Source organism: Triticum urartu, chromosome 7A (genome assembly GCF_056163025.1).
Source record: "Triticum urartu cultivar PI428250 chromosome 7A, HENAU_Tu73, whole genome shotgun sequence".
Taxonomy (NCBI): domain Eukaryota; kingdom Viridiplantae; phylum Streptophyta; class Magnoliopsida; order Poales; family Poaceae; genus Triticum; species Triticum urartu.
Window position 1 is genome coordinate 35,768,194 of NC_141879.1, and position 144,179 is coordinate 35,912,372.

The 144,179-nt window shown below is 45.9% G+C and overlaps 7 protein-coding genes and 1 long non-coding RNA gene across 9 annotated transcripts; 5 read left to right on the forward strand and 3 right to left on the reverse strand.

Annotated features, from left to right (window-relative positions):
* The first annotated feature begins 45,324 nt into the window (after positions 1-45,324).
* LOC125520248 (aspartyl protease family protein At5g10770) lies at positions 45,325-47,593 on the forward strand. The gene is made up of 3 exons (XM_048685116.2): positions 45,325-45,593; positions 45,774-46,081; positions 46,265-47,593. The coding sequence occupies exons 1-3, from the start codon at positions 45,416-45,418 to the stop codon at positions 47,288-47,290; spliced, it is 1,512 nt and encodes a 503-aa protein (XP_048541073.2). The 5' UTR covers positions 45,325-45,415; the 3' UTR covers positions 47,291-47,593.
* Positions 47,594-76,708: 29,115 nt separating this feature from the next.
* Positions 76,709-81,033, forward strand: LOC125520392 (uncharacterized). 2 transcript variants are annotated; one of them, XM_087534380.1, is made up of 3 exons: positions 76,709-79,343; positions 79,747-80,296; positions 80,624-81,033. In XM_087534380.1, the coding sequence occupies exon 1, from the start codon at positions 76,739-76,741 to the stop codon at positions 78,401-78,403; it is 1,665 nt and encodes a 554-aa protein (XP_087390506.1). In that variant the 5' UTR covers positions 76,709-76,738; the 3' UTR covers positions 78,404-79,343; positions 79,747-80,296; positions 80,624-81,033. The 2 variants fall into 2 exon arrangements, with proteins under 2 accessions (XP_087390506.1, XP_048541270.2); XM_048685313.2 differs by lacking the exon at positions 79,747-80,296.
* Positions 80,033-87,571, reverse strand: LOC147957387 (uncharacterized). Its single transcript, XM_087531674.1, has 11 exons — positions 87,223-87,571; positions 86,970-87,117; positions 86,370-86,762; positions 84,241-86,176; positions 83,850-83,912; positions 83,554-83,757; positions 83,245-83,298; positions 83,019-83,097; positions 82,848-82,929; positions 82,726-82,756; positions 80,033-80,272 (listed from the first exon to the last, which is right to left on the reverse strand). Exons 1-11 carry the CDS (start codon positions 87,569-87,571, stop codon positions 80,033-80,035), a joined length of 3,579 nt encoding a protein of 1,192 aa, XP_087387800.1.
* Positions 87,572-87,887: 316 nt separating this feature from the next.
* Positions 87,888-89,906, reverse strand: LOC147957388 (uncharacterized). The gene is made up of 5 exons (XM_087534381.1): positions 89,372-89,906; positions 89,185-89,280; positions 88,966-89,103; positions 88,815-88,886; positions 87,888-88,714 (listed from the first exon to the last, which is right to left on the reverse strand). The coding sequence occupies exons 1-5, from the start codon at positions 89,904-89,906 to the stop codon at positions 87,888-87,890; spliced, it is 1,668 nt and encodes a 555-aa protein (XP_087390507.1).
* Positions 89,907-95,644: 5,738 nt separating this feature from the next.
* On the forward strand, positions 95,645-98,623 carry LOC147957389 (aspartyl protease family protein At5g10770-like). The gene is made up of 3 exons (XM_087534382.1): positions 95,645-95,909; positions 95,991-96,271; positions 97,035-98,623. The coding sequence occupies exons 1-3, from the start codon at positions 95,738-95,740 to the stop codon at positions 98,064-98,066; spliced, it is 1,485 nt and encodes a 494-aa protein (XP_087390508.1). The 5' UTR covers positions 95,645-95,737; the 3' UTR covers positions 98,067-98,623.
* A 33,485-nt stretch (positions 98,624-132,108) lies between these two features.
* Positions 132,109-136,569, forward strand: LOC125531349 (uncharacterized). The gene is made up of 2 exons (XM_048695767.2): positions 132,109-134,760; positions 136,432-136,569. The coding sequence occupies exon 1, from the start codon at positions 132,161-132,163 to the stop codon at positions 133,820-133,822; it is 1,662 nt and encodes a 553-aa protein (XP_048551724.2). The 5' UTR covers positions 132,109-132,160; the 3' UTR covers positions 133,823-134,760; positions 136,432-136,569.
* On the reverse strand, positions 136,348-141,124 carry LOC125531348 (oligopeptide transporter 7-like). The gene is made up of 6 exons (XM_048695766.2): positions 140,835-141,124; positions 140,160-140,736; positions 137,800-138,369; positions 137,460-137,715; positions 137,194-137,376; positions 136,348-137,100 (listed from the first exon to the last, which is right to left on the reverse strand). Exons 1-6 carry the CDS (start codon positions 140,923-140,925, stop codon positions 136,483-136,485), a joined length of 2,295 nt encoding a protein of 764 aa, XP_048551723.2. The 5' UTR covers positions 140,926-141,124; the 3' UTR covers positions 136,348-136,482.
* Positions 137,418-138,519, forward strand: LOC147957390 (uncharacterized). Its single transcript, XR_015610229.1, has 2 exons — positions 137,418-137,658; positions 137,792-138,519. It is a non-coding gene; the product is annotated as an uncharacterized LOC147957390 (long non-coding RNA).
* Positions 141,125-144,179: the final 3,055 nt, after the last annotated feature.

A 144,179-nucleotide genomic window follows, 5' to 3' on the forward strand; every position in this document is an offset into this window, starting at 1 on the left:
AGCCTGCGTGTTTTCACTGCTCTTGCATGCCTCCGCTGTTAGAATGGAGAAAATTGTAATCTAGTTGTAGTATACCTCCTTTCGCCGAAAGCATGGGACATCCAGCAGTCCTACCACCTCAGTAATAAAGACCAATGAGCCGTCAAATCACATAGACCCAGAAGTAAGTTGGACGGACGAAGCAACCATCACTCTTGCGCTAGTGAGAGGTCGCGTCCGCTCTGCCCGGGCATGAATGCGGCACCGATTCTTTGGAGCGGCGCTGACCATTTCGGGCGGGAAGAGCGCGCGCGATGGAGCGGCTTTGGGTGGGCCAGGCTGGTCAGGAGCGGGCGTGGCAGCTGTCCACATGTCCCTACCGGACACGCCCGGAAACGAGAGGATGCACCGACTCTCGCGGCTAAAATCGTACACTACACAACATCTCTCTGTAGGAGTAGGTCGTTATGTCGCTCTCTCTAACACACACATGGTGTTAAACACACACACACACACACGCACACGCACGCACCTTGGTCCCGTTGCACCATCTAAAGTGACTTATTACACCTAGAAGGAGGGAGTAGTAAGTATACGAGATACGGTGGCACACTGACTTAAGTCGAATACAAGTGCCCAAAATTTGTGTGCATGTTATAATAAGGATTCACTTAAAATAGTACATGAGCGAACAGAGGGATCAATTGGACAGTGTTCCCGAGCAGCAGCGAGATGTGTGAGGTAAGATACACCGCTGGCGCTTTTAATTTTTCTTATTAATTTGTTTGTTTCACCCTCTGACTGGTGGGACCCAACGTACTACGTGGAGAGAGGTAAGGTGATTTCTTCACCACTGTGGATAGTCTTACCACCAAAGCCACATGACACGATTATGATTGAAATCCCAATGACTCCCACACACACAAAAAAACGCACATGCTTGTCACATGAATGCAGGAATGTATAAAAGGTTATTTCCCTCTCGTTGAACATAACAGGAGGGTTGTGTAGCTGGTTAGCCTGTTCGCTCATCAAACTTGAGGTCTCGGGTTCGATAACTACACTTGAGCATAATTTGTGCCAGGAGGATTCTTTGACTGGTCAAAATGTTTTCTAGGGTTTGCACGCTTCACACTCTCTCTCCAGTATATATATACACGCTGGAGCCTCGGCGCTTGTAGTTGCTCTCTTCACACTCTCTCGCCCTCTCCAGATCTAAACAAGACTTCGTTGGCCTCTCTCTCCCCTCACTGCTGCTCAAAGAGCCGGCAGGATCCGTCCACCGGGAAGGGAAGGAGGCTTAACGCTGTCGCCGTCGGCGAGGGACTACCGGCGCAGCTGTTCACTTTCCACCCAGCGGCGGCACGGGAGGGCCTCCGACCCCTTCTTCTTCGCCGCCGTCCCGTCGGCCGCCGAACCACGCCCCAAGAACCTTAAGGTATAATTTACTTACACCACATGCATTGCTCTAGCTGTATGTATACCATGAATCTAGGACATGGTTCAAAGAGGAAAGGAGTGGGGGAAAGTAGTGGGAAAAGTTGTATATAGCATGAATCTAGGACGTGGTTCAAAGAGGAAATGAAGGGGGAAAGTTGTATAGCATTAATCTAGAATGTGCTTCAAAGAGGAAAGGAATGGGGGAAAGTAGAGGGGAAAGTTGTATCGCATAAATCTAGAACGTGGTTCAAAAAGGAAAGGAAGGGGCAAAATTACTAGTTCAAAAAGGAAAGGAAGGGACGAGGCTGTAGAGTTTGAGAAAGACTAGATTTGCTGCGCTCACATAGGGAAAGGCGTCTGATAACAAAACTGGGACCAACACGGACTGACACGGAGTTTTTTTAGTCCCTACACCAAAATGTCCCTTTAAACAAACACCCTCTAATAATGCCGCTGGAAAATTGATGCAATGCCACAGTTAAAAGCAAATTACATGTTTAACGAATTTTATTGTTAATATAATCTCTATGTTAATATTAATCAATTCCACCGTTTGAGAAATGCTACTGTCGTGCTTTCTTTCCCATTTAGATAAGGTAGATGCTTCTTTTTGTTGGCTTCTGTGTCATCCACCGTTATTGACCACTAATTGTTTCCTTTGCACCTCTGTGTAAACAGGGTTATCTGCTTCACCTCGTTGCCATTGTGACCTTTTGTTGCACTTCACAAAACACTTTTGTTTTCAGAGTGTTTTGTGCAGTTCAACCAAAATGTCACACCGACAATGTTGCTTGATTGCTTGATCTTAGTGGAACTGCACAAGAGGAGATCTTACTTCCTATCCACTAAGGCGAATTTGGTTCAGATCTTTTTCTTGTGAGTTGTTTGAATTCCGCATCATGAGAGGTCAGTACTAGCCTTCTTTCACATGATTCTGCAGTGTGCATTCATATGTTGTGCTACTTGTAGGATAATGTTGCTTGATTTTAGTGAACTGCATAAATGGAGACAAGACTTCCAATCTGTATGTGCACTGTAATATCCCATTGAGGTAAGATAAGGATATTTCACAACTTCTGGCCTGTATTTTGCCACTTTCATCAGAAAATTATGTTTAGTACTATACTTGTGCTCCCTAATTGACATGCCAAATCTTACATTGAAGGCGAAGCTTGTTTGTTATTGAACCAAGTGATGAAGGGGAAGAACAAGGGGAAGAAAAACAAAAATCAACTCCCAGTGCTGTAATGAAGCACTGGAACTGTGATAGCACAAGTAATGATATAGTTTTGCATCTTAATTTATTGCTATGGCTGGAACGAGCAATTGTTTTGCCACTGATTTGATGCCACTCTTAATGTAATACGTCATTATCTCTACTTGTGCAAACAGGGATCTTCTTTGAAGATACCATATATTTTAGTGGAACTGCACAAGAAGATGTTGGAAACATTAAACTAATCGAGGAGTATATAGTAAGCTTGGCCACCACCGTAGATAGAAACAGATGGTTCCGAAGAAATGCTTCATCTGTATGCTCTACACAATAAGCCTCCTGACAAAGGTTGGTACTCGCCCACTGATTTCATCCATATGATTGAGCTTTGTCATCTCTATTGGTGTTGTGCTACTGTTTAGATACTGTCATGAAAAAGTGGTATTGTCCTTGAAAAAGTTTGGAGCTGGCTCAGAGTCTAATCGATGAACAGGATGATAAAGTAGCATGTAATATTAAGCGATGCATAACGTAAGCAGACACGAAAGAGTGCGACCTCTCTTGCGGACCCGTGTAGCCCTCGAGGTCATCTGCTCGGTTGATGATGGTAGTGCAGTTTTCATGGCTGCCAGCGGCGGGGAAGAAGATCTGAGGCGGCGAAAGACAGTCTGGAGGCCGGATCCCTGCTGTGCTGGACCCTTCTGTCGTTGGAGCAGCTGAGCTGGGGTGGACGACGACGCAGCAGGAGCGGGACAAACCACGCAAGGTTTTCTTTGACAACTATCTGTAAGAGAAGTAATTCTGTAAGGGCTCGTTTGAATTGGAGGATTCCACCAATGCAGGGATAGGAAATAGACAGGAATAGGATAGGAATGCACGTGCAAAACAGAGAATTTAAAAACACAGGATTTCTAACAATCTTGGGTGTTTGACTCACAACAACTAGAAGATCATAGGATGCAAAGAAGCATGGTGAGATCAAGTCAAACCACAAGAAAATGTACGGTTATAATGCTATTATGCTACTATCTCTTAGTCTTGTGCTTCATGAATAGGAATTTGAAAAGGAGGACAAGTGAAAATTAAAATTCCTACATTTTTTATTTCAAGGAGACACTAAAGGAACAAATCCGTGTGCTCAGTGGACAATATATATAACACATAGAGTAAAAAAGAGATGCAACAAGTGTACAACCTCTTTGGCGAAGCCATGTCGATCTCAGGGTGATTGGGATGGCCGGTGAGGATGCTCCGGCTGACTTGGCTGTCGAAGGAGGGGAAGAAGATCTTAGGCGTCTGGAGATGGAGCCCGAGTTACTGCTCCGCTGTGATGGAGGGTTTCGTCGTTGGAGCAGCTCCAGTGAGTTGTACGACGCCGAGGCTGAAGCAGGACAAGAGAGACAACGAACAATGTTAACCTGAGTGCAATTCTAATAGCATCTCCAATACATGACGTAAAATACATAACCACAAAGTGCTGGATGTAAAATACATTAGCCGCTCATCTCTGAACTTAACTGTCGAAACTGAACTTAAATGTCGAAACTGAACTTAACTGTCGAAACTGAACTTAACTGTCGAAACTGAATTTTGTTGTCAAAACTGAATTTTGTTGTCGAAACTAAACGCACTAGCAAGGTGAGGCTACACGTCGGTCGACTGACTTTTTTCATCTCTGGTCAGTCGATTTTGCAGCCGTTGGATACGAAATCAAGGGCCTGCGGTTCATCTTCAACCTCCACCCCCCTAAGCCGGCCAAACAGCAGCCCCCCGCCGCCCGCGGCCGGCGGTGCACCGCCCCGCCCGCCCCGAAAACACTCCCCACCACCGGTCCGCCGCCGCCCCGCCCATCCCTCTAGCCCCCCCCCCCCCCGGTGCCGAGGTTTTTCTCCGGCGATCCCCACGCCACCGCCCCGCCACCGCCGGCGACCACCGCCCCCATCCTGAATCTTAAGATAGATAGTGGGGTACCTCTCCACTGAGCCCCCTCCCCGCTGCGGCTGGTTCTTCCTTCACCCCGGCGAGCCCCCCCACCCCCTGAAAATCGACTGACCCAAAAGTCGATTCAGTCGACTGAAGTGTAGCTAAATTGGAGCAGCATCGCAAGCAAGAGCAAGAGCGAGAGCAGCAGCACGAGCAAGAGCAATAGCAAGAGCAGACCAGGCAGGGGACCGAGAGCAAGAGCAGAGTAGCAGCGCGAGCGAGAGCTAAAGCAGCAGCAGGTCCTACTGATGTGGACGTCGCCGCCGAGGGAGCGACGCCGTGGAGGAAGTGGTCGGCGACGCCGCCGTGGATGGAGCCGCGCCGTGTCAGCTCGGGACCGAGCGCCGGCAGCACCGTGAGATCAAATCAAGAAGAAAATGCGGCGATTAGTGTACAACCTCTTTGGTGGCGCCGATTAGGCCGCAGCTTCATCCGAGGAAACGGTGATGATGATGCTGTCCCGGTGGTGTAGGTGAAGACGGCGATGTGGGAATGGAGGTGGCGTGAAAGACGAGGGGAACGTCGGGGCAGCTCCTTGGAGGTGGAGGACGGGGTGGCTGAACCGGCGGGACGATGAGATCGACAACGGATCCTCATCCGGTACGGTGGATGAGGGACGTCGAGGTGTTGCTGTGGACGACATCATTGGGGAAGAGGCTCCGGCTGGGTGGCAGATGGAGCAGGGTGTGGGGTTTCGTCGCGGGTTTTCGCGGCCTCGGTGTACGAATGGGTGGGCGGATGGGATGGCAGTGGGGAACCATGGCTTAGAGACGCGCTTGTCCGAAATGTGGGGTAAGTTACGAAAGTACCCCCACCGATTTGAGGCGGTTCTTTCGGTTCAGGGGTACCACGGGCATTTCGCATGTCGGGATTTCACAGGAGGTGGGAGTTTTCGCGCGCGTTGTAATTTCGGAATAGCAAGGCGCGGGTTGAGATGGAGGGCGTTGTCGGAGCACAACGAGACCAAGATATATCTTAAATATTTCAGGCTAACAAGGCGCGGGTTGAAATTTCCAGACAAGCCTAACGTGTGCTGTCCCAAATCAATGCGCCCAACAAATGTCATTCAAAACTTTCAATTCATGTTATGTTCAATTAAAATATTTCGCTACGTGTATAATCATGCAACCTACTACTCAAATGAACGTTTTAGTGCATTCCAAACGTATATACTACCGCTTCAATATCAACTAAATTTGAATTCGTTTCTCTATTTGAATAAGATCTACAGTAATGATTGTTGTGAAGTCAAAGCATTTGAATTCGTTTCTCTGTTTTAATAAGATCTACAATCATCCTTATTGTCAAGTTAAACCATCGTTTGTGTATTATCTTCACAGCACACCACATGATTAGTCTCGAGTTACATATGAACTATGTGTACTATATGAACTCGAACTAGATTTTTTGAATCCACTTTATTTTGATTTCAAATCACATTACATTTCTAGCTCTAGCTAGATCTTCATAATCTAAACCATGTCTCATATGTCTAATGTGTTTATCACATTATGTATGGTGCCCCGCCCCCTACGCCTACAAGTATTTAGATGTGAGTTGCAAACACCACACACATTACGACAAATTCAAATAAAATGTGAGAATGTTCGATATATAGTGTTGTTTAGATTGTTCGATATTTAGTTGTAAGCTGAAAACGCCACACATTATCACAAATTCAAATAAAATGTGAGATTGTTTGATGTATAGTATGGTTTAGATTGTTCGGCATTTAGCTGTGAGTTGCAAACGCCATGCATTATCACATTATGGTATAACATGTGCACAGCACGTGTATCACCGCTATATTCATGCATGCAATGTTTAAAACACTATGATCTCCTATTCAAATATATGAATCCACTTTCATATCAAATTATGATCTTTGTTAGTCTCTTACACCCATACAATCCTCTAACCTTTGTAGCTACCACTAACTTCCTCTCGTGCATGCACATGCCCTCCTCGCCCTCCCCCTCCCTCGGCATTCTATCCACCAGGCACATTCATTTTTTCTTTAGGTCGCTCTCCCAGAGTCTCCACAACTCCTTTCCGACACACACCGATCGATAAACCTCTCCAGCGATGCCTGCCTACAACATAGAAACACACCTTCAATCTCCTCCTTTATGTGTCCTTGCCTCGTGTCTCTCATAAGGTCAGACACACGTGTAAACTCTCGCCCCTCTTTTCATCGCTCTCACAACCGCACACTCCTCCCCCTATCTAGCTAGTAGTTGGGCCTCTCGCACCACCTCCTAGCTCCATTCTCTCTGTCTATCCGTCTCGCTGGGCCTTGTTTGCCTCTAACAAATGGACATACACCGACCGATCTCTCGCTATACATATAGCTAGCTAGGTCCTTATAACTCGTTTTTACCCACACGTCAATCGATCTACCTCATTAGTTGTGTCTCTCCCTTCCTCCGACAAACAACAATTGATCTACCGATCTAGTTAGGTTTGCTTACTAAACACATGGTTCCCCTTCATCATCCATGGATGCGTCCCGACAGATCTATCACGCACAGGCACACACAGAAACACATCCCCACTCTTATTATTAACATTGCAGTTCCACCCTCAGTTTGTCTAGTAGGCCTCTCCCACCATCTTCGAGAAGCAACTCCATCACCCATCCAGCACTCTACCCCTATCCCTCCCTCTCCCTCCCTCTCTCTCTCCTCTCTCTCTCTGTCCCATCATATTTCCCGTCCTTCAGTTATGTATGGATGTCGACCGATCTCCCTCAAGACATAGCTGGGTCTCTCCTTCTCAACACATATACGAGTCGTTCTACCTCTATAGTTAGGCCTCTGCCTACCCCTCCCACCACCCCACTCCCCCCCACACACACCGATACATCGAGCGCTCTAGTCATGTCTCCCTACCACACACAAATTTGACGTGTGCCCTCTAACGTTCCGGTAGGCCAGTCGCCCTATATCTTTGACTTGTAAACACACAAAATTTCGATGGCTCTCTTCATCAATCTCGCACCCACCCACTTGATCCTCTCTTTGACTCTATCGATAGCTATGACCCCTCCCTCTCTTCTCGTGGATTGCCCGACCCACTATGTATGATATGGATAGGCCTCCATTTCACACACATTGCATGCAAAAAATTGTTTGAGATGTCATCGACACATATTCCCACAAATAATTCACGAAATCAACCCCCACCCCACCCGCACCCCAAAACAAAAAACACTCATGAACGCGGTTTGTATCTCTCAGACACACCCACGTAGGTGGGGGACGTGCACGAAGAGAAGAGGTGCATGCACGGCGCACATACTCCCGTCTCTTTCCCAACCACACCCACGCGGGTACAAGGTGGAGCTCATTTCTGTATGAAAAAGGCAGCCCACGTGGTAATTTGGCACATGTACTGGTTGTCCACTTGGTGGAGGGAGGATCGTCTACCACGGGTGAACAAACAAATTGTGACTTGACGTGTTATGTTAAAAAAAGAGGCAAACCATGTGGGGCCTACCTTAGAGGCAAGGCTCTATACACTAGAGTACTTTTGATGTGTCCCGTCAACTCGCAGAATGAGGAGAAGCTTGCTTAGTACGCTGTCTCCCCCGCCCATGGGCACGGTGGCTCGCAGGATGAGGTGAAGCTTGCTTACTATGCCTTATGCCTGCTCCCCGCCCATGCGCGCGGTGGCTCGCAGGACGAGGAGAAAAATTTACTACTCCCTCCGTTTACTCCTCGTCCCTACTACCTTGGTTATAGAGATTATACTATCATATTATTTGGAATATATATGCCCTTTAGTAGATTTCAATATGAACTACTAGTACATACTCCAAACACTGATGTATATAGACGTATTTTAGAGTGTAGATTCACTCATTTTGCTCCGTATATACCACTCTCCCTCGCCCCTCGACCCTCGCCCATGTGGTGGACGTGCAGCAATTCATTCGGTCTCATATAGCCAGAACGATATATACTGCACTACCATTATTGCTCGACTTCCCGAAGAGGCGAAGAGCCAATCGCAAGGTTAATATTTTGGAGATGCCAAGTGCAGGGTTATAGGAGAACGAGTAGTAGGTGCCGCGTCATTTATAAATAAAGTTTTTTTTCTCCAGTGGCACGTACGCAATATGATAGGTTCATATGGCACGTACTACATAGTCAGGACGGGCCAGCCTACATGGTTGCTTGCTGGGGTTGCTCTCTTCACACTCTCTCGCACAAAACAACTGTGGCCACATCTCTAACATCCCGGCGGATCACGTCCGCTTGGGGAAGGGGTGGATGCTTAGTGTAGATGCGGTGGCCATCGCCGACGGCGAAAACCAACTGTTGGCACGTCCCGATCAGGGGTCCCCGCCGTTCTCTCTCACAAAGCCGGTGAGGTTGCCTTTGTCCCTTGCTCACTGCCGCGACGTGGGCAGTTGCCGCCTCCCGCCGCCCTCCTCAAGGTTGAGCTACGTCCCTCAGGTACAACTCCCTTTACAGCCGGCTTGCACCACTGCTCCAGCTGCCCACATCACTCCCTGTGGATATTTCTCTATGCTTATTTGCCCCGCACATACCTCTACTGGCTTCTACGTACTGTATTTGTGATGAGTTTATGTCTCATCAACTAGTCCCAGTAATCTTATTCTAATCACGCTTGTTCGATTTCTTTGCCACAGGGATGCTCATCTCGATTTTGGTGAAACTGCAAAAAATGATCCGATGGTCAAAAGGTTGCAAACTTCATTTATTAGGAAGCTCGAACGTTGCCAGCAAATTTAAGCCTGGTCAGGGTTCACGGTTCAAGGGCTAGGGACTGCATGGATCGTTTTTTTCTTTAGCTGCCTCTGTTCCAAAATAAGTGTCAACTTTAGTAGTAGTACAACTTTGTATACTAAAGTTTGCACAAAGTTGAGAAACTTGTTTTGGAACGGAGGGAGTACATATTTGCTATGATCTGTCAATCATTGAGATGCAATAGCATGCATGTTAGTCTCCTTTGTATTTGATGAAATGTTGCAACAGGAAACCTTGGACACAAGATACATGTAACAGAAGCTAGAAGCTTCATAGCATTGTACAAATTTATCTCGCTGATAAATTACAGTATGTACTATACTAGTACTTCCTCCGTTCCTAAATATAAGTCTTTGTAGAGATTTCACCATGAACCACATACGGATGTATATAGATGCATTTTAAGTGTAGATTCATTCATTTTGTTCCGTATGTAGTGGAATCTCTACAAAGACTTACTATCTACTAGTAATAGCTAGCCCCCACTACTAGGAATTCTCTATCCTCTCCTTGAGCCACGTTATCAAAATTGATGTAGCCGTTAGATGAAGTAAATCAGTCCATAATAGCCGTCTGATCTAGATGTTGAGAGGCTCCGCACTAAGCCACATGCAAGCATGCAGAAATACCGTGCCACATGCATGTGATTGGGTTTTAAATCACATCAACATGTCTGCATGCAAGCATGCACCGGTAGCAAGCATGTAAGTGAGCTTTTAAGTCCCATTAACATGTCAAAAAGAAAAATATAATCCCATTATGCAGTAGGAGTTGGCTGATCTTTTTTCCTTACGTGGGATGATCTAAATGATGATGGGAGTTTATTTAGTTTGGCTACCACATTTGTCATGCGGTTACAGAGTTTTTTTTGTTCTATGAAATCGATAATTTTGCGCAGAGAGATATACCGCTATTCCGCGCCAACGCGCGGGGACTCATCTAGTAGTAATATTTAGGAATGGAGGGAGTACTATGTAAAGAGTTAGGTATCGCACGGTGATAGTGTGTGGTGGACCATGTAATCACTGAGCCTGCGTGTTTTCACTGCTCTTGCATGCCTCCGCTGTAAGAATGGAGAAAATTGTAATCTAGTTGTAGTATACCTCCTTTCGCCGTAAGCATGGGACGTCTAGCAGTCCTACCACCTTGAAAGCATAAGTGCTCCCTAGGTGGTTTTGATAATTGATGACAACATATCTCTTGTTGGACTAACATCTCTATCTAGCATGTTTCAGATAAGTTCAACAATGGAGTGGCATGGACTAAAGGTTGTGGGAACTCCTTAGATGCTAAGGACAAAGCATTGTCTAAAGCTTCAAGCTCAAGACTCTTCATTTTACATTTTAGTGATCCAAGATCACATTGAGTCCATAGGAAAAGCCAATACTATCAAGGAGGGATGAGGTGTTGCTTAATGAGCCTCTTGCTTCATGTGCTTAATGATATGCTCCCAAATCCTCAGCTACTTTCCCACTTCCACATATGACCTAAACTCTAAGCCAAACTCGGTCCAACCGATTCTTCCTATCCAGCGCCACCGAGTTTCACTTGTCATTAGCCACTACCAAACCCTAGCAATTCGGTTCTACCGATAAGGATCTCGGTCTCACCGAGATGGGCTTGCAAACTCTCTGTTACCCATTGCAATATTCTTGGTCCCACCGAGTTTGTGTAATCGGTCCCACCGAGATTGCAATGTAAACTCAGTGTTTCCCCTTTGTAACTTTTCGGTCTCACCGAGTTCCACTCGGTCTCACCGAGTTCCACTCGGTCTCACCGAAAGAGCAAATCGGTCCCACCGAGTTTGCCTGACCAACTCTCTGGTTAGCTAATTACCAAATTCGGTCTCACCGAGTTTGTGTAATCGGTCTCACCGAGATTACGTTATGCCCAAGCCCTAACCGAATCGGTCCTACCGAGTTGCATGTCAGTCCCACCGAAATTCCTAACGGTCACTAGGTTTACTATTTCGGTCAGACCGAGTTTATTGATTCGGTCCCACCGAGATTGGAAAACTGTGTAACGGTTGGATTTCGTGTGGAGGCTATATATACCCCTCCACCTCTTTCTCATTCAGTCAGAGAGCCATCAGAACACACACACCATTCCAAATCATTTGTTCTGAGAGAGAACCACCTACTCATGTGTTGAGATCAAGACATTCCATTCCTACCATATGAATCTTGATCTCTAGCCTTCCCAAGTTGCTTTCCACTCAAATCTTCTTTCCACCAAATCCAAATCCTATGAGAGAGAGTTGAGTGTTGGGGAGACTATCATTTGAAGCACAAGAGCAAGGAGTTCATTACCTACACACCATTTGTTACTTCTTGGAGAGTGGTGTCTCCTAGATTGGCTAGGTGTCACTTGGGAGCCTCCGTCAAGATTGTGGAGTTGAACCAAGGAGTTTGTAAGGGCAAGGAGATCGCCTACTTCGTGAAGATCTACCGCTAGTGAGGCAAGTCCTTCGTGGGCGATGGCCATGGTGGGATAGACAAGGTTGCTTCTTCGTGGACCCTTTGTGGGTGGTTGCTTCTTCGTGGACCCTTCGTGGGTGGAGCCTTTGTGGACTCGCGCAATCGTTGCCCTTGGGTGGAGCCCTGTGTGGACTCGCGCAACCGTTACCCTTCGTGGGTTGAAGTCTCCATCAACGTGGATGTAGGATAGCACCACCTATCCGAACCACGGGAAAAACATCCGTGTCTCCAATTGCGTTTGATCTCTCCAAACCCTTCCCTTTACATTCTTGCAAGTTGCATGCTTTACATTCCGCTGCTCATATACTCTTTGCATGCTTGCTTGATATGTATTGTGTGTATTGAAATTGTGCCTAAACTCTACCTAAACCGAAAAAGATTAAAAATTGCAACTTTAGCACTAAGTGTCTAATCACCCCCCCTCTAGACACATCTACTTCTAGATCCTACAAGTGGTATCAGAGCTTTGGTCTCCATTGCCTTGGTTTAATCACCATTGGAGGAAGATGGATGTGTCTACTCTAGGGAGTCTTAGACATAGAGTGCCTATTTTTGATGGAAAGTATTTTCATGAGTGGAAAAATGAGATGCTTGTAATCTTCAATCAATATCATTTGAACAAGTATATTGCTAGCCCTTGTGCACCCCATATTGATCCCTTGCATCCTACCCTAGATGAAGATATTGACATGATTCACAATCTTAGAACTATTGAGCTCATCATTAGAGGATTGCCCAAAGATTTGATTGCTAGTTTGCCTACTCAAAATTGCGCCTATACTATATGGAAATTTCTTGAGGAACGGTTTCCCAATCATTCCTTAAAAACTTTGGATGAAATTCTATATAAAACTATTGCCTTGAGTAAGATGAACTCTAGTGATCCTAGTTTTGGTAAATGTCTTCTTGAACTTGCCAATCTTAAGCATGCCAAAGGAGATGTTGGAATCATTAATGATATCATACTCAAAGCTATAAGAATTCATAAAAGTAACCACTTTGATCATTTATCTAATGAATTACCCTCTCTAGGAAATGATGAGTCACAAGATCATGATGAACATGAATATTATGATGATGATGACAGTGACTCCGATCTTGATAATGCAATGAGACATTTTGGTCTTATGGAAAATCTTCAGGGATATGAATCAGGAGGAAAGGAATGGGTTCTTGATAGTGGATGCACTGATCATATAACCGGAGATGAAGAGATGTTCCGTGAGCTTGCTGAAAACAACGGCCCTCGAAAATATGTCACCTTTGGTGATAATTCAAAGGGTAAAGTGGTTGGCCTTGGTAAGGTGGCCATCTCACATGATAGTTCCATTCAAAATGTCATGCTCGTTGAATCTCTTGGCTATAACTTACTTTCAGTATCTAGACTTGCTGATTTCGGTTTGAATGTCCTATTTACTGAGGTAGATTGCCAAGTATTTCGTCGAGACAATCATAAAATGGTCTTTACGGGTATGCGTAGAGGTGATCTTTACATTGTCGATTTCTCTAAAAAGGCACAACCTAAAACTTGCTTTGTTGCTAAATCCTCAAAAGGCTGGTTGTGGCATAGACGACTAGGTCACGTTGGCATGAGAAACCTTGACAAGCTTATTAAAGGAAATAATATCCTTGGAGTTAACGATGTCATATTTGATAAGGATAGACTTTGCAGTGCTTGTCAAGCAGGTAAACAGGTTGGAGGAAGACATCCTGTGAAGAACATCATGACCACAAGGAGGCCACTCGAGCTGCTTCACATGGATCTTTTTGGTCCCAATGCCTACAAGAGTCTCAGTGGAAATTCTTTTGGTCTAGTTATAGTTGATGATTTTTCAAGATTTACGTGGGTGTTCTTTCTCAATGACAAATCGCAGGTCCAGAAGATCTTCAGAAACATTGCTAGGAAAGCCCAAAATCAGTTTGATGTGAACATCAAGAAGGTTCGGAGTGACAACGGAACGGAGTTCAAGAACGCAAATGTGGACACCTTTCTTGACGAAGAAGGGATTTCACACGAGTTCTCGGCTACATACACACCTCAACAAAATGGAGTTGTTGAGAGGAAGAACCGGACGCTCATCGAAATGGCAAGAACAATGCTTGATGAATACAAGACGCCAAAGCACTTTTGGGCAGAAGCGGTTGAGACAGCTTGTCACGCAACAAATCGCTTATATCTTCACAAGCTACTCGGCAAGACGGCATACGAGCTCCTCACCGGTAACAAGCCTCAAGTTGGATACTTTCAAGTATTCGGCTCAAAGTGCTACATTCTTGATAAGCATCGTCGTTCAAAGTTTGCTCCTAAATCTCATGAAGGTTTTCTACTTGGTTATGGATCAAACTCTCACACTTACCGTGTCTACAAAAATTTCACCCGAAAGGTTGAAGAGACGGTAGATGTGAAGTTTGATGAATCTAATGGCTCGCAAGTAGAGCAATTGCCAATTGATGTAGGAGACAAAGACCCTTCAGAAGCAATTCAAGACTTGTCCATTGGCAAAATTCGTCCAATAGATGTGAAGGAGTGTACTTCATCCGTCCAAGTGGAAGCTTCTACTTCACGACAAGGTGAACCAAGAATCGACACGGAAGCATCCACAAGTGGGCCACACCAAGATGAAGAAAACGAGGAAGTACGTCAAGATGAACATCAACAATCTCCTTCTCCACCACGACAAGAGAACGACGACGCCAACAATGAAGAAGGCCAAGAAGAAGAACAAGATGAAGAAGATGTTCAACAAAGACCCAAGCAAAAGCTCTCACGAGTTCGAGCAAGAATTGCCAAAGATCATCCCGTCGAGCAAATCCTCAATGATATACAAACCAGGAGAATCACTCGCTCAAAAACTCGTTTAGCTAACTTTTGTGAAAACTATTCATTCATCTCTAGCATTGAACCAATGAAGGTTGAATAAGCATTGGAAGATCCGGATTGGATAAACGCTATGCATGAAGAGCTACATAATTTTGAGAGAAACCAAGTTTGGACATTGGTTGAGAAGCCCGACAACAACCACAACATCATTGGTACCAAATGGGTGTTTCGCAATAAGCAAGATGAAGATGGACAAGTGGTCCGCAACAAAGCACGTCTCGTCGCCCAAGGATACACACAAGTCGAAGGTATGGACTATGGTGAGACGTATGCTCCCGTTGCTAGACTTGAGTCCATTCGCATCTTACTTGCCTATGCTAATCACCATAATATCACCTTGTACCAAATGGACATTAAAAGTGCTTTTCTAAATGGAGAAATAGAGGAGGAAGTTTATGTCAAACAACCTCCCGGCTTTGTGAATCCTAAGAAACCAAATCATGTTTACAAACTTCACAAAGCTCTTTATGGTCTTAAACAAGCTCCTAGAGCATGGTATAAATGCTTGACCAAGTTCCTTACTACAAGTGGTTTTGAAATTGGTAAAATTGATTCTACTCTTTTTACTAAAAGGGTTAATGGAGAACTATTTGTATGCCAAATTTATGTTGATGACATCATATTTGGTTCAACTAACCCTCTCTTTAGTGAAAAGTTTGGAAAGCTAATGTCAGAGAAGTTTGAGATGTCTATGATGAGTGAACTCAAATTCTTTCTCGGGTTGCAAATCAAGCAAACTAAGGAAGGTACATTTGTCTCTCAAACAAAGTACACCAAGGACTTATTCAAGAAGTTCAATATGCAAGAATGCAAAGGTATGTCTACACCCATGCCTACTAGTGGACATAATGATTTGACCAAAGATGGTGAACCTGTTGATCAAAAGGTTTATCGCTCTATGATTGGTTCATTGTTATACCTATGTGCTTCACGTCCCGATATTATGCTAAGTGTGTGCATGTGTGCACGATATCAAGCTGCTCCTAAAGATTGTCATCTTAAGGCTGTGAAAAGGATAGTGAGATATTTAATCCATACACCAAATTTTGGCATTTGGTACCCTAAGAGGTCTTCTTTTGATCTTGTTGGCCATTCCGACTCAGATTATGCCGGAGACAAGGTTGATAGAAATTCCACTTCAGGTACTTGTCAATTTCTTGGTAGATCTCTTGTGTCTTGGTCTTCCAAGAAACAAAACTCGGTATCCTTATCCACCGCCGAAGCGGAATACATTGCCGCTGGTTCATGTTGCGCTCAATTACTTTGGATGACCCAAACTCTTAAAGATTATGGGATTTATGTGAGACATGTTCCACTCCTTTATGACAATGAAAGTGCTATCAAAATTGGTCATAATCCTATACAACATTCTCGAACGAAGCATATTGAAGTTCGTCATCATCTCATTCGAGATCATGTTGCTAAGGGTGACATCAATCTCAAGCATGTTCGCACCGATAAGCAATTAGCGGATATATTCACTAAACCTCTTGATGAGAAAGTGTTTTGCAGGTTGAGAGGAGAATTGAACATCATTGATGCTTCGAACTTGGAGTAGAAACTCCATTGGCTACATGCAAGACATGAGCTTATAACTAATCCATGATGTATCTCTTATGATAACCATCTTATGTCTTGGATATATTTGCACCTTGCATGTTGTCTAACCCATGTAGGTGCTTGGTTGAATTTAATTTCATGAGATTGCGACTCACTCACATCTTGAGCAATCTCTACAAGACCAAGACTCTACACAATAGTGGTTGAAGACAAGGAAGCACAAAACCATTCAAACATATCCTTTGACAAATTCTATGTTAAGCTTCATGATTGTCATTTTTGGATACACAAGTGCTCTTCCTTGCAAGAACTAACCCATGTAGGTAGATGAACTCAAACTCCAAGTGGTGCTCCCAACTTTTGATGAACTACATCAATCCTGAGCACCCACACAAGTTCAACTACATGAGCAAGAACCACATCACCACCCAAGGTATGTCATTCCATCTTAGAGAAGCTTTACTCCAAGACATGAGTCAAAGCAACTCAACAAGATGTGAATACATCAAGATGCTTAAACAAAAAATGGTAACCCCATTTTGAGCTTAAACGATGAGTATGACCTATGATCAAGTGTCCTCACTTGACTCCTAAGTCAATATACTCTAACATAGGTGACTATGTCACCGCCCAATTCTAGATGAAGTTCTCTTGTGTCCTTTTCTGAGTTATTGCATTTGTTCCCTGCATATTTGTTTCCTTCTCTCTCAAACAAAAAAAACAAAAAAAACTTCATCTAGAAACTTTCACTTTTTCCTTCTGTTCTTGTTCTGCATATTTCTGCATCAAATTCCTTGCAAATCCATCAGCTAATTCATTGCAAATCTTTGTGAGATCTTACTTGACTAGTGAGCTGAGGTGACAAGTGTTTTTCTCTGTGTAAACTCGGTTTCACCGACTTGCAAATTTCGGTCCAACCGAATCTTTTTGGTACCACCGAAATGTGCCACTCGGTGCCACCGACTTTGTAATCAGAAAACCATTTTTCCACTTGTTCTACATTTCTTCTGATCCAGCTCCACTCAATGAATCTTGTCCTCCACAAGCATCACAATTTTATCCTCTTTTTTGTGCTGAATCTCAAGGACCAAACCTATTCGACGGATTCCAGGAAAAACCTTCTTGGAAATTGATGTCAAAGGGGGAGAGAGAGATCACATCAAAGCTTGTAGGAAAGAGAGATCACACCAAGAGAGAAAAAGTATTAAGGGGGGGAGAAAGTCTCAAGGATCCCAGATGTTATTAAGGGGGAGAGAAAGTCTCAAGGATCCCAGATGTTGTTAAGGGGGAGAGAGATCTCCAGGGAGAGAGAAATACTCAAGGATCCCAGATGCTTGATGTTCAAGAGGAGAGATGCCACATGTCTTTTTGGGGGAAAGACATGTTCATATGAACTCATTTGAATTAAGTTCTATTCAGCTCTGATTTTCTGTTTCCTATCTTCTCCCAATATCCCATGTAAGATTCAGGGGGAGCAAGACACCTAAGGGAAAAGAAATCAGCCAAATTCAATGCATATCTTTATTCTTGGGGACATGTTGAATCCAATGTTATCACTCTCTACATGTCATCCCAGTCTTGGTATTCTTGTCGTTTCTTTTGTTTGCTCTGGCTAGTGGATGTACCTGTGTTATCTAACCTTGTTTGCAGGTTCATTCCATCCTAAGCCAACTCGAGACCACAAGGTAAGTATATGCATCAAAATCATGAGTATGAGGAGTTCTTGCTTATGTACATACTGTTTGCAAGAAGGACTCATGAGCATGAAGGTATTTTTCTTGATAATCTTTTACTTTGATGCATATGGCCAAGATACATGTAACACATTGCCTACTCTGTCATGTTTATGCTCTCACATGCCTCTATATTTCATATTTACATGAGTGCATACATGTAGGGGGAGCCTATGCTTGCTACATGTTCTTCCAAAGCTTTACTTGCTGTTCTGTATATCTTTATATAAATCTTTGATGTATGTTGCCATCAATTACCAAAAAGGGGGAGATTGAAAGCACAAGTGCTCCCTAGGTGGTTTTGATAATTGATGACAACATATCTCTTGTTGGACTAACATCTCTATCTAGCATGTTTCAGATAAGTTCAACAATGGAGTGGCATGGACTAAAGGTTGTGGGAACTCCTTAGATGCTAAGGACAAAGGATTGGCTAAAGCTTCAAGCTCAAGACTCTTCATTTTACATTTTAGTGATCCAAGATCACATTGAGTCCATAGGAAAAGCCAATACTATCAAGGAGGGATGAGGTGTTGCTTAATGAGCCTCTTGCTTCATGTGCTTAATGATATGCTCCAAAATCCTCAGCTACTTTCCCACTTCCACATATGACCTAAAATCTAAGCCAAACTCGGTCCAACCGATTCTTCCTATCCGGCGCCACCGAGTTTCACTTGTCATTAGCCACTACCAAACCCTAGCAATTCGGTTCTACCGATAAGGATCTCGGTCTCACCGAGATGGGCTTGCAAACTCTCTGTTACCCATTGCAATATTCTCGGTCCCACCGAGTTTGTGTAATCGGTCCCACCGAGATTGCAATGTAAACTCAGTGTTTCCCCTTTGTAACTTTTCAGTCTCACCGAGTTCCACTCGGTCTCACCGAAAGACCAAATCGGTCCCACCGAGTTTGCCTGACCAACTCTCTATTTAGCTAATTACCAAATTCGGTCTCACCGAGTTTTTGTAATCGGTCTCACCGAGATTACGTTATGCCCAAGCCCTAACCGAATCGGTCCTACCGAGTTGCATGTCAGTCCCACCGAAATTCCTAACGGTCACTAGGTTTACTATTTCGGTCAGACCGAGTTTATTGATTCGGTCCCACCGAGATTGGAAAACTGTGTAACGGTTGGATTTTGTGTGGAGGCTATATATACCCCTCCACCTCTTTCTCATTCAGTGAGAGAGCCATCAGAACACACACACCATTCCAACTCATTTGTTCTGAGAGAGAACCACCTACTCATGTGTTGAGATCAAGACATTCCATTCCTACCATATGAATCTTGATCTCTAGCCTTCCCAAGTTGCTTTCCACTCAAATCTTCTTTCCACCAAATCCAAATCCTATGAGAGAGAGTTGAGTGTTGGGGAGACTATCATTTGAAGCACAAGAGCAAGGAGTTCATTACCTACACACCATTTGTTACTTCTTGGAGAGTGGTGTCTCCTAGATTGGCTAGGTATCACTTGGGAGCCTCCGTCAAGATTGTGGAGTTGAACCAAGGAGTTTGTAAGGGCAAGGAGATCGCCTACTTCGTGAAGATCTACCGCTAGTGAGGCAAGTCCTTCGTGGGCGATGGCCATGGTGGGATAGACAAGGTTGCTTCTTCATGGACCCTTTGTGGGTGGTTGCTTCTTCGTGGACCCTTCGTGGGTGGAGCCCTTTGTGGACTCGCGCAACCGTTGCCCTTGGGTGGAGCCCTGTGTGGACTCGCGCAACCGTTACCCTTCGTGGGTTGAAGTCTCCATCAACGTGGATGTAGGATAGCACCACCTATCCGAACCACGGGAAAAACATCCGTGTCTCCAATTGCGTTTGATCTCTCCAAACCCTTCCCTTTACATTCTTGCAAGTTGCAAGCTTTACATTCCGCTGCTCATATACTCTTTGCATGCTTGCTTGATATGTATTGTGTGTATTGAAATTGTGCCTAAACTCCACCTAAACCGAAAAAGATTAAAAATTGCAACTTTAGCACTAAGTGTCTAATCAACCCCCCCCCCTCTAGACACATCTACTTCTAGATCCTACACACCTCAGTAATAAAGACCAATGAGCCGTCAAATCACATAGACCCAGAAGTAAGTTGGACGGACGAAGCAACCATCACTCTTGCGCTAGTGAGAGGTCGCGTCCGCTCTGCCCGGGCATGAATGCGGCACCGATTCTTTGGAGCGGCGCTGACCGTTTCGGGCGGGAAGAGAGCGCGCGATGGAGGGGCTTTGGGTGGGCCAGGCTGGTCAGGAGCGGGCATGGTAGCTGTCCACATGTCCCTACCGGACACGCCCGGAAACGAGAGGATTCACTGACTCTCGCGGCTAAAATCGTACACTACACAACATCTCTCTGTAGGAGTAGGTCGATATGTCGCTCTCTCTAACACACACATGGTGTTAAACACACACACACACACACGCACCTTGGTCCCGTTGCACCATCTAAAGTGACTTATTACACCTAGACGGAGGGAAAGCGCATGCGCGCGAGGAGATGACTTTACTTGGAGAGGATGACAATGGGGACCCACCAGGTCCATATCCTCACGTACGCAAGTGCCTCCTTATTATATATATATATATATATGTGTGTGTGTGTGTGTGTGTGTGTGTGTATGTGTATGTATAAAACTATACTCCCTCCGTCTAGGTGAATAAGTCGTATTAGAAGGTGCATCACGACCTAGGTGCAAGCAGATTGGTGGAAAAGAAGAATATTTCTCTCTTCTAAACACAACATTTAATCACAGCAGTTAAGAGGATGCCTTATTAGCTACCCATGCAGGCCATCGTAATTCATAGCATGCAAAGCGCTTTTATTTCTTGCCTAATAACCGCATGGACGTGCTGCATGCACTGGTCCTTGCACGAGCAAAAAAAGGGAGGAAAGGGGTTTCCACAGGAGACAACAAGGCAGAGGTGGAAGTGCTTGCTGGAGTAATTTATTTTGCTTCCCCCTGCTTTCCTGACATCACGGTCCCACACCATTGTCAACCTATGTAATAGTCAATAAACGAGAGAATTGCACAAGAAGCGACCGACAGCTGGGACCAAGCAGCTCGAGCAGTATTTGTTTTTTGAGGTGTGAGCACTGCAGAGTTTTTCGATGTTTAGCCCAGATATTAATTTTTCTCCTCTGAACAACAACGAAAAGATCGCTGCAGGTATTAACTTTTGGATATTGAAACGTGATTACTTTATAAAATATTACTTTATAAAATATTACTTTTTGGATATTGAAAATTTTAATTTCATTAATTTTTGCGAGCGCAATGTTTCATTGGATTTTTACATAATATAAATTTATTTAATATGACTAGAAATTTCGGGATAAAAATATTTCGGATCCCATCAAAATGTGGGAAATTTTATTGAATTCTGTTTTGAACGGTTGGTTGAAATGGACTGTACTTTTAACAAACTATAAATGGGTTGTAGTAAATTCCATTAGAATTCAAAAATGGGCTACACATTCTTACAAATCTCAAATGGGCTATAAGTTCTCGGCCACACACTTCTGGCCTTACTAAGTTGAGGCGTCCCCTAAAAAAACCAGAGTTGACGAGTATGCAAGGCTTTGTCAACTTATAGTCAACACACGGTTCTAGCAGAGTGGCCGTTGGATGTCCATCCAACGGATGCCGTGCTTCTTCTCCAATCTCGGATATTCTAACTTCACTCGCCCAAAAAATGATTCCTCCCCCTGACATCTGGGGTGCACCATTTCGGAAGCTGACATGTGGGCCTACTACGTTGACGTACCAAGGGCTTTGTCAACTTAGTCAATATAAACGATTCTAGCAGCAGTGACCGTACGATGTCCATCCAACGGCCGTAGTGCTTCTTCAACCTCTGGTCTTCTTGCTCCAGCCGCCCAAAGCAGCGTCGGTCGTGCCGCCTGCTCCTGCCTCCCGTGGCCGGCTGTGCTGCCGCGGAGGCCTCACCGCCCCCTACTATTCCCACCGCTGGCCAGGCCCTGCGGCGACGGCAGCCTCACACCGCAGCCGAATGAGTGAACCCTCATACTCCTCTCCGCATGGGCATCCACTGCCGCATCTTCACCGGCTCCGCGTCGTCCCCTTCCTAGGCATCATCGTCGTCCACCGCCCTGGTGCTCTCGGCACGGCGTGGTCAACATGGTCAACGAACGACTTCCATCGGACGTGGAATGTACGTGGAGAGGCTGACAGCTGGGTCCACGGCGGCAGCAAGGAAGTGCCTCCTTATTACGCGGAAAATAATGATTCCTCCACCTGACAGCAGGGACCCACCGGACGGGCCATCGTATTTCGTGAAAAAAATGTTTCCCCCCTGACTGCTGGGACCCACCAGCTACACCTTCGCACGCAAGGAAGTGCGTCCGGGCAAAAAAAACGATTCGCCCCCCTGACTGCTGGGACCCACCCGCTACATCTTCGCATGCAAGGAAGTGCGTCCGAGCAAAAAAAAACAAAACGATTCGCCCCCCTGACTGCTGGGACCCACCAGCCCCCCGACTGCTGGGACCCACTAGCTACATCTTCGCATGCAAGGAAGTGCGTCCGGGCAAAAATAACGATTCGCCCCCTGACTGCTGGGACCCACCAGCTACATCTTCGTAGGCAAGGAAGTGCCTGACAGTCGGGACCCACCTGGTCGAAGCGTATGTAGCGTTGTCATTCTAGTCGCGAACGTGTACGTACATACTAGTCGATGTAGAGGCGCACACGTGCGTAGTAGAGGCGCGCACATGTTGTAGTAGAGGCGCACACGTGTCGTAGTAGAGGCGCGCACGTAGCATGTACACGTACGTACAGCGCCAGGGTGCAAGAAAGAAAATACGGCCATGTATGTGTACATACGGGCGGGGTCTCGAACGCCTACTCGTGCATACGTACGGCGAGGGCTCGTGTACATGGCTGGGTCGGAACGGAGAAACAGCGTCGTCGTCGTGTTCATGGGGAGGCAACGGAATGCGTGGTCGTGTTCATCGGGAGGGCTTGGATGGAACAGGCGATGGAAACGAGGCATGTCGTACCGCAGAACGAAGCAAACAGCCTTGTGTTCGACCGGCCATGTTCGAAACGGGATCCTATTCATCGGGAGGGGTGTGGCGTACCGCAAAACGGAGGAACCAGACCTCCTACGGTTGAAACTGGGGTCCTGTTGATCGGGAGGGGTGTGGCGTACTGCAAAACGGAGGAAACGGACCTCCTACGGTCGAAACGGGGGTCCTATTGATCGGGAGGGGTGTGGCGTACCACAAAACAGAGGAAACAGACTTGTGTTGGAGCCCTACGGTCGAAACGGGGGTCCTGTTCATCGGGAGGGGTGTGGCGTAACGCAAAACGGGACTCCACGGGATACTGTTCATCTCCACCGTCGACCCCCTCCAGCCTCCACGAGCTACTGTTCATCCACCGTCGACCTCCTCCAGCCTCCACCTGCGACTGTTCATCCACGGGCTCCTGTTCATCCAGCCTCCACCGCGCGCTACTCCACCGGCTACTGTTCAACCAGCCCTCTCCACGGGCTCCTGTTCAACCACCCCTCCACGGGCTATTGTTCATCCTGCCCTCCATCGTCTACTGTTCATCCTGCCCTCCACGGGGTGGTCCTGTTCATCCAGCCCTCCACGGGGTCCTGTTCATCCAGCCCCAACCGGCTCGATCGATCGGGGTCCTGTTCATCCAGAGGCAGCACCACGGGGTCCTGTTCATCCACCCCCACCAGATGTTCATCCAACCCCCCCCCCCCCCCGCAACGCTCACTGTTCATCCAGAGGCAGCATCGATTTGCTTCAGTTAGAAGCAGTAGCGAAGGAATCGCTCGATCGGGTTCAGTTAACAGCCATTGATACGTCTCCAATGTATCTATAATTTTTGATTGCTCCATGCTATATTATCTACTGTTTTGGACTATATTGGGCTTTATTTTCCACTTTTATATTATTTTTGGGACTAACCTATTAACCGGAGGCCCAGCCCAGAATTGCTGTTTTTTGCCTATTTCAGTGTTTCGAAGAAACGGAATATCAAACGGAGTCCAAATAGAACAATCCTTTTTGGAACATGATTTTCTCACCGGATAAGACCCAGGAAACTTGGACCCTACGCCAAGGCATCGAAGAGGCGGTCACAAGGGTGGGGGGCGCCCCCCCTAGGGCGTGCCCCCTACCTCGTGGGCCCCTCGAAGCTCCACCGACGTACTTCTTCCTCCTATATATATCCACGTACCACCAAACGATCAGAACAGGAGCCAAAAACCTAATTCCACCGCCGCAACTTTCTGTATCCACGAGATCCCATCTTAGGGCCTGTTCCGGAGCTCTGCCGGAGAGGGCCGTCATCACGGAGGGCTTGTACATCATCATAGCCTCTCCTATGAAGTGTGAGTAGTTTACCTCAGACCTTCGGGTCCATAGTTATTAGCTAGATGGCTTCTTCTCTCTTTTTGGATCTCAATACAATGTTCTCCCCCTCTCTTGTGGAGATCTATTCGATGTAATCTTCTTCTTTTGCGGTGTGTTTGTTGAGACTGATGAATTGTGCGTTTATAATCAAGTCTATCTATGAATAATATTTGAATCTTCTCTGAATTCTTTTATGTATGATTGGTTATCTTTGCAAGTCTCTTCGAATTATCCGTTTGGTTTGGCCAACTAGATTGGTAGTTCTTTCCATGGGAGAAGTGCTTAGCTTTGGGTTCGATCTTGCGGTGTCCTTTCCCAGTGACAGAAGGGGCAGCAAGGCACGTATTGTATCGTTGCCATCAAGGATAACAAGATGGGGTTTATTTCATATTGCATGAATTTATCTCTCTACATCATGTCATCTTGCTTAAAGCGTTGCTCTCTTTTTAACTTAATACTCTAGATGCATGCTGGATAGCGGTCGATGAGTGGAGTAATAGTAGTAGATGCAGAATTGTTTCGATCTACTTGTCACGGACATGATGCCTATATACATGATCATGCCTAGATATTCTCATGACTATGCTCAATTCTGTCAATTGCTCAACAGTAATTTGTTCACCCACCGTAGAATACTTATGCTCTCGAGAGAAGCCACCAGTGAAACCTATGGCCCCCGGGTCTATTCTCATCATATCAATCTCCATCACTTTAATCTTGCTTCGCTTTTTACTTTGCCTTTTACTTTTTGCTTTGCATCTCTATATCAAAAATACCAAAAATATTATCTATCATCTCTATCAGATCTCACTCTCGTAAGTGACCGTGAAGGGATTGACAACCCCTAATCACGTTGGTTGCGAGGAGCTATTGATTTTGTGTAGGTACGAGGGACTTGCGCCTGGCCTCCTACTGGATTGATACCTTGGTTCTCAAAAACTGAGGGAAATACTTACGCTACTCTGCTGCATCATCCTCTCCTCTTCGGGGAAATCCAACGCAAGCTCAAGAGGTAGCAGCCATCGATCGATCGCTCGGGTTCAGTAACGCGTAGCCTGCAGTGCAATCGCTCGGGTTCAGTTAGAGCCCAACGCCTCGCACACACGCGCGTACGTGTACGAGAGAAACGCGCATCGCTCGGCCCCCGACCTCCCACCGTAACCGGGAACTCCCCGAAATTTTCCTCCCCCTCGCTTCTACCATGGTTTTTTCCGTCATGGACGGCCCAAAGAATGTCATGCAACTGCGTCTCCGGCCCGCCCAGGACGAAAAGCCCATTTTTTGTCATGATTTTTGTCATAGAAGTAGGAGCCCACCACATCTATGACAATACCGGGTTTTGTCACAATTATTTTCATAGAAGTGTCATATGTATAACAGAAAAAAAATTCGTTCGGCCCAAAATGTCACGGATGTGTCTTTTTTTGTAGTGCGCCGACTTGTCCGAAAGCCGGAGTAAGTCTTCGTTTTCTTTTTCTGCGGGGGCGCGCTGGCACACCCGCAGGCTGTAGTCCAAAGATTTGGGCCGACTGCTGAGCAGTCGGGCCGGATCTCCCCGGCAACTGCATTTCTTATTTGCTGACCGTTGATAACTTTCTTTCTCTACGGGTGCGCGACAGCCTACCCGCGGGCTGTAATCCCCCAGATTCGGGCCGACTGCTGAGCAGTCGGGCCGGATCTCCCCGGCAACTGTACTTCTTCCTTGTTGATTGTTGACATCTTTTTCTTGCTCTACTTTTGCAGAGGCCAACGCCATCCTGCAGCAGCAGCTGGGTGAAGCCAACACCGCGTTGTGTGCCAAGGAGGCAGAGTGCAGCAAGCTAGCCCAGGAGCGTGACCGGCTGGCCACACAACTGGTGGAGCAGGCGGAGCTTCTCCAGAAGGCCCAGAAGGAGGCGGAGGTGAAAGAGTCCAATCTCCTCACCGAGTTCGAGACCGAACGCTCCTCCTGGGCCGACAAGGAGGCGTTGCTGACTGCCGGCTTCGGCAGGATTGATGATATGGTTGATGGTAAGCTTCTTCTTTTTTTCTTTCTTTGAGCTTCCGGCTTTTGATCAGGCCGGGTTCTAGCTTCTGACTTCTGGCTTCTTTTCTTTCTGCCCGAGCAGACTTCTTCCCTGGCCACTCTAGCGGCGCCAACCATGCCATTGAGACTTATCGTGAAGAGCGGAGGGCGGAAGGTGCGCAGATCACCGCCAACGCCCCTCGGACCCTTAGTGAACAACTCCTCAGCATCCAGGCCCACCTTCGACCGGCTCATCGGATGCTGCGCGGCCTTCAGTGTGTCGGGGCCCATGCGATCTTCGCCCTTTGGCCAAACATGCCGGCTCCACGCACTCCCAGTCGGACTGCCGACTGGCTGGAGGTGGCGGCCGGCCGTCTGGAGGCTTGGAAGGGTTCCTCGGCCCGGGCTGGAGCACGCCGGGCCTTGGAGTTCGTCAAGGTGTGGTACCCTGGGCTGAATCTAGCCCAGTTGACCATGTTTCGGCAGGAGTCCCAGGAGGACCTGGTGGCGGTGGAGGGTGATCTTGTCAAACGGGCGGCGGCGATCACCGAGTACACCAACACCAGCGTCTTCATCCCTGAACTGGCTGAGAATGGTGCCGAGGCGCCACCGGAGTGGTTCGGTCTGAACCCGAAGGTCAGCGAGGACTCGGCCGAGGTGATCGCCACCAGCGATGAGGGAGAAGGCGAGGAGGACGAGGAAAGCGGAGAAGATGCGCCAAAGGTCGGAGCGGACGGCGAGCCTCAGCTTGACCGCGCCTCGAACAATGAGCCGCACTCGAGCGCGCCGACTGCTGCTGGAGGCGACCAAGCGGAGACTAACCAGCCGTCCACTCCACTAACTGCCACCAGCGACTCCGCCACCCAGCCGGACCCCTCTGCTGCTCCCTAGGCCGTCAACTTTTTTTATTTTTCCTGCTTATCAGTCTCGACAAACTTTGTTAAATTTGCACAATTCCACCCGGGGGGTGTATTTCAAACTCTGTTGAATGCTGGCCAATGGGCCTTTTGACATGTAAATATTTTTGCTGAGTTCTGTCTTTTCTTGCTTTCTTCTCCTCAGCTTTTTTCCTTTGCCGCCCTCCCTTGGTTGCCGTCTTGCCAGCCAAGCAGCCGCTCTGTGGATTGTGGCTGGGTCAAGTACTTAGCCACTTTCGGGAGGGCAAGCACTTAGCCGATTGGAGTGCTAGCAAGTTCAGTAGAAGCCGGTCGGCCGGCTGCTGAGCAGCCAGCGGTGAGGCGGGAAGCCGGCTTGAGCTATGTACGTGCTTTTGGGTCCTTAGTCATTTTTCATGTGGGCACCCTTTTCTGCCTTTAACCCCTGCCTACCAGACAGTCGCTCTGCGAACTGCGGCCTTGGCAGGAGAAGGTTTAAGTGCCAACACACTACTTGTCCGGCTGCAGGAAGCACTACATAGTACAAGGCGGGAAGCCCCCGGGCCGATTGGTCGAACCCGGTGCCAGGCGGACAGATGAAATAACACACTCATAGGCATAATACTTATCATATAGATAAAAGTGGGTAGTCCCCGAGCTCTTCTAGGGGGAACCGGAGTCTTTGTACTTAATACAACAGGTAGCATGGTACATACTGCATCAACTGTAAAATCTTCGAAGGAGATTTGCATTCCATGGCCGTTCTGTCTCCTTGCCGGAGTCGTCTCTTTTTCGTGCTCTAGGCTTCTGAGCATCGATCGGGTAGTAGGAGTCGTTGCCCAGAACTTTGCTGATGATGAAGGGGCCTTCCCAAGGTGCCGAGAGCTTGTGCTGGCCGACTGTTCGCTGGATCAGCCAGAGCACAAGGTCTCCCTTTTGGAAGGATCTTGGCTTGACCTTTCGGTTGTAGTATCGGCGTAGACTCTGCTGGTAGATGATGGACCGTCTGAGTGCCAACAGCCGGGCCTCTTCCAGCAAATCGACGCCGTCTTCTCTTGCTTCTTTTGCCTCCTCTTTGGTGTACATGGTGACTCGAGGGGAGTCGAATTCTATGTACGTCGGGATGACGGCTTCGGCACCGTAGACGAGGAAGAAAGGCGTGAAGCCGGTTGACTTGTTTGGAGTTGTGCGCAGGCTCCAGAGGATGGCCGGCAGCTCATCGAACCAATAGCCGGCTGAACGCTCTAGAGGCTCGACCAGTCGGGGCTGGATGCCGAACAAAATGAGGCCGTTTGCTCGCTCCACTTGGCCGTTTGACTGCGGATGGGCAACGGACGCTAAGTCCAGTCGGATGCCCTGCGTCGCGCAGAAATGGGCCAACGCGCCTTTGGTAAAGTTTGTGCCGTTGTCGGTGATGATGCTGTGAGGTATGCCATACTGAATGGTGATGTCTGCAATGAAGGTCACACAATAGTCGGACCGTTCAACTTCTTGATTGGCTTTGCTTCTATCCACTTGGTGAATTTGTCCACAGCGACAAGAAAATGAGTCATGCCGTCGCGTGCTGTCTTGAATGATCCCACCATGTCCAACCCCCAGACGGCAAAGGGCCAGGCAATGGGGATGGTCTTGAGTGCAGAAGCCGGCAAATGTGGCTTTGAGCAGAACTTCTGGCACCCTTTACACTTCTGGACCAAGTCTTTGGCATCTTCTAGAGCAGTCGGCCAGAAAAAACCATGGCGGAAAGCTTTGGCAACAAGTGACCTTGAAGCCATGTGGTGACCACACTCGCCTTGGTGGATATCTTTGAGGATTACTTGGCCTTTCTCCGGCTCCACGCAGCGCTGGTGCACACCAGTGACACTGCGCCTCACAAGTTCTTTGTTGACAATGGTGTATGCTACTGCCAGACGTTGCACTTGTCGGGCCGAGATCTCATCAGTCGACAGCTCTTTGTTCACCAGAAAGTTGAGGATGGGCTGCGCCCATGAAGGTGCTGCTATTTCTTTGACTACCAGAACTGCGATTTGCACGAGGGCGGTTGGGCTGGGAGGCGGCGGGTTGGAGTCGGCTGCCGCTTGCTGAGTCGATGAAGTCCCCCGGCCAACTGTGCTGCAGTCCCTGGGCCGGGTTATGAAGTCCCCGGGTCAGGTGCGACTGCTGCAGTCCCCGAGCCACCTGCCGAAGTCCCCACGCCGTCTACTGGGGTCCTCAAGTCAGATCCGACTGCTTCAGGAAGAGCCGGCACGAAGATGGAGTCTGATTCTGGCGACGGCTTGAGGAGGCGTTGCAGGGCGACGCCGGCTGGTATTGCTTGCCGGGTGGAGCCGATCCGTGCCAAGGCATCTGCTTGCTCATTGTCATTTCGTGGCACATGGAGGAACTCGCGCCCTTCAAAGTATCCACTGAGTTGCTGGACGACGAAGCGGTAGCTTCCCATTGCATCCTTGGCATCCCAGTCGCCTGACGACTGCTGGACCACCAAGTCGGAATCACCATAGCATAGGATCCGGCGAATGCCGAGTTCCTTGGCAAGCCGGAGCCCGTGTATGAGTGCTTTGTATTCAGCTACGTTGTTGGAGGCGGCGAAGTGAATTTGCAGCACATATCTGAGCTTGTCGCCTTTGGGAGAGGTGAGGACGATGCCGCTCCCAAACCGGTGCGCATCTTGCAACCATCAAAGTGCATTCTCCAATGGGTGGAGTCCGGCGCTGGCAGCAGGTACTGGGTCTCAGCCCAGTCAACGAGGAAGTCGGCCAGCGCTTTTGACTTGATGGCAATGCGAGGCTGGTAGTAGATGGTGTAGGGGGCCAAATCTATGGCCCATTTGGCCACTCGGCCCGATGCATCTCGGCTTCCAATGATCTCGGCAAGCGGAGCAGTGAAGACAATAGTGATTGGGTGCTCTTGAAAGTACGGCTTCAGCTTCTTGGCGGCAAAATGTACGCCGTGGCACATCTTCTGATAGTGGGGGTAGTTCTGCTTGGAGGCGGACAACACTTCACTCAGGTAATACACCGGCCTCTGGACTGGTAGTACTTTGCCTTCTTCCTTGCGCTCCACAACTATGACTGTGCTAACCACCCAACTGGTGGCAGCGATGTAGAGAAGCATGGGCTCCTTAGCAGTCAGAGCCTCCAGGACAGGCGGAGTGGTCAACATCTTCTTGACCTGGAGAAAAGCTTCGTCCGCGTTGTCATTCCACTCGAAAAAAGTGGTCTTCTTCATGAGCTGGTACAGGGGAAGAGCCTTCTCGCCCAGCCGACTGATGAAACGGCTGATGGATGCCAAGCAGCCTGTGAATTTTTGCACATCCAGCAGTCGGGTGGGCACCTCCATCCTCTTGATGGCCTTGATCTACACAGGGTTGCACTCTATGCCGCGCTTTGAGACCAGGAAGCCAAGGAGCTGGCCGGCTGGTACTCGAAAGACGCATTTCTCCGGGTTGAGCTTGATTTGAAATCGGCGCAAGTTTTCAAAGGTTTCCTTGAGATCTTCTAGCGGCGTGTCACGCTTCTCCGTCTTCACCACTACTTCGTCCACCAGACATGGGTGTTTCTGCCGAGTTGTTTGAGGAGACACTTCTGCATGCAACGCTGAAACGTGGCACCGGCATTCCTCAAGCCGAACGTCATGGTCAGGTAGCAGAAGGCTCTGAATGGTGTGATGAAGGCGGTGTCCAGCCTGTCGGCCGTGTTCAGCTTAATCTGATGATACCCTGAGTATGCATCCAAAAAACTCAACAGCTCGCATCCAGCTGTGGAGTCTATCACTTGGTCAATTCTTGGCAAAGCAAATGGATCTTTGGGGCAAGCTTTGTTGAGGCTGGTGTAATCAATACACATGCGCCACTGCTTATTCTTCTTCAGTATAAGGACTGGGTTGGCTAACCATTCTGGAAAGAACACTTCCATGATGAAGCCGGCTGCTAGAAGCCGGGCTATCTCTTCTCCAACGAATCTTCTCTTCTCTTCTGACAGGCGGCGCAAGGGCTGCCTGACCGGCTTGGCATCAGGTCGTACATGTAGCTTGTGCTCGGCGAAATCCGTCGGAACACCCGACATGTCTTTAGGGGACCATGCAAAGATGTCCCGATTCTCACGGAGGAAATCAACGACCTCGCTTTCCTATTTGCTGTCAAGGTTTGCACCTATGACAATGTGCCTCTCCCGGCGCTCCGGGTCCAAGGGTATCTTCTTCGTTTCTTTCGCCAGCTTGAATGAGCCCTCAGCTTCCGACTCCTTGGGGTTGGGTGACATTTCCGGCTGCTTGCCTGCCATTGCCACAACCCGGTCAAGGAGCCGCTTCTCTGCTACAATCACAAGGGATTCGGCTAGCCGGCTGTTGTCTGCTGCACAGGCGGACGACTTCCTGTAGTCTCCATTTATGGTCAGGATTCCCTTGGTGCTTTGCATCTTCATCTTGAGGTAAGCATAGTGGGGGACCGCCATGAACTTGGCCAGGGCAGGCCGGCCAAGTAGTGCATGATAGGGGCTCTCAAGGTCCACCACCTCAAACTAGACTGGCTCTCGGTGGAAGTGATCTTTGTCTCCAAAGAGCACGTCAATCTGTGTCTTGCCGATTGGTGAGCAGGAAAGGCCAGGAACTATGCCATGGAATACAGTCTGACTGGGCTCAAGGTGTCTCTGTTTGATTCCTAACTTCTCCATAGTGTCTCGGTACAATATGTTGATGTTGCTGCCGCCATCTATCAGAACTCGGGAAAAGCAAGTAGCTCGCCTCTCTGTGGCGAAGGTGGCATCCAAAACCAGGGCATAAGAACCAGGAGAGGGCATCACCTCCGGGTGGTCAGCTCTGCTCTAACTGATAGGCTTCTCAGACCAATGCATGAACTCGGGGGGTCTCTGATGCTACTGCAAGTACTTCTTGTTGCTGTTGCCGTCAGTTGTGCTTGTCGTCGGCCACGCTGGTGAACACGACATAAGCTCCATTCTCTTCAGGATACTCGTTTTGTATGCCGCCGACTGGCCGAACCGCCGGCTGCCGGGGAGGAGGAGGAGGTGGCCTGGTAGGCGGAGGAGGAAGGAGTCCATCACCCTTGGCGATCTTGGTGAGCCAATGGCATTTCCGAGTGGTGTGGTTGGACGGCTTCGCGCCGCTATGGAACTTGCAGGGTGCATCAAGATTCTGCTCGTATGAGAAGGCGGGCAACCAGTTGGGCTTGCCGCCCTTTTGATGCTTGGGTAAAGGCTTCCCTTCCGGTTGTTGGTCTTCGACTGTCGCCACCTGACGGCTTGTGGAAGCCGGCTGCGTGACCTTGCGCTTGTTGTCATTTTGCTGCTGACGCCGACTGGTATCGCCAGCCGGAGTCCGAGTAGTTTGAGGAGCTACTTTTCCAGATGCGTCAACTTGGATCTCCGCCTTCGTGGACGAGTCGGCCGTGGCATACTTGTCTACTATGATCAATAGTTCGTCGAGGGTCGTCGGCTCGTCGCAGAGAAGCTTATGCTTGAGGAGGGTGCCTTCTCGGCACCCGGCAGTGAAGTACTTGATGGCCTGCACCTCATGCATGCCCTCGCAGGAATTGCGCAGCTCGGCCCAACGCGTGAGGTAGTCGCGAGTTGACTCGTTGGGGCCTTGGACGCACAAGGAGAGCTGGCGAGGCTTGGGCGGTCGCTTGTACGTGCTGCTGAAGTTGCGGATGAAGGCTTCGGTGAAATCAACCCATTTGTTGATGCTGTGGGGCTTCAGGCTGTTCAGCCATGTCCAGGCTGTGCCCTGGAGCATGAGCGGAACATACTTCACGGCAACGCGCTTGTTGTCGTTTGAGATGCTGACGGCTGTGGAGTAGTCGACCAGCCAGTCCTCCGGCTTCACGGAACTGGTTTACTTGGGCGTATCTCTCGGGAGCGTGAACCCTTTGGAGAAGGGCTCATCTCGGATGCGGGGGCCAAAACAAGGCATACCCAGCTCGTCTTCTTCTTCTAGTACCAGGGATCGGTTGAGGCGGTCGATCCGGCGGCGGGCGTCGTTCTCTCCGGCTCCTCCCCGACGGCCAAGGCGATCGCCGAGTGTCGGATGGTCAATAGGCGGCGGGGAAGCGTGCCTCTCCCTGCGGGGGGAGGGGGAGGCGGACAGTCGTCCCGTCGTTCCACTGCTCTTGGGCGGCCGTCTTGGTCGCGCTCGATGGTGGTGCGAGTCCGGCTGCGGCTGGCGGCCGGCTCCTTGTCTCTTCTACCGCGGACACCACCAGTCGGCGTCCGGGATGTCACGCCTTGATCTCGGCGAGGAGGCGGATCGTTGTTTCGCCGGTTGGGCGCTTCAGTGCGGCAGCCGGCCTCTTGCTGCTCAGCGACCGCGTCGAGGAGCTGCTGGACGTGCTCCATCATGTGGCAACGCTCATCGCCCTCGAGCTTGTCTAGCTCGTCTGATGCCGCCTGGGTAGCTCGTATGTTCTCTGCTGGCGTGGCGTAGACGGGACGATCTGTCCTGAACATGCTGGCAATGGCCGCGTTGTGCTGTCGGATCATGCCGATGCGGCTAGGCCCACCAGGAGCCGGCGTGCCGCCAACGGCACAGTCCATCTCACACTGGTAGGCCTCCGAAAGGCGTCTCATGCTGGCCAGCCTGTTGGCGCTTTCGACGAGCTGGACGCGGCGCACCTCCAGCGTCTCGGCATCGGCGTCTTCTGGAATGGGCACAGTCAGGTCTTGCAGCGCCGTCTGCAGCGGATCCTAGCCACCTCCGACAGAGTGCTCGTCGTGGCTGATGACGAGCACCTCCGTGACAGTGCTGCCCCCGCTGTCCGCGCGAGGAAGCGGTTCGTCGTAGACCACCATGTTGGTGGGGAAGGCGTCGAGCGACGCTATGTCGGAGTCGACGAGCATCGGATCGGTGGAGCCAACCGACTCCAAGTCCACAGCAGGCTCGCTGGCGACGTGGAGCTGGTCGAGGAGTCTAACGAGACGGCTCTCGGAGTCATCTGGGCCCGCGTCAGATACGGGCTCGTCGGAAAGGCGAATCTCGCCAACAAGATCGGCGAGGCAGCTTGCCGAGCAGGCGACCTCTGCGCCGTGCAACGCGTTGGCGCAGACGCCGTATGGCATGCCGGGCTGGCTACGCTCGCCAGGAAGGGACAAGGTTCCCGTCTAGAGCAGGTCTCTGGGAGATGGTGCACCTCGCCCCATGGTGGGCGCCAAATATCAGGGGTTGGGTGCGACATATGTCAAAGGATGGCTTATCATGGTGGCAGCGAGTAAAACGTCGCTGGTGCCCGGAAGCGGGATGAGGCGTAGACATGAACGCCGGAGTACTTTACCCAGGTCTAGGGCTCTCCTAGGAGATAACACCCCTAGTCCTGCTCTGCGGGGTCTCCGCATGATCACTAAGGCACTAGTGGATACATTGGTGCTCCTCGAGCTGTATGTTAGAGGTGGGAGAAGGCAGGGCTTGCCCTCTCCTCTCTCTATGTATGAGTCTAGGTCTAACAGGTTGTGAACCCTTTGCATGGGTGCCCTAGGGGGTTTATATAGGCCTACCCCCCAGGGATACAATGGTAATCTGGCCGGATGTAGGACCCGGCTGTCAGTGTCTCTGGTCGCCGGCTTCTCCGCCGGCTGCTGGGGCCCGCCGCCTGGTGGGCCCCACCGACTGGTCTGGTACGGAGCCGACAGGCTGCTCCCGCCGCTCGCTGGTCTTGCCGGCTGCTGGTTACTATAGTCGTAATGCTAATGACGTGTACTTGGTCAGGGGAGCGTGGCTACAGTCCCGCCGCCTGGTGGGAGATCACTGTAGCCACTCCGTGTCTCATCTGGTTAATGGTGCACGGACACCGAGGGAGGAGGGGGCCGCCTGCTAGAGGCCGGCCTCCCTCGGGTCCGACTAGTCAGGCTTCCTCCGTCTTCCGGGCTCTCGCTGCCTGGTAGGGCCCGCCGCCTGCAGGCCGTACCGATAGGCCGTCGTGGGAACAGGGCTCCGCTTGTCAGGAGTGACGTCAAGGGTGGAGTGGCAACAGTGTCGCGTCGTGCGGAGATCTCCGCCTATACGGGGCACTATGGTCGCGCCTTGCCCTGGATATGGGGGAGATGGGCCACACTGTAGCCACATCCTGTGTTGTCTTCTTAATGGGGGCGCAGACTCTGAGGGCGCCGTGGGCCGCCTGCTAGGAGCCGGCCTCGCTGGAGGCTGCCTGCGAGGAGTCAGCCTGTCTTGGTGCCGCCCTCTGGAACCTGGCCGTCTTCTGGCAGCCGGCCGCTCGAGCCAGTCAGCCACCAGAAGGCGGCGCTTCATTCTAGATGTTTGTGGGGTGCAACCGGCCCATTGTCTTGCGTGTATATCAGCCAATAGCTGTCATCCCTCTTCTTCGGAGATGCATCTTTGAAGGACTCCGGTGGTACTTTTCTTGTACAGTTCTCCTTCATGAAAATTGTAGGCCTTCGAGCGTCGAATGATGCAACGGGCCTAAGTCTGATCCTTGGGGAGCTCATTCCTAGTAAGGTAGGCAAGGAAAGGCTCGGTCCTTGGGGCAATTACAGCCATGATTTCGTGGGCCGATGGTGTTATTTCGGTGCCCGAGCCCCCGATGATATCGGAAGTGTGATCGGAATCTGGGGGTATGATCGGCTCTGGACCAGTGTTGCCGCTCTCGTCCTGCCACACCACGGATGGCTTGAAGAGCCTTTCCACAAAGGTGTTAGGTGGGATGGGGTCACGTTTAGCGCCCATGCGAGCAAGGACGTCTGCGGCTTGATTACTCTCTCGAGCCACGTGATGAAACTCGAGCCCCTCAAACCGAGCTGATACTTTGAGTACGGCGTTGCGGTAAGCTGCCATCTTCAGATCTTTTGCATCGAATTCTCTGTTTATTTGGGATATTGCGAGGTTTGAATCCCGCGCACCTCAAGGCGTTGTATGCCCATGGAGACAGCCATCCGGAGACCATGCAATAGGGCCTCATATTCGGCTGCATTGTTGGAGTCTGTGTATAGTATTTGGAGCACATAACGGACTGTGTCTCCTATGGGGGATGTCAAGACGACACCAGCCCCAAGTCCGGCTAGCATTTTAGAGCCATCGAAGTGCATCACCCAGTTGGAGTACGCGCCGTACTCTTTAGGGAGTTCGGCCTTGGTCCATTCGGTGACGAAGTCAGCCAACACCTGAGATTTAATGGTTCGGTGTGGTTTGTACGTTATTTCAAATGGTAAGAGCTCAATGGCCCATTTTGCAATCCGGCCAGTGGCGTCTCGGTTGTTTATAATATCATTGAGTGGTACTTCTGAAGCCACCGTGATTGAGCACTCTTGAAAGTAGTGCTACAGCTTGCGGGATGCCATAAAGACCTCATATGCTATCTTCTGATAATGCGGGTATCGGGATTTGTATGGTGTGAGGACCGTCGATGCGTAGTATACTGGTTTTTGAAGTGGGAATTTATGCCCCTCTTCTTCTCGTTCGACGACCAGCACCACACTCACCACCTGGTGGGTTGCAGATATGTAGAGCAACATCGGTTCACCGACGTTTGGTGAAGCCAGGATAGGGTGGCTCGCTAGCAAAGTTTTATTTCCTCTAGTCCGGCCGTTGCAGCGTCCGTCCATGCAAAGTGGTCGGTGCGTCGGAGAAGGCGATACAATGGCAATGCCTTTTCTCCTAATCTGGAGATAAAACTGCTCAAAGCTGCTACGCACCCTGCTAGTTTTTGGACCTGCTTGAGGTCAGTTGGTGTTGCCAATTGTGATAGGGCCCGTATTTTGGCTGGGTTTGCTTCAATTCCTCTATTGGATACAATGAACCCGAGTAGTTTGCCGGCGGGAACGCCGAAATGCACTTTTCTAGGTTGAGTCGTATATCATATGTTCGGAGGTTGTCGAACGTAAGGCGCAAGTCGTCCACCAATGATTCAAAGTGCTTGGTTTTGATGACTACGTCATCTACATATGCCTCCACAGTCGTGCCAATTTGCTTTTCCAGGCATGTTTGAATCATGCGTTGGTAAGTGGCGCCGGCGTTCTTGAGCCCAAAAGGCATAGTGTTGAAGCAGAAAGGCCCATACGGGGTGATGAATGCCATTGCGGCCTGGTCGGATACCTTCATATTAATTTGATGGTATCGGGAGTATGCGTCGAGGAAACACAGTGAATCATGTCCCGCGGTTGCATCAATAATATGGTCGGTGCGAGGTAGTGGGAAGGGTTCCTTAGGGCAGGCCTTATTAAGGTTTTTAAAATCGACACACAGGCGCTAGGATTTATCCTTCTCTGATAAACCCAGCTTCGAGTAACTTGGCTAGCTCCTCCGCCATAGCCTGTCGTTTGGGTTTGGAAAATCGCCGCAGCGTTTGCTTGACTAGCTTGTATCCCTTCAGTATATTGAGACTGTGTTCGGTCAGTCCGTGTGGGATTCCTGGCATATCAAAAGGGTGCCAGGCGAAAATGTCCCAATTCTCGCGCAGGAACGTGCGTAATGCGGCGTCGGCCGTCGGATCCAGCTGTGCCCCAATGGAAGCTGTCTTCTTGGGGTCCGTCGGGTGAACTTGAAATCTAACTATTTCGTATGCTTGTTTGAAGGAAGTTGAATTAGGTCTCTTATCCAGTATTACGTCGTCCCTATCCACTGTGGGAAGTAAGGTGGTTAATTCTTCGGGCACGAGGGCCTCCGATAGTGCCTCGAGGGCCAGGGAAGCGGTTTTGTTTTCGGCGTGGAGTGCTATGTCCGGATCACTGGTAATGGTGATAACTCCGTTGGGCCCGGGCATTTTGAGCTTCATATACCCGTAGTGGAGTATAGCTTGAAAGCGTGTGCATGTGTCTCGCCCCAGCAGGGCATGATACCCGATGTTGAAAGGTGCCACATAGAAGAGTAACTCTTCGGACCTATAGTTCACCGACGTGCCGAATACCACGTTGAGTTTGATTTTCCCCGAGCATCTTGCTTCCCGACTGGGTATAATGCCTCGAAAGGTTGTATTGCTCTGCTCAATGCGACTCCTGTCCGTTTGCATTTTATTGAGTGTGTCCTCGTAGATGAGGTTTAGTCCGCTGCCACCGTCCATTAACACTTTAGTGAGCCGAAAGCCGTCCACGATTGGGATTAGGACCAAAGCAGCTAGTGCCCGGACTGAGCGGGACCTTGGTTCGTCATCGGCATTGAAAGTAATCGCCGTATAGTTCCAAGGGTTTATTACTGCTATTTGGCAGACTTCGGCGAGGTCGCGGAGCACCCTTTTGCATCGATTATTTGATGAGAAGGTCTCGAAGACCATGAATACTTTGTGATCATCGTACTTCGAAGAGTACTTCTCTGGGGTAGTGTTTGTGAGGATACCCTCGCCGCTCTTGGCCACTTGCCGGAGTATCCAACATGACCGTAGGCTGTGCGTTGTTTGGTATTCGGTGTCATGTGTATTTGACAGGGCCTATCGAGCCATTCCTCGAAGACAGTTCTATGTCCCGAAAGGGCTTAATTTTCTTCTCCACGAGACGATGATCAGGTGCCCCGCAAGGGTGCATCCTTTTTTCCCGTCCGAGGGATGGCTTAAAGGCATGCGGTTCCCAGCGGGCTGTCTGAGTTTTCCAAGCGCTTTCCATTGCATAGTACTTCTGCACTATGTGTGTCAAAACTACAAAGTGCAGTATGTGACGGTGGTTGAGGGCATTAAGGATTCCCCCATCCATACAGTTGTTGCGAAATACTGAGATCGCGTCGCCATCGCAGCAGTCTTTTATCTGGTTTTTAACAAGGAGGAATCTAGCCCAAAAGTGAGGGACTGTCTCCCGAGGCTGCTGCCTCACATACAATAGGTCGCATCTGTCCGAAGGGCCAGAATTGCTTGGAGAATATTGCTTGTGGTGGGTAGGCGGGCTGAAATTCACACTCTGACCCACTATGGAATCCGGAGTTTGAAGTATTTCAGAGGTTAATGGCCCAGGATCCAGAGTGTCCTCAGAGTTTTTAGACTCAAAGCCTGGTTCTATGTTCAGAGGACGGATAGTTTCTCGAAGATGGGCGTCCGGCTCATAGAGCTCAGAGATCCGAACATAGTTTGTTTTTAGCGTAGGAGGAGCGGTATCCTCACCTTGCTCTTCCACGACAGTCACCTGGTGGGTGACCGATGGGGATATGATTTCTCTCTGGTCGAGTTTAAGCCCAATCAGATCATAATCTATTGAGACCCCCAGGGCGGTGATGCGATCTAGCAGTTCGTTTAAAGACGAAACATCTATCGGATCCATCTTATCGACGCTTTCGGGGTTGATGCGGAGATGATTTTTGGCAATCCGGGGGACCGCCTCAGGCTTTATGGCCGGGCGGGCGCCTATGGTGAAATTGCCGATCTGGAGGATTTTCCTAGGAACTAGAGCTTTTCCATAGGTGATTTTGTCGTTCATGACAAGGCGAGCCATCTATCCTTCTATCGACAACACGGAGGATCTCTCAATGAAATCACCAATGTCGGTGTCAAAACCGGCAGATCTCGGGTAGGGGGTCCCGAACTGTGCGTCTAAGGATCTAGGGTAACAAGAGGCAGGGGACACAATGTTTACCCAGGTTCGGGCCCTCTTAATGGAGGTAATACCCTACTTCCTGCTTGATTGACTTTGATGAGTATAGGGGTTACAAGAGTTGATCTACCTCGAGATCGTAATGGCTAAACCCTAGATGTCTAGCCTATATGATTATGATTGCCTCTACAGACTAAACTCTCCGGTTTATATAGACATTGGAGGGGGCTAGGGTTACACAGAGTCGGTTTACAGAGAAAGGAATCTTCATATCCAAGTGCCAAGCTTGCCTTCCACGCCAAGGAGAGTCCCATCCGACATGGGGAAAACCTTCCATCTTGTATCTTCATGGCCAAGGCGAGCGGCGGAGGCAGCCTGTCGGCTCCATACCAGACCAGTCGGCAGGGCCCACCAGGTGGCGGGCCCCAGCAGCCGGCGGAGAAGCCGGCCACCAGAGAGACTGACAGCCGGGTCCTACACCCGGCCAGATTACTATTGTACCCCTGGGGGGTAGGCCTATATAAACCCCCCCAGGGCACCCATGCACAGGGTTCCCAACCGGTTAGAACTAGACCGGCCCATAGAGAAAGGAGAGAGCTAGCCTTGCCTTCTCCTACCTCTAGCATACAGCTCGAGGAGCACCATTGTACTCACTAGTGCTTTAGTGATCATGCGGAGACCCCGCAGAGCAGGACTAGGGGTGTTATCTCCTAGGAGAGCCCCGAACCTGGGTAAAGTGTGCCAGCGTTCGTGTCTACGCCTCATCCCGCTTCCAGGCATCGGCGACGTTCTACTCGCTCCCACCATGATAAGCCATCCATTGGCATATGTCGCACCCAACCCCCGACAGATAACAGATTTCATTTGCCACCCGCATAAATTATTTTCAGCAATAGATCTCATCTACTCCAAAATTATATTATGCAATATCCATACATCTCCATGTATTCTAGATCGTAACCTACATCTATGCATAGCATGGCTCTTGATGCCACTGTTGGGGAACATGACAGAAAACAAAAAATTTCGATATAGCGTGCACGCCCAGGACCACTAGGGAGACTGCATACAAGGTTTGATCTGTTCTGTACCGACTCGAAGCACAGCGGAAGAAGAGTCGGTGGAGATCGTTGGTGCAGATCCCCGCAGCTAGGATTTACAACCTCCCAACCGCGAGGATGTACTCCCTCGCCGGACGGCCCTTCGGGAGGCGGTCGGACAGTCCCCCGGACGATGTCGCGGACAGCCCTTCGGGAGGACCCTTGAAACTCGAACGGAGACTCAGACAGCCCTTCGGGAGGACACTCGAATAGCCCCTTGGGCAAAAGACCGAAAATACGACCTCTCTACGGGGTTGCACACATATGGTGTCAGCTATCCGGCAGGGCTTCGCCGTCCAGAACTAGTTCATGCCGGAACCCAGACAGCCTTACCGCTCTACGAAACTCTTTTCGTGGGAGGGAGAGAAGAAGCCAGATAATGCATGGCATGTGTATGAGAGTAAGGGATGATTCTTTAGGCAGCCCCCCTCCACCCCTATTTATAGGCCAAGCCCAAGGATGGCTTCTCCAAGAAGCCAAGGGGGGAAATACCAAAAAGGCCCTCAAGGTGGCTTCTCCAAGAAGCCACCCCAAAAGCACTTTCACTATTCATGACAACATTTTTCAGCTTCCGTTCGAACCGAAAATATTTATGTGGGCCTAGAACATTTCCAGTACCCACTTAAAATAATTCTCGATGCGTTCTGGAACAATTGCAGATTAGTGATTTTCATCTGCGAAAAGCAAACAAGAATGCGATTTCACTATTCATGACGACAGTTTTCAGCGTCCGCTCGAACCGAAAATATTTATGTGGGCCTAGAACATTTCCAGTACCCACTTAAAATAATTCTCGATGCATTCCGGAACAATTTCAGATTAGTGATTTTCATCTGCGAAAAGCAAACAAGAATGCGTTTTCACTATTCATGACGACAGTTTTCAGCGTCCATAAATTCCAAAAATATTTATGTGGGTCTTAGAATAATTCCAGTACCCACTAAAATGATTTTGGATTCGTTTCGAAACAATTCCGGATTAGCGAATTTCTCTCAGACTCCCTGTCTAGTATTCAGCAGATAGATGACCCTTAAGCGTGTGACCCTATAGGTTCGGTGAAGTATAGACATGACCGGAAAACCTTCCGATCAATGATCAACATCGGAGCCGTGGACACCCATATTGATCCCTATACCCACACGAAGAAATATTCAAGTGAACCTCCAGTTGTCGTGTGCTATTCCCGTTGCTTCATGATATGTTACAAATACCCGAGGTGATATCTATCTGCATCCTTGTGGATCAACAACTTGTCCACTATGCAAGTTACCTTGTTACCAGTTTTGTTCTCTTTTCTCGTTTTTGTGTTCCGGCATCCCTGTGATCAAATCACATTGTGTCTGGCCAGACGATGATGGATACCGTGACACTGAGAGGGCCCGAGAATATCTCTCCATCGCCGGAGGAGCAATTCCCAATCTTGAGCTATCTGGTTTCTAGTCATACTTTTCCGTGAACCCGTAAGCCGCCGTAATAGCCACCCATTTACGGATAACGTTTAACAAACCCCAAAGTTCACGAAGCAAGCACGAAGGAACTCGATACTCTCATGGTCTAAGGAATTATGCAAACATTAACTTCTATGTGTTATTAACCATTAACTTGTGACGAATGTATCTCATGGCATAACATCAATTTGGGTCGATCCAACACAAGTGTTCTACTAACACCGTGCCCTCAAAATTGCCAGCATAGACATGCCCATGATCAGGAAAACAGGATCATCATGCAATACTTGAGCCAGTCTTAGAGGCAAGACTAGGAATACATTTTACCGTTTATTATACCACACGTGCATATGAGTTTCCCTCCGAGCCTCGTGTTATTGCAGACTCGAGAATCATAGCGGTTATAGCATGGAACATAAACATTCACTACAAACTTGGAGATACAAAATAACTGTTATTACTGCCTCTAGGGCATATCTCCTACATTCAGATCCTATATGCATATTAATACCCCTCTAATTATGAACATGAATATGCTTTGTGAGTAGTTATGTTTGTTCCTGAGGACATGGGAGAAGTCTTGCTATTAGTAGTCATGTGAATTTGGTATTCGTTCGATATTTTGATGAGATGTATGTTGTCTCCCCTCTAGTGGTGTTATGTGAACGTCGACTACATTACACTTCACCATTATTTGGGCCTAGAGGAAGGCATTGGGAAGTAATAAGTAGATGATGGGTTGCTAGAGTGACAGAAGCTTAAACCCTAGTTTATGCGTTGCTTCGTAAGGGGCTGATTTGGATCCATATGTTTCATGCTAGGTTTACCTTAATACTTCTTTTCTAGTTGCGGATGCTTGCAATAGGGGTTAATCATAAGTGGGATGCTTGTCCAAGTAAGGACAGCATCGGTCCACCCACATATCAAATTATCAAAGTACCGAACGCGAATCATATATGAACGTGATGAAAACTAGCTTGACGATAATTCTCATGTGTCCTCGGGAGCGCTTTTCTCTATATAAGAGTTTGTCCAGGCTTGTCCTTTGCTACTAAAAGGATTGGGCCATCTTGCTGCACTTTATTTACTTTTGTTACTTGTTACTCGTTACCATTTATCCTATCACAAAACTATCTGTTACCTATAATTTCAGTGCTTCCAGAGAATACCTTGCTGAAAACTGCTTATCGTTTCCTTCTGCTCCTCGTTGGGTTCGACACTCTTACTTATTGAAAGGACTACGATAGATCCCCTATACTTGTGGGTCATCAAACCACAACCGTCCGCCCTTGCCCCGTTTCTCTCCCGTGACTCCTCCCTATTCTCCGGTACACACTTGGCGAAGCCCTGCCGGGATTCCGCTGTCACTGCCACCACCACGTCATCGTGTTGATTCAAGTCTCATCTACCTCCTCTCCCTCGCTTGCTGGCTCAAGAAGGAGAGGATGTCGTCGAGCCGTACGTGTGCTAAACTCGGAAGTGTCGCACGTGCGGTACTAGATCGGATTGGATTGTGATTGGATCGTGAACAGTACGACTACATCAACCGTGTTACGATGCTAACGCTTTCGGTCTACAAGGGTATGTAGACACACCACCCTCTAGTTGTTATGCTTCTCCATAGATAGATCTTGGGTGTTTCATATGAACATATTTGATTTTCATGCAACGTTCACCATCAATGATCCAGCTGCAAAAAGCAGCAATACCATTAATTAGGCATCAAAGAATAGCGGTGGCGGGGACAAAATACTGTGGCAGGCAGGAACCGTCGCCCACCACTGATGGCATGTTAGCAGTAGCGGAAGGTTGGTGGCGAGTAGGCCTGGGAGTCTAGACCGTCACTGCTAGCCTTTGCACCCGCCACTGCTAGGCATTCCTGCAGTAGTGTAAACATATATTTTTATGGCATATTACAAATATTTTATTAGTTAAATTGAAAATCTAAAAAATCAGTGTGCAACTTATATTTCCGTCGAAACGGAGTAACATATTCGCATGTCCTGCATAAAATACTACCTCCATATAACTAAATATAAAATGTTTTAGCTCAAAGGAATAGAGGGAGTACATTATTATTTGGATTAGTGCATAAATGACCTGTAAAATAACATCAATACTTTGACTATTGAATCCACGTCTAATGGCTTTATTCATACCTAGCTTCTTTTAATTTATAATCTTCCCCAGATGCTTCATTGCAAAAGAAGAAGAAGAAATATACCATGAATGCTCACTGTTCTTCTTTCTCTAAACTCTAGAAATGAAATACACGAGATTACCTTTTTTCTAGAAATATGGACTTGGAAGTTTCCAAGAAAGAGAACACTGGGATCATATTCTTCTCCGATCTGAGCTTTGCTCATGTCTCGAATAAAGCCCTGCTACCGGCATGATGGCGTTCGCACTTTGTTCCCCTGACTTTCATGGTTCTCTAATGTCTATTTTTTTTAGCTGTTGCATGCACAGTTTTAAAAAATAATGTTGCGTGAATCCAAATCACTGGGTTTTCCTTCAAAAAAATTGGTGCGTGAATGCAAATCACTGAATTGAAGGGGGTCACGCCAAGGAAGCTAGGTTGTGGAAGCGAGAGCAGAGCGCTGCTTCATGGTTTATAATATACTATCTCCATTCCATAATGTAGTGCGTCTAAACTTTTCGAGATTCAACTTTGATAAAAAAAATGGAGGGCCGGGTAGTATCATACAGTACATAGTGGACAAGGACAATTATTATGGGAGGAGGGGCATCAGCCAGGCATGATTGCGTGCGGTTCAGGCCTATACTAGTGATATTGCAAGCAAAAGTGGATGAAAGATCATATCCTGCAAAGCAAATTAAAGGCGTGTGCGTACAATGTTGCCAGTCAGAGGCCCTTGGAATCGATCTTTAGCACGCATATCACGAGGAATGTGCATAGGTAGCTGCTCTCAATCGTACATCCGCCCATTCGCTGCGTCTCTATGTCTATATATAGAGAGCGGAGGACCAGGCACCGGGCACAAATCATCTGGTACACCATCCGCCCCATTGCAAAAGAGCTAGCATTGCCTACACGTTACATACCACACTTAATTAGTGGACCATGCAGCAGGTTTCCGCTTTGCCGCCGGTATTGCTCCTTCTTCTTCTAATCAGCTTGTCTAGTTCTTCTTGCTGCCATGGTGCCAATGCAGCAGCTGGGGATCACCATGACTTCATGGTCGTGCCAGCAAGCTCCCTGCTGCACCTGTCACAAGGCGCCGTCTGCTCCGGACACAAGGGTATGCTGGAGAGCTATATTCTTCATACATTATTATTATTATTATTATTATTATTATTATTATTATTATTATTATTATTATTATCGTTATTACTACTACTATATATATATATACTGTAGTAGTTGTTGTTGTAGTAGTGTACGTATGTAGCTTGAGCTAATCGATTTGCATGCATGGAAGATGACGGTCTAACAGCGATGCCGCCCCACAACCGCGCGGCCTGGGTGCCGATAAACCGCCCTCATGGCCCGTGCTCGTCGGCGGGGGCTATGGACAACATGGTCGACAACATGCTCCTGTGGGACCAGCTCCGCACCAGCTACATCCTCAAGGAGCTCTCCGATAGTCGTGCCGGCAAGGCCGTACCGACAATCGACGCCAATGCCGCCCCAGCCCCTCCGGTGGTTAAGCAAGATAGCATGATGATGGAGGGGAACATTACAATGGGGCCTCAACCCAACGTAACATGTAACGCTAGATCGTCGTCGGTAAGAAAATTATGCTAAATCTTGGACGCATGGCAGATTATTCCTCAAGTTTCAGTTTCACAATATGTGTCTGGCTGTGCGTTTATGGAGATGTATACTACTGTAGTAACACATATGCATCCATATAGTATTACTCCTAACATAATCACTGTTTGTCTTGTATCCCATTTTTAATTTGATTAGATGGCAACATCGGATGCGGCGAGGAGCGGCAAGCCCGGGGTGAGACAGACGGTGATTATCGACACCAGCAGCGACATCACGTGGGTGCAGTGCCTCCCGTGCCCCGTCCCGCAGTGCCACCTGCAGAAGGACCCGTTGTATGATCCAGCCGACTCGACCACGTACGCCCCGATCCCCTGCGGCTCCCGCGCCTGCAAGGAGCTCGGCAGCAGCTACGGCAACGGATGCTCCGGCTCCGGCCAGTGCAACTACGCCGTCAACTACAGTGACGGCAGGGCGACGACGGGGACGTACATCACAGACACGCTCACGCTTTCCGACAACACCACCTCCATCAACGGCTTCCGGTTCGGGTGCAGCCACGCCGACAGGGGCCCCTTCGGCGACCGGACCGCCGGCGTCCTGGCGCTTGGAGGCGGGCCCCAGTCGCTGCGGGCGCAGGCGGCGCCCACCTATGGCGACGCCTTCTCCTACTGCATCCCGCTGCCGAGCTCCATCGGATTCCTCTCGCTGGGCGGGCCACCGGTGGGGCTCTTGCCGCGCTTCGTGCTCACCCCTCTCATCAGGAACCCCCGTGCACCCACCTTCTACATCGTGCGCCTCGAGGCCATCGCCGTGTCCGGGAAGCGGCTTGCGGTGCCGCCCGCGGCCTTCGCCGCCGGCGCTGTCATGGACTCCAACGCCGTCATCACGCAGCTTCCGGCGGTGGCGTATGCCGCGCTGCGTGCCGCGTTCAGGAGCTTCATGGGCGCCTACCCACGGGCCGCTCCCGTGCTCAACCTCGACACCTGCTACGACTTCACACGCTCCCCCAAGGTCACGCTCCCCAAGGTGTCCCTGGTCTTCGCCGGCGGGGCTACCGTGCCGCTTGATGCTGCGTCCATCATGCTGGGCGGCTGCCTGGCGTTCGCAGCCATCCCCGGCAATGGATCCCTTGGCTTCATAGGTAACATCCAGCAACAGAATTATGAGGTTCTGTACGACGTCGGCGGCGGGAGCGTGGGATTCCGCCGTGGCGCGTGCTGATGTGGCAGTGGCAATGGCATGGCCAGCCAATGTGTGATGTCTGTGTGATGACCCCCTAATATATATCTGGGGTCCACAAGCTAGCTCGCCCAGGTCCATGGCACTAGTTTGTTACTTTCTCCGTCTCAAAATAAGTGTCTCAACTTTGTATTAATTTTAGTATAAAGTTATACTAAACCAAGACACTTATTTTACAACGGAGGGAGTATAAAATAAATGTGGGGACAAAATGTTAGATGTGTAATGCTCTTTTGTGTGTAATTCTGTGTAATGGTTTATTAATTAGATATTCCTTTTCGAGCCCATGCTCATCTCAAAGTGATATCTTAGCCGTCCAGTTAAATGTGGATTCACGTCGTAACTCGTATTCTAGTGGCTATTTATACCGTCCGTGATAAAGAAAAGCCATGGGCCTTCTTCTCACTTGCTGCGGTAGGTGGCATCACCAACCAGGCAGAACAACCCGCCTCGCACGGCTCAACTTTAATCCCGAGCCATACTATTCCAATGCTAAATCAATTATCAAATTTAACTACGAGGATTTCGCAAAACTAAGAAACACGTAGGTAGGTTCAACTGAACGAAACTAAGATCATTATCTTTTGGTCCCCCAGTCACCTTCACCATCAATTACGCAGACTGAGTCGGCAAAGCATTCTACTTTTGCCGGAGATCATCTCCAAACCTCATACGGTCGCAGTCGCCTAGTCGTTGTGCACAGCCGGAGCCACAATTGGAATCGGCCAGCAGAGCCGGCTCTTCCTCCCGCGGCGGCAGCACCACTAGAGGCACCTGATCTGGATGCTCCAAGTTATTCGTGTACTTCCATCAATCGAAACCTTCAAGCCATGCCAGAGTAAGCGTCCACGGTTAGAGTTAAACTTGTTGTATAGCAGTGGCGGAGCTTGAAAGAAATTGTTGGACGGACCAGACTAAAAAAGAGCACATCTATAATAGCTAAATAGTCCATCCCACTATCCTATTTTTTTTAACATGCAAGCTATCCACATTATTAAATAGGCCCCTGGGTAAAAATGCTTTCCACGTGGCATCACCATTCCACATGGCATCGCTATTTAGTACAGGGTGTTCAACTTTCTGTTTCGTCTCCCTACTTAATTTCCATCGTTACACTGTGCTCGAAACAAATGGACGGAAATGCCAGCCCATTACCTTCCTACCTACGCCGCTGCCTCATGTAATCAATTTTCCCACGTTCATATTCATCTTCTCCTCTAAGAACTATTCATCTTCCCCACCGATGGTCGCCTTTGGTCGCCTCCTCCACCAGACCACCACAGATGCAGAAACTTAAATTTGAAGTTAATAATGAGAAAGAAACGGATGGTGTAACTTATGAGTCACCTACACTTTTTATATTTCAAATCTCCCCTTGGGATCTCCATACTGGACTCCCCGCTTGCAGCCCCACACGTCTTCTCCCCTCCTCATTCACAACCGCATCAATGGAAGGTCAGCAAAAATCCCACCTCCTGCTTGGTGTTCCCCTCGCTGGTGTGGTGCCTGCGTGGTTGAGGCAGCATCTGTGGTGCCCTGCTCTGCTCCGGCTCCTCCTTTCCCTTCTCAGTCTTCTTTCTAGGGAAGGTAGCTCCACGCGTTGCTGGGAGGTTAGCTCTGGTCGGTTCACCGGAACTAGCAAGGTGACCCGCGCATTTGCGCGGCTAGACTTCCTATCTTTGTGGTGTTTTCCTTGGTCTTTCCACTACATAACTATTTATACAAAAGATGAAATTTTGGTTATCTAAAACAAAAGCTTATAAGAGACAGGGCCTATATATATCTAGCAATGCCAAGCGATAGGCTTTGGTACTAATCTATAGTTTTCAGTGTTCGGCCTTTTTTCATCCATTTTCATTTGTCTTTCCACCTAATATATTTTGGGGATTTTCACCAAGAAAAGTCTGAAGATTCAAGATTTGTAACCATACTTTTTAATTTGTTCCAACACGTGCCTCAACACCGGCCATATAGCGTTTGTATGTTTTCTTAGTAGATTGTCATATATCCACTTATCAATATATGTTATTCCACGTGTTCTCATCATAGCTTGAATATCTATACGACTTCTCACTCTAAACGGATGTAGTCACTGAATGGGGAAAAATTCTAAAACATTCTCTCACTTGGGCTCGCCGGAGCTTCTCACCTCAGATGGTGCCTATTTATTTTGAATGTAAGTGTATTTTTAAGGAAATTGAAACGATTTATTTCATATTTGACATGCATGAATTTATTTGAGTTTTAATTTCATGTTCAAATGCACGGGTTAATGTAAGCCCTACAGTTCAATTTTATATAACGGAACTATACTTAGTAATTAGATAATAATTTATTTAATTTCATGTGCAACTTTGTGGGCTAAATTTTATATTTAAGCCCTATAGCTGAATTTTTCTATTTATGAAAAATATATTTAATATTTTAGTTACTATTTATTATATGCAATTCACATATAAATCAAGTTGTTCTTTTTGTGACTTTGTCTATCAAAGAAGAAACATATCTAGTGTTTTTATTGTGAAAACCCCCCAAAAAATATCAATCATGATCAATTGTATTTGGTGGCTTGTCTGTTTGTTTGGAGTTTTTTGCAGTACAATTTTTCTTTGTGTTTTTAGGGGTTACTTTTTTTCTTTATTGGACGGCCGTTTGCATGGGAACATACTGAGCAAATTCTGCTCATGTATGTGCATGTACTATGTGTATATGGGGGCTAGGCTTTGTAGTACTACCTCCGTTCCTAAATATTTGTCTTCTCAGAGTTTTCAAATGGATTACCACATACGGATGTATATAGACATATTTTAGAATGTAGATTCAATCGTTTTGCTCCGTGTGTAGTCACTTGTTGAAATCTTTAGAAAGACAAATATTTAAGAACGGAGGGAGTATATATTTTCTTGTATGTAAGAAGATTTACATGTCTATGTTTTTTCCTTCCAGAAACCTTCTTGCGACTTTATTTTCTAATGCGCTGCATGGTCTAGTTTCGTAACGTGTCCAAACTGAACTCTGCTTGTATGTGTCATCTGTTATTGTTTATTTATTCCCGTATAGGCCTTTCATAGTATGTATCCATGCATGTCAGGCGTATCAATGATGGCCGTGTACATGGTTTTATTTTTTGAACACTACATGCTTTTTATTCTCTTTTTTCTGTTGCCCGTGCGTTTTACCCTTGTCTTATCCAATCTGATGCATCATGGGCTGATTGATTCAAGTGAGTTCGTGCCGGCTGGCATATGTAGCTTGGCGTATGGGAATTGGACTGTGACCCATCGTTCTAGTTATTTTTAAATCAACTCATCGTTCTAGTTATTTCTAGCAAATCATAGCCGTTCTTTTGAGCCTTTTTTCTATTGTTATATCTAAACCGTTCGTTTTATATCGTTTTAATAATATAATAGATCAGACCAACGGCTGGGGTCCGGAGCTGCCTTTCTTTCGGGCCTGGCAGGAGTTCCTGACCCGGAAGCCCCTATCTAGCTGTATGTCTTTCTACCTTGGTCAACTAGCCATTGTTAATCGTTGATATGTTTTACTGTACAGATTTATGGTAACAGGGATGAAGCAGATCCCATACGGTGATAGGGGTCTGAGTATTTTGTTCCATATACGGTGATATGTGCTTTGTACATGTTGTGAGATTCAAGAAAAATGGATTGATAACGGCAATGTTGATGCCCTCTTTCTGTTTGTTTCGCAACACACATGGGCTATCTAGATTGAAAACGTATGCATGAGGTCTTCAGTCTTCAGCAGTAATAGTTAGGTATATATGCATCTAAAAGGAGCAGCGAGACTAGCTCTGATCTTACCAAGATGACTTGGATGCTTCTTTTTATATACTCCATTTACAAAAGCCTTTTTTCCTATGGAACTACAATGAATTCACACATTTCTTCTCTTACCTTTCATCATGGATATGCATAGAGTTATATTTTACATGTTCCGCAGCAACGCGCGGGGTATTATCTAGTTTCTTCTAAATTTTGGAATCATAAGCATTAGTTTATTATGCAACCTTATGCAAAGTTCCAAGATGGAGCAATCAGATATGTACATATATATACGCTACCATATAGTACGTTCAACCATGATTCCATGTTTCTCGCAAAAAAAACCAAGATTCCATGAAGCACCATTAAGTTAGCTACTTGTTGCATTCTATAATGTAAGAACGTTTTGACACTACGCTAATGTAAAAAATGTTCTTATATTATGGGACGAAGAGAGTAATACAAACAATGAAGCTACATTAAGTTAGCTAATTCAAGCAAGAGCAATATATGGTCTTCTTGAACTTCGGTTATGTCATCTCTTTTTCTAATAAAAACCAAACCAAATATTTTCCGAGCTTGATTATCCTTCCTATGACTACCAAGGTTGGAATTTGCATAAGATCAGACTATTACTTATCATTAGATGAAAGGACTTGAAAGAAATCAGACTATTGCTTATCAAACGTGGAATTTGGGGCAAGATGTTAGTTTACCAGTGCAACCATGCTGTGTGTGTCATGTGTCCTCAAGAAAATTCAGTCCGGTAGGTAGTCGGGGCCATGCACCAGCGCCAAGTAGGGATGTTGGCAGGACTGGCTGTTGGAGCTTTGGACGAGAGCAAACGCAAGGCCCCGCGGATGTCGATGCCGCTCATTCGGGGGGGACAGAGTAGGGCAGGGGGGTTGGCGACTTTTACAGATTTATTTATACTAGCACATATGCCCGTGCGTTGCAACAGGAGATAAAATAGTATGCATTTAAAGTCAGTGAGAATTATATGTGCAAGCAAAATCCTATGTGCACACGAAAAAAAGAAACAATTAACTTCTCGGTTTCACAGCGTGTGGAGGAATGAAAGTGCAACTATCCCTAGGTGGTTTTGGTAATTCATAACAACATATAGCTCATTGAGCTAATGCTATTCCAAGATGACTATTTCAGGAAAGTTCAATGATTGGCATGGCATGGATGTGAAAGTGGAACCCTCAAAATGCTAAGGACAAAGGATTGGCTCAAGCTCAAAAGCTCAAGACTCTTCATTTTATATTTTAGTGATCCAAGATCACATTGAGTCTTTAGGAAAAGCCAATACTATCAAGGAGGGATGAGGTGTTGCTTAATGAGCCTCTTGCTTCATGTGCTTAGTGATATGCTCCAAAACCCTCAACTACTTTCCCATATCCACATATGACCTAAACCCTAAGCCAAACTCGGTCCTACCGATTCTTTCTATCCGGCACCACCGAGTTTCACTTGTCATAAGCCACTGCCAAACCCTAGCAATTCGGTTCTACCGATAGGGATCTTGGTCTCACCGAGATGGGATTGCAAACTCTCTGTTTCCCTTTTGTAACTTTTCGGTCTCACCGAAAGAGCGAATCGGTCCCACCGAGATTGCAATATAAACTCTCTGTTTCCCTTTCGTAACTTTTCAGTCTCACCGAAAGAGCAAATCGGTCCCACCGAGTTTACCTGACCAACTCTCTGGTTAGCTTATTACCAAACTCGGTCTCACCGAGTTTGTGTAATCGGTCTCACCGAGATTACGTTATGCCCAAACCCTAACCATATCGGTCCTACCGAGTTGCATGTCAGTCCCACAGAAAATCTCTAACGGTCACTAGGTTTACCTTTTCGGTCCGACCGAGTTTGTTGATTCGGTCCCACCGAGATTGGAAAATTGTGTGTAACGGTTGGATTTTGTGTGGAGGCTATATATACCCCTCCACCTCCTCTTCATTCGTGGAGAGAGCCATCAGAACACATACACAATTTCAACTCATATGTTCTGAGAGAGAACCACCTACTCATGTGTTGAGACCAAGATATTCCATTCCTACCATATGAATCTTGATCTCTAGCTTTCCCCAAGTTGCTTTCCACTCAAACCTTCTTTCCACCAGATCCAAATCCTATGAGAGAGAGTTGAGTGTTGGGGAGACTATCATTTGAAGCACAAGAGTAAGGAGTTCATTACCTACACACCATTTGTTACTTCTTGGAGAGTGGTGTCTCCTAGATTGGCTAGGTGTTACTTGGGAGCCTCCGACAAGATTGTGGAGTTGAACCAAGGAGTTTGTAAGGGCAAGGAGATCGCCTACTTCGTGAAGATCTACCGCTAGTGAGGCAAGTCCTTCGTGGGCAATGGCCATGGTGGGATAGACAAGGTTGCTACTTCGTGGACCCTTCGTGGGTGGAGCCCTCCGTGGACTCGCGTGACCGTTACCCTTCGTGGGTTGAAGTCTCCATCAACGTGGATGTAGGATAGCACCACCTATCCGAACCACGGGAAAAACATCCGTGTCTCCAATTGCGTTTGAATTCTCCAAACCCTTTCCTTTACATTCTTGCAAGTTGCATGCTTTACTTTCCGCTGCCAATATACTCTTTGCATGCTTGCTTGAATTGTGTGATGATTGCTTGACTTGTACTACAATAGCTAAAATCTGCCAAGAACTAAAATTGGGAAAAGGTTAAGCTTTTATTTGGTCAAGTAGTCTAATCACCCCCCCTCTAGACATACTTTCGATCCTACAAGTGGTATCAGAGCTTTGGTCTCCATTTGCTTTGATCTCCATAGCTTTTGGTGGTCATAGCCTTGGTTTCACAACCTAGGAGAGTATGGCGTCTAGCGAGGGAAATTATCACCGTAGAGGTCCTTACTTTGATGGTACTAATTTTGCTAGTTGGAAGCATAAAATGAAAATGCATATTCTTGGACATAACCCCGCCGTTTGGGCTATTGTGTGTGTTGGTTTGCAAGGTGACTTCTTTGATGGGAAAGAACCAAACCGTGAAGCTACCGCGGATGAGTTGAAGATGTTGCAATACAATGCTCAAGCTTGTGATATTCTCTTCAACAGATTGTGCCCCGAAGAATTCAACAAAATCAGCCGTCTTGAGAATGCAAAGGAAATTTGGGACACTTTGATTGATATGCACGAAGGTACCGACTCCGTCAAGGAATCCAAGTTGGATGTGCTTCAAAGTCAACTTGACAAGTTCAAAATGAAGGATGGTGAAGGTGTCGCTGAAATGTACTCTAGGCTTGCTCTCATCACAAATGAGATTGCCAGCTTAGGAAGTGAAGAGATGACCGATAGATTCATCATCAAGAAGATTCTAAGAGCCTTGGATGGAAAATATGATACCGTGTGCACATTGATCCAATTGATGCCCAATTACAAAGATCTCAAGCCAACGGAGGTGATTGGAAGAATTGTTGCTCATGAGATGTCACTTAAGGATAAAGAGGAACTTCACAACAAATCAAGTGGTGCCTACAAAGCCTCATGTGAAGCCCCTACATCATTAAGTGAGAAACAAAACTTCAATGAAGAATTGAGCTTAATGGTGAAGAACTTCAACAAGTTCTACAAGAGTAGAAGCAAAGATAGAAGCTTCAAGTCAAGGTCCTACAATGACAAAAGATCTTCTAGTCGAGAGCGAAACTGCTACAGTTGTGGAAGACCCGGACACTATTCCAATGAGTGTACGGCTCCCTACAAGAGAAGAGAAGATTCTCCAAAAAGAAGAAGCAAAGAATCACCACCAAGAGAGAGAAGGAGTAGAGATGATCGTTATGAACGAAGATACTCACGGAGAAGCAAGGACTCGGAAAGGAAGGAAAAATCATCAAGGAGCTACACAAAACGAAGACATCAAGCTCATGTTGGTGAATGGGTATCCGGCTCCGACTCCGACAGCCACTCCGAGAGAAGTTATCACTCTGACTCCGAAGATACTCAAGATGAAGGTGTTGCCGGTCTAGCACTTGTGTCAACCAACTCCTACGACATATTTGACTCACCAAATGAAGGAATTGGAAGATGCTTCATGGCCAAAGGTCCTAAGGTAACACACCCCGAGTATGTTGATTTCAATAGTGATGAAGATGACTTGTTACGTGATGATTTGCTTGTTGACAACTCTAGTGATGAATACTATGATGAAACGTCAATTAATCATGCTAATCAAGATAAAATGAATGACAATGATAAGGAGAAGATTGAGGCTCTAACTAAAGAAGTAAACACTCTTAAGTTAGCTCATGAAACTATCTTCGAAGATCATCGAGAACTTTTAAGAGCTCATGATAAATTATGCTTTGAAAAGCTCAATCTTGAGCAAGAGCATGAGTTCTTAAAAGCAATCAATGATGATCTCCGCAAGAAAAGTTCTTCTTACATTGCCAAGAGTTTACTCTTATCCACTTACATGCCTCAAGTCAAGTCTAGTAACAAGAACAAGAAAGATTCTTCCTCTAGCAGTAACAATGATCATGCTAAATCCAATATTGTTGCTTCTAGTAGTTCTCTTGATTCCACTAATGATTCTCTTAGTCAAGTTACACTTGAGCAAGAAAATAGCTTATTGAAGGGAATTATAGAGAAATGAGTGTACAAAAGCCTTGCCGGGAGTAAGCAATTCAAGGAAATTGTGCGCAAGCAAGGAATGCACCGGAAGAATCAAGGCGTTGGTTTTGAACGAAAGTTCAATGCCAATGGAGTTGAGTGGGAAGAAGATCAATACCCCAAGACAAAGTTTGTTCCTCAACAAGAGAAGTATGATACTTCTTTCAAGGGGACACAAGCTCAAGATGATCTTCCACCACAAGACTACAAGCAAAAAGGCAAGGACAAGCTTCAAGAGGAAATTGATGCATTTGAAGAAGCTCCTAAGACCTTAGTCAAGTGGATTCCCAAGACTACTTCAAGTTCCACTTCATCAAGTATGACTACAACTCCAAGGATTCCCATCAAGATGGTGTGGATCCAAAAGAAGAAGAACTAGAGAGTTCTTGAGGGTGACTCCGCCAACATACTTCACTCTTATCATTTTGGCAAGAACAAGTGCAATCAACTTCCACATCTTGCACTAGTTCAAGGAGTCACAAACCCTCTTGTTGGTAAGACAAGGGACAAGGTAACCTAAAAGTTTTCATGGACATCATCTTGTGTGTGCATCACTCTATGTCTATGGATATCCTTGTTTGTTCCTTGTGGGACTAACCCATGTAGGTATTGAAAGTGTAATTCACTCAAATGGATAGCTCCAAGTGATCTACATCAACATTGAGCATCCACATCTTCAACATCTACATGAAGTCATCATCGACAAAACCCGAGGTTAGTTCATCCCTCTAAGGGGGGATATCACATCTAGGGGGAGCTTTACTCTAAGACTTGAGCTAAAGCAACTCTAAAGATGTGAACACAACAATGCTTTATGTAAAAGTGGTAACCCCACTTGAGCTTAAACGATGAGTATGACCTATGATCAAGTGTTCTCACTTGACTCCTAAGTCAATATACTCATATATAGATGACCTTGTCATCGCAAATTGCTTGATAGATGCTAGAATTGGTTGTGCATGCCTTGTCACATATTTCATTTGCCATCTTATTGTGTGAGCATGCTGGTTGCATATTTTACTCATTCGAGGACATCCACTTGTTGTTTTGATTGTTTGGTTTTATTTCCTTTTGCCAAGTGGATGGACAAGAATGCCTAAGAACCTCCTCTAGCTATCTATGCTTTTCTCGTCTCAAACTCTATTCATGCTACATCACAAAATTTGATCAAGTCAGATTCGAACCACTCTGTGTGAGGAGCGCTCGGAGTCCCCGATTCGTCATAGACTTAAACTTCCAAAACCTCTTTATGATTCTCGGTCTGACCGATACCCTACTTTCGGTCCTACCGAGATCATTAAGTTGATCTAGGTTTTCGATCTCGATGCAACCGATTTGAACCATTCGGTCACACCGAGTTGCAACAACTGTATACAGTTTTGCATCCCGGTGCCACCGAGTTGTTCCACTCGGTCACACCGACAGGGTCGGGCTATATATAGTCACGGGCAAAAATTTGGAAATTTCTCCGAACCCCTTCGCCCGCGCGATAGCCTGCTCTGCCAACTTGGTCTCCGGATCGTCTCCTCGCCGCCAGCCGCCTCCAGTCGCTGGTCTCCGTCGCCGTCAACGGAAATTCAACCCCGCCATTGCCGCCGTAGCGAGTCTCCGCCGAACTAGGGTATGGACTCGATCTTTGTGCTATTCCCCAATCCGATTCTTAGCACATTGTGATCATCATGATTCTTGCCACGTTTGTTAAACTTCTATCCAGTCAATGAACTCGTAGATTAGGTTTAATTCGAAAATTTTAGGGTTAGGTTTTCGCCGAAACCATCTCGGACCCACCGAGTTGAAAAACTCGGTCCCACCGATTTGGCTTATGCCATTGCACAAGTGAGACTCGGTCTGACCGAGAATTACTAATCGGTGTGACCGATTTTGGAACTCTGTGAAACCCTAGCAGTCTCGGTGCCACCGAACCGTGACTCGGTCTGACCGAGTTCACTAGTTTAGGTGCCAAAACTGCTTCGGTATCACCGAGTTTAGAAATTGGTAGATCCGAGATGCTTTCAGTGGGAAACTAAAACTAAGTTTTTGAATATTTTTCGAATTTGGAGCATTTTTTAAATTCTGTTTTCTTTTTAGACATCTCAAACTATTTTGAAAAACAATAATTTCTTTTGAAAAAATGGGAACCTTTTTGCAAGTTCTGAATGTATTTTTAAAATAGCAAAACAATTGGAATTCTTAACATTTTGAAAAAAACAATTCTTAAGTCTGAAACTTTTTTTGAGAATTTTTAATTTACAAAATGAATTCTAAAAGAAAAACAAATTTGGAAGGGAAAAAAGTGATAGGAAAGGAGAATAAAAATAGAAGTATACAGAAATAAAGAAAATTGGGCCAGCGCATTATTGGTTGTCCTGTGCGAAACTCCAACTAAAAAGATGAAAATAATTTAAATTTGTGAACATTTTTTTAAAACAGGAACATGTGTTGAAAATTTAAAAAAAAATAGAAATTGGGTATCTTTTTAAAACAAACATTATTTTTTATTGTGAAAATTTCACTAAAACAATAATATTTTTCGAATTTGGAGCATTTTTAAATGCTATTTGATTTTTAGACATCTCGAACAATTTTGAAAAACAATATTTTTTGAAAAAATGGGAAACTCTGTGCAAGTTTGGATTATTTTTCGAAATAGCAACAAAATTTCGGGACTCTGAACATTTTCCAAAAAAAATTAATTCTTAACGTTCTTTGAGGATTTTAAATTTAAGAAATAAATTTTAAAATAAAAATAAACTTGGAAGGGAAAAAAGAGATACGAAAATAAGAATAAAATAGAAGTAAAACACAGAAAGAAAACAAAATTGGCCAGCCCAATATTGGTTGCCCTGTGTGAAACTCAACTATTTGTTGCCATGTGCGGAGAAAAGAATTTTCCCAAGTGCGCGGGCAGAAAAATAAGTGGGCTGGCTTTGCTGGGACATAGCGCACGGCCCACGTATGAAAATTCTTTTTCTAGCAGACAAACGTATATAAATTTAGTACCAGCTCGGATAGGAAAAAAATATTTTCAGCGGTGAACGGATGAAAAAATTGGCGAAACGCACCTATTTTATTAGTAGGCATAGGTATAGAGATATAGACTAGCACATATACCCGTGTGTTGCAAACGGGAGAGAAAATGGAGGCATTTGCTCTTTTAACTGAAAATAGGAATGGGGGTCGAAGAGAGAGCGCAGATGAAATCATACAATCAGGTATCCTGAGTGAGTATGGCTCAAGGCAAGTAAACACCACGTCTCATGTCTATGTACTATAACCATTCCTACAGCTACCTCATTCCCCTCTTGTCGCCGCTAGAGTGCACGGCCTGGCAAAGCCCGCGTAGCGGTGGCGGCTGTAGGGTGCTCTGGAACATCGATTTTGGTGGGGTCTCTATGCCTTTTCAACACAAGTTTACATTTTTGGTATACATGTAGTACATTTTTCGTATACATCTAGTACATTTTTTCTTATTTCACCTCCGTTGGCCTCTCTAGCCAAGCCGCTACCGCGAGCTCCTCCGGTTGCACCATCGCATGTGCCTGTACTAATGTGTATCCGCCCAAAAGCCAAAGGGTAAGAGCATCTCCAGCCGCGCCCCCAACAGGTCCCCCAGGCGTTTTTTGTCGCCGGCGCAGAAAAACGGCCTAGTCACGCCCCTAGAAGCCCGTTTTTTGCCCGTTTGGGCCGAAACTGGCGTCGGCGGACTCAGGCCGAACCCGGCGCGCTGGGGGGCGCCGGGGAACGCGCTTTTGGTGCGAACGGGGATGGGCCCGCCGAGTTAGTGAGACGCCGCTTCGTCGTCCTCATTGTCTCGGTTCCCGCGGGAATCAATGCCTGCCTAACGGGCGGCGCAGTGAAGGCACCACCAGCGCGCGTCCCGCCCACTCCCGCCACGCGTCGCCCAGCATGCAGCCTCTCGCCACCCCGCTTCGGCTATAAAAGCTGGCCTCCCCACCGGTGAACGCCATACTGATAACCCACAAGTATAGGGGATCGCAACAGTTTTCGAGGGTACAGTATTCAACCCAAATTTGTTGATTCGACACAAGGGGAGCCAAAGAATATTCTCAAGTATTAGCAGTTGGGTTGTCAATTCAACCACACCTGGATAACGTAATATCTGCAGCAAAGTGTTTAGTAGCAAAGTAATATGATAGTAGTGGTAACGGTAACAAAAGTAACAGAAGCAAAAGTAATATTTTTGGTATTTTGTAGTGATTGTAACAGTAGCAACGGGAAAGTAAATAAACAAAAACCAATATAGGAAAAGCTCGTAGGCATTGGATCGGTGATGGACAATTATGTCGGATGCGGTTCATCATGTAGCAGTCATAACATAGGGTGACACAAAACTAGCTCCAATTCATCAATGTAATGTAGGCATGTATTCTGAATATAGTCATACGTGCTTATGGAAAAGAACTTGCATGACATATTTTGTCCTACCCTCCCGTGGCAGGGGGGTCCTAATGGAAACTAAGGGATATTAAGGCCTCCTTTTAATAGAGAACCGGAACAAAGCGTTAGCACATAGTGAATACATGAACTCCTCAAACTATGGTCATCACCGGGAGTGGTCCCGATTATTGTCACTTCGGGGTTGCCGGATCATAACACATAGTAGGTGACTATAGACTTGCAAGGTAGGATCAAGAACACACATATATTCATGAAAACATAATAGGTTCAGATCTGAAATAATGGCACTCGGGCCCTAGTGACAAGCATTAAGCATAGCAAAGTCATAGCAACATCAATCTCAGAACATAGTGGATACTAGGGATCAAACCCTAACAAAACTAACTCGATTACATGATAGATCTCATCCAACTCATCACCGTCCAGCAAGTCTACGATGGAATTACTCACGCAAGGCGGTGAGCATCATGAAATTGGTGATGGGGATGTTTGATGATGATGACGGTGACGAATCCCCCTCTCCGGAGCCCCGAACGGACTCCAGATCAGCCCTCCCGAGAGGTTTTAGGGCTTGGCGGCGGCTCCGTATCGTAAAACGCGATGATTTCTTCTCCTTGATTTTTTTCTCCCCGAAAGCAAATATATAGAGTAGGAGTTGGCGTCAGAGGAGCTCCAGGGGGCCCACGAGGTAGGGGCGCGCCCCCCCACCCTCATGGACAGGGTGTGGGCCCCCTGTTCTTCATCTTTGGCAAGGATTTTTTATTATTTTTGAAAAGACGTTCCATGGAGTTTCAGGTCATTCCGAGGACTTTTGTTTCTGCACATAAATAACACGATGGAAAGTCTGCTAAAAACAGCGTCAGTCCGGGGTTAATTCCATTCAAGTCATGCAAGTTAGAGTCCAAAACAAGGGCAAAAGTGTTTGAAAAAGTAGATACGACGGAGACGTATGAACTCCCCCAAGCTTAAACATTTGCTTGTCCTCAAGAAATTCAGTTGATAAACTGAAAGTGATAAAGAAAAACTTTTACAAACTCTGTTTGCTCTTGTTGTTGTAAATATGTAAAGCCAATATTCAAGTTTTCAGCAAAGATTATGACTAACCACATTTGCAATAATTCTCAGGTCTCATTTTTACTCATATCAATAGCATAATCAACTAGCGAGCCATAATAATAAATCTTGGATGACAACACTTTCTCAAAACAATCATGATATGATATAACAAGATGGTATCTCGCTAGCCCTTTCTGAGACCGCAAAACATAAATGCAGAGCACCTTTAAAGATCAAGGACTGACTAGACATTGTAATTCATGGTAAAAGAGATCCAATCATAGTCATACCCAATATAAATTAATAGTAATGGATGCAAATGACAGATGCGCTCTCCAGCTAGTGCTTTTAATAAGAGGGTGATGACTCAACATAAAAGTAAATAGATAGGCTCTTCGCAGAGGGAAGCAGGGATTTGTAGAGATGCCAGAGCTCGGTTTTGAAATAGAGATGATAATATTTTGAGCGGTATACTTTCATTGTCAACATAACAACTAAGAGATGGCGATATCTTCCATGCTACACACATTATAGGCGGTTCCCAAACAGAATGGTAAAGTTTATACTCCCCCTCCACCAACAAGCATCAATCCATGACTTGCTCGAAACAACGAGTGTCTCCAACTAGCAACAGTCCCATGGGGAGTTTTGTTTGCAATTATTTTGATTTAGTTTGCATAAAGCATGGGACTAGGCATCCCGGAGACCAATCATTTTCTCGTGAATGAGGAGCGGAGTCCACTCCTCTTAAGAATAACCCGCCTAACATGGAAGATAAGGGCAGCCCTAGTTGATACATGAGCTATTCGAGCATACAAAACAGAATGTTTATTTGAAGGTTTAGAGTTTGGCACATACAAATTTACTTGGAACGGCAGGTAGATACCGTATATAGGAAGGTATAGTGGACTCATTTGGAATAACTTTGGGGTTTACGGGATTGGATGCACAAGCAGTATTCCCGCTTAGTATAAGTGAAGGCTAGCAAAAGACTGGGAAGTGACCAACTAGAGAGCGACAACAGACATGAACATGCATTAAAATTAATAAACATTGGATGCAAGCATGAGTAGGATATAATCCACCATGAACATAAATATCGTGAAGGCTATGTGGATTTTGTTTCAACTACATGTGTGAACATGTGCCAAGTCAAGTGACTTAAATCATTCAAAGGAGGATACCACCCCATCATACCACATCACAAACATTTTAATAGCATGTTGGCACGCAAGGTAAACCATTATAACTCATAGCTAATCAAGCATGGCACGAGCAACTATGATCTCTAATTGTCATTGCAAACATGTTTACTCATAATAAGCTGAATCAGGAACGATGAACTCATCATATTTACAAAAACAAGAGAGGTCGAGTTTATACCAACTTTTCTCATCTCAGTCAGTCCATCATATCTATCTATCTATCTATCTATACCTATACTAATTAGCGACTTCCAAGAAATTACCACATTAATTAGAATTTATGAGCCGTTCATCTCTGATGGGACCGAATTATTACGGTATAGATCCACTCATATAATCTTAGTCTAGAAAAACAAGAGATGCCATGTCCCTACAGATGCCCTCAAAAAATAAACGTCCATATAGATGCCCTCAAGAAATAAACTCCCACGATCCAACTCTCCCCATCTCTCATGTATATCTCCAAAAAAGAAAAGAAAAAACAATCTCACGTATATCTCCCTCAAGTCCAATCCCTCACGATCCCAATATCTCAATCTCCCATGTCCTCAAAAAAAACTCCTACGATCAAACTCCCCCAATCTCTCATGTATTTCTCCAAAAAAAATATCTCACGTATATCTCCCTCAATCTCTCACGTACGCATCTCTCTCCTGTTGTGATGTATTAAAAGTCAGTTTTCAAGGATCCATGTTAATCCTAGGTCTGAGTTTGTTTTGTTGGAAAAAAGGGAAGCCCACGTCGATCCCCTCCATGGCATCTCCGATCTCCTCTTTCTTGCTGCCGCCTCTCAACTCCTCCTTTCTGGCTCCCCAACCCTCTGATCTACTCCACGTTGCCATCTCCATCTCCACGCGCTGCTGGCACCAGTTTAGCTTATCATTGCTAAGCCCACGCTTCCTCGATCTAGCTTGGCACCCATCCACCCTGTTATCATTGCTATGCAATTTACTTGAGTGTATCTCCGTTCTCAATCTTATGTGTCCTCTACAAATTGAATCGTCCATCACTGCAGTCTACAGGTAGTCAGGTAATACCAAATCCAGTCACAAGCTCCTACCCCAGCTCAAGTTTGTTGATTGCGGCCAAGCACTATCAGATCAACTGATAAAACAGGTTCAACTTCTCTAGATCCATCAGCTTTCTGCTCACTTCACAGTTACTTTGCATCCTCTAGATATGCAATTTCATATGATGTGTGCAGAACACATCTTGGCCTGAGTTGCTTGCATTTTTTTTCTTTTTGCTTTGATTCCTTTATATGATACAATTGATTGTTGTTTTTCCTACAGATATTTTAGTATATACATGTTCCATTGGTTGATGCATATATGTGATATTCCTATCCTAATAAGCAGTCCTGACCACCTATGTGCGTAGCCTAAGATGAGTGCCAGCTAGCTCGAGGAGCTCCTGCTGTACGTGTCGGGCACCGGCTCCGTCCCCCATATGTGAAGCAATGGTGATATGCAGGTTCAATCTATATACAACTTTATAAACGTGGAAAGCAATATAAGATGTCCTTACGATAATTTGATCTTTTTCACAGGCTGATTGAGACCACAAGAAGAAACAACAGTTTGTCGACATCAAAAGTGTGGAAGGAAATTTTGCATGTGTGCCCATCTTTGTTCTTCACCCTCCCCTACCAGCCATTGTTCATATTCGAAGTGAAAAACCATGTCTATATACAACATTGATTTTCTATACTAAATAGTAAATACACATCGACATTGGGTCATCAACATCGGAGACTTTCATCCTGTTGTGCTGTGGTGTCAGTGAGACGTTCAAAGGTGTCAAATGCAAGAAGGCCAAGAGTGTATGCATGTGATACTACACTAATTTATCCTCTTTACAACCTATATATGTTCATCTAATACCTGTTTTTTCTTAACAAAAGGATGGATCATGCAGATTGATATTGTATATCATTGCTGAGACACATTAGATAGAAATTTGACAAAACTCCCTTGCAGAGCTGCGATCAAGGTCTTCGAAATTTCTCCTCGGTCGATCTATCCAATGTGGTTCCAGATCTTGCAGCCAAATGGTGAGAAGGAGAATAATCCAGTGCCAAAGGCTACAGCTTCTGGAGCAACCGCGACATCGGGATCATGAATGTTGAGGCTCCCACAGTCCAATGTAGTACTAGGTAAAGTAATTTCTGGCAGTTGCCCCGAGCAAAGATATAGATAGCAGTTTATCAGCCAATGATTAATTCTTCCTTTTGTTCATCGCTGTGCTTAATCGTTGCCTTTAGAGGTAATTCTGAATCCGGTGTGTTCCATGGTCAAGTTTATATAATGCATAAATAAAGCCCCTACTCTAGATCTTTTTTCTGTACGGTTGTGGATGTACCAGAGTGTTGATTTTAATTATGTAACCTATCCATGAATGCTACGTGTGGTGTACTGCTACTTTTGTAGATCGTTCATGGTATATTTTGCACAGGACATTTCGAACCTATTTTTAAAGCACATATGTTAGCCTACTAATCCATATACCCTCACAAAAAAAAAACCCTACTAATCCATATGGTTTCTATCCTTACTATGTTAATTTATTATCTGGGAATAATTGGGCATATATGTGAGTGTATCAAGTCTGTCTGATAGACCTAATTTCTGAAACAAAATTAGTTGCAAAGCGAGACCTGATTTCGAAAAGACTTTTCAGCCTTCTATAGACTATGGCACTTTTTTCCCTCCACTAAAGATTTAGAAGTATCTGCACATGTCGCAGACAAAAGATACAATGCCCAGGGTTATATGTAAAATTTAGTTAGCCTATTTGTTTCTAAATCATCAAGAGTTAACCTATGTTATAATCTGAAATGATCATGCTGGAATTAACTTTATGATGGTCTTAACAAACATGGTGCTATTTATGGTGAGTTGATTAGTTGTAGGGCTATTGAACATATTTACGGCAGTTTGGGCGTAAAATCCTTCAGCTTAACCATTCCTATATGTACATTATCCTGCATATATACTTCATTACATGGTGTACTGTTCATCCTAAATGATTACTATTCTGTAAACAAGCACTATCTATGACATGTGTGTGTGTGTGTGTTAGATTTCATTAGGTTCGAAGGAAGTTTACCTTACAAACCATGATTGTATTCTTTTCCAGATTACTACTGCACACTCAGATTCATTCCCTATCCTTTTTTTTTTGACAAAACACAACATCACTGCATTTACATTCAGAACAGGAAGTAAAGTTCAGAGAAATATCTACCGAGCTAGACATGAGAGAAATAAAACAGCAAGATTAAATCATCTGGCCATCCTTCAGATGAACTAGGCGCACGGTTAAATATTTATATGCACATAATGTTCTTGCTCGATAATAGCAGACAACTTTAGTTTCATAGGCAAAAGCAGTGAAAAAAGTTGTGCCCTATAACAAAGTAGCACCGGTCTTAATGTACGCTATTAGAGTGCTATACCACACTATAGGATGCTATTAGCGAGACACTGTATACATTGATTTATTTAGCGGGACAATTGTCAGCACACTATGGCGTTCTATCAGCGGCGCTATAACGCGCTATTTTTTCAGTGGCCGGAAGTATCCAAATTGCCGACGATTGATTTGATAGATTATTTATGCATCTGATCACAATGTTTCACTATCAGTTTTTTTAAGATACCAAGAAAGGTTGATTTTTAGTAACTCGATTCACACTACCCTTTTTCTGTTAGAGCTATTGCCACATGCAACAATATCGTATGTAAGAAGAAATTCCAGTTTTTTGCAGAAGTTCCTCTTAGAGTTATCCTTCGAGATAACAAAGAGTTATTTCTAAGTAGTTATCTTTCATATTCAACTTATAAGAGCTACTTTAAATATTCTTTAATTGAAAAAAAAAATCCTCAAGATATTTCATGGAAGCATACATGTTATGCTGATAGATCAGGAAAAGTCAATTGTGTCATTGTAACCTTAAGATTTTGCCCTTACCTTAAATTATCAAAATTAGTTTCAGATTTACATAATGATCTGTTGATGGTACTACATGTACTATATTTGCAATACATGTCAAGCATCAGAGTATATCCAGATCCAGTATGCATCTATTAACTTTTGTGTCCGTGAGAGATCTATGTCTTACTTTATGTTCACCTCAAGAAAATGTCTTACCTTATGTGTAATTATTTTTCAAATTTTGGTACAGCAATTCATCTCAAGCTTTTATGTCAAGCATTTATTTACATAAGCAATAAAACGCTGCAATAAATGCGCATACTTCTAAATACAAGATCTGATATACATGTTTTATAGAGATGAATAAATGCTTGCATACATCTGAATACAAGATCTGATATACATTTTTAATTTACATAAATGTGTATATAGCGTATATCTAATTAAGCAAAGACTGCTGAAATATATGTGTACGAGTTGGTGAGGCATACGTACGAATTTACATTTTTAGTGTTCATTTTACGTTCCTTAATTGCTAGCCCGTGCAGGTGCACGGGTTGACGATTAGTATCATCATAATTGCATTTCACTTGCACGAACGAACGAAGTGAATAATAATAAGAGTGCATGTGCATTGGACTAAGCTGAAATCTGTGAGCATTCAATAAGCAGGAGAAGACAAGGCAATATGGGCTCTTGCTTAAATCAACAATAATGCATATAAGAGCCACTTCAACAATTTAATCATAGTCTTCTCCTAACAACCCCCAAAGAAAAGAAAAGAAATAAATCTATTTACACGGGAAAGTTCCCAACAAGCAAAAGAAGAACGGGAAATATTTTTGGGTTTTCTTTTTAATTACTACTACTACAGCAAGAAAGTAAACTAGCTAGAAGCTATTACTAAATTTTTTGGTTTTTCTTAAGATTAATCAAACACACAAGAAGAAAGCAAGAAAAAGAAAATAAACTAGCATGGATATTACAGTGAAAGAGTATGAGCACCGACATCTAGCAATGAGTGTGTGTAAACATAAATGTAATGTCAGTGGGAAATACGTACTCCCCCAAGCTTAGGATTTTGGCCTAAGTTGGTTCATTCCCAGGGATGGCCTGGCGGATACCCGTAGGTGTAGCTGGGGTCGTACTGAGATGAAGAGGACTCTGACTACCACTGGCTGGCAATCATCTCCGAATCCCACTGGTAATTAGACTGTCGTGGAGGCTCAAATTGTGGTTCCGGCTCCGGGGCTGATGTAGGGTTCCGGTAGGCTTGAATGGCCGCCCACGGAACGAGATACGGACCTTCAGATAAATTAAACAAGGAAGGAGCAGGCAAGGTAATAGTCTCAGGGTGATGTTTATTAAAGAACAATTTGTATTTAAACTCCCCTTCCATATTCTTAACAATAAAGTCATGCGCTAGCATACTTTTATAATCTAAATAAGCACTAGGCAGCAATTTTTCTTCTTTCTCATAGAGCCTAATTGGTATATTAAAATATGCAGCAAGGCGCGAAGCATAAATACCTTCAAAGATGGGGCCCTTAGTACGGTTCAGACTTAACCGTTTAGCAATAATTCCGCCCATACTAACAGCGTTATCGCGGAATAAACCATGGAACAAAATGATAATATTAGGAACACTAAGGTTTCCACAGTTTTCGCGACCAATCAAGCAACGACTAGCAAATATGGCAAAGTAGCATAAAACAGGAAAATGTATGTTAGTGATTCTTGCATCGGAAACCTTCTTGGTTTCTCCCACAGCGATGGTGTCAATAAATTCTTCCACATCCTTACAGTGTGGTTCATCTAAGGTACCCTCAAAGGGTATTTTGCAAACCTTGCAAAATTCAGCTAATGGCATCTTCTTAACAACATCATATAAATGAAACTCTACTGAAGGAGGTGATTCCTTAGGAAAATAGTAGAAGTTTTGCACAAAAGTATTAGTGAGTAAGAGATACTGATGACGTTGGTCGCGGAGGAAGTCGGTGAGGCCAGCATTCTTAGCCAATGAATAGAAATCATCATAAATCCCGGCTTTTTTCAAGAAATCATCGGAAGGCCATTCACACGGCCGGACCTCTGCGGTGAGAGGCAAATTAAATTTGGGCCTTTGTGCTTCTTCATTTTGCTTTTCCTTCGAGCTTCGGCTCGATGAGCACCTCAAAAGTCTCTTCATAATTTTCTGAAATATTCTGAAATTTTTAGTAACTTCAAACAAAAGTGAACAAGCTCAAATATAATTGATAGCAACTACTCCTACAAGTGCCTAGAGACTCTATCAAGCATTAGAACTACTTGGAACCATATAAATTTGACATGCAAGCTCAAGAACATGGTCACCTAGGCAACACAAATTTGCAATGAATAGAGCACTAGAACAAAAACTAATTGGACCAATGGAGGAGTCACATACCAAGGAACAATCTCCCCAAGCAGTTTTGTGAGAGGTGCTTTGAGCAAGGACATCGAAAATCACAGCAAAGTGAGCTAGAACTCGTGCTTGAGCCAGATATTCGTGTTTGTGGGAGGAAGAAGAACTGTATGGGTGCAAAAATAAGTGGAGGAGGGCCACCGTGGGCCCACGAGGCAGGGGGCGCGCCCTGGGGGGTAGGGCGGGCCCTCCACCCTCGTGGCCAGGTGGTTGACCCCCCTGCTGTGTTCTCAGTTCCATAAATCCTCAAATATTATAGAAAAAATCATATTCAATTTTCAGGGCATTTGGAGAACTTTTATTTTCGGGGTATTTTTATATTGCACGGATAAATCAGAAAACAGACAGAAAATACTATTTTTACTTTATTTCAACTAAATAACAGAAAATATAAAGAGGGTACAGAAGGTTGTGCCTTCTAGTTTCATCCATCTCATGCTCATCAAAATGAATCCACTAACAAGGTTGATCAAGTCTTGTTAACGAACTCATTCCGAATAACATGCAACCGGAGAAATTTCGAATAACACTATGTTACCTCAACCGGGATATGCACATCCCCAATAATAAGAATATCATATTTCTTCTTGACAGTAGGAAGACGAAATTCAAAACCTCCAAATCTAATCGATGGAATTTTTCCAATAGAGTTGATACTATGAACTTGAGGTTGCTTCCTCGAAAAGTGTACCGTATGCTCATTACCATTAACATGAAAAGTGACATTGCCTTTGTTGCAATCAATAACAGCACCTGCAGTATTCAGAAAAGGTCTTCCAAGAATAACAGACATACTATTGTCCTCGGGAATATCAAGAATAATAAAGTCCGTTAAAATAGTAACGTTTGCAACCACAACAGGCACATCCTCACAAATACCGACAGGTATAGCAGTTGATTTATCAGCCATTTGCAAAGATATTTCAGTAGGTGTCAACTTATTCAAGTCAAGTCTACGATATAAAGAGAGAGGCATAACACTAACACCGGCTCCAAGATCACATAAAGCAGTTTTAACATAATTTCTTTTAATGGAGCATGGTATAGTAGGTACTCCTGGATCTCCAAGTTTCTTTGGTATTCCACCCTTAAAAGTATAATTAGCGAGCATGGTGGAAATTTCAGTTTCCGGTATCTTTCTTCTATTAGTGACAATATCTTTCATATATTTAGCATAAGGATTCATTTTGAGCATATCAGTCAATCGCATACGCAAAAAGATAGGTCTAATCATTTCAGCAAAGTGCTCAAAATCCTGATCATCTTTTTTCTTGGATGGTCGGGGAGGAAAAGGCATGGGTTTCTGAACCCATGGTTCTCTTTCTTTACCATGTTTCCTAGCAACAAAGTCTCTCTTATCATACGTTGATTCTTTGATTGTGGGTTATCAAGATCAATAGAAGGTTCAATTTCTACATCATTATCATTACTAGGTTGAGCATCATCATGAACATCATCATTAACATTTTCACTAGGTTCATGTTCATTACCAGATTGTGTTTCAGCATCAGACATAGAGATATCATTGGGATTCTCAGGTGGTTCAGCAATAGGTTCACTAAAAGTTTGCAAAGTCCTATCATTTTTCTTTTTCTTCTTTTTAGAAGAACTAGGTGCAGCAATATTATTTCTCTGAGAATCTTGCTCAATTCTCTTACGGTGGCCTTCAGGATACAAAGGTTCCTGAGTCATTCTACAAGTTAGTAGCCACTCTAACAGCATAATCATTTTTCTTACTATTCATTTCATTGAGCAAATCATTTTGAGCTTTAAGTACTTGTTCTACTTGAGTGGTAACCATAGAAGCATGTTTGCTAACAAGTTTAAGTTCACCCCTAATATTAGCCATATAATCACCCAAGTGTTTAATCATATAAGCATTTTGTTTTAATTGTCTACCAAAATAAGCATTGAAATCTTCTTGCTTAACCATAAAGTTATCAAACTCATCCAAGCATCGGCTAGCAATTTTAGCAGGAGGGACTTCAGCTTTAATACCTTTTACTTTCATAGATTTCTTTGCCTCTTGCATATCTTCAGGACTGAGAAATAGAACACCTCTCTTCTTCGGAGTTGGTTTAGGAATAGGCTCAATAATTGGAGCAGGAGCTGGCTCAGAAAGTGTACAATTATTTTCATTTGTCAACATATTATTCAATAGAATTTCAACTTCATCTGGTGTTCTTTCCCTGAAAACAAAACCAGCACAACTATCCAGGTAATCTCTGGAAGCATCGGTTAGCCCATTATAAAAGATATCAAGTATTTCATTTTTCTTAAGAGGATGATCAGGCAAAGCATTAAGTAAATTGAGAAGCCTCCCCAAGCTTGTGGGAGACTCTCTTCTTCGATTTGCACAAAATTATAAATTTCCCTCAAAGCAGCTTGTTTCTTATGAGCAGGGAAATATTTAGCAGAGAAGTACTAAATCATATCATGGGGACTACACACACAACCAGGATCAAGAGAATTAACCATACCTTAGCATCACCCTTTAATGAGAACGGAAATATTTTAAGGATATAAAAGTAGTGAGATCTCTCATCATTAGTGAACAGGGTGGCTATATCATTTAATTTAGTAAGATGTGCCACAACAGTTTCAGATTCATAGCCATGAAAAGGATCAGATTCAACCAAAGTAATTATATCAGGATCAACAGAGAATTCATAATCCTTATTGGCAACACAGATAGGTGAAGTAGCAAAAGCAGGGTCAGGTTTCATTTTATCTTTAAGAGATTGCTTATTCCATTCAACTAATAACCTCTTGAGCTCATATCTATCTTTGCAAGCTAAAATAGCTGCAGAAGATTCTATATCAAAAACATAACCCTTAGGAATAACAGGCATATCTTCATCATCACTTTCATCTATATAATCAGTTTCAATAATTTATTTCTCTCTAGCCCTAGCAATTTGTTCATCAAGAAATTCACTAAGGGGCACAGTAGTATCAAGCATAGAAGTAGTTTCATCATAAGTATCATGCATATCCGAAGTGGCATCATCAATAACATGCGACATATCAGAACGAATAATAGATGTGTCGCAAGCTTACTCAAAATAGAAGGTGAATCAAGTGCAGAGCTAGATGGCAGTTCCTTACCTCCCCTCGTAGTTGAGGGATAAATTGTTGTCTTAGCGTCTTTCAAGTTCTTCAGAGTGACCAGCAGATATAAATCCCAAGTGACTCAAAGAATAGAGCTATGCTCCCGGCAACGGCGCGAGAAAATAGTCTGATAACCCACAAGTATAGGGGATCGCAACAATTTTCGAGGGTAGAGTATTCAACCCAAATTTGTTGATTCGACACAAGGGGAGCCAAAGAATATTCTCAAGTATTAGCAGTTGAGTTGTCAATTCAACCACACCTGGATAACGTAATATCTGCAACAAAGTGTTTAGTAGCAAAGTAATATGATAGTAGTGGTAACGGTAACAAAAGTAACAGAAGCAAAAGTAATATTTTTGGTATTTTGTAGTGATTGTAACAGTAGCAACGGGAAAGTAAATAAACAAAAACCAATATAGGAAAAGCTCGTAGGAATTGGATCGGTGATGGACAATTATGTCGGATGCGGTTCATCATGTAGCAGTCATAACATAGGGTGACACAAAACTAGCTCCAATTCATCAATGTAATGTAGGCATGTATTCTGAATATAGTCATACGTGCTTATGGAAAAGAACTTGCATGACATCTTTTGTCCTATCCTCCCGTGGCAGGGGGGTCCTAATGGAAACTAAGGGATATTAAGGCCTCCTTTTAATAGAGAACCGGAACAAAGCGTTAGCACATAGTGAATACATGAACTCCTCAAACTATGGTCATCACCGGGAGTGGTCCCGATTATTGTCACTTCGGGGTTGCCGGATCATAACACATAGTAGGTGACTATAGACTTGCAAGGTAGGATCAAGAACACACATATATTCATGAAAACATAATAGGTTCAGATCTGAAATAATGGCACTCGGGCCCTAGTGACAAGCATTAAGCATAGCAAAGTCATAGCAACATCAATCTCAGAACATAGTGGATACTAGGGATCAAACCCTAACAAAACTAACTTGATTACATGATAGATCTCATCCAACTCATCACCGTCCAGCAAGTCTACGATGGAATTACTCACGCAAGGCGGTGAGCATCATGAAATTGGTGATGGGGATGTTTGATGATGATGACGGTGACGAATCCCCCTCTCCGGAGCCCCGAACGGACTCCAAATCAGCCCTCCCGAGAGGTTTTAGGGCTTGGCGGCGGCTCCGTATCGTAAAACGCGATGATTTCTTCTCCTTGATTTTTTCTCCCCAAAAGAAAATATATAGAGTTGGAGTTGGCGTCGGAGGAGCTCCAGGGGGCCCACGAGGTAGGGGCGCGCCCCCCACCCTCGTGGACAGGGTGTGGGCCCCCTGGTCTTCATCTTTGGCAAGGATTTTTTATTATTTTTGAAAAGACGTTCCGTGGAGTTTCAGGTCATTCCGAGAACTTTTGTTTCTGCACATAAATAACACCATGGAAAGTCTGCTGAAAACATCGCCAGTCCGGGGTTAGTTCCATTCAAATCATGCAAGTTAGAGTCTAAAATAAGGGCAAAAGTGTTTGGAAAAGTAGATACGACGGAGACGTATCACACACCCACCATCCCACGCATGTGACAACGACGACGGCGGTGGCGGCGGGACTACACCCGTTTTTACAGGCTCCTCGGCATGTAGAAGGCGGCAGCGGGCTACGGCGGGCGGCGGCAGCAGCTTAGTAGGCTAGGCTAGGCTAGGCTTAGTTGTTCTCTGTTTTTTTTGTACAAATCTGAGTGAAATCGCCGAGTTTATGTCATGTTTGTGCAAATTTGAATCAAATCGCCGAGTTTGTGCCGTGTTTGCGCCAATTTGGGGGGCGACCTGGGGAGGCGACTGGGAACACAATCACCCTCACGCCAAAAAGATACATCGGTCCAGTCCCAGACGGCGTTTTTTCGACATCCTAGAAGGCCGAATGGCTGGAGATGCTCTAATATCGCGCACCCCTCCTCGAAGGTCACGCCGGTAGGGGTCAAGACGAGGAGGCCGTAGGGGAGTCCGCCCCCACCGGATATTGTTGCACGAGATCCACTCATAGCTACTCACACGAGGCACAACACGAGTCGCCACCAGAATCCCACGTCGAGCAAGATATAAGAAACATCATGCCATCGGCTGACCAGGCCCCCACCACCAGGCACCGGCTACTGCCGACCAGTACAGGACTAGATCCACGCCACAACTACACTGCCCTTCCTGCCATAGCGGCACGACCACCGCCAAGAGGCCAGCAGGTTGTCGCTCCAGCATCCAAGTTTTGCCGAAACATGCAACGTCCAGGACCATCACTACGTATGCTCAAGTCGGACATTTATATGCAACGCGAAGAGACGAGCCCACCGTCATTGTCGGCCATAGAGACTTTGTGTGCCGGAATCCTTCGACGGTGGTGAGTCACCTGCCTCACTCCACGCCCCAGGCCAGCCCTTAGAGCCACAACAGCTACAATGAGCTACTAGCTATGTACTCCCTCAATAAAGAAATATAAAAGCATATAGATCATTATTTTAGCGATCTAAACACTCTTACATTTGTTTGTAGGGGGAGTGACGTTTTGTTGTCGGGGGCCCTGGTTCTGGAAGCCCTGGCCTGCAGGCTATTGACTCGATTGACCGATAATTTATACCGTTATTGTTGTTGCAAGAGAAGTTTTTCTAAGGAAAATCCATCATGGTGACTTTATTAATTTTCGAACATAGTTACGTCGTCCACTAGGCTAGATACAAAAAAAAGCCGGAGGATCTCCCGTCCAGACACAAGTCTGGGATCCCTCTACATGGGCAGCTAGCAAATGAGCTACAATATTCCTCTCTCTCGAACAATGTTCTATGATTACATGAGAGAAATTCCTAACTAAGAACACACACTCTTCGTATATTGCCAAAGCTTCTGTCACTGAAAAACCTCCATCATGCATAGTTTGGACTACTTCCAGACAGTTCGAGTTGATAATTATCTTTTTGCATCCAACTTGACCTGCCAGGATGAGCCCGTCTTTCAATGCTCTAGCTTCAGAAGTAGCTGCCGAACTTACATGTCCAAGCAGCGAACTCCTGTCAATCGAGCCCACCAGCGTACTCCGCGCCCGAAAAAATCAGCTCGTGTGTGCGCCATTCGGGGTAAGAATGCTATGAACAAAAAGTGCCATCTCCTAAGTGAGTGAATCAAGCATAAAAAGAAAAAGAAAAAGAGAAAAAAAAATATCCACACGAATCTCAATGTAAGATCAATGACATATGATTTAGATGTGCAATACTTATGGCATCTCTAGATGTGTTTTAGCAAAACTGTAAATAAAAATGACACCTCTTAATAAAAAAATGCCATCTCTTTGATAAAAACAAAAAAAATGCCATTTCTTAATATAAAAATGCCGTCTCTTATAAAAAAGTGACATATTTTAACAAGAAAAATCGCCACCTCTTCATATTAAAAAGCCATCTTTTAAAAGATAAAAATGTCATCTCTTAATAGTAATATAAAATGCCATCTCTTAGTGATTTTTTTGGAGAAAATGCCATATGGTGAAAAAAGGGAAAAAGGAGGACTAGAATTCAAACCTGGTGGCACAAATAGGTGCATTTCTGGTCAGTGGGCTGACTTGAGAAAATGGGTCGCTGGCATTTCTCTTAGAACGGGTTTGCGAATCCGAAGTGGCGAAGATTTTGCGTGCAAATGAAACCGACTGTAGATAGGGTTCGCTGTGAAAGTCGTCGGTCGCCAGTTAGCATTTCTGCTTATTTAAGGTGGGTTTTGTATTTTTTTAAGGGAGATGACCGTTATTATTTGAAAAAAAGTCTATTTTACTACCCTGCACAAACTTGATAGTTCACATAACACACTGATCTTTATTTTTAACTTCCTTAACCCCCTCAGCAATTCCATACCGGTCAGAAATCGTCCCTTGATGGTTTTGCCCCGATTGAGCGGTATTTGACCAGCGGGTGGGCCCCCCTCGTCAGGTTTGCGCCCTTGTTAGGTGAAGAGCGTAGCTAGTGCTCAGTTCATGCTGACGGCACCGTCTTTTGTCCATTTGGAGCCTCGCGTCCCGAGGAACTCTCCCGGCATGGCCGAGCTCTAGCGCCCACTGTAGTTCTTCGCCAGGGCGGCCAACATTTCCTCCTCACTTAGAAGCCTTGTCATAGAGCCTCGCCTTGGTCTGCTATACGTTCCTGCTAAAGGAATTTGTCTGGGCTGCCGTGAATCGTCGTTGCCCATGTCTTCTTCTCCAACTCCGGCATCGACCGCCGCCACCTCGATATCTTCCTTCGGCGAACCCCCCTTCTCCTCCTCTGCCTACTGAGCACCATGGTGCTCCGCTGAAGCGCGCGAGACCACGGTCGTCCTCCAGAGAAAGGCTTTGCGAGCCGTGGCCTCGGCATCGAGCTCCCGCGTCCACGGCCGTCCTCTGTCCATGAAAGGCGCGGCAGTGCTGTTGTACCTTGCCGAGCCCGCGCTCGTGCGTGTTGGTGCGGTAGGGTGCAGGCGCAGCCGCGCGTGGTCGTGACCATGGTAGGAGCCTCCCATCGCCGGTGCGACGCGCTGCTCTGCCTCCCCTACTTTCTGTGCCGTCCTTACTCAAGATTTGGTCGTCGTAGCTGTGCCTATGCCAACCTGACAAGGGAGGCCCGCCCGCAGGTCAAAACCAGCGTTGACCTGTGCAGCGTCAGCAGAAGTGGAGACAAAATCATCCGGAGGTTCTTTCGTTCGGTATGGGTTTGTTTACGGGTGAAAGGAGCAGAAAAATAGATGAGGGGTAATATGAACCACCAACTCTATTGAGTGTAGTATAAAATGGACTTTTTTCTTATTATTCTCACGTCCTTATGATTTTCCGTTTGTAATTTCTCTATCCCCAAATACACCATGCCGGTGCGGCGCGCTCTCGACCTCACCCGCGCCGCCATGCCGCCGCGGCGCTGGCCGGCGCCGGCGCCGTCTACCGCCCGCGCCTTCTCCGCGGCTGCGCCGTCCGCCAAAACCACCGTGCAGCTCGCCCACCTGGCGCACCTCCCGTCCTCCCTCCCGCCGCCGTCCCACTGCACCGTCACCCCGCCCGTCCAGCCCTGGCCGCGCCGCCTCACGCCGCGGAGCTTCTCCCGCCTCCTCCACCGCCTCCCGACCCCCCAGCTCGCCGTGCTCGCCTTCCGCCACGCGCTCTTCCGCGCCACGCCCCCCCTGCCCCCGTCCATCCCCGTCTTCGCCGCGGTGCTCTCCCGCCTCGCCGGCGCGCCCCCGGACCTCCTGCCGCCCGTCCTCTCCGCCCTCCGCGCCGCCCGCCTCCCGGCCTTCTCCGACCGCGCCTTCCTGCCCCTCCTCCGCGCGCTGCCGCCGCTCCCCTCCCTCCGCCTCTTCCTCTCCCTCCCGTCCTTCAACTCCCACCCCTCCGTGCGCTCCTTCAACGCCCTCCTCCACTCCCTCGTCGCCGCGCGCCGCCTCCGTCTCGCCGCCGCCCTCTTCCGCGCCGCGCCCACCAAGCTCTACATCACGCCCGATCTCGTCTCCTGCAACATCCTGCTCAAGGGGCTCGTCGGCGACCGCGACCTCGACGCCGCCCTCAAGGTACTCGATGAAATGCCCGGGTGGGGGATCGTCCCTGATGTCGTCACCTACACGACGGTTCTCTCCGCATACTGTGCCAAGGAGGATCTCAAGGGCGCGCAGAAGCTATTCGATGATATAATTGCCGGTGGGCGCGTGCCAGATGTTACGATGTACACGGTGCTCATCGATGGGTACTGCCGGACCGGGAAGATACAGGATGCAGCTAGGATTATGGACGAGATGGAGGCAGCTGGGGTGCATCCCAATGAGGTTACGTATTCAGTCGTGATCGAGGCATGCTGCAAGGAGGGGAAATCTGCCGAGGCGTGCAATCTAATGCGCGAGATGCTTGGGGCAGGACACACGCCAGACACACCACTGGCTGCCAAGGTGGTCAATGTGATGTGCCAGGACGGAAAAGCAGAGGAAGCGCACCAAATGTGGAAATGGAAGGTGAAGAAGAACGTCCCACCAGATAACACAATCACGAACACATTGATCTACTGGTTATGCAAGAGTGGAATGGTTCGGGAGGCAAGGAAGCTGTTTGATGAGCTCGAGAAGGGGTACAAGCCAAGCTTACTGACTTATAATTCGCTTATTTCTGGATTATCTGAAAATGGGGAGTTACAAGAGACCGGGAAGGTGTGGGATGACATGGTTGAACGGGGATACGCGCCAAATGCCATGACTTATGAGGCCTTGATCAAGGGATTTTGCAAGATTGGGAAGCCAGATGAAGGGGCTGCAGTATTTACGGAGATGGTGACCCATGGGTGCACCCCAAGCAAGGTTCTTTACCAAGTTTTGGTCGATAGCCTTTCTGAGCCAATGCATGACGATATTGTTGGCAAAATTGTTCAAACTGCTGCCTTAAGTGGTGGGGATTTCTTGGATGGTGATTCTTGGGAGATCTTTATCAGGAGAGTGTTAGATACTAAGAGTGATACTTGGAACAAGCATCTCAATTCAGTGCTAAATACATAACCATGAGGTCTGCTGTTCAGACAGGTTGAAAGCCCAAAACTGACCATTTTATTCTGAATAAATTTCTCAAGGAAGTTGATGCCTTGATGGCACCAGTCTTCAACTGTAACTTCTCTGAAAAATTCTTCCACTGAAACTAACACCATCAATAGCACATTGATCTATTGCTTGTGTAAGATTGGAATGGCTGTGGCGGTGATAAGGCTGTTTGATGAGCTCATGGAGGGGTCCACATCAAGGTTGTGACTTACAACACACTTACTTTCATATTATGTGAAAACAGAGTTACAGGAGGCTTGGGTCATGTGAAAACGTTCAGATTACGTTGCAAGAACAAGGTTGGAGAATATTTGAGGAACTGGAGCTGCTAACTGTTAGCAACAAAACTTTCTGGATGAATAGTGTAGGGTTAAATGGTGTTCTTGGTTGCTGAACTAAGATCTTCCTGGGACATTGTTACTCTGTATTCAGTTCTCATTTGCCTTGTCATTGCCTCTGCAACTCAGATCTTCCTGGGATATTGTATTTCTGCAGTGTGGAATAGGATCTTGTCCATGGCTTGCCCTATATTGAAGTACTTTGTGAGAGAACTTCAGTGCTCCAAGTCAACATGTAACTCAGTATGTGCTCATCCCCATCGTCACTGGTGCAGACTGCTGGGCTGTGGTTAGGGAAGCGAAAGACAACGGAGAGGAAGATGGTGATGATTCTGGCGACCATTTAGAGTTATCTCTGACGGTATTGTTGTTGATGATGATGCGAGTGTATTGCTCTTTGTTTTGTGAAATATATGTGATAAAAAGGACCCTGGTGATCAGAAGCACGTATATGAGTCTGCTCCTTGTCAGCAGCTCAGCTCTTGCTCCAACCAGATGAATTGCTCTTGTAAACTATGTCATAGAAGCTTCCCGCGGATTTATCTCAACTACAGGAGGAATTGGTAAAATATCTTTGATCCCTATTTGTACCCTGATCTTCTCTTAGTTTTTCAGACTGAAACTGTCAACAGCTAGAGTTCTGCTCAATAAACTACCTGCATTTGCAGCAGTAGGACGATTTAATTTCTGTTATCCAAAAGGATGCCCTTAACTTGGAACCAGGCCACATCCAGATCCCTAGTAGAATCATAAGAAGTAAACCATATGTCGAGGGGCTAAAAAGTAGGACGTTTTGTTCAAATAAGTCAATTTTGATATGTTGTTTATTCATTTATCAAGCTTCCTGAGAACTAGTGTAATTTTTTGTTGGGAAGTAAGTACAGATGTGATTCTGCTTCACATCCTGGGTACAAGTCCGTCAGGACTGTCCCAACTGAATTATTTTTAACCGAGCTTTGTCGGCAGAGCGAGTCATGTCCATCACCTCCGGCTCCGATAGTCTGATGCCTGCTCAAGTGCGCATGGGCTGTCCAGCGGCAACTCCACGGCGGCAGTTCATGTCCGACAAGAACCGCTCGAAAGCTGACCGTGACGAGCCACTGGAGGCGCCTTTCTTGTGAACGGACACTCGCTCCCGGAGTTGCTTGCTTGCCTTGGACTCCCATCACAAGCCTGACCTTAGCCTCCACCTCGGCGGCCCGGACCAGCCCCTGCTGCCACCCAACCATCTCCACGGCGATCCTCAGATCCTCTACCCCATGAGCACCTTGTTGATCCTGTGCCGTGTGCAGCGGCCAGCCCAGCATCGGCACGCCATCCCCTCCAGCACCGAGTTCCACCCGCAGTGCGTCACGAACGCGCCAGTCACCCTGTGGTGGAGCACATCCACCTGCGGTGCCCACCGCTTGACGACGAGCACGCGGCCTTCGGTCCGCTCCACGAACCACTCCGGCAGGAGAGCGTGGAGGTTCGCGTTGTCGTTGTTAACGCTCTTGGGGTCTCACACCACCCACAGGTACCGCTGGCCAGACCTCTCCAGCCCGACGGCAATCTCCCTGTATTTTTCATCTATCAATTATAAAAGTTTACGGACTGGTGAGGAATTAGATAGAAAAGTCTTTGTCGTGCGAATGCATACATTTAGTTATCTCTTACACTACACAGTTTCCATCTAATTACACAAGTTGCTTTTGTACCTGAGCCGGCTAGGACAAAATGTTGTAAGTATCTATATAAGCATTGCACATGTGTGCTTCATCGACATTTCAAGTGTACAGTTGTCTGCTTTTGAATGACATATATTGCTTTTTAACTTGATTTCTATTGCATTACAACGTTGTAGGTATTGCTATTGTTTTTGAGATTAGCCGCCCAAAGAGGGGAATGAAAGAGGCATGCTTCGGTGGATCGGCTTGCATAGATTGGTCGGTGATGATACGCCTCTTTGGACCGGCAGCGGTGGTTTGATTCAGATGGATGTTCGCGGAAACGTCCCGACATAAAAACGGACATTTGTGGTGTCCATTTACTGGTCAGTGTTGGAGATGCCTAAGTTGCAAAATAAATTTGTGTTCTCTTTTTGGGCAAAGTAATATTATGGTGTGTGGATGTTGCCGTATTTTTTGGAACTTTTTCACCTTTTGAGGTCTAGCGCACTTGCACATCTAATTAGCGTGTCCAGGTAGACAAGATCACGAAAAGACTAAAAGAAATGCTTGCATGATTGATCATGATTCAATTTGTGTTGATGTACCATATTCTTGGAACTTTAGCTCTAGCCTCTAGGGCACTTCTGTACCTAACTAATGTGCCCTGGTACAGAAGATCAGGCAAAGACTGAAAGATATGCATGCATGATTGAGCATGATTGACTAAATATCTTGGGACTGGTCATGCACGATTTCCTGAGATGCGTGACAAGTCCATAAATCAATATTAAAACCAGGGAAAGAAAAGAAAATGTTACGAAGCATGGAAACTGTTCATCTTTTCTCTCTCCACGAATATTCTTTCCTTCAGTGCCAACACATTGCCAGTAGCATCTCCGAAGTAAGCCTGTTTCTTTGCTGGTAGTACTAACTAGATCGGGAGCGCGCCTTGGCGCGGGGTGCCGGTCCCAACGTTAGTTCCTTGCTTAGTGGTCTGAAGACAGAACAGAGCACACAACATATACAGAAAATAAAACGTATGATACGACACAGTAAACGGATTAGAAAACCAACATTAGAGCCACAGCTTAACTGGTTCATAACTTACATCAACCACGGAGTAGTTAATCCATCAGAAGCATCATCTCACGGCACTGACCATACATCGTTAGCAACCAAGAGCTAAACAAACACCACACAAAATAGAAGGCCAATGCTGATCATAGTACCAACAGCGGTTGGTCTTTCACAAGCACCACATTAGAGTTTTCTTGGGTCGGTGTAACGGAACATCGCATCGCAAGCAATACGGCACGACAAAAGGGACGATAGACCTAGGAAGAAGCTTCACCATCTAACACACGTCGAGACGTCCATTCGCTAGACCATCAATGCGAGAGCACATCTAACCAACACATCGTGGTCCTGCAATAACACAAGTTCAAGTAAGAGCCAAATCGTGTACAACATAGGAGGCGACCGATGATATAAAAGGTACCTAGCTGACACACCAAAATAATGATCCACCTAGGGCCGTTTGGACTACAGCTTGGCCCTTTTAGTCGCTGACGTCTCGTCTTCATCCGCCGCCAGGCTTTCAGTTGATTTGCTTCAAGAACAAATAACAATTATGTACAAGAGGTAGAAAAATGATGCATATATTGTTAAACACTCGTATCAACCCACACCCAGATACCTCAATGTAGCAGCAAGCTCACCACCGAGACCAGCAGAGCGTCATCCGGTTTTTCGAGCCCCTAGCAGGCATAAACGAATATTCCTTGTCAACTGACCATCAAACAACCATGTGAATAGGTTTGGATGTATTTTCACCAAGCAAACGAAAGGAAATACCTAAGCACGGCCATCAGAAAACAAGGGTTTACACAACACAGACTTAGGTAGACCACTTGCTGGCACTCTCTTTATACCGACACTGCAGGTCACAGACCCAACAAATTCACATCACATATCTAGAATCGTTTGTTTACGCCATCTTGGATCATTTTTGTTGGAACAACTCATACCCTTTTTTGACTGCTTGCTGGCACTCTCTTTATACCGACACTGCAGGTCACAGACCCAACAAATTCACATCACATATCTAGAATCGTTTGTTTACGCCATCTTGGATCATTTTTGTTGGAACAACTCATACCCTTTTTTGACCGAGGTCGGGGAAGAATTACTCTTCTTTCCTTCAGGGGCGGTAAGTTCATAGAAAAAAAATACATGCAGCAGTAGATCAATACGGTCAAGGCAAATGCATAGCTATTGTCTGTCCCTGGAGGACAACCTTTTCTACAGGAGAGAACTTGCCCTGGAGCCTTTAGCAATAAGATCAAGAACATAAGCATATGACCAAATCAGGCAAAGGACAACACATAATCAGCACAGAGATAAACAGATAGCATGTACCTCTTATGGAAGTCTATCATCTCAGAAGTGTCATCATTTATGTACCACCGACACGCTGCACTTCCGCTCACACCCCTTCGACCTACAGACCGCAACCAAAGACATAGCACGTCACATAAACAGACATGGGCAAAAGAGTAGCCATTTAGTCAACCTAACAAGAGTTCTTACCTTCATAGGCCTTCACCAGAGGTCCAACAAATAGTGCAACCACTAGTTCAGTCGAGCCCAGCTCGATAATGTAGTCTCCCTGAAAGGTTGTAGCACGTTCGCCCGGAGCACAATAGTTATCTGGCACCCATTGCACAAAATATAAACAAAATATACTGAAAGCAATGGCAGGCTAATAGAGACAACAACACAAACAACAAGCACCTGACAGGGCAAGATGGCATACCTTAGGTCCATGATACTGATAGAACGCTTTGTGGAAGGCTCGCTCCTGCTTGAGCTATGATACTGAACAACATCAGATACAGCAGTGATAACGTCGAGCACATCTAGACAACCAGAGAAAAGGAAAACATCTTACAGGCACACACAACAAACAAACGAAGACAATGATCATGTAGGCAACACACCTGTGAAGAATTCAGGTGTCTCGAGAGGTGCGGGGAGGCGTGACAGTTTAGTGAGTCAGTAGGTGCAGAAGGGAAACTGAGCTTCTGGATCAGTATTAGGATCGGCCATACTGAACCTATTGAACTTGAAACTGAGCTTCTAGATCAGTATTAGGATCGGCCGTACTGAACCTATTGAACCTGATCATGTGTATCGCATAGACAGGCTTGAAACAAGGTTTGTTCAGGAACACCAACAACTGTGAAATGTCATATGCACATCCTGCCTTCAGTTTGCCCATAAAATTAGGCACAAGCTTCTCACCAATCTCAGCATAGATGTGGTTGCCCTGCCAAGAAACAACATGCATCAATTACCAAGCATAGAAGGCTGAAGAAAATTACAACCAATGCAGGCGCTGAGGCTGGAGAAATCATATACCTGGGCATCCAAAAGGACCATGTCAGTGTGTTTGATAGGACCGTCATTAGCATCTCCATGGTGCTGCCACAAACGCAAAACATACACACGGATGGTCAAGTTCCTGTCCCCGAGAACAAGAGACTACAGACCAGCCATCGCCATCTACAACAAAAGGGTCATCACCAAAACACACGACCACCGTTAAACTAAATAAACCAGTATGACATAAGCCACGCCAATACATGCAAACACTCAAAATATCAACCCCACCATACCGAACACACTTATTCAGCCATCGCTCAATGCCGTGTAACAAGATATCATCCAACTCACAAAAGCATGCCACTGACTACCAAAATGAAGACCGGCGTCGTATACAAACCTAGGCCATCCCTGCGGCCCGAAAGACCTCAGGAAAAACAATGTTTTTGGTCTCAGAACCACAGTTGCCATTAGCATCTAATATAAGGATTTTCAAAGAAGCTCTTGAAGTAACACGAGACACTGCCACATACAGCTGCCCGTGCGTAAAAATAGGACCCTTAAGATATATGCCAACAGCAGACAGGGTCTGTCCCTGGCTCTTATTGATTGTCATGGCATAGCACAAACGAACAAGAAACTGGCGTCGCCTAAGCACAAAGGGTGCGTTTCCTTTCTTCGCCAATAACTCAATCCTGGGGATATAAACGGTATCACCCACATTGGAGCCAGTCATAATAACAACCTTGATAAGCCGGTCGCCCAATTCTTTTACGATCAGCCGGGTACCGTTACACAAACCATTTGCCTGGCTAAGGTTTCTAAGAAGCATAATTGGAACACCAACCTTAAGAGTCAGCCTATGGTTTGGGAAGTTTATAATTTTAGTTGCATTCAGGTACTCAACTGGATAATAAACTTCTTTGTCTCTAACAGAATCTGCAGAGTCGTCAATAGAATCAACACTTAAATAGTCCCTGCTATCAGTAGGAACCAATTTAATAATATAGTCATTAATATCCTCAGCATGGTCGTTGGTAGGAGCTAAAATGGCTCTCTCTTGCAAGTAGCCAGAGTTTAGGTAGTTGAGTAAAAAATCACCATAGACAGAAGAAACAATAGCAGCTATTGGGTCACCGGTCGTACGAACCAAGAGGTCGTCCGGTATCTGTATCCAAGAAGCCTCGACATCATCACCTCTCTTTGTAGCAGGCAGCTTCCCCTCCCCCAGATCTAGAACCCATTTGCTAAACAAGGCAACATCCTGCCGCGCCTGAATATCCGCCCCAGGGACAAATAAGCGCATGTTAATAGAAAGAGACAATTTCCGAATAGAGCGCCACAGCGGGGAATTTGTGATCGCTGCATCAATAATCTGAGGCCTAGTACCTCCCTCGACGACCGGTAAGATTTGTCTAAGGTCACCACCCAAGACCATTACTATTCCACCGAACGGAACATCTGCAAGATCTGGATTACCCACAGAGAGGACATCATGCAACGTTCTATCTACGGCCTCAAAGCATTTCCTGTGTGTCATAAGCGCCTCGTCCCAAATAACAAGCGAAGATACCATCATCAACTTACAAAGCCTAGAACCTCTTTTAATATCACATTGTGTATTATCCTCAAGAAGAATAGGTATTTTAAAGCGAGAATGAGCAGTCCTCCCACCAGGCAACAACAGCGATGCAATGCCGGACGATGCAACAGTAAGCACTATCTTCCTCTCACCCCTAAGGAAAGCACATATTGCACTCCACAGGTAAGTCTTCCCAGTACCGCCGTACCCAGAGACAAAAAAAAAGCCTGGTTCCCCCGCCTGTACGCACCCCACAATCGTCTTATAAGCAAACAACTGGTCCTCGTTTAAACTATCAAACATAACTAAGGACTGTTCTGCTAAAGCACATGCATCATAAGACAATTCCTCACGGATTAGACGATTATCATCAGATTGTTCACCTTCGCAAGAGCGGGGTGGTAAATTAAAGTTTCTTATATTAGAACCGTGTTTCAAAAAAACGTCGGCCAGCTCATCGAGAAGCATATCTCTTAGTCTCTCAGGAGGAACAACATAATTTCGATTACCCAGGGCGTGACGCAACCTATACTGGATATCATCGTACATGCTAACACAATAACGTTCAAAGAAACCCAGTTCATCCCTGATAGAACAATGCATGAGCATGGTCACAAACAGCTGCCTAAGCCGATGCCCAAATCCCCAGACAACCGCTTCATCAAACGCTGTGTACCACTCACTATCATCTCCTAATAAACCACGCGCAGCGCAAGCCTCTTTAAAGGTGTGATAAAGACGACCAGCATACGTTCGGAGATCTTCGAAAGACCTAGCCCCCCTTAACAATCATCAAAAGCATGCGTAAATAATACAATTCACCACTCAAAGGATGCACATAATATACGCGGCCAATCTTTTCACCCCTACCCCTTGGATGCCATGACCTACTTGTAACATCCCATGTCCAAGCAATTGGAAAATCACAGTACGTCAATGACCGAGCTTCTTCGAACATCTCATTCGCAACAAACCATTCGGTAAGCATAGTCTTTTTCAAGAAGTCAGAACCAACAATTTTCGTGAGGTCAACACCAACACGATAGTAGACAGTATTCATGCCAGGCATATGAACAGTGAGCCTTTGAACCGACGGCATTTTAAAGTGTATCTCAAACCCAAATATGCGCCATAATGCATCATACTCACATATATAACGACATATCAAATACTCCTGATCCTCGTCCACTGTACGACAACCAGATTTAGTCAATTTTTTTAACCTTTCTAACATGACCTTAGAGTAATCAGCACCCTTGGTGACGTACTTGAAAAGGTATTTCATCACTTGTGTCTTATTACACCACTCTACATTTATATGACCCTGAAATTTCTTGAGCATCGCCATATTATAAGGAACAACATGCCTATTGTCAAGAAAGTAACCATTTTTATAAACCCTTCGACCGTCGTCGCGACGTCGATATAAGACAAACCCGTTATCATCAATGACAATAGCATCTCTAAAATCCTTTGGAAAATATTTAGAACAAACACCTTTTTTCATGCAGACACATTTATCGTTCATTTCACCACACGGACCGTGCATCATAAATTCGGAAACTAAAGCATACCCTAGAGGATCAAGCAACGCATCAGGTATCTCAGCAGATATTAATGAATTAATATTTTCAACACCAATCTCACCGTTGCCCCCTATCCGCCAGACAAGTATATGCGCGTGTGGCAGCCCATGCTTCTGGAACTCAATAGTATATAGGACTGAAAAGGAAATAAAAAAGATAAGTCAGCCAGACCAGCAAGCAAAATAAATAAAAGGCCGGTCAGAAACACCGACCACACACAAAACACAATAGCACATAGTACCAGCTTTAATGGGGCCAAAAGCCCGGCCTGACTTGATCTCATCCAAGTACTCGGCAAGCTTCATGTGATAGACCCTAACAACAACATCTGCCCTATCAGAAGGCGCCTGCCCTGGCTCTAATGCAGCGGTGATCTCGGGCCACTTGGGATTACAAGTGAAAGTGGTAAATACGTCTGGTGCACCATGCACCCGACAAATGGCAATGCCATCATGGAAGTTCTCATTAAAATAACGACGACCACCCATGTGACTGGAGGGCACAATGGTCCTCTTTCCAACAGCGTCGCCATCTACACACCCATCACCTACTGCATCGGTAATACCCTGCATATGCTCTGATCTGAACATGTCCTGATTTCTTATGATATACCATAGTCTACTCTCATCGATGCACGCGCGTGCATCAACAACAGACTGGGAGGAGAGGAGACCATAGCATAGATATGGATTGGGCTGATCACCTTTGTAATGGCACATAAAACGATAGTAATCTTGCATGGTCATCCTATTCCGACTATTCGTGTCTGAGTCACCACCCCCAGAAGGATACGAAGAAGACGCCTCAACAGACGGACTTCCAGGTGCAGGATCAGGATCTACGGCCCCATCATCATCACCTTCTTCAGGAACAATCAGGTGAGGAACATAAATCTGGAACCCCCTCTCACCATAAGGAAAAAAGCAACGGGTATTGCAGAGGCATGAACGCAGTGTTCAGAGAAGATATCTGCTGCAAACCATCAGAACGACTGCGGACAACAATATCCCGGGAAGACGCCTCTAACGTGAACCCACCACCGACAACCAAAGCAGCAAGCCCAGTAGTTGTAGGCAAGCTAAATTGTGGACTATCACCCTCTGAAGGCCCTATAATACGAATCGAGATATCCTCTATAGGTTCATCACCGCGATCCTCTATCATCTTACTTGCCTCCCTAAAGGTTTGTACCAATGGGTTAGACTCATTAAGCATATCTCTAAGGCCAACCACAATACTCTCATCGACCCCCCCAGTAGGTTTATCGTCCGGATTTAAAGCATTCATCCTATGTCTAATCTCATTAGCGGGGTCATGTATGTACAACTCAGCAAACTTAGGAGTATCATCACCGCTGGGCACCAGCGAACCAATACGATGAGACACTTGACCACTGATCTTGAAGATCTTAGGCCCACGGCTGCCACCAAAAGAGCGTTCAACGGTAGAACCCATCGAAGTAAATGCGAACATACAATTGTACTCACGTATAGCCCGGATGAATTTTTTAGCACGAGAAGTACCATCGAATCGAAGGAGCTCCCGGAGATAGGCCGGGGGATCCTTAAAGGGAGGAATATAAACCTTAGCGCCTTTAGAACAACGATTGTAAACCATCTTACGTTGTGTCCAGGATGACCCGGACTTGGAACACTCAGCAAACCAGAAGGAGGCACCACAATACCGGCATAAGAAATCTGGAGGGCCACAGTATGACCTATCTGGATAGCAAGCTAACAACCACCAAAGCACAAGACTATCACGCACAAACCATGCGTAAAGGAAAAACAACAATGACACGACCAGGGAAATAATGTTTTTTTTAGTAGGTACCTTTAAGAGACTCAGCAAATCCAACCGAGAAACCTTGCCAATCCTTCGGCAAAGGCCCTTTGACAACAACATCTAACCAGACACGTACGACCAAATAAGAGACTACGTGGAAACAACAAAAAGCAAGAAGAAATCAAGGAATTCCATGCACCTTCATGTCCAGGACGACGCAGTCTAATCGACACTTTACGCTTTTTCCGTTTGTTGCGATCCACCCCGGTAACCTTCGAGCTCACATAAACCGAGAAACCATGCCAATCCTTCGGCAAGGTGCCGTCGGCGACACGTTCTAACAGAACATGCAAAAACAGGTAAGGCACCACACACCCAAACGACAACAACTAACAACAAACTAAGAACTCGCTAGCACCTTCATAGTGAGCACGCCGAAACTCAACGCACCCTTTCCGTTTTCTGCGATTTGCAGCCGCCACGGCCAAACTCAGATAAGGAAACCAACCATCACCTACCACGTCATGAACAACACGGAAATGAAGTAATTGGTAGAGCACCCTAAGAGACAAAACAAGGAAGAAAAACTATGGACAGAGACTTACATGTACGCCTGCGAGGAGGAAACCCAATAGGCTGACGCGGCACGTAATGCCTAGCAATCCCAACGCCAGGCACCCGCCGAGCAGGGACAACAGCCCCAAGTCCAACAGCACGGCCGGTGCCAGTCACCGGTAGAGCAGCACCCCCATGCCCGGCAACAGGCTGGTCTACAGCAGCAAGCACCCACCGAGCAGCACCCCCACAACCGGCAACAGGCTGGACCCCAACGTCAGGCACCGGCGAGGCAGCACCCCGGCGCCCGGCAACATGCTGGGCTCCAGCAGCAGGCACCCGCCGAGCAGGACCCCGACGCCTGGCGACAGGCTGGGCTCCAACGACAGGCACCCGACGAGTAGCATCCACACAGCCAGCAACACAATCAGAAACAGGGGCACACCCAGTATTAGAACCTCCACGGCCGATGGCACGTCCACGACCAGCAGCAGCCCGCCCACGGCCACGCCCACGACCACCTACCAACCCAGCGACAGCTTCAAACGCGCCTTGACCACGAGCCGCAACCTGGGCACGTGCCATGTCAATGACCAGACAACGTCATACCGGAATGCTGGGCAAATAAGAAGCAAGACGCATAACATTAGAAGAAGGACCTATATAACCCTACATAGCATAACATCAGGCATTCAAGTGCATAAACCATCTTACATTATACCCATGTACCAGTAACATGGTCAGGCAAGGATAAGATACACATTGAATAAAAGAACAATGAATATCCACGAGTTATTACAACCAGCCACTAATCATAGTATACATGCACAGCAACCTGAATGCATATCAACCCGACTCAAGAGAAGACGACCATCAGATAACCACCCCGAAGAGAAGACACCCTATACAGAAAGTACATCTAAAAGCTACATGCGATGGAGATCAACCCAACATATAGCATCTGCTGCCATAAAGCAGATATTTAAATACAACCAGATGAAGATGTTTTATATTTTCTAAGTTTCTGATTCAGGATTGATAACCAAAACCAACCAATATTGTAACATTATTTTTAAAAGATGCTGGATATCTCCATCATCGTAACGGAATATGAGAACTCTTATCCGTGTGCAATAACCTAGACATGACATCTCCAGAGCACCGATTCAACTTCACTGAATAGGTAAATCAAACACAATTAGATCCTGATGCTCATCCTTGCCTTAACTAAAGTCAAACTCGATTTTAAGACACCTAATAAAATCAAAGTCAAGCCTATATTCATTTTCTGCATCTTGATGTTCATCCGTGCCTGAACTAAATAAACCACGGACGATAAAATCTGCACAAGATCGCCTAACCTATGAGAGCCACGCCCTTTGCACACTTTCTCTGTGATATGCTATAAGAGCTACACCCTCTGAAAACTTTCTTCGTGAACCCAACAACCTCAAAAGACATAGAGGAGGCTAGGCGAGAGTAAAGAATCACCTTCAAAGAGACGAGTGAAGCAACCTCGAGCACCAGCAATGGCACGACATACCAGCCCAGCAGCCAAGAGCAGAAACAGACCCCGACCAAGATGGACCAGCAAGCAAACCCTAAATAGATCCCTGAAAAACAACACAACCCTGGATGAGTACCTGCACATCAGAAACGGCAAAAACTGCTCTGCTATATTCATATTCAGAAATATTGAGCAGCCATCTTTTAAAGTTCATAGTAACAAAAATACTCATGGGAATAAAGTAAATGGAATTGATCTATGAACTATAAGATACCAGGTAGCCGTACCATTGTATAACACCAATTTATGAACCCTCAAATATCATGAAACACTATGGACAAAAGCTATGAGAAAATTACTGCTTTGCAGAAACAGCCAGCAACTTGTTTTTATCGTCACGGCTAAACGGCTGAACCAAATTGAGTGAATGACCACTCAACACGATCGTGGGAACAACACCTACAAAACATTCCACATGCTCCTCCTCTCATTTTGTCATTTAGGAACTCGAAATCGCTGATTTCTGAATCTGAATACCTAAGAACAGCAGCAACAATGATTCCCAGCAACTTGTTTTTATCGCCACGGCTAAACGGCTGAACCAAATTGAGTGAATGACCACTCAAAACGATCGTGAGAACAACACCTACAAAACATTCCACATGCTCCTCCTCTCATTTTGCCATCTAGGAACTCGAAATTGCTGATTTCTGAAGCTGAATACCTAAGAACAGCAGCAACAATGACCCCCCCCCCTAGTTCCCTCACCTAGGGCTCCTAATCCTAGCCCTATTCTCCAAGAATCATCACTTATAGAGGATAAGAGCTCATAGATGATGGGGAATCTCACCTTTATGATCAAATCACAAATATTTGGTGAAGGGGGAAGTTGGGGAAGCTTTCTTGTTCTCCTCTTCTTGTGCCCTCTTCTTCTTCCTCCAGATCAGGTCCAGGATGCCTTTGAAGGTGGGGGAGGGAGTGGTGCAGCAACGAGGGACATGGGGAGGAGTGGGGAGGGAAGGGAGGAGGGAGTAGGCTGGCTGGAGAGGTGTGGGAGGTGGCGTGGAGGAGGAGAGAACGCGACGGCGAGCGGAGGCGGCGCACCAAGGGGGCGTGGTGGAGGAGAGGACGCGACGGCGAGCGAAGGCGGCGGTGGCGGCGGCGGCGTGGCAGGGACCGTGCCAGCGCGGGGTCAGGGTTCAAGAGAGGGAGAGGAGGAGATGCGACGCGAGAGTGCGGAAGGGAGCGACGGCTAGGCTCTTAGCCCTTGCTATTGGATATTTTCCTAACCACGTGAAATGTCTAAAATACCCTCGGTGGCCACCCAATTTTACAGGCGGTGGCACGACCTGGAGGGCGCCGACGAACCGCACTAGCCATACTCGCAGCCATAGACGCTGACCGACGCGGCCCACCAGCCAGGGTCCCTACATGTCAGCGAGGCAGTAAAGTAATTCCGGAGTAAGAAAAGTCAGTAAGAAAAATCGAATGGAGGCTACTATTCATCACTATTCATTGTAGCAGTGATCCGGGCTTGATCCGACGGCTGAGGTCATCCGAAGGCGAGATCCTACGGTCCATAATGCATCAAAGGAAGATCCGACGGCCAGGAATCCCGAGCGGGAAGAAGCATGGGTGTCCACTGTCTTGCTTGTTTCTGGATGTTATAAATTTATTGTTATTTATTAAATGGAACAGATGAACCTAGCTTGCTAGCTTAGCTACTTTAGGCATCCTTTGCATATCTTAGTCTCCGCATGGAACTTGCGCCTCAATTTTATATGTAGAGATAGATGGACAGACTGATGCTCTACACTTTGGATGTCATTCACGGATAGCATATTTGCAACAAATTATTTAATCCTAGTGTTTGGGGGAACAAAACACATGGGCCAAGAAATCTTTGGCCACAAAAAAGATAATAACTACACTCCATCAACTGCTTGCTGGAATAAGATTCTTAAAGTTATATTCATCTTTGCCGGAAGGCTCTGAGAACCCAAGACCAGATTATTTATTTATTTAGACATTGTTATTTAGTAACTATTGACCTTTTTCTGGCCCACCTCCATCGCCCCACCCTGATCAAAGGACCATGCTGTGTTCTCATTGATGCGCCCGTCAAATGAAACACTCCACTCGACTATTTGTATCTGTATGAACTAATCCTATTCAATGCATTGGTCAAGACGATCGAGAAAGAACATGGAATCAGAGCATAGCAATTATTTTTTACCACGTCTCTCATACCCAGAAACCAGAACATCATGGAAGATACCATGTTAAGGTTCATGGACCTCAAGTTGAGCTTAGATGAAAACAGAGGTCCGGATATTATATACTACAAGGACAATGATGGAGAACTTGTGTCGGGAGGGAGGCATCGGCCATGGGCATGCATGCATATCTAATTGTCCGCGGTACATGGTATACATCCTTGTATCATCCTGTATATTGACGATTGGTTTATTTAATGGCTTTCTCATACCATCATTTCCACTTCTTTGAAGCCTCACTTTAGATGTCCACTCGACACAGTATACATCCTTGTCACCACAAACATGCCAACCCTCCTTCCCTAGCCAACCCTCCTTCCCTAGCTTTGGTAGTTATGAATTTTTGGTAGGATATGAAATACCCGACGAATACGACCAAAAATATCTCATTTTACCCATCTCCACGCACATGAGTCGCCCACATAATGAGCTACCTGGAGCTTGAGCTCTGAACATCATTTCCAGAGTTTGGCCATCTATAAGAATTACTACTATCCAAAATTAAAGATAACTTATACTTCTAGAATAATGTCTATTTTTTGTGAGACAACATAGTCACATAGAAATTAATGCTCAAAGTATTATTTTAAAGATTGGGTCAGTGTTCTAAGAGATCTAGATCTCAGATTGAGTGTCACTATTACATATCCATTGCAAGACATTGATTTGACTGTTGCGACACACAAAACCTTGAAAAAATAGGAGCATATCGTACGCACTAGCCATTTTAGACATAAAAGTATACTACAGTCCATACCACCGCATATATGTGATTTTTTTCCCTGCAAAAAAAAGATATTGGAAATATTAAAGTAATGTGCATCTATGATTCCATGAGATTTAAAGGTCATGTTTAATCCACTCCAAATCTTGTTACGAGTGGTAAGTTGCAAAATAAATCAGTGTTTACTTTTTGAGCATAGTAATATTATGTGGTTTCCAAGTTGCCGTATCTTTTGAACCTTTTCACCTTTTGAGCTCTAGGGCACTTGCGCATCTAATTAGCGTGTCCGGGTAGAGAAAGTCATGAAAAGACTGAAAGAAATGCATGCATGATGACGCATGATTAAATTTGTGTCGATCTTATGATATTCTTGAAACTTTAGCTCTAGGGCACTTGCGCACATAACTAATGTGCACTAGTACATAAGATCGGGCAAATACTGAAAGATATGCATGCATGATTGACTAAACAACCTGTGATTGGCCATGCACGATTTCTAGGGATGTGCGACAAGTCCATCAATCAATTTGAAACCAGGGAAAAGAAAAGGAAATGTTACAAAACATGGAAATTATTCATCTTTTCTCTCTAGATGATTTCCTTCAGGGCCAAAGCATTGCCAGTAGCATCTCCAAAGTGGGCCTGTTTCTTTGTTTGTAGTACTAAGGTTATTAATTTATTATTATTTAATAAATCAAACAGATGAACCTAGCTAGCCAGCTTAGGTACTTTAGGATATCTTAGTCATTGCATGGAACTTGCGGGTCAATTCTATATTTAGAGATAGATGGACAGATTGATGCTCTATTCATTGGATTTTACCCATAGATAGTATATGTGCAACAAAATATTTAATTTCTAGTGTTTGTGGGAACAAAACACATGGGCCAAGAAATCATGGGCCACAAAAAAAGATAATAACTACAGTCCATCAACTGGCTAGAATATGATTCTTAAAGTTGTATTCATCTTTGTTTATTTAGACATCATCATAGCATATGCGATAAAGCAAAAACAGTTGAAGCGACATCTCCTCTAGTAACATATTGGCCCGGCCTGCACAAATGCGTTATTATTACAGATGTAGTACAGATGATATTAGAATTTAACAACTGTGATAATGACCATTGGATATCCATTTAATGGCATTATCATATATACCATGTTTTTCTCTTCTTTGAAGACTAACTTGAGACTTGGTCGAACTTTAAAAAGTTTGACTTAGAAAAATCCAAGAACTTCAATTATTTTGGAATGGAGGGAGTATTACAGAATAGTGCACATGATATTAGAATTTAACAACAGTGATATGACGATTGGTTTATTTAATGGCTTTCTCATACCATCTTCTCCACTTCTTTGAAGCCTCACTTTAGATGTCCACTCGACACAGTATACATCCTTGTCGCCACAAACATCCCAACCCTCCTTCCCTAGCTTTGGTAGTTATGCATTTCTGGCAAACCTTCATCTCCCCACCTTGACCAGAAGACCATGTCGTGTTCTCATTGATGCGCCCTTCAAAAATAACACTCCGCTCGACTATTTATTGTGTCTGTCCAAACCTCTTGATTGCAAGTTGTATCTGTATGCACAAAACAGAGTTGTGCCGGGAGAAGGCACCGGCCATGGGCATGCATGCATATCTAATTGTCCGCGGTACACAGGAAGAACACACAAAGTTAACCAGCAATATTAAAAACAAAAGGAGAAGATCAAATCCTGGAAAGCAAAGGCGTCTAGTGCATGGCTGCTTTCCATCGCACGTCCGCCAACCCATGCATTTGGGTGCATTTCGTTTTCTTTCTATATATAGAGCTAGCAGCTACGATACTGAAATCATCAACCATCCCATCAACTCATCAAGCATTGCCCTCAACACGTGAACACAATTAATTAGTCCGTGACCATGAAGGTCTCCACTTTGCAGTCGCTGCTTCTTGTGATCATCTTGTCTAGTTCCTGCAGCCTGAGTGCAAATGCAGGTGCTGGAGATCACCATGAACACAAACATTTCATGGTTGTGCCAACAAGCTCCCTGAAGCACATCCCAGAAGACGCCGCCTGCTCCGGACACAAGGGTAAGATGTTTATAATTAGTGACTAGAGCATATATGTAGATAGTAGTAGCTTCAGCTAATATATGCATGCACGGAGAACAGTGATACCGTCAAACGGCACCGCCTGGGTGCCGATGAACCGCTCGCACGGTCCGTGCTCATCAACATCGTCGAGGGCATCAGAGGATATAGGCATCGATGTCGATGACATGCTTCTGTGGGACCAGCTCCGCACCAGCTACATCCGGACGCAGCTCTCTGCTGATATCGGCAGTGTCGGTGCGGGGATACCAATAATTGCCAGATCTACCACGGTTTCTAACCGGGATTATATGCTGTCTTCGACAGCTTCAGTCGGGACAAACTCAGGGACATCGAACTCGGTGAGAAGGCTTTAGTATGTACTGCTTTAAAATGATTCCATTAATTCTCGACTGACAGAATTTATGGAAAGTATATCAGTGAATGAAACTTAGTGTGCGTATCAATTTAATTAAGATGTTCGTGCGTTTTTTGATTGCTTAGCTACAATGAAAGTGAGGAACGGGTAAGATGGAACCATCTGAAGGTTTAGGAAGTAGATGAGATTTCATCCTAGTAACCGGAAACAAAAAATCCCTATTCAATGAACCATAGCTACCAGATAAAGACAATAAATTAATTTTTATTTTAATATTTTAGTTGTGTGCATCCTCATTCTCTTGACTAGCCCTTCACATAGTGTTGATAGAGACGGTGGGTGTAATTGGTATCGAAAGAATCAATAAACAATAGGAAAATTACAACTGCCCAATCAGACATCAGCAATGATATGGAAGTGTTTATTATAGTCAGCATGATATTCTATTAAATCTGAATCATTTTTAAGATTTTGGATCAACATGCAGTCATGCTATCGCTGCTTCAGTTCATATATAACCAAGGACTTAAAACTGTGGCTTCATGTTGCTAAAATCGTGAACTTCCATGTGACTTCTCACTTCAAACTATGCATTTTTTTTAGCAAAGGGCCTCTACCGTATTACAAATTTATTATTTATATGCAAATTTGGGTAGTTCAGAATGATATTGAAAGTGAAACAAGTGTCAATTCAAACAAAAATGTGCATCGGTAACCGGTTTTACAACTTCTTCTTAAAATTTTAGATCGAAAAATCTGATCAGACTCCGCCCGGCGAGCACCATGCCACTATGAGCCAGACGGTGGTCGTCGACACGAGCAGCGACATCCCCTGGGTGCAGTGTCTCCCGTGCCCCATCCCGCAGTGCCACCTCCAGAAGGATCCCTTCTATGACCCTGCCAAGTCGAGTACGTTCGCACCAATCACATGTGGCTCACCGGCCTGCAAGGTGCTAGGCAGCAGCTACGGCAATGGCTGCTCAACCACCACCGATGAGTGCAAGTACATTGTAAATTATGGCGACGGTAAGGCAACTACCGGGACGTATGTTACTGACACGCTGACGATGTCCCCAACCATTGTGGTGAAGGACTTCCGGTTTGGGTGCAGCCATGCCGTGAGGGGCTCCTTCAGCAACCAGAATGCAGGCATCCTGGCACTCGGCGGCGGTCGCGGGTCGCTTCTAGAGCAGACAGCAGAGGCCTATGGTAACGCATTCTCCTACTGCATCCCACAGCCGAGCTCCGCCGGCTTCCTCTCGTTGGGCGGGCCGGTGGAGGCTTCGTTGAAGTTTGCACATACACCTCTCATCAAGAACAAACATGCACCAACATTCTACATCGTGCACCTGGAGGCGATCATCGTGGCCGGGAAGCAACTGAGCGTGCCGCCAACAGCTTTTGCCACGGGCGCGGTGATGGATTCTGGCGCAGTCGTCACGCAGCTGCCGCCACCAGTGTACGCTGCACTACGAACAGCGTTCAGAAGCGCCATGGCAGCGTATGGCCCACTGGCGGCACCCGTGCGCAACCTCGACACATGCTACGACTTCACCCGCTTCCCTGAGGTGAAGGTCCCAAAGGTTTCTCTCGTATTCGCTGGCGGCGCCACCTTGGAGCTCGACCCGGCATCCATAATGTTGGATGGCTGCTTGGCGTTCGCGGCCACCCCCGGTGAAGAATCCGTCGGCTTCATCGGCAACGTGCAGCAGCAGACTTATGAGGTTCTCTATGACGTCGGCGGCGGCTCCGTGGGATTCCGCCCTGCTGCGTGCTGATGTGGTAGGTTGCAGGACAACCAATCGTGTGAAATGACCCACTACTATATATTTGAGGTCTACAAGGTACACTACCAGAAAAACTGGGGTTGCCGACGGCCAAATCTATGCCGACGGCCCCCGTCGGCATCGCCGGACATATGCCGACGGCCAAGGATAGGCCGTAGGCGTAGAAAAGCCGTCGGCATACATCCATCTATGCCGACGGGGCCGTCGGCATAGACGAGGCCGTCGGGACCGCCCGAGATACGCCTACGGGGCCCGTCGGCACAGGTCAGGCCGTCGGCATAGCATGGGCCCACCTGCCCGGTCAGCGCTGACCATTTGACGGCGTTGAACCTACGCCGACGGGTGGTAACGGCGGCCGTCGGCATATCTGTGGCAGAGGTATGCCTATGGCGTAGCCGTCGGCATAGGCCCCTCTGCCACGTCAACGATCCGTGTGCCACGCCACGTCATCGATCCGTGTGTGCGCAGGTATGCCGACGGCCTTGCCGTCGGCATATGTTTACTTTACTTAATTTTTAAATTTATCTATGGCAGAGGTATGCCTACGGCACAGCCGTCGGCATATGTTTACTTTACTTAATTTTTAAATTTATCTATGGCAGAGGTATGCCTACGGCACAGCCGTCGGCATAGGCCCCTTCGCCACGTCATTGATCGTTGTGCCACGCCACGTCACCGATCCATGGGACAACCTCCGTGTGTGCACATATATGCCGACGGCCTTGCCGTCGGCATACGTGGGCATTACTTTATTTTTTTATTTTTACTTTGTTTTGTTATTTTTACTTTATTTTAGTTTTTGCTTTTGCATAAGATAATTATGCCTTATCTAAAAAAAACCCGATGGTATATCGATTGCCCCCCGTTACGAATGTCGCTATCGCCGTGTCACGGAGGGGGGAAACGGTCGACACGGAAGGAATTCTGGTTGGTGGGGGGGTTCGGGGTGTAGCTATGTCACCGAAACATCGCACGGGTCCCGATGCATATGTGAAAGTGTTCATGCATGCATAGACGCCCGTCTTGGGGCTCCGGGGTGTGCCCCCCTCACGGACGGCGCCGCCGCCGGCACCTGGAGGGGGGAAACGGACGCGTGGGGTCTACACGGAGGGGATCTTGCTGTGGGTCTGGCCCGGATGTTGCTCCAAAGTGTTCCTATGGGCTGACCTAACACAACCGGGTGGGGAGGTCCACTGGTCAAAGCCCGTCCGTGCAAAGTCAAAGGGCTAGATCCCGTGGTCAAACGCTACAGGGTTAGGCGGGACGGGGGCACTGGGGGGTAGCAATGCCACCGGAGCGTCGCACCGGGCCCTCATACATGCGGGGTGGTGTGGTGGCATGTCCGAAGAGGCGGGACGCGTCTCCGGGGCGTGGCCCCCCCTCACGGACGGCGATGACACGGTAGTAGACGTTCTGCGGTAACGATGCGGCGTCAATATTACTAAATACTCGGAGCGCGATAAAATCATGAGTTTTTTTGCACGACGCGGGCACATGTGCTATAGGAACGATGGTATTTTTTCATAATTTTTGGTGATGGAGAAGTATCCGCAAAATTCCCTCTACGCGGATTGCCCTTCGCGCGTCTACTGCTGTGGCCGGCGGCCTCCGGGGGCTAGCATGCCGCCAAATCTTGCGTAGGCGGCCTCTCACAAGTCTGGAAGTGTTGTGGCGGTTGAAAACGCCCGGCACGCGCGTCCGGGGTGTGCCCCCCCTCACGGACGGCGCCGCCGCCGGCACCTGGAGGGGGGAAACGGACGCGTGGGGTCTACACGGAGGGGATCTTGCTGTGGGTCTGGCCCGGATGTTGCTCCAAAGTGTTCCTATGGGCTGACCTAACAAAACCGGGTGGGGAGGTCCACTGGTCAAAGCCCGTCCGTGCAAAGTCAAAGGGCTAGGTCCCTTGGTCAAACGGTACAGGGTTAGGCGGGACGGGGGCACTTGGGGGGGGGGGGGTAGCAATGCCACTGGAGCGTCGCACCGGGCCCTCATACATGCGGGGTGGTGTGATGGCATGTCCGTGAAGGAAATATGCCCTAGAGGCAATAATAAAGTTATTATTTATTTACTTATAATCATGATAAATGTTTATTATTCATGCTAGAATTGTATTAACCGGAAACATAATACATGTGTGAATACATAGACAAACAAAGTGTCACTAGTATGCCTCTACTGGACTAGCTCGTTAATCAAAGATGGTTATGTTTCCTGACCATGAACAATGAGTTGTTATTTGATTAACGAGGTCACATCATTAGTTGAATGATCTGATTGACATGACCCATTCCATTAGCTTAGCACCCGATCGTTTAGTATGTTGCTATTGCTTTCTTCATGACTTATACATGTTCCTATGACTATGAGATTATGCAACTCCCGTTTGCCGGAGGAACACTTTGGGTGCTACCAAACGTCACAACGTAACTGGGTGATTATAAAGGAGCATTACAGGTGTCTCCAAAGGTAGATGTTGGGTTAGCGTATTTCGAGATTAGGATTTGTCACTCCGATTGTCGGAGAGGTATCTCTGGGCCCTCTCGGTAATACACATCACATAAGCCTTGCAAGCATTAGAACTAATATGTTAGTTGTGAGATGATGTATTACGGAACGAGTAAAGAGACTTGCCGGTAACGAGATTGAACTAGGTATTGGATACTGACGATCGAATATCGGGCAAGTAACATACCGATGACAAAGGGAACAACGTATGTTGTTATGCGGTCTGACCGATAAAGATCTTCGTAGAATATGTAGGAGCCAATATGGGCATCCAGGTCCCGCTATTGGTTATTGACCAGAGGCGTGTCTTGGTCATGTCTACATTGTTCTCGAACCCGTAGGGTCCGCACGCTTAAGGTTACGATGACAGTTATATTATGAGTTTATGCATTTTGATGTACCGAAGGTTGTTCGGAGTCCCGGATATGATCACGGACATGACGAGGAGTCTCGAAATGGTCGAGACGTAAAGATTGATATATTGGAAGCCTATATTTGGATATCGGAAGTGTTCCGGGTGAAATCGGGATTTTACCGGGTTACCGGGAGGTTACCGGAACCCCCCGGGAGCCATATGGGCCTTCATGGGCCTTAGTGGAAAGGAGAAAGGGGCAGCCCAAGGTGGCTGCGCACCTCCCCCCTTCCCTAGTCCTATTAGGACTAGGAGAAGGTGGCCGGCCCCCCTCTCCCTCTTTCCCCCCTTGGGAATCCTAGTTGGAATAGGATTGGGGGGGGGGGAGTCCTACTCCCGGAAGGAGTAGGACTCCTCCTGCGCCCTCCTCCTGGCCGGCGCCCCCCTCCCCCTTGGCTCCTTTATATACTAAGGCAGAGGCACCCCAGAAACACACAAGTTGATCCACGTGATCTATTCCTTAGCCGTGTGCGGTGCCCCCTGCCACCATATTCCTCGATAATACTGTAGCGGAGTTTAGGCGAAGCCCTGCTGTTGTAGTTCATCAAGATCGTCACCACGCCGTCGTGCTGACGGAACTCTTCCCCGACACTTTGCTGGATCGGAGTCCGGGGATCGTCATCGAGCTGAACGTGTGCTCGAACTCGGAGGTGCCGTAGTTTCGGTGCTTGATCGGTTGGATCGTGAAGACGTACGACTACTTCCTCTACATCGTGTCAGCGATTCCGCAGTCGATCTGCGTTGGGTACGTAGACAACACTCTCCCCTCTCGTTGCTATGCATCACATGATCTTGCGTGTGCGTAGGAAATTTTTTGAAATTACTACGAAACCCAACAGTGGCATCCGAGCCTAGGTTATTTATGTTGATGTTATATGCACGAGTAGAACACAAGTGAGTTGTGGACGATATAAGTCATACTGCCTACCAGCATGTCATACTTTGGTTCGGCGGCATTGTTGGACGAGACAACCCGGACCAACCTTACGCGTACGCTTACGCGAGACCGGTTCCCTCGACGTGCTTTGCACATAGATGGCTTGCGGGCGACTGTCTCTCCAACTTTAGTTGAACCGAGTGTGGCTACGCCCGGTCCTTGCGAAGGTTAAAACGGAGTCTATTTGACAAACTATCGTTGTGGTTTTGATGCGTAGGTGAGATTGGTTCTTACTTAAGCCCGTAGCAGCCACGTAAAACTTGCAACAACAAAGTAGAGGACGTCTAACTTGTTTTTGCAGGGCATGTTGTGATGTGATATGGTCAAGGCATGATGCTGAATTTTATTGTATGAGATGATCATGTTTTGTAACCGAGTTATCGGCAACTGGCAGGAGCCATATGGTTGTCGTTTTATTGTATGCAATGCAATCGCGATGTAATGCTTTACTTTATTACTAAACGGTAGTGATAGTCGTGGAAGCATAAGATTGGCGAGACGACAACGATGCTACGATGGAGATCAAGGTGTCGCGCCGGTGACGATGGTGATCATGACGGTGCTTCGGAGATGGAGATCACAAGCACAAGATGATGATGGCCATATCATATCACTTAAATTGATTGCATGTGATGTTTATCTTTTTATGCATCTTATCTTGCTTTGATTGACGGTAGCATTATAAGATGATCTCTCACTAAATTATCAAGAAGTGTTCTCCCTGAGTATGCACCGTTGCCAAAGTTCGTCGTGCCCAGACACCACGTGATGATCGGGTGTGATAAGCTCTACGTCCATCTACAACGGGTGCAAGCCAGTTTTGCACACACAGAATACTCAGGTTAAACTTGACGAGCCTAGCATATGCAGATATGGCCTCGGAACACGGAGACCAAAAGGTCGAGCGTGAATCATATAGTAGATATGATCAACATAACGATGTTCACCATTGAAAACTACTCCATCTCACGTGGTGATCGGTTATGGTTTAGTTGATTTGGATCATGTAATCACTTAGAAGATTAGAGGGATGTCTATCTAAGTGGGAGTTCTTAAGTAATTTGATTAATTGAACTTAAATTTATCATGAACTTAGTCCTTGATAGTTCTTGCTTGTTTATGTTGATTGTAGATAGATGGCTCGTGTTGTTGTTCCGTTGAATTTTAATGCGTTCCTTGAGAAAGCAAAGTTGAAAGATGATGGTAGCAATTACACGGACTGGGTCCGTAACTTGAGGATTATCCTCATTGCTGCTCAGAAGAATTACGTCCTGGAAGCACCGCTGGGTGCCAGGCCTGCTGCTGGAGCAACACCAGATGTTATGAACGTCTGGGAGAGCAAAGCTGATGACTACTCGATAGTTCAGTGTGCCATGCTTTACGGCTTAGAATCGGGACTTCAACGACGTTTTGAACGTCATGGAGCATATGAGATGTTCCAGGAGTTGAAGTTAATATTTCAAGCAAATGCCCTGATTGAGAGATATGAAGTCTCCAATAAGTTCTATAGCTGCAAGATGGAGGAGAACAGTTCTGTCAGTGAGCATATACTCAAAATGTCTGGGTATAATAATCACTTGATTCAATTGGGAGTTAATCTTCCGGATGATTGCGTCATTGACAGAATTCTCCAATCACTGCCACCAAGCTACAAGAGCTTCATGATGAACTATAATATGCAAGGGATGAACAAGACTATTCCCGAGCTCTTCGCAATGCTGAAAGCTGCGGAGGTAGAAATCAAGAAGGAGCATCAAGTGTTGATGGTTAACAAGACCACTAGTTTCAAGAAAAAGGGCAAAGGGAAGAAGAAGGGGAACTTCAAGAAGAACGGCAAGCAAGTTGCTGCTCAGGAGAAGAAACCCAAGTCTGGACCTAAGCCTGAAACTGAGTGCTTCTACTGCAAGCAGACTGGTCACTGGAAGCGGAACTGCCCCAAGTATTTGGCGGATAAGAAGGATGGCAAGGTGAACAAAGGTATATGTGATATACATGTTATTGATGTGTACCTTACTAGAGCTCGCAGTAGCACCTGGGTATTTGATACTGGTTCTGTTGCTAATATTTGCAACTCGAATCAGGAACTACGGAATAAGCGAGCACTGGCAAAGGACGAGGTGACGATGCGCGTGGGAAACGGTTCCAAAGTCGATGTGATCGCGGTCGGCACGCTACCTCTACATCTACCTTTGGGATTAATATTAGACCTAAATAATTGTTATTTGGTGCCAGCATTGAGCATGAACATTATATCTAGATCTTGTTTAATGCGAGACGGTTATTCATTTAAATCAGAGAATAATGGTTGTTCTATTTATATGAGTAATATCTTTTATGGTCATGCACCCTTGAAGAGTGGTCTATTTTTATTGAATCTCGATAGTAGTAATACACATATTCATAATGTTGAAGCCAAAAGATGCAGAGTTGATAATGAAAGTGCAACTTATTTGTGGCACTGTCGTTTAGGTCATATCGGTGTAAAGCGCGTGAAGAAACTCCATACTGATGGACTTTTGGAACCACTTGATTATGAATCACTTGGTACTTGCGAACCGTGCCTCATGGGCAAGATGACTAAAACACCGTTCTCCGGTACTATGGAGAGAGCAACAGATTTGTTGGAAAACATACATACCGATGTATGTGGTCCGATGAATATTGAGGCTCATGGCGGATATCGTTATTTTCTCACCTTCACAGATGATTTAAGCAGATATGGATATATCTACTTAATGAAACATAAGTCTGAAACATTTGAAAAGTTCAAAGAATTTCAGAGTGAAGTTGAAAATCATCGTAACAAGAAAATAAAGTTTCTACGATCTGATCGTGGAGGAGAATATTTGAGTTACGAGTTTGGTGTACATTTGAAAAACTGTGGAATAGTTTCGCAACTCACGCCACCCGGAACACCACAGCGTAATGGTGTGTCCGAACGTCGTAATCGTACTTTACTAGATATGGTGCGATCTATGATGTCTCTTACTGATTTACCGCTATCGTTTTGGGGTTATGCTCTAGAGACGGCTGCATTCACGTTAAATAGGGCACCATCAAAATCCGTTGAGACGACGCCTTATGAACTGTGGTTTGGCAAAAAACCAAAGTTGTCGTTTCTTAAAGTTTGGGGCTGCGATGCTTATGTGAAAAAGCTTCAACCTGATAAGCTCGAACCCAAATCGGAGAAATGTGTCTTCATAGGATACCCAAAGGAAACTGTTGGGTACACCTTCTATCACAGATCCGAAGGCAAGACATTCGTTGCTAAGAATGGATCCTTTCTTGAGAAGGAGTTTCTCTCGAAAGAAGTGAGTGGGAGAAAAGTAGAACTTGACGAGGTAACTGTACCTGCTCCCTTACTGGAAAGTAGTTCATCACAGAAAACTGTTTCAGTGACACCTACACCAGTTAGTGAGGAAGCCAATGATAATGATCATGAAACTTCAGATCAAGATACTACTGAACCTCGTAGATCAACCAGAGTAAGATCCGCACCAGAGTGGTACGGTAATCCTGTTCTGGAAGTCATGCTACTAGATCATGATGAACCTACGAACTATGAAGAAGCGATGGTGAGCCCAGATTCCGCAAAGTGGCTTGAAGCCATGAAATCTGAGATGGGATCCATGTATGAGAACAAAGTATGGACTTTGGTTGACTTGCCCGATAATCGGCAAGCAATTGAGAATAAATGGATCTTTAAGAAGAAGACTGACGCTGATGGTAATGTTACTGTCTACAAAGCTCGACTTGTCACAAAAGGTTTTCGGCAAGTTCAAGGGATTGACTACGATGAGACCTTCTCACCCGTAGCGATGCTTAAGTCCGTCCGAATCATGTTAGCGATTGCCGCATTTTATGATTATGAAATTTGGCAGATGGATGTCAAAACTGCATTCCTGAATGGATTTCTGGAAGAAGAGTTGTATATGATGCAACCGGAAGGTTTTGTCGATCCAAAGGGAGCTAACAAAGTGTGCAAGCTCCAGCGATCCATTTATGGACTGGTGCAAGCCTCTCGGAGTTGGAATAAACGTTTTTATAGTGTGATCAAAGCATTTGGTTTTATACAGACTTTTGGAGAAGCCTGTATTTACAAGAAAGTGAGTGGGAGCTCTGTAGCATTTCTGATATTATATGTGGATGACATATTGCTGATTGGAAATGATATAGAATTTCTGGATAGCATAAAAGGATACTTGAATAAGAGTTTTTCTATGAAAGACCTCGGTGAAGCTGCTTACATATTAGGCATTAAGATCTATAGAGATAGATCAAGATGCTTAATTGGACTTTCACAAAGCACATACCTTCACAAAATTTTGAAGAAGTTCAAAATGGATCAAGCAAAGAAAGGGTTCTTGCCTGTGTTACAAGGTGTGAAGTTGAGTAAGACTCAATGCCCGACCACTGCAGAAGATAGAGAGAATATGAAAGATGTTCCCTATGCATCAGCCATAGGATCTATCATGTATGCAATGCTGTGTACCAGACCTGATGTGTGCCTTGCTATAAGTTTAGCAGGGAGGTACCAAAGTAATCCAGGAGTGGATCACTGGACAGCGGTCAAGAACATCCTGAAATACCTGAAAAGGACTAAGGATATGTTTCTCGTATATGGAGGTGACAAAGAGCTCACCGTAAAAGGTTACGTTGATGCAAGCTTTGACACTGATCCGGACAATTCTAAATCGCAAACCGGATACGTGTTTACATTAAACGGTGGAGCTGTCAGTTGGTGCAGTTCTAAACAAAGCGTCGTAGCGGGATCTACATGTGAAGCGGAGTACATAGCTGCTTCGGAAGCAGCGAACGAAGGAGTCTGGATGAAGGAGTTCATATCCGATCTAGGTGTCATACCTAATGCATCGGGTCCAATGAAAATCTTTTGTGACAATACTGGTGCAATTGCCTTGGCAAAGGAATCCAGATTTCACAAAAGGACCAAACACATCAAGAGACGCTTCAACTCCATCCGGGATCTAGTCCAGGTGGGAGACATAGAGATTTGCAAGATACATACGGATCTGAATGTTGCAGACCCGTTGACTAAGCCTCTTCCACGAGCAAAACATGATCAGCACCAAGGCTCCATGGGTGTTAGAATCATTACAGTGTAATCTAGATTATTGACTCTAGTGCAAGTGGGAGACTGAAGGAAATATGCCCTAGAGGCAATAATAAAGTTATTATTTATTTCCTTATAATCATGATAAATGTTTATTATTCATGCTAGAATTGTATTAACCGGAAACATAATACATGTGTGAATACATAGACAAACAAAGTGTCACTAGTATGCCTCTACTAGACTAGCTCGTTAATCAAAGATGGTTATGTTTCCTGACCATGAACAATGAGTTGTTATTTGATTAACGAGGTCACATCATTAGTTGAATGATCTGATTGACATGACCCATTCCATTAGCTTAGCACCCGATCGTTTAGTATGTTGCTATTGCTTTCTTCATGACTTATGCATGTTCCTATGACTATGAGATTATGCAACTCCCGTTTGCCGGAGGAACACTTTGGGTGCTACCAAACGTCACAACGTAACTGGGTGATTATAAAGGAGCATTACAGGTGTCTCCAAAGGTAGATGTTGGGTTAGCGTATTTCGAGATTAGGATTTGTCACTCCGATTGTCGGAGAGGTATCTCTGGGCCCTCTCGGTAATACACATCACATAAGCCTTGCAAGCATTACAACTAATATGTTAGTTGTGAGATGATGTATTACGGAACGAGTAAAGAGACTTGCCGGTAACGAGATTGAACTAGGTATTGGATACCGACGATCGAATCTCGGGCAAGTAACATACCGATGACAAAGGGAACAACGTATGTTGTTATGCGGTCTGACCGATAAAGATCTTCGTAGAATATGTAGGAGCCAATATGGGCATCCAGGTCCCGCTATTGGTTATTGACCAGAGGCGTGTCTTGGTCATGTCTACATTGTTCTCGAACCCGTAGGGTCCGCACGCTTAAGGTTACGATGACAGTTATATTATGAGTTTATGCATTTTGATGTACCGAAGGTTGTTCGGAGTCCCGGATATGATCACGGACATGACGAGGAGTCTCGAAATGGTTGAGACGTAAAGATTGATATATTGGAAGCCTATATTTGGATATCGGAAGTGTTCCGGGTGAAATCGGGATTTTACCGGGTTACCGGGAGGTTACCGGAACCCCCCGGGAGCCATATGGGCCTTCATGGGCCTTAGTGGAAAGGAGAAAGGGGCAGCCCAAGGTGGCTGCGCACCTCCCCCCTTCCCTAGTCCTATTAGGACTAGGAGAAGGTGGCCGGCCCCCCTCTCCCTCTTTCCCCCCTTGGGAATCCTAGTTGGAATAGGATTGGGGGGGGGGAGTCCTACTCCCGGAAGGAGTAGGACTCCTCCTGCGCCCTCCTCCTGGCCGGCGCCCCCCTCCCCCTTGGCTCCTTTATATACTAAGGCAGAGGCACCCCAGAAACACACAAGTTGATCCACGTGATCTATTCCTTAGCCGTGTGCGGTGCCCCCTGCCACCATATTCCTCGATAATACTGTAGCGGAGTTTAGGCGAAGCCCTGCTGTTGTAGTTCATCAAGATCGTCACCACGCCGTCGTGCTGACGGAACTCTTCCCCGACACTTTGCTGGATCGGAGTCCGGGGATCGTCATCGAGCTGAACGTGTGCTCGAACTCGGAGGTGCCGTAGTTTCGGTGCTTGATCGGTTGGATCGTGAAGACGTACGACTACTTCCTCTACGTCGTGTCAGCGCTTCCGCAGTCGGTCTGCGTTGGGTACGTAGACAACACTCTCCCCTCTCGTTGCTATGCATCACATGATCTTGCGTGTGCGTAGGAAATTTTTTGAAATTACTACGAAACCCAACAGTCGGAAGAGGCGGGACGCGTCTCCGGGGCGTGGCCCCCCCTCACGGACGGCGATGACACGGTAGTAGACGTTCTGCGTTAACGATGCGGCATCAATATTACTAAATACTCAGAGCGCGATAAAATCATGAGTTTTTTTGCACGACGTGGGCACATGTGCTATAGGAACGATGGTATTTTTTCATAATTTTTGGTGATGGAGAAGTATCCGAAAAATTCCCTCTACGCGGATTGCCCTTCGCGCGTCTACGGCTGTGGCCGGCGGCCTCCGGGGGCTAGCATGCCACCAAATCTTGCGTAGGCGGCCTCTCACAAGTCTGGAAGTGTTGTGGCGGTTGCAAACGCCCGGCACGCGTGTCCGGGGTGTGCCCCCCCTCACGGACGACGCCGCCGCCGGCACCTGGAGGGGGGAAACGGACGCGTGGGATCTACACGGAGGGGATCTTACTGTGGGTCTGGCCTGGATGTTGCTCCAAAGTGTTCCTATGGGCTGACCTAACACAACCGGGTGGGGAGGTCCACTGGTCAAAGCCCGTCCGTGCAAAGTCAAAGGGCTAGATCCCGTGGTCAAACGCTACAGGGTTAGGCGGGACGGGGGCACTGGGGGTAGCAATGCCACCGGAGCGTCGCACCGGGCCCTCATACATGCGGGGTGGTGTGGTGGCATGTCTGAAGAGGCGGGACGCGTCTCCGGGGCGTGGCCCCCCCTCACGGACGGCGATGACACGGTAGTAGACGTTCTGCCTAACCCTGTAGTGTTTGACCCCGTCCCGCTTATGTCGGGCCGACACGGAGGGTATCTTTGGGTGGGTTGGGCCGGGATGGTGTTGGGGGGTGTAGCTATGGGCTGGGCTACGAAAATCAGGTGAAAAGTTCCACCGGTCAGACCCAGTCCGGCGCAAGTCAAAGAGCTAGATCCGGTGGTCGTCTATGTCAGGGTTAGACGAGACGGGGTGGCGAGGTGGAACTATTTTTTACAGTGTGCTGAGAGCCAGACACTAATAATTACATTTTGTTCGGACATTTTTTAAATAAATTGAATTTTATGTAAACAAAAAACAAAAAAAGCAGGTATGCCGACAGCACAACGGTCGGCATAGGTGGAAAGAACCTATGCCGACGACTATACCGTCGGCATACCTCACACCTTATCCAACCGGGCACCCCACGCCCCGACCACTCATCCACCCTCCTCGCTCAATCCAGCCCCGCCGCCGCTCGATCCCCGCCCTCCGCCGCTCGATCCCCGCCCTCCGCCACTCGATCCCCCCGCCACCGGCCATCCCAGCCCCGCACCGCCGACGCCCCCATCTGCACCGCTGCCGCCCCCGTCCTGGCCGCGTCGCACCGACCCCTCCCCACGCTCCTCGCCCGCCCCGCATCGCCGCTGGTCGTTCCCGGCCGCCCCGCACCGCGCGGCCCCGTCCCAGGACTGGCCCCGTCGTCCTCGCCCCCTTCTTGACCCACCTGCTCGTGGTGAGCTGGTTGCGGCCACGGCTCCGGCGGTCCGACGCCCCCTTCCCGGCCCTCCTCTGCTGCTGGTGAGCACCGGGGAGCCCCCAGCCGGCCCCTCCGACACCACCTCCGCCACCACATCCCCTGCTCCCTCGGTGAGCTCCCCCGTCATCCTGCCGCTCCCCCCGCTGCTGCCGTTGCTCCCCTGCCGCTGCTGTGCTGCTAGATGAATGGATGGATAGATAGTTAGATAAATAGATTTTTTTGTATGTTTTTTCTTCTTCTTGCTATTGTTTTTAGGTGGATGGATGTATGGATAAATTTTTCTTAGATGGATTCATGGATGTTGTTAGAATCATAGATGGTGGATGGATGGAATGTCGGTGAATTTTTTTAGAAACTTTGTTTGTCATATATTTAATGTTAGGTCATGTTGACGAATGTATGTGGTAAAGTTAATGATAGATGAATGGATGGATGGATGTTGGAAAAAATTTGACACTTGACTGAGATGTGATGATCTTGTTATTTTTTTGATACTCATAATGATCTTGATAAAATAATTGAAGACAAAATTTTGAGACCTACTAAGATGTGATGATCTTGCTAAAAAATGATACTCATGATGATCTTGCTAAAAAAATAGAAGACAAAATTTTAGACACTTTACTGAGATGTGATGATCTAAGTTGTTCTTTCGGTGGAATTTGCAGGCGTTGTGGTGTCGCATTTCATCAGAGTGACCGTTGTCCGACGCGTTGGTCGCCCTGAGCATCCCTCTGCTGTTCGACTACTTCCTCTACAGCCGAGGGTGAGCTAACATTTCATCTCCTCCATTTTTTCATATCACTAGATTTCATTCTCAAGTCAACTGACGTAACCTAGGCGTCTCCCGTCCGAAAGGGTTGCATGGATAAATATGCATTCAATTGCATATTTATCACCGCAGCTCTTTCAGATTGTCCAGCGTTTTCCACGGACAGCCCGAGGATGTGTAGATTGGGTATGTTCTCCATGTTCTACCCCGTTCCGAGACAGGATTTCGGTGGCGCCTCCCCATTGTTCTCCGGAGCACATTCTCTCCGCTATTTGCCGAGACGTGTATCTGGAGAACAGCGGGGAGGTGCTGCTGAAATTTTGTCTCAGAACGGGGTAGAATGGAGAACGTACTCAATCTACACATCCTCGGGTGGGATTAGGACCCATCTTTACCTATTAGAGATGTAGGTGGATTAAACGCGGTAGAAACTGAAAATTTGATGCCATTAATTTAAGTGAATCCTTAATTATGTTGTGTGGGTTGCAAAAAAGTAGAGGATGGCAGATAATCAGTGGATGTACAGTGGTTTTATCCGTCGGAATCGAGTAACATCAGAGTGGATCGCGAAAAACGATGTGTATTTGAAGGAGATATTCCGTCGTCCAATGAGAATTATCGCACCATGCCCCTGTGCGAGATGTGCCAGACGTCACGGTAGAAATTAGACGGACATGAGTGAGCACCTTCGCACGCACGGATATATGCCAAACTTTGACATGCCGCCGATAAACATAGCTGAGCAGGACCGTGGTAGAGAGGAGGTGATGCGACAACGCATTGATGGATATGAGGACGACGGGGTCAGGGACATGCTAGATGATGTCATTGTTGCAAAAACGGCAAATGCGACACCTTCAGAGAATGAACCGGAGGAGCCGGAGGCAACCGCAAAGGCCTTCTTGGAGGTCTTGGCCTCATCGAAGAAACCTCTTTATGCGGGTGCAAAAATATCTCAGCTGGATGCCATCTCGCAACTGATTGCAGTCAAGGCTGAGTACGGCTGTAGCCAGAAATGCTTCGAAGCATTCCTGGGAGTATGGGCTAACAGCCTCCCTGAGGGTCGTGAACTGCCGAAAAGCATGTACGATACAAAGAAAATCATGAAGGCACTCTCTATGGATTATGAGAAAATAGATGTTTGCCCGAAGAATTGCCTTTTGTTTAGGCACGAGTATGCGGATGACAAGTACTGTAGGAAGTGCGGTTCGTCTCGGTACATTGAGGTGGTCGGTGAGGATGGTGAGAAAAAGCAGCTAACCATCCCCGTTAAGGTTCTTCGGTATCTTGATTTTATAAAAAGACTGCAGCGCCTTTTCATCACGAAGGAGTCTGCCAAAATGATGAAGTGGCACAAGGAAGGTATAAGGTACAATCAAAAAAAAATCATACATCCATCGGGAGGGGAAGCATGGAAGTCATTCGATGAAGAATACCCCGAGGAAGCAGCCGAGGCTGGGAATGTCAGAATAGCCATATCAGGTGATGGGTTGAATCCATATGGTATGTCGTCCAATCCATACAGCTGCTGGCCTATGTTTGTAATTCCGCTCAATCTTCCTCCCGGTGCCCTAATGCAACGGAAGACCATGTTCTTGTCGCTCATCATTCCGGGGCCTGACTACCCGGGGAAGCAATTGGGTGTGTTTATGCAGCCGCTTGTGGATGCTTTGCACCATTCTTGGTACTTTCCGAGGTTGACATACGACCGGGATCTGCAGAGAAATTTCTTGATGAAAGTTTGGTTGCACTATTGCATGCATGACTTTCCCGGCTATGCTCTATTCTGCGGATGGTGTACAAGTGGTAAGATGCCATGCCCAGTGTGCATGCAGGCTCTGCGAATGATTTGGCTGAGTAAGGGTGGCCCTGTGCAAAATTGCTGGCAGTACGGCCCTGAGAGGCAGAACAAGCATCTCCGACGGAAATGTGGAAACAAAGCTAAGATTGAAGCTTCCATAGCTGAGGCAGTTATCCTAGAGGAGGTGTCAGACCTCAAGACATCATACTATCCAGACCACGTTCCCCATCTGCATAACAAGGTGCCTCGATACAATATAGAAGAGCCCAAGTATCAACCCAGGCTCGATCTATTCAACGCGCAAGGTGGGAGGGCTGGGGCCTCGAAATCTTATAACATGCCACGACAAGAGTGGGAGGACCTCATGTTCTATATCTTGCACAACATCAAGGAAGTTGAGGAAGTGTGGATGAGGTAATACCACTACACCATTCCTTTATGTCTTCCACATCATCATGTTTCATGTTCACTTAGTCCCGGTCTAACACCGCTTATCTTTTTTTAGTGATTTCGTTCAAGAGGAATGGACGGGAGTGAATCCTCCTACTGAGGCGGAGGCACTTACTCTTCTCCGTCATGGAAACCCTGGACGTAAAAATTTTGTTGCTTGGTTCATGGAGAAAGTAATTTTCCACACTCCCCTATTAAATACCTACTTCAACATTTATTAGTTAACCGAACTAATGCACGCAACAATTTCCATTATACTTGTAGGGAAAAGATCCGAACATATCTATGGATGATGAATTGAGATGGGTTTCCATGGGTTTTGACCCTGCCGTCATGACATGTAAAAAGTATGATGTGAATGGGTATCGCTTCCATACAGAGGAGCACCAAAACAGCCGCCCCGATCCCAAAACTATAAATACTGGAGTGTACACCCCCGGTCAAAATTCAGTAGACTACTATGGAAGGGTACAAAATATATACGAGGTTAAATTCCGCCAGGGGCGTGAGACCCTAAGTCTGCCTGTGTTCAAATGCCAATGGTTCGATCCGCGGGAGGGGGTAAAACATACGCCTTCCATTGGTTTGGTCGAAGTTAAACCATCAACCGTCTATGCCGGAGCCGATCTCTTCATTGCGGCTACCCAAGCTACACAAGTATATTATCTGCCTTACCCATGCCAGAAAGTGTATCTAAAGGGTTGGGAAGTTGTGTTCAAGGTGTCGCCACATGGTAAGCTACCAGACCCGAATGAAGACGATTACTACAACATTAACCCCATGACATACGAGGGAGTGTTCTATCAAGAGCAACCTGATGATGATGATGATGATGATGTGGTTAGAAACGATGACGCTAGACCATTGGGTGATGATGATGTGGACCCAAACGTCGACGATGCACGGAATGATGGTGAGACCATTGTCAATGAAAATGACATACTTATGCTAGAAAAGTTAAACGAAGACGCTGACGACGAGGAAGAGCCTCCACCTCCGTCGGACAACGAAGATGATATGATTGATAGTGATGATGAGACGGACCGAGAAAGAGGTTACAACAGTGATGATTCATATGGGTTCTAGCAGATGTACGTTCCAAGTATTTTTTTTCTATAGTTTAGGAATATGCCTTTTTATGCATTTTTATTAATGTGTTTATTATCATGCCTTTTCCTTCATTTCATTAATTTACTAATTGCTTTTTCTCTTTTCAATGCAGGTTCGTGGAACATGGGCAAGGGGAAGGCCGACGGCGTGGGTTTCCTACGCAAGGTCGTCGGCCTGCCTAGTCGGAGTGGTCGAGCACGTACGTAATCCTCCCCCTCGGCTACTTGACGATGACTCCTCACAGGGAGGTCGAGGGAGAGGTGCCCCTAGAGGAGGAGGGGGCGGGGGGAGAGCCTCTAGAGGACGAGGTGCTGGGGGGAGAGCCACTATAGGGGGTCGCGGCCAGAAAGAGCGCACCCTCACCGACTTAGGGGTGTTGTCTTCGAGGCCCTCCTCTAGTGAGGTACCCTCCTCTAGTGAGGTACACTCTAGGGAGGAGGAGGAGGAGGAGGAGGAGGAGGTGGTGGTGGAGGAGGAGGAGGAGGAGGTGGAGGAGGAGGCAGGCGAGGAGGAGGAGGAGGAGGAGGAGGTTGGGGAGGAGGTTGGGGAGGGGGAGGCAGGCGAGGAGGAGGGTGGTGGCGGGGATGATGGTGGTGACGGGAAGGGGGTTGACAAGAAGGGGTGGCTGCGTGGCAACGCAAAGCTACCAAAGCAGGTTCCTGCTACTGAGGAGCAGAAGTGGCTCATTGAGCCCACGGGAAAAGAGTAAGTGGTTCATTATTTTGCTTGTCACATGCTTATTCCAGTTGTTATTTATTTTGCTTGTCACATGCTAATAGTTCATTCTTTTGCAGCAACTGGATATATTCTAAAGGGGTCCGTATTCCCAACGGCCTCATCACCGTCTTGCTGAAGTTATATTGGCCGGGGTTGTACTGTCCTGATCCAGTCAGGCAGCCGGACCGTCGGGTTTTGGCCACGAGCTGGGACCACTGGGAAGCGGCCCGCCACGCGGACCATGAGACCCATGCCAAGGCCGTGATCACTACTTTTTGGGTGAGTTCTCTTCAGAAGCACAAGTCCATTCTAGTTTCATGAATGATTTAACTCATGGCTTCTTCCATTCTTGTTTCATGCATGATTGTAGACATTCTATCGAGTTCTTCTGGAGCATAGGGCTAGAACGGACCAGATCGTGCTGCGCCAATGCAAGAAGAAGGCCCGCCAGATGCAGTACGAGGTGCGCTATGTGGCCATCTCCACATACTACCACGACTATCTTGGTGTGAAGATGACCAAGGAAGAAGCGCGGAGGATGGGCATTACCTTGGAGAGGCCTGAGTTCTTGGCGGTAAGTATAAATTTTTTTCATTATGCTTTCATATATTATGCTTTCATTATGCTTTCATTACCTTGTGGTACATTATGCTTTATGCTTTATGCTTCCATAACACCAATTTGGACACACCTACATGCCATTATGCTTTTATTATGTAGGTGTGTCCAAATTGGTGTTATGGAAAAGACGAGTCCTGGGCGGCATTGGTGGATCTTTGGTGTGATGAGGCTGGAGCCTGGGCGGCTATGAGAACCAAAAATAAGGCTAACCGAGGGACGGAGGGAGTACATGCTCAGGGAAACCGAAACCACTATCTCCACAAGGCAGTTAATGTATGACTAACCCCATTAAACATTCTTCTTCTTCTATTTACCATCACTTTCTTATGTATGACTAACCTCTGTTTGGTGGTGCAGGAGGAGAAACTGAAGCGGCCGCTCTCAGACATGCAGGCGTGGGAGATCGCCCATACGCGGAAGGACTCCAAGCCTGACGAGCCCCAGTACTACGTCAAGAAGACCGCGGGGAGGAAGCAAGCCTACTCCGAAGCGTATCTGAAGTTGCATCCTGACACACCTGGCCCCATTGCGGCGCCTCTGGACGACAGGGCGGTGGTGAGCATGGGGCCCAAGGAGCACGGTCGGGAGGCGGTTCTCGATGCTGTGATCACTCCTAGTATCTCCTACACACAGCTTCGTCGGATCGACCCGAGCCTGAGCCAGCGCATGAGCCAGCCAGTGACCAGTACACAGTCCCTCTTTCAGGAGCAACAATCTGTAAGTATTTTCCCTCTTATCTTCATTGCTCACTTCATTTTCCGCATTTAGTAGTTTTATGAGTTCCATCATGTCATACCGTAGGCCTACATGGAGTACACACGCCAGGAGACCATGGCGTGGCATCAGAGGCTTTATGAACACCAAGTGCAGAGGGATAGCCAGATGCAGCAGGCTTTTCAGGATATGGCAGCCGGCAGGTGTCCTCAGTTCCCTCCAGCACAATGCCCTCCAGCACAACCAGTGCTGATGAGCTTTGAGGAGTTTGTGGCATAGAACGCTGGCCCCTCGCCGGTTAGTTCATCCCCAATCTATTCACCCAAAGCATGTCATGCCTTTCAACACAGTCATATATCCCGTGCATATGTCTTTTCAACATCCAAGGAACATGTGGATCTACCGTTGGCGGTGGTCTTCGCAGCACTCCGGAGACACGGAGCCCGACCACTCCGATCCACGGAGGCGGAGGCGGAGATGGAGGCGAAGGAGGTCTTGGCGGTAGCGCTGCCGCTAGCAGTGACGACCTGGGCTTTGGCCGTCTTGGCGGTGACGACCTCCGCGGTTCTCGGTGATCCTTGTGTGGTGATGATGCTTGAGATGACTTGTGTGTGGTGATGATCATTTAGATGACTTGTGTGCTTCTCTATATGCTTATGTTGGTTGTGATGATGTTCATTTAGAGACTTGTGTGTGATGATGCTTATGCATATATTGTTGTGATGGTGCCGGATGATATCCCGTTATGTTTTATATGTCTATCTCATCATATATATCTGCTGATATGTGCTGCTATTTGAATTGAATTGATCTGAAAACAAACAGAAAAAAGAAAAAAAAAAGAAAAAGCAAACTATGCCGACGGCTAGGCCGTCGGCATAGGGCTAGCGTGAGCTCCCAGTAGCTGACACGTGGGCGCCTATGCCGACGGCCTAGCCGTCGGCTTAGTTAAGGACTATGCCGACGGCCTGGCCGTCGGCTTAGTTTCAAATTATGCCGACGGCCAGGCCGTCGGCATAGCCCTGGTCCTAGAGCAGCGGCTGGTCGCCACGTGGCACACCTATGCCGACGGTCGAGCCGTCGGCATAGTTTTGACTAAGCCGACGGCTAGGCCGTCGGCATAGTGGTGCCACGTGGCGACCGTTCGTTGGGCAGACTTGACGGCGGCCGCTGTTAGGCGTGATAGTTGCCGACGGCCAGGGCCGTCGGCATAGATGTACGGCCCCCGTCGGCGTATCATATATGCCGACGGCTTTTCTATGCCGACGACCTCCCTTGCTGTGCCGACGCATATGTTGCCGACGGCCCTATGCCGACGGGGGCCGTCGGCATAGGACTATCCCGACGGGACTCAGGCCTATGCCGACGGCCCTGGCCGTCGGCATAGGGGGCGATTCCGGTAGTGGTAGCTCATTGAGATCGAGCTAGTTTGCTATAAATAAGTGCGAGAAGAAGATGTAATGTGTGTAATTTTGTTTATCAAATGGCCTGTTGACTGTTAAGTCAGCTTATATAATTATTAAACCGATAGATGTGCAATACTATAGGTTGTCCTTCTCATGCCATTCTTATTGTGAAACTTGTTTTGTTTTGCTGCACACCAGTTACTCCTTCCGGATCGTTATACAAGGCCTATCGTATTTCGAACTAGATGATTTCGGTACGCATTGCGTTGGCCAAGTATGTTTTTCATATTTTGTTGGCCTAGAATCCATGGTCTTATGAAACTCTATCCTTCTTGCCGAAAGGGCATCCAGGCAATCCTCATTCCTTTCCTTGCGGAAACGCAAAGAGATGTATAGTTATGAAGTATTGTTACTGCATCCACACAAAAAATTGTGTTATGTTAGTAACTTCATGATTCAAAGTATTTTGGCAAAAAAAAGTCATTTCTTGATAGAAAATATCTCAAGTTAGTTTAAGATAATATATGATATTCCATCTATTTTGAGTTTTTCAAGAATTATTGCTTCAGTATTTGGAAATAGAGAGAATTCCACCAATACTTCTATGCATGCCTTTCTTTCTCCATTTCCTATTTTCACTTTTTATTCGAAATACGAACTATCAGTATTTGGGAATATGAGTTTGTCTAAGAAATATGATGTGGCAGACATGCATAACTTGATGGGTCGAGAGGCTAAATGTGGTTGAGTGAACTAGGCGAACTGTATATCAAATATTTAGCAATATAGGAGTTAGTTTGGATCATCTATTTAACCAATAAAACATGATTCATTTTTCGTAAAAAGGTATGTCATTGAAAACACCTTCTGTATAGAAATCGATGGTATAGTTTTTGGGCTATATAAGTAGTATTCTCTTAGTTAATATGGAGGTCAAAATTTGGCTCAAAATATGATATGGCTTGTGTAATCTGTTCATAGGGATACACCATACCATTCAAGGCAAACTACGATGTTTGTTCTCCACCAAACATTTCCTTCATCAAATAAACTTAAAATTTAAACTATTGCTTACTTTAACATTACTATTCATAAATATACTACCATGTCCTATCTTATTAAGAAATCATTTGTATTTCGTATTTTTTTAAATCCAAAAAGGTGCCTTGTGTGTTATATTCCAAAAGTATTCATCTAAAGCGATCCTGTTTTCTCTACATTAAATTGTTCATGTCAAAGTTAGGATTTTCTTCAATCATTGGCTATTATTTAGGTATTAAATGAATCTCTATCTATTTACGTGATCTAACTCAAATTGAACTACCTGTATCGAGAAAAGTGTCTAAACTCAAACACCATTTGTATTTTAGTAGTTATGTACATATTTAGCTCCTATCCAAGGACATATATACAGATATTTAAATGTTTGACAAGCTTACTCAAATTATATTTGAAAATCTGGACTTGTACTTATTTTTTAAAACGCATTAAATCCTACTACTAACATACATGGAAATTACATGAGTGGATAGGTGAAAATATTATGAACATTTTCATATAATTTTCATATTTGTGCATGTTTATTTGAATTATGTATGACTTTTTGCAAGGTGAACATCAATTTCATAATCTTTTATAAATAAATGAATACAAAATGGAAGATGGAGAGAGAGAGAGAGAGAGGAGTCGTTTGGACTGGCCTTGATTGGCTTAATGGATCGTGGTGAATCTGGTGGTAATCTTTTGATCGGTCACATAAATTAGGAACCATCATCAATTTAGGCCAATCTATGAAGTTTTCGGAAAATATTACCAGAAAACCATTGTACATCAACATATTTTTGTAGTGAATTAAACCATGAAAAAAATGATGTTTACCACCTGATCCATTATAAGCCATGAAAGACGACACGAGTAGATTAACCCTGAAACCTCACAATTTTGTTTGTTATCATCAAATGGAAAATGATGGGGGCATGATGATGATGATGATGATGATGATGATGATGTGCACGATACTTTTACATCAACCTTCTATTCTCACTTCTTCTTACTTCTTGTTTTACTCTGGCTTCCTTTCTCCATTGCCTGGCACATCCTCGCTCGTCTAGTCCGGTTAGTCGGTTAACTGCATGCGTGGCCCCTTCTTCTCTCATAGTGGCACTTGGCTTCATAATGGTGAACACAATAGGCAACCATGGCGGCCAGTTGTCTCCTACAAGAAAAGAGCAAGGGGAGTTGTGGAGGATGTGATGGCTTTTTGTTACTGTTTGGAACTTAGAAACTTGGGATATGAAGTCCGGGCTAAACTAAAGACATGTGTAGGATGATGCCCCTACCGGTTTGTAAGTTTGTTTAAACTTCCTCAACATTAGGTCCCACTAAGTACGAATGGTCAAGATCACTTTTTTGTGGCTAGCATATCTAGCTAGGCCGTTCACGTTATCCATTATATGTGCACCATTTTTATGTGCCATATGGACCATGAGTAATTTTGGCTTGAGCTAGAGTGCCTTTTTACAGGAAGGCATCTCAGTGTGAAAAAGTCAAAAGAATGTTGGATGTGCTAGAGTGAAATACCTCTGTTAGGTCATCCCATTAAGGGTTCATGCGTTCGTAGCATTTCTGGAGGATTTCCATAGGCTTTCTTCCCACCGGATTTTTTTCAAATATATCGTATTCATTTCATAGATATGGGTTATTAGATTCCTTGGTATTATGCTCATAATGACCTAATTCCTAAGGATTCTTAGCATTAGTCGAGACCTCATGGAAAAGTCCAAGGGATTTGAGTGGGGAGGACATCTCATTCATTTACTTCCTCTGTTCCTTCAATTTTGAAACATGTAAACCGAATGTGCCCTAAAAAATTCCAGTTGAACCAGTAGGAGGTGCCATATATTGGGAAAAAATAAACATGTTGTGATAAAAGATTAAAAGAGAAAACCAAAGTCGATTACAGGTTATATATATTATGTCTAGTCACTGAATGTTAGGAGTGCTTTCTCTTTGCCCTATGGATAAGCATGGTAAGGTTGCTTGAGGTTTCTTTCCCAATCTTGAACAGGACAAAGTTTCATATTTGAAAACATTAGCATGTCTTATTCCATAAATAACCCTATAGCACACTATGATATGTCCAATTCATGAAAACAAAAAATCTTCCATGCTCGATTGGGGCTAAAGCCTGTGAGAAATCTTGTTGTTCGGAGAGAGAGAGAGGGAGAGATAGAAGAGAGAGAGAGAGAGAGAGAGAGAGAGAGAGAGAGGAAGGAGAGTGCGCGAGCGAGCGGGGATCTATTATTTTTATTGCTACAACGATCGTAGTTTCCTACACATCACTCATTGCGACTAATTGTTGAGCAAACGCACAAGCAAGAGCGGAGATTGACTGGACCAAGTAGAGGCAATAGTACTAGTTGGATTGTTTTCTTCTTGTTTTTCTCCTTACGTTTTCTTGTTTTCTTTTTCTATCTTTTTTTACTTTTGAAAATTCCTAGATACTTTTGAAATTTATCAACATTTTTAAAATGTATTAAATAATTGGAACTTCTTAAAATTGTTGAATATTTTAAAAAATGTACAGACCTTTAAAAATCGCGAAAACATAAATTCATGAGAAAACTTTTAGTTTGAGAGTATTTTGAAAATACGTGAATAATTTCAAAATTCATGAGTATTCTTTAATCTTGCAAAAATATTTTCTAAAAATATTTCAGAAGTAATCCAATAGCTGGGATTTTATGAAGGAAACCCGATTGAGAAGCCGAAGAGCTACAAACCAAGAAAGTGATATCATAGAATAATCACTAGTACAGAAATGTCTAGCTATGGGATGGCAAAAACTTCCTTGCTGGCGTTGGGTGCCAACACCTCCAATATGGCATCAGTGATGAACTTTTTTGATCGTGTGTTGGAGCACACACAAGTATTACTTGTGTGCTAAGGGCGTCCAACGTGGCCAACGCCAGCCGTAAGTATATGTCACCACTGACATGCCCTGTTGACCACGCCACCAATTATATTTTGCACGTATAAAAAATATACAACTACGTAATCCATCAACTAATTTAAGATACCACTGAATCAACTATCATAGAAGTTCAACAATTAAGTACTACGTCAACTTAAAATATTAATTAGTAGTTCAAGACCTAAGATGCTATATAGGTACTACATCAATTTAACAAACTTAAGAACTATGATAGCTTAGGTAGTCGATCACACATGAATACATGATCAAGGATTGCCTTGATTTGTTGAATCTTGTGCCTATTGTCTTGTCCCTCTTTGAGAAAATGATCTTTCACCATTTTGAGCTCATTTCTCTCGGCCCTAAGGAGATTTCTCTCCTTCTTTAGCTGAACCCTCTCTTGGATCACCTGATCCCTCTGATCCTTCTGATGAATGAGATCAGCCTTCTCATCAATTAGGAGATCCCTCTCCTGCTACAGTGTGTCATTCACCTCCTTCAGGGCCTTGATTGTACTTTCATGAGAATCCAGAAGCTAGCGATTGAGCATGTCCACATCATGGACCTTTTCTTCAACTTGGGTCGGAATCGGTATGTATCCCTACCAAGAAATGTTTGAAATCATCAGATACGCATGTGTTTGCAATCATAATGCATGAGTTTGTCGAATAGGAAGCAGAGTTCTTACTCGGTTGCTGCTAACATCGGCTTCGTCGGCATATATAGCCATGTTACATGAATATCAGTAGTGGGTGTTGTATGAGCTCATCGGCGCAGACTAAAAAATAATAACAAGTCGGATTTGTAGTTGTTGTGAATGTATATAACAGATCATGGTAATGTACCAGCAATGTATATAACAACAACCACTAGAAGAGTAATTAACAACCACTAGCAATTTGAAGATCATGGCAATGTACTTTGCTAATTTTCTGCATATATCAAGTCTTCAAACCGAAGACAGTTTCATACTTGATACTAGTTATTGTGAACGCAACTAAATTTGGCAATTTTCATAGTTAAAATTAGTCTTCAAAGCTTTGACAATTTCGAACTTGGAACTAGTCTTCAAAGCTTTGACAATTTCATAGTTGACACTACACTTCAAGCTTTGACAATTTCATAGGAACTAAATTTTAAATGCAACTAAATTTTTGAATTGTTTTGCATCTACTCCTACTGCCTAGTACATTCTGAAGAAAATTTGGCGTTGTTTTGTATGTACTCCTACTGCCTAGTACATTGTGAAGAAAATTTTGACACTGCCAAAGCTTTGGCAAACAAAAAAGTTTTGACACTAGTTTTGGAGCTATCAAATTAAGCAAAGCTTTGGCATTGTGAAAGTTTTTGACACTAGTTTTGGCACTAATTCTTATTAGAACTTGTTCTTGACTATTTATTGAATAGAAATTGGATACATACCCTAACCCACAAGCATAGTCACTGTCAGATAGACTCATTCCTAGGAAACAAGCAAGAAATCGAAGCATAGCTCACCTTGTCGAGGCAGAGCTCGTCACCGTCGTCTCACTCACCATAGCCGAAACCATAATAGGAATGACCTAACTGAGCAAAGAAACAAATCTAATGGGTCTACGAGATAGGGAAGCGAGAAGGGGAGCTGTAGATGTTTACCTCAGCACCGGAGACGACCGGAAATGGCCGGAATCGGGCAATGATCAGCGGCGGTAAAAGGGGATTAAGCGTCAGCAGGGATTGTGGGCAGAGAGAGGGAGAGAGATAGAGGGAATTGGGGCGAGGGGGCATTGCCCAACCATTTTTATCCAGTGCTACTAACGCACTCTTGGGCTAGGCCCAATAGGCCAGTGGGTCGTCGCCCCTCTGTTTTACTTGCTAAAACAAAATATATTTAAAATTAACTAAAATATTATAAAAATGTCACAAAATATATTATAAAAATGTTCACCATTTACAAAAAATTAAAAGGTAAAAAAATGAAAGAATCAAAATATATTCCTCCTTCCGTCCATACATATAGGGCCTAATGTATTTTTTCGACACTAACTTTGACCACATGTTAAAGCAATAATATGTCACATGCAAGTTACACAAAGCATACCGTGAAATTCCTATGGGAAAAGACCTTCCAATGGTACAATTTTTATATTATACATGTCATATACTATTAATATTTTCAATAGTCAAAAGAAATCTCGAATACATGTTAGGCCATATATTTGGACTAATATAATATTTTTTAACCATTTACAGAAAATAAAAAGGTAAAACAATTTAAAGACTCAAAATATAATATAAAATTTTCACCATTTCCAGTTACAATATTCTTACTTTAATAGAAGTAACTACAATATTTTTGACTTATATAATATGAAAATGTTAACCATTTACAAAAATAAAAGTACAAAAAGATTGAAATACTCAAAATATATTATAAAAATGTCAGCGTTTCCAATTAGAATATTCTTAAATTAATATAAGGAACTACAATATTTTTTGACTAATATAATATAGAAATGTTCACCATTTACAAAAAATAAAAGGTAAAACAAGTGAAAGACTCAAAATATATTACAAAAATGTCACCATTTCCAATTACAATATTTTTACTTAAATAAAAGCCGTTATAAAAAAAATTTACACCATTTTCAAAAAAATAAAAGGTAAAACCACTAAAAGACACAAAATATGTTATAAAAATGTCACCATTTACAAAATTATAGAGTGGTGCGTGGCAACACATATCATGCCACAAGAAAACCTAATAGTTGTGTCGTTTAATGTTATGCCACATCATCACTAAGTTGCGCCTTGTTGCAACTGTGGGTCCACCGACAAGTGCCGTTCAAAATGTGCCAACGCCACCACGATTGTCTTAGTGATGTCGTATCAAATAGTCCAATGGCACCACTATTTGGAAAGTATAGTGGTGGCGTTCATCGAAAATGGGACTAAAGTTGTGGTTAGTCATTTCTCTACTAGTGAGCACCCGATGCAAAGGCGAAGTTTGCAGCCCAGAGCAAGCACTACTGCGTTCGGTTAACAGTTTTTTTAACTACTATTTTTGTTTTTGATAGAGCATTTGGTCAACTGTTTGATGCACAGAGCGTCAAATAAGACCTCTCAGAAAGAAATATGATGTTAAAAAGGTGCATATCAGAGATAAAATTTCTATAGTAACATGGATTTTCCCTTTAGTGACTGGCCATTATGTATTGGGGTCAGTAAAATTTGGATGATTTAGATTTCGCAGAATATCACATTAACTAGCATACGTCCAGTTCATATGCGTACATTGATGTTGCATTCATATGTGACTAGCATTTACATTGTCTTGCCCGGCGAGGGGTAAGATTCGTTCCAAGCTCGACTTGACGTCGGTGTGTCTGCATGAGCGCGAATTGCGGTTCATCAATCTGACCTAACACCATGACAGAGGAATCAACGGCGAGCCTCAATGCGTCGAGTTTGATATCTAGGCTGGGAGTTGGAACTTCGATACGACCTGACTGATTGGCTGATTTGGTGAGAGGGCGTTCCGGCGTTGAGACTGCGCCGGTGCTGCCCTGACTGTCCGTTATAAGTGCCATCGGACCGCTGGGACTACTCAGAGGGACCTGCATGGGCCACCAATGACGGTGCCAAATACGGTAGATCTCGGGTAGGGGGTCCCGCAGGGCCAGTCTTGAGATTTTAGAGGCCGTGCCGAGAATAGAACCCGGGGCCTTAACATTAAAAAAAGTTATTTTTGGTATAAACATTGTGAAACTTTAAGTTTTTTTATTGTTCATTAGTTTGCTTATTAACAGTGTCAGGTTTTCTTATATGCTGGTGCTTCAAGTAGCCCTAGTTAATCTGAAAAAATCAACCACTATATATTGTATTGTGTTTTGACTTTTCTTCAATAGTTTTCCAGGAAAAAAAGTGAATTTATTTTTCTGGGACGGAAGTGAATGTAAATTCATATTGCAAGTGCATGCAAACATTGCTTTCATCAAACAATTTTACTCAACCAAGATGCAGAGAACTATAAGCTACATAACTTTCATTGCAACTAAATGGTGTCTCCACAAAACTGGATGGAGCGGTCCGGCAAGTTGTCCAGCAAACTCATCCCCGTACAGACCCTTCAAGAGGTGATAAGGCATACGTACATGAGAAAAAGCTGGGATATGAGTTTGGTCAAAATCGTTATTTTGTTAAGATATAGGACCCTTTAAATCGGCGGCGGTGATGGGGTAGGCTGGAGCTGGGGCATCGGCGGTGCCACGGTGAGGTGTGGTTCTCTCACGTCCGTAGTCAACTACCTGGTGGCCACCGCAGCCTGCAGGCGATGAGAAGTCGCACTTTCTAGTCCAGGACACCATCAGTCACGGCATTCAGTACGAGTGGTCACACTCGTACCAGGCGCCGTCTTCTCTTCTGGTTGCGCCAAGTGCGATTCTTTCGAAAGGGATTTTGTTCCTCGCTGCTCCATTTGATTTGATATTATTTCATGTAACTCCTATATATCCACGAGGCTCAGACAATAAATCATCCAATATATCAATCCCTCTCTATCCTCTTACATGGTATCAGCCTAACCTAGATCTACAACCCTAGCCGCCGCCTCTCCATGATCGTCACCGGAGGCCACGCCGCTTGTACCTAGGGTTCCTCCGCCGGTCGTGTTGATCGACTGGCCTAGAGAGTCCTTTTCCCGATCCTTTGATCCAGATTTTTCTCTCGTGCGGGTCATGTATAATAACCCAGAATTTTAGGTTATTATCCTAATTTCTATTATTTTCTAATTAAATAAATACAAATTTGAGTAAATAAAATTTGTTAGATCATTGTCTCAAAGAAATATAATAGAAAGATAAATGTTGTGCAAGAAATATTAGAGAGAAATAGTCTCACAATAATTCATAGTACGTTGTAGTTTGCATTACTCACAATGCTTCTTAGCTAAGTAAGCATGAGAGAGTAAGGAAACGTGTTGGAGCTTTGCATGCATAGTAATAAACATGGTCGTAGTTTCCTACACGTCGCTCGTTGGGACTAATTGTTGAGAAAACACACAAGCAAGATAGGAGATCGGCTGGACCAAGTTGAGGCAATAGTACAAGTTCGATGGTTTTGTTCTAATAACGTTTTCTGGTCTTCTTTCTATTTCATTTTTTGCTTTTTAAAAATCCTGATTAATTTATAAAAATGTAAAAACATGCATTACTTTTTTTGGAAACTACTAAAACTAGTGAATATTTTAAAATTATATACACTTTTAAAAAGTCATGAAAAAATAAATTCAGGAGAAAACATATAGTTTTGAAAATATAAAAAATATAAGAATATGATTTACACACATGAACATTTTCAAAATTTAATGAATATTTTGTAATCTTGCAATAATATTTTCTAAAAATCTTTCAACACAAATCCAACAGCCGGGATTTTATGAAGGAAAACCGATTGAAAAGTCGAAGAGTCAGAATCTAAGAAAATAAAATTGTAGAACAGAGCCCGATGGAAAGCTGAAGTGAGCTGGCCTGGAGCGAGTGATGCTGCATTTGGTCGACTGTTTGTTTTTTGGCAGGAGCGTTTGGTCAACTATTTGAACCTCTCACAAAGATCTCTGGTGTAGAAACAGGTGTGCGTATGAGATAAATTTCGGTCGTAAGGTTCCCTCTGCCGTTTTACGTCAATAAATTTATTCCACCCACGTCTTCGTCCACACCCACTTCTTTTTTTTTGTCGTTACCAATTTTCCGAGATCAATCACGTTTATGTTCTCCGTAAAAATCAGGGATTTGTTTCACTTTCCCATAGCAACCGACCTCTTCTTCCATACGCTTTCTCCTTCCCATGCCACCGCCACATATCTGCTCACCCTCCTCTTCTCCCCCAGGCTCTCTCTCAGGGCGTCGGAAATTTTCTACTACTTAAAAGAACCGTAAGGTTCCCTCTCCTATCTTATGTCAAAATTTTCAACTCTTAGAAAAAGAATTATTTGAGTAATCCAAAGATTTCTTGATGTCAACATACTCATTTATTTATCGCATTAGATGTCTGAGCAGTATGTATATCTCCTATTAATAGTTTGAATGTGTGTGAATATAAATCATGAATGCGAGATGATCTCCTTTCAAATCTTATACTAGCACAAGAGTGATTAATATGTTTAAATTTTTGCTAAGCACATCTAGATGTGCCCTAAGTATTGCACATCTAAGTCATATGTCATTGATTTTACCCGAAGATTCGTGCCGGTATCTCTTTATTTTTCCTTTTTGTGCTTGATTGAGTCACTTAGATGTGCAATAACGAGGGCACATCTAGATAGACCCGGTAAACATTACTTTGCATTCAAGATACATGGATAAAGTTAGGTCATTTTTTCAAAATGCTGATTCTAAATCTAGCAGGCATCCCATTCCTCGGGCCATGGATATTTGTCCTGGATATTTTTATCAAGAAATATATCTACATGTGGTTTATATACGGAGAGAAAAATATTTTTAGTTTACTTTTTTTGTTTCCAAAATTTTTCAAGCATACGGGCCTTAAGGAATTCTTGAAAGTATATGTCAGCTGACAAGGGACTAAATGGTCCCACTAATTATTGGCTTGCCAAATAAAATAATAATATTTTTTCTAAGTGAAGTGTGGATTTAATCAGTAGTTAAAGTCCATTTTTTACATAGAATCACATTAACAATAAAATGATATGAAAATCACGGTGATTGCGCATAAATATTCACTAAAATTTATTCTCACCAATGTACAAAGTATATCCCGTTGCAACGCACGGGCAATTACTTAATCTACTTAAACATACGTATGGCCGGTGCTGGCAAAATATACATTGCCGTTGCATATGCCACCGGCATTTAAGTTGTCCTGTCCGGCGAAACAAAACAAAAACCAGCCGCCGCGCGCCCTGTCGGTTTCCGCACCAGCTTTTCTACAGCTCTAGGCATATGTCCAGGTGCTAGCTAATGTACGTAGACACAGGGTGGAACCTTTGAAAACTTCACCTGTCTAACTGTCTTCCGTTTTAAATACAGTAATACTGATCGCATGCTATTTCTAACTAGCTGGCTACTGGATAGGTGATGGAGTCGATGTATAACGTGAATGTGGTCGCCTCCCCGCTCTTCTTCCTGGACGTGGAGATCACAGGCGTCGACGACGGCAGCCGTCGCCGACGGCACTTACAGCTGCACACCTGCTTCCTGTGCAAGCGATGCATCGCCTCCGACCGCCACCTCTTCATGTACAGGGGGGACGCGGCGTTCTGCAGCGAGGACTGCAGGCAGGAGCAGGTGGACATGGACTCTGCTATGGCCGGCGTGGAGCATGACGCCGCCGCGAGCTCTTCGGGTCGTCGTCCTCGCAGGCGGCACCGACCGCCACGGACCCAACCTCCCAAGGCCCCGTCGTGTCCGGGCAGCTAGCCTAGCGCGCCGATACATGCATGCATTTCGCGGCCGACAGTGTCCATTGTGAATATTTTTACCTGTCTGGGGGTGGTCGTGTGATTCGGTGCGGCAGCGTTTGAGAGTCTGTATACTCATATGCATGCACTCATTCGGATCCATATTATTGTTGATGATTGATTTAGTACAACTAATGCGGATCAGAAGGAGTACAAGCTTTACGGTAAAATGTATTGACAAATAAATCCAAGAAAAAGAAGACCTAATTGCACCACCAAACAGGAGTGTGGCAACTATATCTCACTTATAGCGAGCTCTATGCTACTCTCGCCTTGAGGTTTTTTCTTTAAGTTCTTGCCGGGAAGGCCCTCTCTGTGTCGTGGCTAGCAAACCAGGCGACGCTCGCTCGATGTATCGCTGTTTGATGGTTTTTTTTTCTTTGTTATTGTTGCTTCGTTGGTCCGGTCTTCATGTTTTTTTTCTTCTTTCCTTTCTTTTTCCGTGCATTTCTTTATGGTTTTCAATGGTGTTTTTGCTTTTCTTTCTCTTCTGTTTGTTTTCTGTACGGTTTTCCTTGGATTTTTTTTACTTTTTGTGTTTTTCTTCATGGTTTTAGGCGGTTTTCAACAGTTATGTCCTTTTTTTATTTCAATGGTTTTTTTGGTCTTTTTGTTTCTTTGTTATAGTACTACGGATTTTTGTTTCTTTATCTGCTTTCTATGTTTTTTTTGTTTTCCTTTGTTTCTGATTTCTTTTCTGCACAGGTTTCTTCGGTTTTATTGTTTCCTTTTTCAGTTTTCTTGTTATAGATTTTTCTTTTGTTTCTTTCTTATTTTTCTTCGGGGGTTTTTCAACACAAGTTTACATTTGTCATATACATCTGGTACATTTTTCTAATAAAAGTTTACCAGTTTTCAAATGCATTATAAACATTTTCTAAAATATATGCTTTGATGCCTATTTTTATTTCATACACATTGTACATTTTTCGTATATAGCAGGACCAATTTTATACACATAATTAACGTTTTTAAATACATGATTAACAGGTTTTAAAATATGTTTTTATGTTTATTTTTTACATACACCTTCTATATGTTTTATACACCTTGAATATTTTTATACATGTTAAATTTTTAAATATATGGTTAACATTTTTTCATATTTTATTTATTCATGTCTAGTTTTTTCATAGACGTTGTACATATTTCATGTACATTAGAAACATCTATTTATACATGTTTAACATTTTCTAAATTCATGATTGAAATTTTTTCTTTTAGTTTTGAAGTCTACCTTTTCATACACATTTTACATTTTTACATACACCATGTACATTTTTTGTACACAATAGGAAAAGCATTATACATGTTTAACATTTTTAAATACATGATTGACATATTTTTCTTATTTATGTTTTGATATCTACATTTTTCATACATGTTGTACATTTTTCATACAGACCAGAAATATTTTTCTGTACATGTTTAGCATTTTTCAAATGTATGATTAACATTTTTTGAAAAATTTATGTAAAGTGAAGTTTAAAAAATCTATATTTTTAGAATTTGAAAATATAAACAAAATTACAAAAAAATGGCTTCGGTGTGCTCAATGCGAAATTGAATGCTGCGTTGGGTGTGGAAGGGGGGGGGGGGGTTCGCTCTCTCTCCGCTCTCCTGTGCGTGGTGGCTGCGTTTTGGTTGTAAAAGGTTGTTGGTTTCATTAATGAAATTCGGGAGTGATACCTTTTGATTAAAAAAAGGGAACTGGCTATAGGTTAGGTGACTGGATTCTAATTTAGCATCGGTCACGGCGCCATGGCCTATAGCTACCTTCAGGGTAGTCAATAGGAGTTTTTCTTCTTTGTAACGTTGGCAGGACATCCGTCAAATTTATTGATCAAAAGAAGCATTATAGAAACACCTTCAAGGAAGAAAGCATAGCAAAAAGGCTAATGCAAAAAGAAAAGAAAAAAAAGGAGTAACGGGTACCACCACAGATCCAAACACCACCAACAAGCCCTCCACACCACGGGTAACTATCGTCGGGTCTCCAAGGTGACGCCTTCAAGAAGTAATGTCGAGGACACTACCATCATGGCATCACCTGATTTGGCCTAGCCAAATTTTAGGTTTTCACCCGGAGACCACAAGTGATGGGGTACGAAGATCAAACAAGCTCCACGACGGTACCTTCAAGGAGGAAGACAACATCCCTAGACGTAGTTACTGTCGGCACTGACTAGGTCAATGCATGATTTTTATCCGGAGCCGAGTCTTCCATCGGTCTTCCACCAACCATCCTGGATCCGAGACCTTCCAGTGCCACCGGATAGGGAGAGCCAAGCACACACTATCAGGAACAGACTAGTCGTCGCCGCACTCAAGAAATCGGAGAACACACGCCAACCCGGTTGGACCGCCCTACACACGCCAAGACTGACCGCCTCGCCCCGCTGGGCGCAAGGACAGGACCATTCGAGTTGGATTTGGTCTGCCTGAAACCTCCTATACACCACAGACATTGTGCGGCGCCGCTGCTCCACGGAGCTAGACGAGAACACGCTTGGAGGAGGGCCCACCAGCATCCACCGACTCCACCGCCACCGACTCCACGCCTAGATCAGGCCACTGGCATCACGGAGCTGGACGAGAACACACTTCGGTTCTTATCATCGTCGAGTCTATGAATCTAGATGTAATTTTTATTATTTCTGGTGTTCGTTGTACTGCCATGATTGCAGAGGTATAGATTTGGAGTTTTTTCAAAAAAAAAAGAGATGGGTTTGTATTTTCTTTAAGGGAGATGTCAGTTACTCAGTTCTTAGTCGCTCGTCCTTATGATTTTCCGTTTGTAATTTCTCCATCCCCCAAATACCATGCCGATGCGGCGCGCTCTCGACCTCACCCGCGCCGCCATGCCGCCGCGGCGCTGGCCGGCGGCGCCGCCTGCCTCCCGCCCCTTCTCCGCGGCGGCGCCGTCCGCGAAAACCACCGTGCAGCTCGCCCACCTCGCGCACCTCCCGTCCTCGCTCCCGCCGCCGTCCCACTGTACCGTCACCCCGCCCGTCCAGCCCTGGCCGCGCCGCCTCACCCCCCGGAGCTTCTCCCGCCTCCTCCTCCGCCTCCCGACCCCGCAGCTCGCCGTGCTCGCCTTCCGCCACGCGCTCTTCCGCGCCACGCCGCCCCTGCCCCCGTCCATCCCCGTCTTCGCCGCGGTGCTCTCCCGCCTCGCCGGCGCGCCCCCGGACCTCCTGCCGCCCGTCCTCTCCGCGCTCCGCGCCGCCCGCCTCCCGGCCTTCTCCGACCGCGCCTTCCTGCCCCTCCTCCGCGCGCTCCCGCCGCTGCCCTCCCTCCGCCTCTTCCTCTCCCTCCCGTCCTTCAACTCCCACCCCTCCGTGCGCTCCTTCAACGCCCTCCTCCACTCCCTCGTCGCCGCGCGCCGCCTCCGCCTCGCCGCCGCCCTCTTCCGCGCCGCGCCCACCAAGCTCTACATCACGCCCGACCTCGTCTCCTGCAACATCCTGCTCAAGGGGCTCGTCGGCGTCCGCGACCTCGATGCCGCCCTCAAGGTTCTCGATGAAATGCCCGGGTGGGGGATCGTCCCTGATGTCGTCACCTACACTACGGTTCTCTCCGCGTACTGTGCCAAGGAGGATCTGAAGGGTGCACAGAAGCTATTCGATGATATAATCGCCAGTGGGCGCGTGCCAGATGTTACGATGTACACAGTGCTCATCAATGGGTACTGCCGAACCGGGAAGATACAGGATGCAGCTAGGATTATGGACGAGATGGAGGCAGCTGGGGTGCATCCCAATGAGGTTACGTATTCAGTCGTGATCGAGGCATGCTGCAAGGAGGGGAAATCTGCCGAGGCGTGCAATCTAATGCATGAGATGCTTGGGGCAGGACACACGCCTGACACACCACTGGCTGCCAAGGTGGTCGATGTGCTGTGCCAGGACGGAAAAGCAGAGGAAGCACACCAAATGTGGAAATGGATGGTGAAGAAGAACGTCCCACCAGATAACACAATCATGAACACATTGATGTACTGGTTATGCAAGAGTGGAATGGTTCGGGAGGCAAGGAAGCTGTTTGATGAGCTCGAGAAGGGCTACAAGCCAAGCCTACTGACTTATAACTCGCTTATTTCCGGACTGTGTGAAAATGGGGAGCTGCAAGAGGCTGGGCAGGTGTGGGATGACATGGTTGAACGGAGATACGAGCCAAATGCCATGACTTACGAGGCCTTTATCAAGGGATTTTGCAAAATTGGGAAGCCAGATGAAGGGGCCGCAGTATTTACTGAGATGGTGACCAAAGGGTGCACCCCAAGCAAGGTTCTTTACCAAGTTTTGGCCGATAGCCTTTCTGAGCCAATACACGACGATATTGTTGGCAAAATTGTTCAAACTGCTGCCTTAAGTGGTGGGGATTTCTTGGATGGTGATTCTTGGGAGATCTTTATCGGGAGAGTGTTAGATACTAAGAGTGATACTTGGAACAAGCATCTCAATTCAGTGCTAGATACATAACCATGAGGTGTGGTGTGCAGACTCCGGTTCAAAGCCCAAAACTGACCATTTTATTCTGGATAAATTTCTCAAGTAAGTTGATGCCTTGATGGCACTAATCTTCCTCTGTAACTTCTCTGAAAAATTCTTCTACTGAAACTAATTAACACCGTCAATAGCACATTGATCTATTGGTTGTGTAAGAATGGAATGGCTGTGGCGGTGATGAGGCTGTTTGATGAGCTCATGGAGCTCTCCACACCAAGCTTGGGACTTACAACCCACTTAGTTTCAGATTATGTGAAAACAGTGAGTTACAGGAGGCTTGGATCATGTGAAAACAGTGAGTTGCATGAACAAGGTTAGAGAATATTTGAGGAACTGGAGCTGCTAATTGTTAGCAACAAAGCTTTCTGGATGAATAGTGTAGAGTTAAATGGTGTTCTTGGTTGCTGAACTCAAACCCCATGGTTACTCTGTATTCAGTTCTCATTTGCCTTGTCATTGCCTCTGCAACTCAGATCTTCCTGGGAACATTGTATTTCTGCAGTGTAAAATAGGATGTGGTCCATGGCTTGCCCTATATTGAAGTACTTTGTGAGAGAACTTCAGTGCTCCAAGTCAACATGTAACTCAGTATGTGCTCGTCCCCATCGTCACTGGTGGAGACTGCTGGGCTGTGTGTCAGGGAAGGGAAAGACAACGGAGAGGAAGATGGCGATGATTCTGACGACCATTTAGAGTTATCTCTGACAGTATTGTTGTTGATGATGATACGAGTGTATTCCTCTTAGTTTTGTGAAATATATGTGATAAAAAGGACCCTGCTGATCAGAAGCACGTATATTATTCTGCTCCCAGTCAGCAGCTCAGCTCTTGCTCCAACCTGATGAATTGCTCTTGTAAACTCAATGTCATAGAAGCTTCCCGCAGATTCATCTCAACCACAGGAGGAACTGGTAAAACATCTTTGTTCCCTATTTGTAACTGAAACTGTCAACAGTTAGAGTTCTGCTCACTAAACTACCTGCATTCACGGCAGTAGGACAATTTAATTTCTGTTATCCAAAAGGATGCCCTTAACTTGGAACCAGGCCACATCCAAATCCCCAGTAGAATCATAAGAAGTAAACCATATGATGAGGCACTAAAAAATACTCCCTCCGATCCATAGTATGTGTCATGGTTAAAGAGTAGGACGTTTCGTTCAAATTAAGTCAATTTTGATATGTTGTTTATTCATTTATCGAGCTTCCTGAGAACTAGTGTAATTTTTTGTTGGTAAGTAAGTACAGATGTGATTCTGCTTCACATCCTGGGTACAAGTCCGTCAGGACTGTCCCAACTGAATTATTTTTAACTGAACTTTGTCGGCAGAGCGAGTCATGTCCATCACCTCTTTCCTCTGGCTCCGAAAGTCTGATGCCTGCTCAAGGGCACATGGACTGTCCAGCAGCGGCTCCACAGCGGCAGTTCATGTCCGACAGGAATCGCTCGAAAGCCGACCATGACGAGCCACCGTTGCTCCAGGCCATGGCGGCGCCTTTCTGGTGAACAGACACTCGCTCCCGGAGTTCCCTGCCTGTCTGGGACTCCATCACAAGCCTAACCTTAGCCTCCAGCTCGTCGGTCCGGACCAGCCCCTGCTGCCACCCGACCATCTCCACCGCGATCCTCAGATCCTCCACCATGAGCACCTTGTTCATCCTGTGCTCCGCGTACAGCAGCCAGCCCAACATCGACACACCAGACATGATCCCCTCCAGCACCGAGTTCCACCCGCATGGCCCTGTGGTGGAGCATGTCCACCTGCGGTGCCCACCGCTTGACAACAAGCCCACAACCGTCGGTTTGCTCCACGAACCCCTCCGGCAGGAGCGCATGGAGGGCCAGGTCATCGTAGTTGACACTCTTGGGGTCTCGTACCACCGACCTCTCCAGCCCGATGGCGATCTCCCTGATCTGCTCCTCCGAGTGGCTCACCTCAGCTATGCACCCGAAGCAGAGGAACATGAGGCTGCGGTTCAGTTGCCCGTCGAGCCACGCAAGGCAGCCGTGCCCCGACGCCTCTGCTCGCTCGCCGGTCTTCTGGACCAGAGACCTGACATAGTACAACGGAGGCAGCACCACGCCGGGCAGAAGATGTCGCGGGTACCTGATGTATCTTGCGACCAGGTGTGAGGTGTCCTAGCTAGTAGCTAGCTCTTCCTTCTTACGCTCTAGCTAGTAGCTTTATTGGTAATGCCCTTGTTAATCTACTCATTTGCTACGAAATTGCAATCATAAAGTTATTTGTTGTGCTGCATAGCATGGAAGAAATCTCTGTTATGAAGTTGCGACTTGCTTTTACTAGATTCCAAATAATCAAGGAATGACTTATTTACAAGCTGGAATAGTACTTGGTTTGACAAAAAATATGTTGCAAATAAAATCCTTTTTTATGCAATTACTAGAACTTCGTCATGAATCTTTCTGAAACTTTGAACAGTAATTTTTTTTCCATCTTAACGAATAGGCAGTGCTCCTAACATGTTTTCTGGAAAATATATATGAAATAACACCAATTTCTCATCTCTGAATGAATGGTTTGAAAATAAGCATTTATTATTTACATTGATCCCTGCATGCAGGTTGGGACTTTCAATTTCTGCAAACTGGGACTACCAGACATGAGGAAATGGTCACGTATACACTGGGCAACCCTCAACAAATATACCTTTAGCAGTGGGGCAAGAAGCCAGGGGGCATCCATCCAAGTCATTGCCCCACCAGTTCAAACTGATGTTCTCCAAGCCTAGGCACAGGTAAATTAACACGGCCATGAATGCCAGGCCAGCATCTAGTGCACCTGAAAGCAGATAATTGTGCCGCTCCCACCAGTCACGTCGGTACCTATAGACCACATAGCCTGACAAAAACCCAACAAATATCCATGTGATGTAGTTGACCGCAGTGGCCGGTGGCATCTGGCCAGTGGAACCAATCAACACGGGCATGTTGATAAGCAAGATCCAGTTCTGGCCTGGGAATGCCTTGTGTGCAAACCAGACGAGGAGTGGGGCAATGGCTCCCCCCAAGAAGAACCAGTTCACCGCCGAGTAAGTTCCTAAGTCCCCAAATATTCTGCGTGGGCTAATAAGACCCCATATGACTGATGCGTCATAGAACACATGATCGCCAGGGCAGGTCCAAGGGCTGCCTGCTGGGAGGAGCTCGGTGTCGCAGATGTTGGGTATTGAGTCCATCAGCCACCATGCCGTTCCAAGGTACACAAACGCCGCAATCAGAGTTCCCACCACCTGCCATGTTTCAAGAAGTTGCTTAGTGACACAATACAACATGAGTACTTGTGCAGTAGAAATGGCAGAGCAACTATATGTGAAAAAGCTTACCTGAGCCATGAACATGGTCCTTGGGGGAATCTTCATGTAGTGCCCCAATTTGAAATCTTGCAGAAATGTCAGAGCTTGGCTCATGCTGATGTAGCCATATACCTTGAAGCACATATTTGCGACGGGCCGTCCAGGGTACAAGTACCCCATGATGTACTCTGTGATGATGTTCAATCCTGGAGTCTGCATAGAACGAAAGAATAAAATACAGGGAACTGGTGGTCTGAAGTTGTATGGCATGATATGCAATTTGTCAAATTGCGTACCTGGTTCGTAGTTGCTGTGATAATTCCGATTGGGAGGGTAAAGAAAAATGCAATGGCACATGCCAGAAGTACTCCCCACCAGGGCAGCTGGAGTTGCTCGATGTAGTATTCACAAGCAAATACAGTTACAGCAATATTAACAGTAAGGATGCAGATGAACCACCACTCGGGCACCTGCTTATATCTCCTCATAAGCTTCGTATGTACATCCACCCTCTTCTCTTTAAAAGCTGATTTGCTTAACTGCCAAATTTCACTGCACACAGTCACCATGGTTCTTAGCTGTTGCAGTTCTGTAATTCTGCGAAACTGACTGACTATTTTTTTTGCAGAATTTTACCTTCCGTGGAAGAGGAGGACATGGACGATCGTCGCAGTAAGGGATGCAAAACCAACACCATACGTGACTGCAAAGAAGGTGCTGAGGTACAGTGGACCATTCTTTTCATAGGCCTTCGTGTCAAAATGGAACTGGGAGTCCACGATGCTCGTGATGTTGTACTTCTGCCCAGTCTCGGTGAAGAGCCCATCCGAGAAGATGGGGAAGTTCCGCGCCTTGTAGAAGTTGAACCAGTACGCGATGGGCGTGATCACGTACATGATGATGAAGAATCCTGCGGCGACATTGGCGGTGGCGAACCAGGGGCTGGCGAGGGGGCTCCCGAGGTAGGAGGAGACGGAGGCCCAGTCAAGGCCGATGGAGCCGATGCCGAGACCGTAGAGGCCAGAGCCGAGCTGCTGGGCAAACACGGAGTTGGGGAAGACCCAGCAGATCCAGGAGAGGGAGGTGAGCATCTGGAACAGGTAGCCCGGGAAGATGTAGTAGACGAAGCTGCAGACGAAGGCCACCAGGAAGAACTGGCTGCGCGTGAAGCCGCCTTTGCTCCGCACTTCCTTCTCGTGGAGCGCCCTGGTTGGAATTTCCAGGAGTGGTTTCAGAGAATGGTTCGAATCCGAATCCGCAGGTTTGTTGTGTTTTAGATTTTGGAGATGATACAAAGTCTATTTTGCTGCCATGCTCAGGAAAAAGAAAACTGGCTGATGGCTATTTTACGTTCTCTGAATCTTTGGTGTTTTTTTCCGCATGCTCGAACTGATTTCCATCTTATTCTTGTTTTGCGTGTTAATTAGCTCGCCGCCTTTCCCTGAGAGAGACAAATGGAATGGAATTTCTCTCCGTTTTGTACATGCTATCTTACGGAAGAGAAAGACATTTGTGCATGATCATTCCTTTCCTGCCATCCTGCGGCGCATGTCGATTAGCTCAGTGTCTTTCCCCTTGGGACTGACACAGGAGATGAAATTCCTCTCCTATTTTGTTTGTACTACTCCCTCCGTCCCAAAATAACTCCCTCCGTCCCAAAATAATACACTTATTTTGGGACGGAGGGAGTACATTTTTATGTTGATGAAAGGAAGATATCAATGTTATATGATCATTAGCCGCCTCATCAGCCAGCAAGTTATTTCAGAGTTAAAATGTGTAAGTTGGTTGCCTCTATGGAGGGCTGTTATTCTACTGCCATGTTGAGAGATTAAAAGTGGTTGGATTATAACTGAAGCCAGCCAGCCGCTGGAAAGCTGCAGATCCAGCTTGGTGAAATGATGTGGTTTCTCCTCCTCCGCTGTTATTCTACTGCCATTGTCTCATCAGCCTCAGAGTTCAAATGTGTATTGCCTCTATGGAGGGTTGTTATTCTACTGCCATATTGAGGGATTAATAAAACTGGTTGGATATAACTGAAGCCAGCTGCTGGAAGGCTGCAGATCCAGCTTGGTCAAATGATATTGTTTCTTTTCATCGATTTTCTTTCCGTCATTTCTTCGGATTCTGCTCGAGGGTCCTGTCATATATTAATGCCCCTCATATCTTTTCATTGATTTCATTTTGTCAATGAGAGGCAGACGAGCCAACAATTTCATGGTATAGTTTGATTCAAGCCAAGGCCAGATCTGACGTGCCATGACACATGACAGATTGACAGATAGCCAACCAGCTACTGGTCTTGCTCAAACATCCAAGGAAAATGAAGGTGGCCTATGACAAAAATTAACTTGTTTGCAATTATCTTATTAATGAGTAGGCGGAGCTTGAAAAAAAAAAACCAACCTGTTTGTCAGCTTGGTCAAACGAACTTGATCTCACTATCTCAGTTAACTTATTTTTTGTGTTGGCTGCTGGCTGGTCCTGTCATCATCAGAGTTACTCATTTCTTTTCATCAATTTCATTTTCTTAACTAGAGGCAGACCGGCCAAAAGTTTTTTGTGGCCCTTGATTTCATGATGATCTGGTTTGTTGCAAGCCAAGGCCAGATCTGACGTGTCATGATCCATGACCCGATGACCGGTAGCTGGCCAACTACTGTTCTTGCTCAAACAAAAATCAAAGAAACTCCTATTTGCAAGTTGCAACTAACTAAGCATACATAGTTAACACGCATTGCTGATCACAAGCAGTAGCCAGCACGTCATGAAACGTACGTTTTTTTATATAAAAATTTGCAAATAATGCTGGCTTGTGATTAAGTCCAAGCATCATCCAGTCAACCCTCTAACAAGCACACAAGATGAGATTGTTAATTAAGTGATTAAGATGTGTAATGCAAGTAGTAATTCATAAGTAATTAGTGGTTGCAAGGAATTACTGTAGTAATCATGCTGCTTGCCGGAGGGAGGTGGGAAGAAGCGTGTGTGCGTACCTGAAGAGGGAGACCTGCACGAGGTTGGACGGCCACCACATGGCCGCCGGCTCCACCAGGTACCGCCGGAAGATCCCCGCCCACCCGAACCCGAGCACCTGGGTGGTGAGCACCACGAGGAGGGACACGAAGAAGGTGAGGTTCTTGCCGTAGAAGACGCGGACGGCGGTGACCACGTGGATGGCATAGACGGTGCCGGCGCCGGCGTTGGCGAAGATGGTGATCAGCACGTGCTCCTTCACGTTGAACGGCCCCGGGTTGAGGGTGAACTCGTAGGCCCTGCCGCGGAAGAAGGCCCGCTCGGGAAGCGCCGCGGCCATGAGGCGGCCGAGCGGCACGACGGCGATCTGCGCCGAGATGGCGGTGATGGTGAGCGGCTCCTTGCGGTACCAGAAGAACTGGTTGAGGAAGGAGAGCACGGCGCAGGACGCCATGCCGAGGACCCACATCCGGAAGGTGAGCACCGGGGTGTCCGGGTCGTCGCCCACGGGGACCGTCAGCGCCACCTGTTCGATCGGCGAGTTCTCCTCCTCCTCGTCGTCATCGGGCTGCGGCGAGCTCCGCGACGTCGACGGCACTGCATGGAGAGGACAGACCGGTTAAACGGCCAGCAGCAGGAGCCGGAGCAGAGGTGTACCGTGAACGTGTGCGTCGAAGCAGAGACAGCGAGCTTACGGAGCGGGGAGGTGATGCCGTCGCCATGGCCACGGTGCCGGAGCTGACCCTCCTCCTCTTCTTCTCGGTGAGGTTGGGAGGAGGAAGCCATGGCCGGATAGCTCTAGCCGAGCTAGCGTACGACGGACTACCTCCCTAGTCCTGGCTGTCGTTCTTGGGTCCTCTACCTCCTCCTCTTCTCCTCCAGCCGTCATCACATCGGGCTTAATTGCTCCTCGTTTTTGTGTGAAAGGGACGGCTGTACTAGAAATATCGATCGATCAATGGCAGTGTCGTGGACATTTTACTACAGTATTAGCCGGAAGTTGGAACGACGACGAGATCTGAAACGCGATGCATGCATCGACATGATCCGTCCATAGTCAACTACTACTCCAGAGCAAGTATCACTGGCCACGTTGGACTTGCGGGTGTACTCACAGGAGGGAGCCATCGTATCACTGGCCACGTTTCCGGCCAGGTTCATCATCACTGAAACCATCAGGAGGACGCCATGCCCAGCACCCACACCCTAGCTAGATCACTGATCAGATAGATAAGAATGGCGCACAAGTTACCCTGCTGCTTGTTGTCGCATAATCCCAGCTTGCTCAGCCCCTCAGTTCCCAACGCCGCCCGCCAGCGCTGATTATCCTCTAATAATCCCAGCTTGCTCAGCCCCGCAGTTGGTAGGGGCGATCCTTTTCCTTTTGGGAAGAATGAGCGATCTTATATTAGCGATTTTTCCTTTTATTACCAGATCTCAGTGTAGGTGATTAAAACAAGCCAGATCCCAGCTAATTTTGTGCGTGAGCGTGTATGTATCGTGTTAACGGTTGTAGGGTCTTGTTGTACTCTACGAGTTCTTTGCTTCCACGAAATGCTATCATTTTTCATTTTTGGCGAGGACCCGAGATGATCAATCCATGTTCTTTTTGGCGAGGACACGAAATGATGGTCCAAAGATAGAAGAAACCGAAATCCAAAGGCTGGGTAGGGCAGAAAGATACTTTCTGAGCTATATACTACGTTTGTCAAGAGATACTTGTCGCTCAAATAAATGTATCTAGCTCCATTACAAGCGTGCACATATTAAATTCATGTTTTAATGTCAACTAGAGTCTCTGATTCTTTCTGAGATAAACACTGATCTTAACGATTCCAGTCATTAAAATCATAGATCAGGCAGAGTTTCATAGCCTCTTCCAGTCACATCATCAGTTTCTAGCGTATTAGAGTCACTCAATTTATTAGCAGCAATCATGCATGCGCGGATGGTGTACTATCTCGTGGCTGGTATTTTTATTCCATGCATGCATGATGAATCTCATAGCCAACGGGAAGTTTGTGTACTGGCAGTAGGGAACCTTCGTACCACCGGCCACGTTCCCGGCAAGGTTCATCCCTGAACCCATCGTGTGGCGTAGCCTCAATCGAGATGTATATCTGCCTGTATTTTTCCTTTTTTCAGATTTTGCTATTTGTAAGTTGTCTGAAAATGAATTCGGCATCAATCAATTTTGCACAACTCGAGCCAAAAACAGGGACATTGCGTTGCCGGTGGAGGGTAGCCTGGAACGAGCCAGAGGCGGTCATGTCGAGTATGGTTCCGGCGTCAGCAGTGGAGAAGAGCCTGATGGTTGATGGGTGTGGGTGCGGACAACTGACGAGGTGTCTCTAAAAGGCGAGAGGACAACGACACCAGCTACTGGTATACTAGGCCATGGGATACCTGACCCAGCCCGAGAAAGCCCGACCCCACCCGGCCCGGTCTTTCCCACGGACCAGGACAAAGCTTAGGTTTTGAGCCTGAAGACCTAGTTAGTCTGCCATATGTGCGTTTTAGGGGAGAGGCCCGGCCCATGTGAAGATGGCAACGGGCCCCGAAGCCTATGTCCCCGTGGGTTTTTACCCTATTAGGGTCATGGGGATGAGCTTCTTTTCATCCCCGCGGGGCTGTTGCTAGGCACATTATACAACCTGACATGTTTCATGGGTTTACACCCGTTTCGATAGTCCCCGAACCTGAGACCCCACAATACCCGGCAAAATATGCTCCGGTTTGTTACTGAAATATGGTTATATTTGTTGCTAAAATGGGGTATTGTATTGTGTTGAAAAATGCCCCTTGTAGCTATTGTTATTGCTCTTTTTGCTCAAGTTATGCTGCTGAAACGTGACCCTTGTAGCCGCTGAACCATGTACTATAGTATTGTGCTGAAATTTGCTTGAGTTATGTTGCTGAAATATGCTCTTTTTGCTGCTGAAATGATATTCTTTGTTGCTACTATGTTTGCTAAATATGTCGATTTCCTCGTGGGTTCCCATGAGTTTAGAAAACCTGGCGGGTTTAGGGGACGGGCAAAAAACTAGCCCCGCGCACGGTGAAGGGGATGGGGACGGGTTTGCGATTTTCTCGCGAGGATGGGTTTGAATAGGCAAAACCCGATGGGTTTCATCCCAGTTGCCATCTTGAGGCCTGAGGCTTGGCAGGCCTTTTCACTGATGGGCCTGGCTTGGACCTGAAATCTAGACTTGACGGCCGGGCCCAGCCCGGGCCTAGGTTTTCTGCTTCGGACTTTGTTAGACCCGGCCCAACGGATGGCCAGGTATAGCTGCACGTGGCGGGATAAGTTTGTCCACTTAAAGTTTACGAGAAAAGACCATGTGTAAACTGCGTTTGTCTAAGTAAAATTTGTCTTTTCTTGAATGTTTGCCCAAGCTTGGTGCAAAACAGTTTATGCATGGGCTTTTCTTTCTCATGAAACTTACACGGTGCGCAGCTTACTTTTGTGTGTGAGCGTGTGCGTACGTGTAAGGATGGTAGCTTCTTGTTCTTCTCTTCGAGTTCTTTGCTTCCACGAGATGCTAATCATTTTTTATTTTTTGGCGTGGATATGAAACAATAATCATTTTCCTTTTTTGGCGAGGACACAGAATGATGATCCAAAGATAGAAGAAACAAAATTCCAAAGATTGGGTCGAGGCAGGAAGATACTTTCCGAGCTATATATGCACTCCAAGCGTGCACGCAGAGATGGCGACACGCGTAAAATTCACGTGTGAACATCAGGTGGAGTCTCTGATTCTTTTCAGACAAAAAAACATTAATTTTGATTCAACGATTCCAATCAATAAAATCATAGATGAGGTAGAGTTCCATAGCTTGTTCCAGCCACATCATCAGTTTCTAGCCAATTAGAGTCTCTGTCTGCCGCTCCTTGGCCGGTGGCGGGGAGGGGGTTACTGGTGCCTCAGATCCGGCCAGTATATAGGCAGGGTTTTAGTCCTCATAGATGTGATGTTTAGACGGATGGCGGCGCTTATTCTTTGAGTCAATCTTTCGGGCTCCGATCCTCCTTAAGT

Bases quoted from the DNA above. Each gene is read 5' to 3' on its own strand.
- LOC125520248 (XM_048685116.2), top strand. From the start codon at position 45,416: ATGCAGCAGGTTTCCGCTTTGCCGCCGGTATTGCTCCTTCTTCTTCTA. The intron at 45,594-45,773 runs GTATGCTGGAGA...CATGCATGGAAG, and splicing joins CGTCTGCTCCGGACACAAGG to ATGACGGTCTAACAGCGATG. The intron at 46,082-46,264 runs GTAAGAAAATTA...TAATTTGATTAG, and splicing joins GTAACGCTAGATCGTCGTCG to ATGGCAACATCGGATGCGGC.
- LOC125520392 (XM_087534380.1), top strand. From the start codon at position 76,739: ATGCCGGTGCGGCGCGCTCTCGACCTCACCCGCGCCGCCATGCCGCCG.
- LOC147957387 (XM_087531674.1), bottom strand. From the start codon at position 87,571: ATGTTCAGATCAGAGCATATGCAGGGTATTACCGATGCAGTAGGTGAT. The intron at 83,913-84,240 runs GTCTTTCGGGCC...CGTTTGTGGCAG, and splicing joins AAAACATTGTTTTTCCTGAG to CACCATGGAGATGCTAATGA. The intron at 83,758-83,849 runs GTATATGATTTC...GTTTCTTGGCAG, and splicing joins TGGTCCTTTTGGATGCCCAG to GGCAACCACATCTATGCTGA.
- LOC147957388 (XM_087534381.1), bottom strand. From the start codon at position 89,906: ATGGCACGTGCCCAGGTTGCGGCTCGTGGTCAAGGCGCGTTTGAAGCT. The intron at 89,281-89,371 runs GTAAGTCTCTGT...ATGACGTGGTAG, and splicing joins TCCTCCTCGCAGGCGTACAT to GTGATGGTTGGTTTCCTTAT. The intron at 88,887-88,965 runs GTGCATGGAATT...GTGTCTGGTTAG, and splicing joins GCGTCGTCCTGGACATGAAG to ATGTTGTTGTCAAAGGGCCT.
- LOC147957389 (XM_087534382.1), top strand. From the start codon at position 95,738: ATGAAGGTCTCCACTTTGCAGTCGCTGCTTCTTGTGATCATCTTGTCT. The intron at 95,910-95,990 runs GTAAGATGTTTA...CACGGAGAACAG, and splicing joins CGCCTGCTCCGGACACAAGG to TGATACCGTCAAACGGCACC. The intron at 96,272-97,034 runs GTGAGAAGGCTT...TTAAAATTTTAG, and splicing joins ACTCAGGGACATCGAACTCG to ATCGAAAAATCTGATCAGAC.
- LOC125531349 (XM_048695767.2), top strand. From the start codon at position 132,161: ATGCCGATGCGGCGCGCTCTCGACCTCACCCGCGCCGCCATGCCGCCG.
- LOC125531348 (XM_048695766.2), bottom strand. From the start codon at position 140,925: ATGGCTTCCTCCTCCCAACCTCACCGAGAAGAAGAGGAGGAGGGTCAG. The intron at 138,370-140,159 runs GTACGCACACAC...AATTCCAACCAG, and splicing joins GTGCAGGTCTCCCTCTTCAG to GGCGCTCCACGAGAAGGAAG. The intron at 137,101-137,193 runs GTAAGCTTTTTC...GAAACATGGCAG, and splicing joins GGACCATGTTCATGGCTCAG to GTGGTGGGAACTCTGATTGC.